The sequence below is a fragment of the Trachinotus anak genome, unplaced genomic scaffold (genome assembly GCF_046630095.1).
Source record: "Trachinotus anak isolate AG129_WGS33_773 ecotype Australia unplaced genomic scaffold, CSIRO_AGI_Tana_v1 ptg000021l, whole genome shotgun sequence".
Classification (NCBI taxonomy): Eukaryota; Metazoa; Chordata; class Actinopteri; order Carangiformes; family Carangidae; genus Trachinotus; species Trachinotus anak.
Window position 1 is genome coordinate 17,600,849 of NW_027273872.1, and position 141,892 is coordinate 17,742,740.

The 141,892-nt window shown below is 39.6% G+C and overlaps 12 protein-coding genes across 16 annotated transcripts; 5 read left to right on the top strand and 7 right to left on the bottom strand.

The window, feature by feature from the left end:
- The first annotated feature begins 399 nt into the window (after nucleotides 1-399).
- On the top strand, nucleotides 400-2,732 carry glod5 (glyoxalase domain containing 5). The gene is made up of 4 exons (XM_071506936.1): nucleotides 400-558; nucleotides 934-1,089; nucleotides 1,569-1,724; nucleotides 1,896-2,732. Exons 1-4 carry the CDS (start codon nucleotides 502-504, stop codon nucleotides 2,022-2,024), a joined length of 498 nt encoding a protein of 165 aa, XP_071363037.1. The 5' UTR covers nucleotides 400-501; the 3' UTR covers nucleotides 2,025-2,732.
- A 1,779-nt stretch (nucleotides 2,733-4,511) lies between these two features.
- On the bottom strand, nucleotides 4,512-8,362 carry LOC139606103 (cis-aconitate decarboxylase-like). 2 transcript variants are annotated; one of them, XM_071458128.1, is made up of 6 exons: nucleotides 8,208-8,362; nucleotides 7,756-7,810; nucleotides 7,389-7,576; nucleotides 6,886-6,978; nucleotides 6,387-6,592; nucleotides 4,512-5,835 (listed from the first exon to the last, which is right to left on the bottom strand). In XM_071458128.1, exons 1-6 carry the CDS (start codon nucleotides 8,223-8,225, stop codon nucleotides 4,908-4,910), a joined length of 1,488 nt encoding a protein of 495 aa, XP_071314229.1. In that variant the 5' UTR covers nucleotides 8,226-8,362; the 3' UTR covers nucleotides 4,512-4,907. The 2 variants fall into 2 exon arrangements, with proteins under 2 accessions (XP_071314229.1, XP_071314230.1); XM_071458129.1 differs by lacking the exon at nucleotides 7,756-7,810 and having other exon boundaries at nucleotides 4,757-5,835; nucleotides 8,208-8,337.
- Nucleotides 8,363-8,533: 171 nt separating this feature from the next.
- Nucleotides 8,534-13,658, top strand: LOC139606102 (uncharacterized). Of its 3 annotated transcripts, none has more exons than XM_071458125.1 (11): nucleotides 8,534-8,683; nucleotides 9,584-9,641; nucleotides 9,722-11,218; nucleotides 11,314-11,406; nucleotides 11,500-11,604; nucleotides 11,704-11,813; nucleotides 11,915-12,106; nucleotides 12,218-12,380; nucleotides 12,463-12,628; nucleotides 13,036-13,130; nucleotides 13,199-13,658. In XM_071458125.1, exons 1-11 carry the CDS (start codon nucleotides 8,549-8,551, stop codon nucleotides 13,282-13,284), a joined length of 2,700 nt encoding a protein of 899 aa, XP_071314226.1. In that variant the 5' UTR covers nucleotides 8,534-8,548; the 3' UTR covers nucleotides 13,285-13,658. The 3 variants fall into 3 exon arrangements, with proteins under 3 accessions (XP_071314226.1, XP_071314228.1, XP_071314227.1); XM_071458127.1 differs by having other exon boundaries at nucleotides 10,754-11,218; XM_071458126.1 differs by having other exon boundaries at nucleotides 8,643-8,683; nucleotides 9,450-9,641.
- Nucleotides 13,659-33,479: 19,821 nt separating this feature from the next.
- On the bottom strand, nucleotides 33,480-38,085 carry LOC139605796 (uncharacterized). The gene is made up of 9 exons (XM_071457583.1): nucleotides 37,733-38,085; nucleotides 37,273-37,389; nucleotides 35,463-37,139; nucleotides 34,735-34,834; nucleotides 34,496-34,644; nucleotides 34,244-34,356; nucleotides 34,069-34,158; nucleotides 33,857-33,979; nucleotides 33,480-33,764 (listed from the first exon to the last, which is right to left on the bottom strand). Exons 1-9 carry the CDS (start codon nucleotides 37,785-37,787, stop codon nucleotides 33,558-33,560), a joined length of 2,631 nt encoding a protein of 876 aa, XP_071313684.1. The 5' UTR covers nucleotides 37,788-38,085; the 3' UTR covers nucleotides 33,480-33,557.
- A 42-nt stretch (nucleotides 38,086-38,127) lies between these two features.
- On the top strand, nucleotides 38,128-40,071 carry LOC139605799 (glutamine amidotransferase-like class 1 domain-containing protein 3, mitochondrial). Its single transcript, XM_071457585.1, has 5 exons — nucleotides 38,128-38,335; nucleotides 38,753-38,865; nucleotides 39,119-39,290; nucleotides 39,402-39,603; nucleotides 39,696-40,071. Exons 1-5 carry the CDS (start codon nucleotides 38,143-38,145, stop codon nucleotides 39,886-39,888), a joined length of 873 nt encoding a protein of 290 aa, XP_071313686.1. The 5' UTR covers nucleotides 38,128-38,142; the 3' UTR covers nucleotides 39,889-40,071.
- A 1,888-nt stretch (nucleotides 40,072-41,959) lies between these two features.
- On the bottom strand, nucleotides 41,960-44,083 carry LOC139605780 (L-threonyl-[L-threonyl-carrier protein] 4-chlorinase-like). The gene is made up of 7 exons (XM_071457556.1): nucleotides 44,015-44,083; nucleotides 43,580-43,781; nucleotides 43,114-43,375; nucleotides 42,937-43,028; nucleotides 42,649-42,788; nucleotides 42,436-42,540; nucleotides 41,960-42,328 (listed from the first exon to the last, which is right to left on the bottom strand). The coding sequence occupies exons 2-7, from the start codon at nucleotides 43,713-43,715 to the stop codon at nucleotides 42,248-42,250; spliced, it is 816 nt and encodes a 271-aa protein (XP_071313657.1). The 5' UTR covers nucleotides 43,716-43,781; nucleotides 44,015-44,083; the 3' UTR covers nucleotides 41,960-42,247.
- An 11,260-nt stretch (nucleotides 44,084-55,343) lies between these two features.
- LOC139606169 (cis-aconitate decarboxylase-like) lies at nucleotides 55,344-59,088 on the bottom strand. Its single transcript, XM_071458203.1, has 6 exons — nucleotides 58,958-59,088; nucleotides 58,447-58,501; nucleotides 58,128-58,315; nucleotides 57,625-57,717; nucleotides 57,126-57,331; nucleotides 55,344-56,569 (listed from the first exon to the last, which is right to left on the bottom strand). The coding sequence occupies exons 1-6, from the start codon at nucleotides 58,973-58,975 to the stop codon at nucleotides 55,642-55,644; spliced, it is 1,488 nt and encodes a 495-aa protein (XP_071314304.1). The 5' UTR covers nucleotides 58,976-59,088; the 3' UTR covers nucleotides 55,344-55,641.
- A 322-nt stretch (nucleotides 59,089-59,410) lies between these two features.
- On the top strand, nucleotides 59,411-64,498 carry LOC139606168 (uncharacterized). The gene is made up of 11 exons (XM_071458202.1): nucleotides 59,411-59,451; nucleotides 60,371-60,547; nucleotides 60,634-62,136; nucleotides 62,232-62,324; nucleotides 62,418-62,522; nucleotides 62,625-62,734; nucleotides 62,838-63,029; nucleotides 63,140-63,302; nucleotides 63,401-63,566; nucleotides 63,718-63,812; nucleotides 63,903-64,498. Exons 2-11 carry the CDS (start codon nucleotides 60,391-60,393, stop codon nucleotides 63,986-63,988), a joined length of 2,670 nt encoding a protein of 889 aa, XP_071314303.1. The 5' UTR covers nucleotides 59,411-59,451; nucleotides 60,371-60,390; the 3' UTR covers nucleotides 63,989-64,498.
- Nucleotides 64,499-68,169: 3,671 nt separating this feature from the next.
- Nucleotides 68,170-72,466, bottom strand: LOC139605797 (uncharacterized). Its single transcript, XM_071457584.1, has 9 exons — nucleotides 72,326-72,466; nucleotides 71,687-71,803; nucleotides 69,877-71,553; nucleotides 69,683-69,782; nucleotides 69,444-69,592; nucleotides 69,192-69,304; nucleotides 69,017-69,106; nucleotides 68,807-68,929; nucleotides 68,170-68,714 (listed from the first exon to the last, which is right to left on the bottom strand). Exons 1-9 carry the CDS (start codon nucleotides 72,378-72,380, stop codon nucleotides 68,508-68,510), a joined length of 2,631 nt encoding a protein of 876 aa, XP_071313685.1. The 5' UTR covers nucleotides 72,381-72,466; the 3' UTR covers nucleotides 68,170-68,507.
- A 663-nt stretch (nucleotides 72,467-73,129) lies between these two features.
- LOC139605800 (glutamine amidotransferase-like class 1 domain-containing protein 3, mitochondrial) lies at nucleotides 73,130-75,055 on the top strand. The gene is made up of 5 exons (XM_071457586.1): nucleotides 73,130-73,279; nucleotides 73,768-73,880; nucleotides 74,117-74,288; nucleotides 74,400-74,601; nucleotides 74,693-75,055. The coding sequence occupies exons 2-5, from the start codon at nucleotides 73,773-73,775 to the stop codon at nucleotides 74,883-74,885; spliced, it is 675 nt and encodes a 224-aa protein (XP_071313687.1). The 5' UTR covers nucleotides 73,130-73,279; nucleotides 73,768-73,772; the 3' UTR covers nucleotides 74,886-75,055.
- A 2,082-nt stretch (nucleotides 75,056-77,137) lies between these two features.
- LOC139605949 (L-threonyl-[L-threonyl-carrier protein] 4-chlorinase-like) lies at nucleotides 77,138-79,423 on the bottom strand. The gene is made up of 7 exons (XM_071457854.1): nucleotides 79,344-79,423; nucleotides 78,717-78,907; nucleotides 78,254-78,512; nucleotides 78,077-78,168; nucleotides 77,747-77,886; nucleotides 77,552-77,656; nucleotides 77,138-77,457 (listed from the first exon to the last, which is right to left on the bottom strand). The coding sequence occupies exons 2-7, from the start codon at nucleotides 78,844-78,846 to the stop codon at nucleotides 77,383-77,385; spliced, it is 801 nt and encodes a 266-aa protein (XP_071313955.1). The 5' UTR covers nucleotides 78,847-78,907; nucleotides 79,344-79,423; the 3' UTR covers nucleotides 77,138-77,382.
- Nucleotides 79,424-80,827: 1,404 nt separating this feature from the next.
- LOC139606149 (TNFAIP3-interacting protein 1) lies at nucleotides 80,828-86,701 on the bottom strand. 2 transcript variants are annotated; one of them, XM_071458178.1, is made up of 7 exons: nucleotides 86,430-86,698; nucleotides 83,691-83,841; nucleotides 83,144-83,287; nucleotides 82,833-82,961; nucleotides 82,497-82,736; nucleotides 82,113-82,238; nucleotides 80,828-81,623 (listed from the first exon to the last, which is right to left on the bottom strand). In XM_071458178.1, the coding sequence occupies exons 1-7, from the start codon at nucleotides 86,570-86,572 to the stop codon at nucleotides 81,396-81,398; spliced, it is 1,161 nt and encodes a 386-aa protein (XP_071314279.1). In that variant the 5' UTR covers nucleotides 86,573-86,698; the 3' UTR covers nucleotides 80,828-81,395. The 2 variants fall into 2 exon arrangements, with proteins under 2 accessions (XP_071314279.1, XP_071314278.1); XM_071458177.1 differs by having other exon boundaries at nucleotides 81,252-81,623; nucleotides 82,113-82,241; nucleotides 86,430-86,701.
- Between the last annotated feature and the right edge of the window lie 55,191 nt (nucleotides 86,702-141,892).

Here is a 141,892-nt window from a genome sequence, read left to right on the forward strand (position 1 = left end):
AGTACAACACCATCACTAACTATGAATCAAATGCTAAAACATAAATTAATCAACATGACTGTCAAAAAAAATGAACACAAGTGGCATCATAAAAAAGGCAGAGCAGTTTGAACAGTAGTGGATTTCATTGGACCGCACAAATGAACCTAATGAAGTGGTCACTGAGTGAATGTTTAGTCGCATATGCATTTGACCGCTTGCACTTGGAGGATGAAGTGTTATGGTTATTAAACACCCCTACAGACAGGAAGTGTCGAAGTCCTCATTCATCACAAAGTGACCGACAAAAAGAAAAATGTCTGTAATGTGCATGAACTTTGCTAAAACAGCGGGGTTTTGACGACAAAGGCGGCCATCAAACTAAAGAAGCTAATGCTGCAGGTGCAGAGCAGTGATTTCACAGTGAGCGTTGTGTGACGTAGCGCCAGGTAGAAACACTGACTGTACACGTCACCGTCCGCAGCGCAGAAACACGGAAGTGTCTGCGAAACCACGGCGAGGATGGCGCTGCGGGCTGCTGGGAGCTGTTTGTCGCGATTTCAGAGGAATTGTTTCAAGGTAATTCATGTCGTTATCTACTAACTTGGCGAACCGCTGACGTTAAATCTATTCACAGTGTCCTTTCTAAGTTTGTTAGGACGGAAACAGGGTCAGACAAAAACCGCAACTAGTTAAACTACCGACTTGAGTGACAGGTTCATTTGATTTGACTTTCTCAACTTTCATTTGTGGACTAAATGAATCGGTTTGCTGCCTCATTGCAAGGCTACGTCAGTGTTTTGCAAATACTACTACACTGTCCTTTCAGGTGCTTTCAGTATGTAGTACACATGCACCACCAAGGGGCGCTGTTGGTGCAGGAATACATTTCTATCGCTCCTGTTAAATTTGCCAACACCAATAAACCTTTAATCTGCTCTTCTCGCCTTTTAGATTGTCTCCATTCAAACGCTGGGAAATGTCAGATTCAAAAGAACCTGCCCAGTTGAAGTGAGCCATCTGGACCACATGGTTATCACTGTGAAAAGTGTACAAGACACCATCAACTTTTACACCTCAGTCCTTGGCATGGAGGTCATCACTTTCAAGGTATTCATTCATTAGATTCATTCAGATCTATTTACTGATCATCTCAAATGTGTAAATAGTGTAAATATAGTTGCCTTTGTTTTTCCCCCTCATGTGAAAGGACATTTGCAGTACTTTTCAATGATAATTCTTTCCTGGCTCCGATAGTAGCTACTGCTCTGTTACAAGATTGCTTTTAGTGACTGACTGATGTTATTGGCATAGAGTGAAAATGTCCAGAAACTAAATGTGAATTTACCTTCACAACTTGAGCCAGAGCAGATCTCATTGCCTGTAGGTTCATCTTAATGTACACATGACAGCTTAAGTTTTTAATGTAAAGGTGAGACTGCTGGAAAATATTCTTGTGCTCTTGGTGTGAGAGAAAATCCACTAGGTGGCAGGCTTTGATTAAAAGTCAGCTACTCAGTCCCAAATGAGAGACCTTGAATGTTCAAACGTTTCGTCATATCCACACATGTCATCTCTGCATCTTGTAGGGAAACCGTAAGGCTCTGGGCTTTGGTCAGCAGAAGTTTAACCTTCACCAGCTGGGTCAGGAGTTTGAGCCAAAAGCCAAGCATCCAACCTCTGGCTCTGCAGATCTGTGCCTCATCACCAAAACCCCTCTGGCTACAGTAGCTGCACATCTGAAGGTAGTTCAGCCAACACTACAGACTGTCTTGAATTCCTAATGTCAGTCTTAATCCTGTAAGGTGGCCACCATTTTAAAACCACTTGACCTATAGTCAACTTTGATTGTCACATTTCTTTAGCTGCAATTGCAACATTCGGTCTCAGTTTCTACCGTCTCTCCTCCTTTGCAGGATTGTGGAGTCAAGATAGAAGAGGGTCCAGTGGAGAGGAGTGGGGCTGTGGGGACAATCACTTCTCTGTACTTCAGAGATCCAGACCACAATCTCATTGAAGTGTCAAACTACAACCAGTCAACATAGGAGGGATCTTCCTGAGACCTCCTCAGCCTTATTTGTGAACACCTGAAAACAGATTCAAATTCTGCACCAACTTTGTTTATTGAGCCTACTTTGTACAATTACTGTTTCAGCAAAGAGGCTTTGAGACCAAAATAACTTCAGTTCAAACAACACTAGATTGAGACCGGGCTAGATAACATCAGTTGGCTGTGTGGAGACACAGTTCCTGCGTAGTTCTGTTGACCATTAGTTGCTATCTTAATTATGTGTGGAGAAAGGCTGTTTTGTTTTTTGTAATAGCAGGAAAAGTGAAAAATTCAACACCTGACAAAGTTTAGCTATATAAGCAGACTTATGAAGATTTTTTTTCTCTATGAAACCAAAAAGTAATTAAAGGTTCTTTCTTGTTCTTGTTATAAAATAACTTGCCCATTTGAATATAAAAAAATACTTATTTCCATTGCTTGTGATTCATAAGGTTTTATAGAAATCATGTAAATTTTACTTAATAATCTATATACATAATACACAATATTACAACAGCTGTTCTAAAAGCTCACAGGTTCAGTACAAGACTTGCAATACACAATGTTTCACTCACTGTATTTACTTCAAATACTGCACCCACTGAATATACAGCATGTACTGTGCGGAAGAGTTTGCATGTTAATTTAGTAAAATTGAGATTTTTCATCTCTGAGTCCTAATAAATGAGCTGGGGTGATTGAATTGATGTTTGTGTGGATATGTATGACTTGGCCAATGTGTTCTTTATTTCTACACATTTTAATGTTTCTTAAAAACTTAATACAAAGACAAAATGAGTTCCACACACTTAAAGGATAGGTTGACTTAAAGAGCAGTCAGGTATCAGTATGAACACTGAAACAGGTTTTGCTTGCTTCATTCCTCTTGTTCATACTAGCCATTAAAAGACACCTTCCTGTGCGATACAAGTAGAATGTATATGTAGATGTGACCGAGTGTATATTTAATGTATTGTGTATATCAGTATGTTTCTGTATGAAATATGTACTGGCGGTTACAATGAAGACTATCTAGCCAGGTAATGTTATTTCTCCAGAAACCACTGGGCGTCCTTTTTTATCTCCTGCCTGGTCTCAGTGTTTAACTTTCACTGTGCATGTTCAAATCTCTGAATTAATGGTGAAATACCTGGCCAGTTTAAGTAAGATGAAACTCCATTGTTTATCACAGCTTCTCACCTTGGATTTGCTGGTTCTACATACATTATGTGTGATGAGACTAATTTTGAAAAGAGTTAAGTAAGATTTTTATCTGACTAAGCTTCAGGTTGGCTATAAACGGATTCTAATTGTTCAAATAGAGGGTTAAAATGCTCTTATTGTCTAGAAAAATTACCAACTGAAATTTTTCTTCATGTGTGAAATACATGTATGTTGTAAATTATTTTTTTAATTTTCATATCAGGCACCTTGCACCAAATCATTACTATTTGGCATCATTGTGACATGTCACGAAGTGCTGTCCTCTTTATACCATTTTGAGCCTTGTAGCCTCTTGCACTAAATCACTTACCACGTGTTATTAATTAAGTCTGTGAGGGTTCACCTAATACATATCATCTAGAATTCCTGCTTCAGACTGTCCTGGAATTGAAGGAGTTTTTATTGTATTATTGTGTTTTATTGTTATTTGTTCACCTGCAGTAGTACAATTTACTCGAGTCATGTTAGTATAATAAGTGATACACCTAGAAAATCCAAGTATTTGAATCTTGTTTGAAGGCTTTACATGACTGAGCTATCACCTTTCTTGTAATGCATGCACGTAAATACAAAAATGTGGAGCAAGTCAGATTTCTCCCAGTATCAGATGATATCAGTGTCAGTTGATATGTCCTGAAGGCATTTCTGATATCTGTTTTGACAACTTGAATGAAACTGTGGTTTTGAATTTATTTCTGAGGTTACATGTAAGCTGAATGGTGAGAACAACAACATAGCACAGCAGCCAGAAAATGTTAACAGTGCAACAGAGACAGAACAGCTATTTCCTGGTGAACCTCACTTTTTGTGAGTTACTGGTGAGCTTTTGCATTCTTTAGAAGGCAATGTGAGTCTGAACTGCATGGAGCGAGAGATGCCAAACCCCTGCCCATTGCCTGCTCACCCAGTCTATGCTACCATCTGCTTCTACGGTCAGTGCACCTTCCAATACTGTGGAAGCAGCTCTGCTAGTGCTCTTTCTGGCTGGGATACCCTGCTGCTTACACCCACAGCAATGGAAGCAACACAGTCCCTTTCTGCCTACCAAACTTCCAGGGCATGGACATAACTGTGCCACCCCTTCTCTCCCACTGAAGGACATTGGAGTATGTGTTTTACAGTTCTGCTGTTCTCCTTGTAAACTAATTCAGAGTAGAAGTGAATTACAGTACCAGATAATGTATATGTAAATATATTTTATTATAAACCTTGGCTATTGACCTGCTCTGTTTAAATGCATCCACAAACAGGCAAAGCATTTGTTCAAATCAGAAAAACTTTTATTATGGTTTCTCAGAAAATACAGAATAAACTATCTCATTATAATAAAGTAATTGTAGCACAGGTTCCAAGTATTTACAACAGACAGAAACAAGAAAAATAATAAAGAAATAATCAAAAATGTGTAATGGTGAACAGGGTTCTGGATTACAGCTGACGCCCATGCACATCGAGTGCATTAGGGCAAAGTGTTATAAGTTGGACATGTGATATTTTCTGGACTAATATGTTATATTTGATCTCTGAGTACATTTTCCTGTAATAACTTCAGCGCAGTGTCTTTAAGTAAATATATTTTATTATTTGTATTTTGAAGTTGACTCTTGACTTTATGTTTTTTTGTTTTGTGGTTGTTATGTGTGTCTGTAAATGTTCATTGCAGCTGTGAGAGAAGAGTGGTGCAGTTCTTAAGTTTGTCCAGCTCATCCACCACATCAATCAGCCCCTCAACCTTTTCTGAAGGAAGCACCGCCCCTGCGTTGTTTCTGAACTTCTTCCTCAGGCTCTCATTGGTCAGCGGGTTGCGCCAGTGGCCATAGAATGTGTCACAGCGTCCCTTGAGAGTGTCTCCTCCAACAAGTGTCACCTGGACTTCACCATACATGCGGTTGAAATTAGCCGGGTTGTCATCGGGATGCTCCACCTGAACACGGCTCAGCAGGGCGAGCAGCTCAGGGCGGCTCATGGCAGCGGGTGTGAAGGACTGCACAGTCACCTCACCATCCAGGAGAGCGCTGCAAGCATTGAACTGGAAGGAGTGGCGTGCTTCATGCTCAGACTCAGGGAAAGGCCTGTTGATGTACTTTGATTTGGGGACTCTGAGCCAGATGTCCTGGATTTGAGCTGGAGAGACAGTGCCAGGGTCAACTCCCACAAGAAGCTTGTGGACCGAGGCTGCAGCATCTGCCACCCAGTGCATCCCGAGATGGGCGGGGAAACGCTTGAAGCCCATGTCCTGCTCCTCTAGCAGGAACATATGGCTGTCATCATTGGGTGATTCTAAAGGCTGTGGCACGTAGTCTTCATAAAAAGCATTGAAGCCGGCCACCCCTGCGACAGCGTCCAGGACCAGAGGACTCGCCTCTAGGCCTCGGGAGGCCAGCAGAGCAGCCTCCAGCCCCAAACGTGAAGCATTGCCGATGTGAAGGGGTTTAGACTGAGTGGCAGCATTAGCCATTGGAGCTCCAGATAAAGAAGCTGCTATGGCCAAGGCATGACTGCACTGGGAGTGATCCAAGGACAAGAGGCGAGCACAGGCAGCTGCACTTCCCATTGTCCCTACCACACTGGGAGGGTGAAACCTGGTGATGAGAAGAAGAGAGAGAAGAGAGACTTTGGTTGTTTTAGAACAATTTAGTCTTTTGACCTTGGACAAACAGCTTCTCTTTACATGACTCTCCTCTCCACATACAGACACAGTATATTTCAGGGATGCTAAAGAAAGTAGGGTTTTAGTCATTTCAGTACTTGATGAACAAGCATATAATGAGGTGGGTCATTTGACTTGTTGTAAACACTTGATAAATGGAGTCCTGTGTGATTCTCCTCCACATGGCTAATTGTGCCAACACTACCCACAGAGCCTCTGCTGTCCCACTAACTCGCCTTTCACAGCTCATTGACACCACTAAGAGACTGCACATTACACTGCACTGGCCTTCTTGTAAACCACACTGCAGAGATCAGCAGAGTCATATATGGATCTCTTCAGACTTGTGGATACTTGTTCTCCATGTAGAATATAAAATTGTCAACAAGTAACTGGCCTCATATCCATTAAATGGGCACTAGAGCTGTTTTTAGCACATAAATTACAATATCAATAATAGCACTCATGCTCTGAGGAGCTCACCTCTTGGGGATGTTGTGGGCCTCATTAGAGAACCTCATCAGTCGACCCTGGATCTCGATGCCGACATTGAAAGCCAGCAGGAAGTCCAGGCCGCTAGGCTTTCGGTTAGCAGGCATCAGGTCACTGAGTGCTAACACAGCAGGAAGAACCGCTCCTGAGGGATGAGTGGCAGGGTGCCACGTATCATCAAAGTCCATGGAGTGAGTCTGAAGCAAGAAGATTTTAATAATCAAATGTTTGTACATAATAATTTCTTTAATATTGAAAACAATTAGATGGCCATTTTTCCGTAGTTTCCCATATTGCATTTCTTGGTCAGCACTCTTTAATTGCCATTACAGGCTTCAACCAAACAGGCAAAGCTAATTTCTGCAGGCTGCAGAAATAGCTGAGTATAAAATAGCCATAGTTTGGTTGAGGTAATGGAATTAGTGCCTCTGAAGTTGACTGGTGTACTGGGGACAATAGTGACACATCTGTTCCATCTATTTATACTCACCGCCACTCCATTGACAAAAGCTGCCAGTGTTGGGGAGAGCCTGGTGCCCCTGCGTCCGTATACAGAGCTGATGTCATCAGGAGCGTACATGTGCTGAGGGGAAAAGACAGAGACGGATAAACAGAGTGAGTTGGGGCATTTTTAAAAGAAAATTTTACAGTCATCACACAGACAAGCACACATTACATGAACTTTACTTTAAATAGCTTAGGCACATCACCCTTAAATTAATAGAGGCTGAATAAGTTTCTTTGTAAGTCATAAATCAATCTGGAAAATTTGTGGAAAAAGGTCATCAGCCATAAAAACCTGTCTGTTCCCAAGATATATGACTGCATTATTATAATAGTAACCAGTGTTTTCTTCCATCATCTCATCTGTCAACACACAGCATTTGTTCTGACTTAGGATGATTGTTTCTGTAAGGTCAGGCATTTGCTTTCATCTGTCTCATTGCCTCATATCAGATAAAAACATTATTTTCTCTTCCCCCTCTGCCTCACCTGACAGTGCTGCAGGGCCAATTCAAACACATCTGTTGTGCTGCCAATCAGACCAACCCCAATGCTGTCCAGCACCATCCTTTTGCTGCGGTGGAGGACTGTGGAGGACAAGTGCTGGGGCTTTATTTCACTGAGGAACTTCCCAAAGCTGGCTGTGACTGTGTCCTCTGGGGCCGGGCACTTCAAAACTGCAGAGGATGGAATGATGTGTAGAGACAAGCAGTGTGGAGAAAAAAGAGAAAAATTATATTTATTATTAAATATTATATTAATATTATAAATAATAATTAATCAAGTACAATTTAATCAACTTTTGTTCCCAAGATCATTAATGGCCCCAACCATCCTCAACCAGAGGCTGGTTTACCTTTCACTGCAGGATTATGCATTTCTCTGACAGCCCACACTGGCCTAATGATTTTCTGTGGAACAAGTATAAATGGTTGAACACACCTGAACACTACTTAGGAGAACATTTACTGAATCACCTCAGATTGGTTCGTGGCTGTAGACATATTCAATGATTCTTTGTCTTCAGATACAGATACAGGCTTCAGATACAGATAAAGTTAAATCAGCCTTTAGTGGACATTGTCTGCCTCCTACCTTTTGAAAGGCTTATTGCCGGTGAGTACATAGTGCATGCTATTAAATTATTTTGAATTTTGTATTTAATCTTTCAGCAGACTAAATTAAGTCAAACAGTTTTAATGTAACCAACTATCCTCTATTAATTCTGTCAAAAATAAAATTTACACCTGTCATTACTGTCTAATTCATTTAACTAAAAACATCTGCAAAAATAATGTGAATATTTACCTGCAGTTTGGACATCATGGTTTCAGTATGGTGTTTTTGCCACGTTATTGTTTTTCTTCTTTCTTTAAACTTCTTTTCTCTTCCAGGTTTCTCCTTCTTTTTCTTAGTGATGCAGTCAAGAGGTTGTGAATGATGCTGTTTCTTGGTTGGGAGGTACCTACCTTATAAAGCCCAAAGACTTGTCATAAGCTTCCGTTTACCTTACTGGAACAAGGAAGGGAGGGCATACAGTTTCAAGGGAGGAATTTCCATTGTGCTCATAATTAACATAATCAGCATCACCATCACCTGAAGAGGAAGGTGACAAAGGAATGTCTTTTCTTAAAGGTGATAGTGAAGTCATGGTGAACACTGTGGGCTGGTGTCAGGACTATGTCATGAAACTCCTCCTACAACCAGATAAGTCTATTTATGACAAACCTGCATCTCTACTTCAGGACAGCTCAACACTTCATCTGTGCAAGCATCTTGATCAAGTAAGGCTCCATTCCATATATAATAATAAGATTTATGGATAACTTTTCAAGCAAAAAACATAAGTGCTTTCAATAGTATAATTTAAAGTTATTCATTAGCATTATTTTGAGATCACCATGAATAACATGAGTAAAAATATAAAACTTTGAAAAACTTAAAATTCTCAACTGTATTTCAGTGTATGCTGTCCTTGCCTTTGGGTCTAATATCAGTGTCTGATCTATGACAGAAAGGGTTACTTATGTAGTCAGCTGCTGTATTTGAGACATTTAACAGGAAATTTAAATACAGCTGCTTCTGGAATTTGACATTTATCGAATAATATCTAGCTCAGGTATCATATTTTCTTGAATATACCTTGTATCTTCTTTTAGCTTACAGCTCGCACACCAGTAAGATTAGTGTTTAAGAGTTAATTTGTTAGAAGCCCCATTAGCTGTACCATAAAGCACAGCTAGTCCTGTCTAGTCTAATGTGGTAGCATCAATTAGGGGTCCCATTTCTGTCATTAGCCTGTTGCTGTGTTTTTTTTTTCCACTGAGATACTTATGCTGTAAGTTGTTATTTCCAACTACAAACCTTAACTTCCCTTTCTGCATGTTACTTAAAGTAATCACAATACTATGTCTCTTTGGGAAATAAATTGCAGCAAAATATTGCATCTGCACTGCATTATATCAACTACCTTTCAAAGAGGTACAGGCTGTATTCATATATTGTCTTTATCATTACATTTAAAAAAAACATTTTTACATTCTTTGCCAGCTCAGAAAAAACATCCACTTGAAAACAAAGACACAATGGCAACATTAGATGGGTTTCCAGCCAGTTTCTATGGTGAACCAGGAGTGTTGGGCATGTTATCCAATGGGATCAGTGCGTTCCTCGTACTTCTACAGAACTTCAGTAGAGCACATACTGGCATCGCACCAGTAGGAGTGGAGAACATCCTTGCAGGTAAAATCTGAATGTGCTAGAAAATGAAATTAAAAAGTAAAATAAAATTGGCTTATGCTAATTTACAACAACTTTTACAGGTGTCCATCTCATCCTAATCGGTGGTATATGCCAACTGGTGTCTGGTCTGCTTTCCTTCAGAAAATATGATCATCTGAGTGGCACTGCCTTCATTGGCTATGCTGCTCTTTGGAGCAGTTTTGGTGCCACTCGAATCTATTTTGGTGCCTTAGATGAAACTCCAACCACAGAATTCATGCCACATCTAATGATAAACAACATGTCTTCGTCCACCAATGTGACGAACAGCACATGTCTAAATGCCACCTCAGGAGCTTGCCATATATTTCTGTCCATAGAAGAATCAGCGATTGCTGGTCTGGTCCCTTATATCCTTCTGTCCTTCCTCCTGGCCTTTTGCTCTGCCACAGTAAACTACATTATGCCTTTCGTTTTTGGGGCCATCACAGCCACCTTAATTTTTGAAGCAGTAGCTGTAGTAGCAAGCTCCTGGGCTCTCGTGGTCTCTGGGGTTCTCGAGTTGCTCATTCTCCTTTTTGCCATCTATGGTTCGGCTGCATTGCTTGTCAAAGGTCTGACTCAGCGTCTAGTCCTCAAAGGCTTTGGTACCCCTCTCTTTAATGTTCTCCTGCTAGGAACCGCCAACTCGGCAAGTGCCCAGAGCATTGGCCAAGAGAAGAAGAAAAACACAAAATACGCAGAGCCCATGGCCTTGGGTTTCTTCTGTGACACTGTTGCCCCCTTCATCTTTGCTTTCTACAGCTTTGGGTACATGAAGTCCTTTGGCTTAGGAGTTACATGGGTCTCAGTCAATTCAGTTGCGCAGCTGTTCTCAAGCTACTACGCCCATCTGCGCCAAGATTGCTACCACACCACTAAGTTTGGTCTTCATGCTACATATTGGCTCATCAAGGCTTGGGAAGAGTTTGTGCTATCTGTTCTGATTGTAGAGGAGAATACAGTGGTCTCAGGGAGGGAAGCAATGGTGGGGGATTGGTTCTTTGTGGTGGCAGCCTTGGTGCTCTGTGTGGGAAGCCTGAACATGGATGTCCTGGAACTGATCCACAACATGCTCTTTGTCCTGCTCACAGTCTCAACAATCTCCCAGATCCCCCTCCAGGGTTACTACATCTTCTTTGGTGTAGCTTGCTCCCTGTTCACCGCAGCCTCCTTGTATGGTACCTTCTCACGTCTCATCAACACAATAGCAGAGAAGTCTCTCATCCCTGTTGGTCCACAGCCCATCTCCACTGAACAGCTACAGAAAGCTTTCAAGTGCAGCAGGTCTACACTGGGAGATCAGGGGGTGGTTCCAGCTTCAGACGCCCTGTTCTACCTTTCAAATGGGGTTGCAGCTCTCTCAGCCCTCCATGCGCGTGCCTTAAGCACAAATCCATCCTTCCTCAATCTGACTGTCCCTTGGGTCCTCATCTCTGGAGCCATCATCCAGGCCTATGTCAGCCGGCTGCAAGTTACAGGAGGTGGACGCTTTGGATCTGTCATCTCGTCCATCTATGTAGCAGTGTGGGCAACCTGGACCTGGTTTAGGTTTGCTGGTATGTTGGTAAAACCATGTGATTAGATGGGGATTTGTTCTGACTTAATTATCCATAATTCTAATAACAAATTTTTCTTTCTTTTTTTTCCCCAGGTGACCTGCTACAATTTTCCACAGTAGCATCCTATGGTTTTACAGCAGGAGCCATAGCTTTCCTGGTCATTAATGCTTTCGTCATGCTGATAGGTAAGGTTAACCACATTAGAGAAGAATTATTATTGTCATTTTTATTATTATTATTATTTGGGCCAGTTGTAATCCCTTCCATTGTTTCATCAGCTGCCTACAGGAACCTGGTTTTGCTTTTTCTAACAACAATCATGGAGGTTGTTCTGGTCTGTTTCCTGCTGTCCACCCTGCCACGACTGCCATACCAACTAGAAAGTAATTATAATATTTTGTAACTGTAGTCTTTTATTTACATTCTCTCTGAAAAAATGTCCTTGTAGTTAATTAAACATTGTGACAAACTGTTCTTCACAGTGGCCATGCTTGCACTGCTTTCAATAATTTGTATATATGGAGCTCTGGCATCACTGGTCAACTGCATCTTCTCACAGACACTGCTACCTATGGGCCCTCCTTTAATAAAGGTAAGCAATGAATATAAATTTACTGTTGAGTGTATTCTTCCTAACGTTATTTTGGTCTGTTAGCTTGATGAATATCTTGTTTGTTCTGTGGCCTCCCATAGAAACAAATGAAACAGGAAACCTCTTCAGAGCCACCCTGTCCAGTGGCAAATTCACGGCTCACCAGTGGTCTCCTGAAGATCGCTGGCCTTCTGGAGGAAGGTGGAGTCTGTGGTATTCCCACAGACACAGTCTATGCCCTGGCTGCCTCCTGCAACAATCCTCAGGCTATAGAGAAGATCTACAACATTAAAGTAAGAAAAAAAAAATAAGGTGCTAGTTGGAGTATAATATGGGACAGATCATTAAATTCAATTTCCACGTTGTGTGAATCTCATCGACTTGTTATCTTTGACCTGCTCCAGGACAGACCAGCAGAGAAGCCCATCTGTATCTGCATCTCTAGTGTGGAGCAGCTGGTAGCAGCCAAGCCTCCCTTCAGTCCTCTGCTCTGGGAGTTTATGAGGAACGTGTATCCTGGAGGCATCAGCTGCATCGTCAGCAAAGGCGACTGGCTGTTGAGGCTGGGTAAACTTGGCAGCTGCAATTAAAGATCTATCTTCAGTTTAACTTCAGTAAATGACAGTTACTTTTAAATGATCTTGTTTAGGAGTGGGACCAGCTTATGACCGTGTTGGTACCAGAGATAGCATCATGATCCGCGTCCCTGACCACACTGTGACCTGCCACCTATGTGACATCACTGGACCCCTTGCCATTACCTCAGCCAATCCCAGTGGAGAGGCAGACAGCACCCACCATAGCATGGTCATAAAGTAAGCATCGTTTCACAGAACTTTGTTGTACTCAAGTCCTCATTTATGTCAGCTGTCATCTAGTGGACACACTACACATCGTATCTTAGGTTTTGCTTTAAAACGTTTCTATCATCTCTTATGTATTTCATTTTCAGAATCAATTTTGTTGTTTGTATTATTTCACTTTTTCTTTTTTATTGTGTGCATTGGTCTCCAATTGTTGTATTGTCTCATCATTGGCTTATTCAGTCACCTGTAAAGCACTTTGAATTCCATTAATCCCTCTCTCTCTCTCTCTCTCTCTCTCTCTATATATATATATATATATATATATATATATATATATATATATATATATATATATATTAAAGTACTATTCATTAAAATGTAAAAATTCTGAAATACCATTTCTGGTTTTGCCACAGTCGTCTGGGAAACAAGATCCAAGGGGTTCTGTGTGATGGGAACTCAAATGAAGTTGTTGCTTCTACTGTGGTCAACTGCCTGAAGATTGATGAAGGTAAAAAACAAAATCTCAAAATTTTTTTAGACACTTTTTCACTCAAACCTGTCTCACTTTTTCCACAGGGACCATTACCATTGTGAGGGAAGGCTGTGTCCCTGCAGTAAAGGTCCAACAGATCTTTGACAGAGTGAAAAGCACTATGGTGTGATCATCATATACCTCATTTTTAAGCCTCTTCATCAATGATTTCTTGCCAGTTCTGCTTCTTCAGCTTCTGCATTTCCAATGACTGCTTTATGAAAACTATGAAGATGATAGGGATGAAATCTATGTAGTGCTGGTTATACCACTCCTTTCTGTCTGTAGAAGTGTTTCAATAAAATCAATGCCCTTCTGTTACAATATTCACTGTTGCTAATACACTGTTGACTTTTCAACTTTTCTCTTGATTGGAAATTGTTTACACAAACAATTGAGATGTAAATAAATTGATAAAATAATGCAAAGTTCTCTCCTGTTGCTATTTGTGTATTCATGTGCTGCATTTCTCTTCAAATAAACAATATTTTTAAATAATGTGCATTAAGTGTTGTGTCATGAAATCATAATGTGCCCAGTAAAAATGACTGTTGATTAAGAAAGATAATTTACCATAAATTATGCATTAAACAGCAAACCATCTTCAATATTGATTAAAAAATATATTTTTCAATCATACACCATATCAGAATGAAACTATTAAGACCTGCATAGTTAGAACCTCCATAGTCAGGTCTTAATAGTCACAGCAAGGTATCTTTTCACAAGCAAGTTCATAATGGGTTCAAACCAACAAAATCTGCTTGTGTTAAATGCATATAGATAACTAAGCTCATGAAGTGGCAGACACACAGCATAGTGAAAACAGCGAAATGAAAGGGACATGGAAAACAGAAAACAAGTGATGGGACAAAACCTCCATTACACATGACTAGTGAACTGAATCTGAATTACACATACAAGGTGTTGCTCATGCTGTGAAAAGACATAAGATGATCTAACTTCTACTCTAATTTTAACTGAAATAAAGACAAAGTTGCAGTTGCACAAGTTCACAAACCTATTTCCACCAACATGAAAAGTATCCTACCAAATAATATGTCTAATGGCCTTGATGGCTTCATAGGGACACTTGTAAGACCTCAGTCTAACGAGCATGTACAGTAATGTGCAAGCTGGTGGTAGGCAAAGCTGATCAGCCATGAGAAGATAACAATGAGATTTCTACATCTACTCTGAAGAGGTGTGGAAGCTGGCTTGCAGCCAATAAACGAATATTTATGTCCCTATAAGACAATTACTGTGCGGGTGCCTCTGGGTACAACCCGTGGTGCAGAGATGTTGAGGTAATCTCCCAGTCCTGTTTGTCACCTTACAATTAAGTGTTCCTCCTTTTATCTAGCAAGGAAATTCCCCTCCATCCTGCAAAATGCTGTGTATTTTCCACCAGCAGCCAACACTACAGTATGGCAGATATGAGAATCAGTGCTACTGAAAGATGCAAACGGCCTCAAAACCCAACCTGGGCGGTTTTACCAACATTGCTTTACTCCCGGATGACTTGAGCAGGTTAAATGCTTTGAGAGTGATTCTGAACCACAGAACAATGATGAGATCCTTGTTGAGCACTCACTCAACAGTTAAGTATCAAGTGACAGAGGCTGACATGAAGACTTTAAAACTGTCAAAACATGCAAACCTGCTGACTAGAGCAGGTACTTAAAACCTGACTAGAGCAGGTACTTAAAACCTCACATATTTTAACTTTATTAAGACAACCAGACCACATCAGGAATGAGAGTGGACAGGAAGAGGAAAACAGAGGGAATATGGGGAAAAGGAAAATGGGAGTGGGGAGACAGGGAAAAACAACAACAACAACAACAACAGAAAAACAACCACAGTAACGATAACAATAGTTAACAATATCCACATTTATGGTCACTCTATAGTCCTTAACCATTAGATGCTCCGTATGTGTATTTGTGTATGTGTGTATATGTGTGTGTGTGTGTGTGTGTGTGAATCTGTCTGTGTGTGTGTGTGTATGAGGGAAGGGGTAGGTGTGTGTATATGTATGTGTATGTGTTCATGTGTGTATGCAAGTGTGTAGCGATTTGTCGTTGGATGTGGTGGGTAATTGATGTTGGAGCTGCAGTAACACCGCCCCCCTAGACCAAAGGCACAGGTGGCCAGAAACCAGGCCACTGAGACTGGTGCCCAGGATGGGACATCCAGACCCGCCAACGAACAGGGAGCCGGTCCGGCCAAGCAGGTCACCCCCCCCCCCCCCCCCTTCACCCCCCCCCCCCCCCCCCCCCCCCCCCCCCCCCCTTCACCCCCCACCACACACACACACACACACACCCAGACCCCCCCACAACCCCCACAGTGCCCGGGGGCGCAACTGCCCCAGAGCACCACAGCAGGCACAGGCCCACCCCACTGGGAGGCCAGGCCCGGGCAGGCACGCCATGCATAACTCAACAAGCACACAGCTACATCCGCAACCTTTATCTTGTTGCTGTTGTTGTTGTAGAATTGATTGTTGTTATATCTTGCACAGAAGTGACAACGTATGTTATGCAGCAGGGACGCTGCTATACCAACCGCAGGTCAGCTTATATCACATTGTTCCTATTAAAATGGAAATACAAATGCAAACAGAGAACAGCCATTGAATGTATGTGTTTCAAGGTCCCAACAGGCAGTTCCTCTCAGGTAGTCCTTTTGAAAGTAGATTTGCCGGTTTATCAATTATTTACTCTGTAAATGTTTCTGCTACTCTGTAACTGTGTTCCTCTAAAAGTGCCACATGCATGCTGTTCAGAAATCCTCAGCATGTTCCTGAAAGGAGAGGCCCCACCTAGTGTCTTGTCTTACTGATTTACTGCTTGTGGTCCCCCGAGGTTACCATTAAGACCTTTGTTGATGTTTGCCATTGGGTGTCTATCTTATAAGCAAAAGAGGGTTTGAATTTTCTTTTTGCTAATCCTTCCAGGAAGCATATTTTACTGTCGTCGACTTGTATATGATCCCATGTATTGCACAATATTGCACAATTTTGCATAATATTTGTATGTATGTGTACAGATTGTTACGATAAAATATAGATATGACTTCTTTCTTCCTGCCCAAGCTGACTTACAGGATACTGAAGGTCTTTGTGAAGGGAATGTGGACCCCTTCACTGTGATGTTGTTTTCAAAGGATAAAATGACCATTTTTGCTAACCATTCTACGCTCAATAACCTGCAGTGACAAAGTGCATTTCTTCAAATGTATTAAAAATCTCATTCTGAAATCTGTTATTTATGAAAGAATTCAGACCGCTTATCCTTGAGATGTGTCTGAACTTGATTGGAGTCCACCTTAAGAAATTTGAATTGAGTATATAAGGTCCCACACTCTGCTTTATCTCTTTGCCCTGCTCACCTGCCTGCTCCGTTCAGCTGTTCCCTGCCACTCTGCCATATCCAACCCCAAGAACATGCCAACAACGCTGATGAAGCCTGCTACACCTTCTTGTTACAAGACCTTCATGTCTTGGTCTGTGTCTGCACTTTTGGGACAAATATTGAACTAATCAAATCCAACTCAAGTGTAGTCCTACCTTGAGTTCTACATTTTCAGTTACAATAGCAGTGTGAATGTGGTGGCAAACATTATGTTGTAGAGATATTTTGGGGAAAATTTTTTGTTAATAAACTGAATTTATCTGTGAATCATTACTAGGATCACATTTTTGACACAGTATGTATACACAGTGTATGTCTGCATGTGAAAATGTCAGGTCTTCCCTGAGTTTGATGTGAACTCAACTTAAGAAGAATCAGTTTATATTTGCAAGATCTCAGTTCCCATTAAGATCTAAATTTGTTTTACACAATGCTTTTCTTATGTTTGCTTGTGTGTTGACTCTTTGATCTTTCATATCCCATTATTGAAAACGTGAACATCGATGACATTTTCATTGATATCCCACTGATTTCTGTTTCCAGCCAAGGACAAAAATCTCTTTTGAGACTCGCAACAGGAAGTTATATTAATTATTAACACTACTGTGAAATCAAAAACCCACACAACAGAACAACACGATTTGTGTTTTTGTTTAACTGAATTATATCTTGAGTTACAGTCTTTGTACTGTAAATGTATTAATGAAATAACTAAAATAAAAAATAGGATTATTAACCTCAAACGTCACCTCAAAAGTGACGAAAAGACAAAAGGAGTATGTAACATGGGAAAAACCTGTGTGGTTCGTCAGTGTTGTAGATTCTGTACTGATGTGTCAGATTAAATGTATATCAAAGACACATGGAAACAACTCTCTTTGTGATTGCCTTTGCTTGATTAATATAAGTGAACACAGCACTTAACATTCAAAATTTCCAGAACACAATGTCACGTACATCTAGAAGGAGGAAAGCTGTAAGCCAAGAAAAGCACACAAAGGAACAAACATATCGTCCAGTATGAATGACTGAGAAGAAGAGAGCAATACACGTGTACATGTGACATAAGATGTTTCACACATCTGTAGACATTATGCAATTACTTCTCTTATTATAGGCCTAATTGGAGTGACAACTTAGTACAGAAGTGCACTGAACTCATCTGAGAGACAACTGACTCATAATGATGACATAATGTTAAGATGTTTATGACTAATTGAGAGAACAGTAGAATGATGATGGTACCTGATTTAATTCCCTATAAGATCCTCCTTGGTTCAAGACCTTGGCAGATTTTGATGTCCTTAAGTAATGTGGATGGTACTCTTATTAATATGTTAACTTTGAGAGTCCTTGGGATTTTTCAGGGGAAGGCCCATTCTGATCTGCTGAAAGTATTTTGATAAGTAGGCTGTTGTAAAAATAGAGCTACCAGAGTGACAGATTTTGATAATTGTTTACCAATAAATGCAACCATATAAAATATGAGATAAGAAGATTCATGAAGTTATAATGACACATATTTTATGGTCTAGCTCTGTCACTCAACCTGACAACATGTGGTCAACACACTGATGTTTTTTGAATACTTGATCCTTTTCAAATCATAGAATCTGACAGTCAGAATCTGAAATCCTTTGCAGTAGCTGAAATACCTGATCAGATCACAGATTGCAATGAGCCGAAGAAGACGCTATACCTCATGTTGTCTTGTAATCATGAGAAATTTTCTTGTAACTATGAGATCTAGATCATGTAGTTATGAAAACTTTCCTGTTAATCAAGAATTTGTCTTGATGTTTCATTCTTTTTTCTTTTTTTAAATAATTGTTTGATCATTTTTTTCCTCTAATGTGATAGGGTCAGTAAAAGAATGACAGGAGACTTGGAACCGAACCTGGACCAGTGTCGTAAGAACTGAGCCTAAATGTTATGCGCACTTCCATGTGAACGACTGGGGCATCCAAAGAGTTCAATTTTAATGAGAAAATGAAACGTGAATGAATGAAATATCTACGGTTATTAAATCTTACTGATAGTCGAAGGATGAACATCGTCAAACAGCACCTCATAACTGGTGGAAAGTCACAAGAGTCTTGTGACAAACAAATACAATAAAATGAGGAATACAATGAAGTGTTCAAAAGAAACAGAAACTTGTCTTAGTGCCAGACTCATTAACAGGAAGAAATGATTCATAGAAAAGACTCAAACACTTTTTAGAAAATAGTTTTATGTTTCAATAAATCAAAAAAAAGTCAAATACTAGCTAAATATTTAACAAAAAACCATCATAAATGTTTTAAGTATTCAGTGATGTTGTTTTAAAAGGATAAAATGACCATTTTTGCAAACCATTCTACGCTCAATAACCTGCAGTGACAAAGTGAAAACATGTTTTTGTACATTCAGACCGCTTATTCTTGAGATGTGTCTGAACTTGATTGGAGTACACCTTAAGAAATTTGAACTGAGTATATAAATCACTTTGTCTGCACTTTTGGGACAAATATTGAACTAATCAAATCCAACTCAAGTGTAGTCCTACCTTGAGTTCTACATTTTCAGTTACAATAGCAGTGTGAATGTGGTGGCAAACATTATGTTGTAGAGATATTTTGGGGATGAATTGTTTTGTTAATAAACTGAATTTATCTGTGAATCATTACTAGGATCACATTTTTGACACAGTATGTATACACAGTGTATGTCTGCATGTGAAAATGTCAGGTCTTCCCTGAGTTTGATGTGAACTCAACTTAAGAAGAATCAGTTTATATTTGCAAGATCTCAGTTCCCATTCCAACACTGATGTTTTTTGACATGTACACGTGTATAAAAAAATACACGTGTACATGTTAAAGAAGCTTCACAGATACCAAACAATTACTTATCTTATTATAATTGGAGTGACAACTTACTTTTACGAGAAAAGACCCCCCCCCCCCCCACACACACACACACACACCCATCCCCACCCCTGAACGCCCTTTCTTGGAATCATGATGTGCTACTTTTACGAGAAAAGAGCTTGTCCTTGTCAGATCAGATTATCATACCTAACTTAGACTGTAATTTCAATCAAACTCCTCAGTTGGACTTAACCCTTTGTCTACAACTGATGATATATAATATAAATATTGTAAATAATACAACGTAGTAAGAAAGCTGAGGAACTGACATGAATCTGGTGCTAGCTGAAAAAACTTTGACAAAGATGGAGAAATTAGTTTTTGTTGATATTACTGCTGTGTAAAAAAAAGCCAAAGAATTAAAAACACATGTGATTGACTTGTAAAAGCTTAATGATTGTTTGTGTTCATGTTTCGTCTCTCGTTCTTCTGTTATGTTACATGGATTTTAATGTTTACAAAACTTATTGTATTTTCTTCAGTGTTTGTGCTTTCTCGTTCTGTTTTTGGGGTATTTGCAACATTTCTGCACTTGGAGCTCATTTGTCATTATGTTTGACCTTTTAACCTGTTTTCATTTCAATGAATAAAAAAGTCATTTCTCCACTCACAGCATTTCTAAGTTGAATGATGAAATTACTTGAATAAGAAAAAGGATTATTGTCCTCAAACATCACCTCAAAAGTAGCTTTGTGTGGTAGATTTGTGCTTGAGTGTCATTTAGAAATGTAGTTTAAAGACACACTGAAACAACTGCCTTTGGAATTTTTGCTGCTGAAAGTATACACGTGAACACCACAGCAAACGCTCCAAATTTCCAGTACAACATGTCATCTGTCTTGAAGGAGGAATGTTGCAAGCCAAGAAAATCATGCACGGATGCAAACATATAGTCCTGAGTGATTGATTGAGAGAAAGGGAACAATGAACTTATTTGTTTCCCACATCTTGAGAGAGCATGTGAGCTGAATGATTAGTTGAATTATTGAAATTGGACAAATAACCTTTGCAGTAAACTCAACATAGAAAAAAAACCTTTGAATGCCCTTTCTTGGAATCATGATGCACTATATTCTGTTTATAAGAAATGATCTTGTGATAACTATTATTGCGTCAGTGTGAGGACTTTTATGGTAATAATAAATTCTGTGTTATTGAGAAAAGGTCTTTTTTTTCAATTTTGAAAGTGACATGTTTCTGTATTTCCACTCAAATCCATGCTAATTAGCACCTGATTAGCACCATTGAAAAACTTTAAGTTCAGTCAACTTAACTCAGTTTGTTTTACATTTTCAGAACTCATAAAATAACATCGAACCAACAATTTAACTAACATTCATAAGTTCAACCTCAGTGCAGTTAACTCACATTGGCAGCAGGGAACTTAAGTTTCTAAGATAAACAAAATGAAAATGATTTACAGTGTGCAGTTGGAGTCCATTTTTCTGTCTTGTCATTTTAATGAATAAAAAATTGTCATGGTCACAGTATTTGCAAGTTGAATGATGAAATTATTTAAATAAAAAAGAGAACAATATATCATTGTTTATGTTTTGGTATTTGCAACATTTGTATAGTTGTACCTAATTTCTCTTAATGTTTAACCTTGTTGTGTTTGAGTTTTTTGGGTTTTTTTCAATGAAATGAATAGAATAGAAGTCAACATCACAGCAAATACTGAAAATTTCCAATGGAACATGACATGTATGTCCAGAAGAAGGAATGCTGCAAGCCAAGAAAATCAAAAAACTGTCAGGGCTTGACAACGATTAGTCACACCTCAATTGAAATACTAACTTGGAACAGAAGTGCACTGAACTCATCTGAGAGACAACTGACTCGTAATGATGACATAATGTTAAGATGTTTATGACTAATTGAGAGAACAGTAGAATGATGACGCTACCTGATTTAATTCCCTATAACATCCTCCTTGGTTCAAGACCTTGGCAGGTTTTGATGTCCTTAAGTAATGTGGATGGTACTCTTATTAATATGTTAACTTTGAGAGTCCTTGGGATTTTTCAGGGGAAGGCCCATTCTGATCTGCTGAAAGTATTTTGATAAGTAGGCTGTTGTAAAAATAGAGCTACCAGAGTGACAGATTTTGATAATTGTTTACCAATAAATGCAACCATATAAAATATGAGATAAGAAGATTCATGAAGTTATAATGACACATATTTTATGGTCTAGCTCTGTCACTCAACCTGACAACATGTGGTCAACACACTGATGTTTTTTGAATACTTGATCCTTTTCAAATCATAGAATCTGACAGTCAGAATCTGAAATCCTTTGCAGTAGCTGAAATACCTGATCAGATCACAGATTGCAATGAGCCGAAGAAGACGCTATACCTCATGTTGTCTTGTAATCATGAGAAATTTTCTTGTAACTATGAGATCTAGATCATGTAGTTATGAAAACTTTCCTGTTAATCAAGAATTTGTCTTGATGTTTCATTCTTTTTTCTTTTTTTAAATAATTGTTTGATCATTTTTTTCCTCTAATGTGATAGGGTCAGTAAAAGAATGACAGGAGACTTGGAACCGAACCTGGACCAGTGTCGTAAGAACTGAGCCTAAATGTTATGCGCACTTCCATGTGAACGACTGGGGCATCCAAAGAGTTCAATTTTAATGAGAAAATGAAACGTGAATGAATGAAATATCTACGGTTATTAAATCTTACTGATAGTCGAAGGATGAACATCGTCAAACAGCACCTCATAACTGGTGGAAAGTCACAAGAGTCTTGTGACAAACAAATACAATAAAATGAGGAATACAATGAAGTGTTCAAAAGAAACAGAAACTTGTCTTAGTGCCAGACTCATTAACAGGAAGAAATGATTCATAGAAAAGACTCAAACACTTTTTAGAAAATAGTTTTATGTTTCAATAAATCTAAAAAAAAGTCAAATACTAGCTAAATATTTAACAAAAAACCATCATAAATGTTTTAAGTATTCAGTGATGTTGTTTTAAAAGGATAAAATGACCATTTTTGCAAACCATTCTACGCTCAATAACCTGCAGTGACAAAGTGAAAACATGTTTTTGTACATTCAGACCACTTATCCTTGAGATGTGTCTGAACTTGATTGGAGTACACCTTAAGAAATTTGAACTGAGTATATAAATCACTTTGTCTGCACTTTTGGGACAAATATTGAACTAATCAAATCCAACTCAAGTGTAGTCCTACCTTGAGTTCTACATTTTCAGTTACAATAGCAGTGTGAATGTGGTGGCAAACATTATGTTGTAGAGATATTTTGGGGACAATTTTTTGTTAAGAAACTGAATTTATCTGTGAATCATTACTAGGATCACATTTTTGACACAGTATGTATACACAGTGTATGTCTGCATGTGAAAATGTCAGGTCTTCCCTGAGTTTGATGTGAACTCAACTTAAGAAGAATCAGTTTATATTTGCAAGATCTCAGTTCCCATTAAGATCTAAATTTGTTTTACACAATGCTTTTCTTATGTTTGCTTGTGTGTTGACTCTTTGATCTTTCATATCCCATTATTGAAAACGTGAACATCGATGACATTTTCATTGATATCCCACTGATTTCTGTTTCCAGCCAAGGACAAAAATCTCTTTTGAGACTCGCAACAGGAAGTTATATTAATTATTAACACTACTGTGAAATCAAAAACCCACACAACAGAACAACACGATTTGTGTTTTTGTTTAACTGAATTATATCTTGAGTTACAGTCTTTGTACTGTAAATGTATTAATGAAATAACTAAAATAAAAAATAGGATTATTAACCTCAAACGTCACCTCAAAAGTGACGAAAAGACAAAAGGAGTATGTAACATGGGAAAAACCTGTGTGGTTCGTCAGTGTTGTAGATTCTGTACTGATGTGTCAGATTAAATGTATATCAAAGACACATGGAAACAACTCTCTTTGTGATTGCCTTTGCTTGATTAATATAAGTGAACACAGCACTTAACATTCAAAATTTCCAGAACACAATGTCACGTACATCTAGAAGGAGGAAAGCTGTAAGCCAAGAAAAGCACACAAAGGAACAAACATATCGTCCAGTATGAATGACTGAGAAGAAGAGAGCAATACACGTGTACATGTGACATAAGATGTTTCACACATCTGTAGACATTATGCAATTACTTCTCTTATTATAGGCCTAATTGGAGTGACAACTTAGTACAGAAGTGCACTGAACTCATCTGAGAGACAACTGACTCATAATGATGACATAATGTTAAGATGTTTATGACTAATTGAGAGAACAGTAGAATGATGATGGTACCTGATTTAATTCCCTATAAGATCCTCCTTGGTTCAAGACCTTGGCAGATTTTGATGTCCTTAAGTAATGTGGATGGTACTCTTATTAATATGTTAACTTTGAGAGTCCTTGGGATTTTTCAGGGGAAGGCCCATTCTGATCTGCTGAAAGTATTTTGATAAGTAGGCTGTTGTAAAAATAGAGCTACCAGAGTGACAGATTTTGATAATTGTTTACCAATAAATGCAACCATATAAAATATGAGATAAGAAGATTCATGAAGTTATAATGACACATATTTTATGGTCTAGCTCTGTCACTCAACCTGACAACATGTGGTCAACACACTGATGTTTTTTGAATACTTGATCCTTTTCAAATCATAGAATCTGACAGTCAGAATCTGAAATCCTTTGCAGTAGCTGAAATACCTGATCAGATCACAGATTGCAATGAGCCGAAGAAGACGCTATACCTCATGTTGTCTTGTAATCATGAGAAATTTTCTTGTAACTATGAGATCTAGATCATGTAGTTATGAAAACTTTCCTGTTAATCAAGAATTTGTCTTGATGTTTCATTCTTTTTTCTTTTTTTAAATAATTGTTTGATCATTTTTTTCCTCTAATGTGATAGGGTCAGTAAAAGAATGACAGGAGACTTGGAACCGAACCTGGACCAGTGTCGTAAGAACTGAGCCTAAATGTTATGCGCACTTCCATGTGAACGACTGGGGCATCCAAAGAGTTCAATTTTAATGAGAAAATGAAACGTGAATGAATGAAATATCTACGGTTATTAAATCTTACTGATAGTCGAAGGATGAACATCGTCAAACAGCACCTCATAACTGGTGGAAAGTCACAAGAGTCTTGTGACAAACAAATACAATAAAATGAGGAATACAATGAAGTGTTCAAAAGAAACAGAAACTTGTCTTAGTGCCAGACTCATTAACAGGAAGAAATGATTCATAGAAAAGACTCAAACACTTTTTAGAAAATAGTTTTATGTTTCAATAAATCTAAAAAAAAGTCAAATACTAGCTAAATATTTAACAAAAAACCATCATAAATGTTTTAAGTATTCAGTGATGTTGTTTTAAAAGGATAAAATGACCATTTTTGCAAACCATTCTACGCTCAATAACCTGCAGTGACAAAGTGAAAACATGTTTTTGTACATTCAGACCACTTATCCTTGAGATGTGTCTGAACTTGATTGGAGTACACCTTAAGAAATTTGAACTGAGTATATAAATCACTTTGTCTGCACTTTTGGGACAAATATTGAACTAATCAAATCCAACTCAAGTGTAGTCCTACCTTGAGTTCTACATTTTCAGTTACAATAGCAGTGTGAATGTGGTGGCAAACATTATGTTGTAGAGATATTTTGGGGACAATTTTTTGTTAAGAAACTGAATTTATCTGTGAATCATTACTAGGATCACATTTTTGACACAGTATGTATACACAGTGTATGTCTGCATGTGAAAATGTCAGGTCTTCCCTGAGTTTGATGTGAACTCAACTTAAGAAGAATCAGTTTATATTTGCAAGATCTCAGTTCCCATTAAGATCTAAATTTGTTTTACACAATGCTTTTCTTATGTTTGCTTGTGTGTTGACTCTTTGATCTTTCATATCCCATTATTGAAAACGTGAACATCGATGACATTTTCATTGATATCCCACTGATTTCTGTTTCCAGCCAAGGACAAAAATCTCTTTTGAGACTCGCAACAGGAAGTTATATTAATTATTAACACTACTGTGAAATCAAAAACCCACACAACAGAACAACACGATTTGTGTTTTTGTTTAATTGAATTATATCTTGAGTTACAGTCTTTGTACTGTAAATGTATTAATGAAATAACTAAAATAAAAAATAGGATTATTAACCTCAAACGTCACCTCAAAAGTGGCGAAAAGACAAAAGGAGTATGTAACATGGGAAAAACCTGTGTGGTTCGTCAGTGTTGTAGATTCTGTACTGATGTGTCAGATTAAATGTATATCAAAGACACATGGAAACAACTCTCTTTGTGATTGCCTTTGCTTGATTAATATAAGTGAACACAGGACTTAACATTCAAAATTTCCAGAACACAATGTCACGTACATCTAGAGAATTCTAGAATTCTAGAATTCATGAGAATTCATCATTAGCAGTTGAACTTTAATGCATGACCTCAAGTGGTAACACTGCAAGTCAAGAAAAACATGTAGACAAAAGCCCTGCTTTGTGGCCAGTTTACAAAAGGTTGTTATAAAGTCTTGACAAAAACAATTAATAATATTAAACCAAACATACTTGTTGAATATATTAATAGATTATGAGAATACGACTAAAAGAACACAATTTATCAAGAAAACTGAGGACCTGACATAAATCTGGTGCTAGATAAAAAAACAGTTTGACAAATATATTAAAATGTTTGTTTTTACTGATTTTACTGCTGTGGGAAATAGTCAATGAATCTAAAACACATGAGTGTCTGACCTGTAGAGCTTAATAGCTTGTGTTCATGTTTCTTCTCTTGTTTTTCAGTTTTGTTGTGTTTGATTGTTTACAAAACCTTTTAATTTCATGTATTTTCATAATTTTAATGCTGTTTCATTATTTTTCTTTTAGTATATACTACATTCCCTCACTGAAAAACATCATATAGGAATTTAGTGGAATCAATTCATCTTTTCTCCTTAACTTTTCTCTTCATGTTTTGACCATTTTTATGTGTCTTCTCATTTTAATGAATGAAAAATGTCACATCTCCAGTCACAGTATGTAAGTTTAATGATAAAATTACTGTTGTTATATCCCTGACATTGTCTTTGTAACTATGATCTAGATCTCATATCTACACCATCTAGATTGTGTAGTTATGAGAACTTTCCTGATAGTCAAGAATTTGTCTGATGTTTCATTTTTTTAATTAATTTTTAATTATGATTTTGTTTTACTGAATGATTGTAATATCTACAGGTACAAAATTTGTAAATGAAAACATAATCTTACTGACTGTGAGAGTTGTATACATACATTCAATAGATGAACAAGTCAGAAGAACAAACCTATGACAATTCATCATTAGCAGTTGAACTTTAATGCATTATGCATTTACTCAAGTAGTAACACTGCAAGTCAAGAGTTTGTAATAAAATCTTGACAAAAACAATTAATAATCTTAAAACAAACATACATGTTGAATATATTAATAGATTATAGAGAATATGGCTAAAAAAAAGTCCCCATCATTGTGAGCATCACCTGAAACACACACACACACACACACACACACACACACACACACACACACACACACACACACACACACACACACACACACTTGTATTTATATCTTTGTGAGGACACTCATTGACATAATGCATTCCCTAGCCCCTTACCCTAACCTTAACCATCACAACTGAGTGCCTAACCCTAACCATGACCCTAACCTTAACCTAAACCTCATTCTAACCATAACTCTAAAACCAAGTCTTAACCCTCAACATGTGATTTTAAGGTGTCTCAAAAAGTGAGGACCGGCCAAAATGTCCTCACTTTCCCAAAATGTCCTCACTCTGTTAGTAAAATACTTTTTTTGGTCCTTATTATGTAGCAAGTACAAGTACAAGTACACACACACACACACACACACACACTTTCATATTTCCTGCATCTCTAACCTCCCTAACCTTGATTAAGTTGTTTATCCTCATCATGCCATATTTGCACTGTGGTGAACAACTCCAACCACACTGACAACCACTTTCTGTACAGTAGCAGAACATTGTTCTGAGAATGAAATGTAACTACATGATCTAGATCTCATATCTACACCATCTAGATTGTGTAGTTATGAGAACTTTCCTGATAGTCAAGAATTTGTCTGATGTTTCATTTTTTGAATTAATTTTTAAATATGATTTTGTTTTACTGAATGATTGTAATATCTACAGGTACAAAATTTGTAAATGAAAACATAATCTTACTGATAATTGAAAAAGAGATGATCACCAGCCAACATCATCTTGATAGTGGTGGAGAGACACAGGACGACGTAATAATCAGGAATTAGATTTTTAAGTGCAGCAGATTTGACATAATGAAGGTCGATGACACACTGAACAAACTATCCTTGCCATTTTCCTTTCCTTGTGGTTCCCCAGTGTAGTAGATTTTATCCTCATGTGTTATTGAGAAATGTGCATTGAAGACACACTGAAGCACTTCTCTTTGGCGTTTACTTTTTAAATAAACACAAGTGAACAGCACAGGAAACCTTCAACAGAGGAGCTGAAATTCATGTCACTAAACAAACAGGAAAACACTTGGATGCTCATTCTTGTAATCGTGATGCACTGTCTTCTACTTACGAGAAATGATCTTTTGACTCCGAGATCAGCAATGACACACTGAAAAAAACTGTCCTTGACATTGTCCTTGTATAAACAAATCAAATAGTCTTGTGTTGAGCAAAATACAATGAACAGTTAAAGAGAAACAGAAACTTGTTTTAGTGACTGACTTATGAACATGGAGAAAGGATTTATAGAAAACATCGACTAAAACACTGTTGAATACATTTCAGAAAGACATGAGATTAAAACGATGACAATATGTATGACTGTTTGCCTGTCTCTCCAGCCACAGTGTATGTAAGTTTAACCATGAAATTACTGTTATAAGAAAAAGGATTATCATCCTCAAACATCACCTGAACAGTGACGGAAATACAAAGGAGTATTTAACAATAAGGAAAAATCTACGTGTGTTTTGTCACTGTGGTAGATTTTATCATGCTGTGTCATTTGGAAATGTTTATCAAAGACACTGAAACAACTCTCGTTGGAATTTTCTTCGTTGAATGAATACAGGTGAACTTCAAAGCAAATACTCAAATTTTCCAATGCAAAATGACATGTACATCCAGAAGGAGGAATGCTGCGAGCCAAGAAAATCACACCCATATAAAAACTGAATGACAGGAAGAGAACAATACACTTCTTTGTTTCCTGCATCTCTACAAACTATTCAAGCCAAACTATTAGTCACAGTTGAATTGAAAAAGTGACTTGGAACAGAAGTGAAGTCCACAAATTTCAGAACAGTCAGAACACAGCTATGAAAATTTGTCAAGCTATCTAAATCCCGTGGTTCCACTGTTGTTGGTATAGCTATCAAAATTCAACATGCAATTAAGTCTGATGAAATCCTTTGCAGTGGCAGTATACAGTAACTGAAATACCTGATCAGATCACAGATTCTAATGGGCCAAAGAATACACTGTGCCATGTGTTATCTTGTAGTTATGAGAACTTTTCTTGGAACTACATGATCTAGATCTCATATCTACACCATCTAGATTGTGTAGTTATGAGAACTTTCCTGATAGTCAAGAATTTGTCTGATGTTTCATTTTTTGAATTAATTTTTAAATATGATTTTGTTTTACTGAATGATTGTAATATCTACAGGTACAAAATTTGTAAATGAAAACATAATCTTACTGATAATTGAAAAAGAGATGATCACCAGCCAACATCATCTTGATAGTGGTGGAGAGACACAGGACGACGTAATAATCAGGAATTAGATTTTTAAGTGCAGCAGATTTGACATAATGAAGGTCGATGACACACTGAACAAACTATCCTTGCCATTTTCCTTTCCTTGTGGTTCCCCAGTGTAGTAGATTTTATCCTCATGTGTTATTGAGAAATGTGCATTGAAGACACACTGAAGCACTTCTCTTTGGCGTTTACTTTTTAAATAAACACAAGTGAACAGCACAGGAAACCTTCAACAGAGGAGCTGAAATTCATGTCACTAAACAAACAGGAAAACACTTGGATGCTCATTCTTGTAATCGTGATGCACTGTCTTCTACTTACGAGAAATGATCTTTTGACTCCGAGATCAGCAATGACACACTGAAAAAAACTGTCCTTGACATTGTCCTTGTATAAACAAATCAAATAGTCTTGTGTTGAGCAAAATACAATGAACAGTTAAAGAGAAACAGAAACTTGTTTTAGTGACTGACTTATGAACATGGAGAAAGGATTTATAGAAAACATCGACTAAAACACTGTTGAATACATTTCAGAAAGACATGAGATTAAAACGATGACAATATGTATGACTGTTTGCCTGTCTCTCCAGCCACAGTGTATGTAAGTTTAACCATGAAATTACTGTTATAAGAAAAAGGATTATCATCCTCAAACATCACCTGAACAGTGACGGAAATACAAAGGAGTATTTAACAATAAGGAAAAATCTACGTGTGTTTTGTCACTGTGGTAGATTTTATCATGCTGTGTCATTTGGAAATGTTTATCAAAGACACTGAAACAACTCTCGTTGGAATTTTCTTCGTTGAATGAATACAGGTGAACTTCAAAGCAAATACTCAAATTTTCCAATGCAAAATGACATGTACATCCAGAAGGAGGAATGCTGCGAGCCAAGAAAATCACACCCATATAAAAACTGAATGACAGGAAGAGAACAATACACTTCTTTGTTTCCTGCATCTCTACAAACTATTCAAGCCAAACTATTAGTCACAGTTGAATTGAAAAAGTGACTTGGAACAGAAGTGAAGTCCACAAATTTCAGAACAGTCAGAACACAGCTATGAAAATTTGTCAAGCTATCTAAATCCCGTGGTTCCACTGTTGTTGGTATAGCTATCAAAATTCAACATGCAATTAAGTCTGATGAAATCCTTTGCAGTGGCAGTATACAGTAACTGAAATACCTGATCAGATCACAGATTCTAATGGGCCAAAGAATACACTGTGCCATGTGTTATCTTGTAGTTATGAGAACTTTTCTTGGAACTACATGATCTAGATCTCATATCTACACCATCTAGATTGTGTAGTTATGAGAACTTTCCTGTTAGTCAAGAATTTTTCTTGATGTTTCATTTTTTTAAATTAATTATTAAATATGATTTTGTTTTACTGAATGATTGTAATATCTACAGGTACAAAATTTGTAAATGAAAACATAATCTTACTGATAATTGAAAAAGAGATGATCACCAGCCAACATCATCTTGATAGTGGTGGAGAGACACAGGACGACGTAATAATCAGGAATTAGATTTTTAAGTGCAGCAGATTTGACATAATGAAGGTCGATGACACACTGAACAAACTATCCTTGCCATTTTCCTTTCCTTGTGGTTCCCCAGTGTAGTAGATTTTATCCTCATGTGTTATTGAGAAATGTGCATTGAAGACACACTGAAGCACCTCTCTTTGGCGTTTACTTTTTTAAATAAACACAAGTGAACAGCACAGGAAACCTTCAACAGAGGAGCTGAAATTCATGTCACTAAACAAACAGGAAAACACTTGGATGCTCATTCTTGTAATCGTGATGCACTGTCTTCTACTTACGAGAAATGATCTTTTGACTCCGAGATCAGCAATGACACACTGAAAAAAACTGTCCTTGACATTGTCCTTGTATAAACAAATCAAATGGTCTTGTGTTGAGCAAAATACAATGAACAGTTAAAGAGAAACAGAAACTTGTTTTAGTGACTGACTTATGAACACGGAGAAAGGATTTATAGAAAACATCGACTAAAACACTGTTGAATACATTTCAGAAAGACATGAGATTAAAACGATGACAATATGTATGACTGTTTGCCTGTCTCTCCAGCCACAGTGTATGTAAGTTTAACCATGAAATTACTGTTATAAGAAAAAGGATTATCGTCCTCAAACATCACCTGAACAGTGACGGAAATACAAAGGAGTATTTAACAATAAGGAAAAATCTACGTGTGTTTTGTCACTGTGGTAGATTTTATCATGCTGTGTCATTTGGAAATGTTTATCAAAGACACTGAAACAACTCTTGTTGGAATTTTCTTCGTTGAATGAATACAGGTGAACTTCAAAGCAAATACTCAAATTTCCCAATGCAAAATGACATGTACATCCAGAAGGAGGAATGCTGCGAGCCAAGAAAATCACACACGGGTGCAAAATGACTTACAGGAAGAGAACAATACACTTCTTTGTTTCCTACATCTCTACGAACTATTCAAGCCAAATGATTAGTCACAGTTGAATTAAAAAATAACTTGGAACAGAAGTGCACTGAAGCCAACTGAGAAAACTGTATCATAAGAGAGTTGTATACATACATTCAGTAGATGAACAAGTCAGAAGAACAAACCTATGAGAGTTCATCATTAGCAGCTGAACTTTAATGCATTATGCATTTACTCAAGTAGTAACACTGCAAGTCAAGAGTTTGTAATAAAATCTTGACAAAAACAATTAATAATCTTAAAACAAACATACATGTTGAGTATATTAATAGATTATAGAGAATATGGCTAAAAAAAGTCCCCATCATTGTGAGCATCACCTGAAACACACACACACACACACACACACACACACACACACACACACACACACACATACTTGTACTTCTATCTTTGTGAGGACACTCATTGACATAATGCATTCCCTAACCCCTTACCCTGCGCTTTTTACCTAACCTAACCTTAACCATCACAACTGAGTGCCTAACCTTGACCATGACCCTGACCTTAACCTAAACCGTATTCTAACCATAACTCTAAAACCAAGTCTTAACCCTCAACATGTGATTTTAAGGTGTCTCAAAAAGTGAGGACCGGCCAAAATGTCCTCACTTTCCCAAAATGTCTCACTCTGTTAGTAAAATACTTTTTTTGGTCCTTACTATGTAGCAAGTACAAGTACACACACACACACACACACACACACACACACACACACACATACACTTTCATATTTCCTGCATCTCTAACCTCCCTAACCTTGATTAAGTTGTTTATCCTCATCATGCCATATTTGCACTGTGGTGAACAACTCCAACCACATTGACAACCACTTTCAGGCTGTACAGTAGCAGAACATTGTTCTGAGAATGAAATGAACAACAGGTCAGGTCAGTACCAGGTTTGATGGCGTTTTATCTTTAAATTGATAGAAAGCATCAATATTGTGTTTCATAATAAACACTCTGACAAATCATCCCAACTAGAACAATTTTATGTGGGTTTCTATGAGAAACATAGACAATTAATAATTAATATGTAAACTTGTATAACGTGTATAAAAAGTGTGTCTTAATCGCTTCTTTGAACTGCAATAATTGTGCCTATCTTACTGTTGATCAGTGATTGTATTGAACTTTATTGTCAAAGGTGTTTTCGAAATTTAGTCTTTTATTCCAAAATGCTACTTATCCACTTGGTGTAAATTTTCATGTGTTCAATCATCATCAGGTATAAGAAAAAAATTTGTATAAATATGACATAAAATCATCACAGTGCAACAGACAATGTGCTCCATTTCATGACTGCAGCTGACACCGCGGAGTTTGTGTGCTTGTCTTTGAGTGATTTTCAATTATTAAATAATACAGTTTATTATTTTATGTACAGTTTTTTGTGGATCCAAGTGATATATTTTAATGCAGTATCCCAAAAGTGAGCAAAATAAAGCGCTTATGTTATTTGGTATACTATAATATCGACTCAACACCACAGTCAACAACAACAAAAATAAATTCCTACATACATAACATTCATATAACAAATGATAGTGCATTAGAATTTGTGTGTTAAGAACACTTAATAACAGAGTTTGCTCTACAAACCACACAGATAAACAAACACTTGATAAGGCATCAGTGTTTATCAGATTGCAATATAATCTTTATGACACCACTGGCAGCATTAAGCAGTGCATTGATTCTATGACCTATTTCTGAGGACTGGGCTTTGTTCAGGTGAAACTGTGGCTGGTGTTGAGCTCTCAGACCCTCTTCCTGACTCTGTTGTGTTGTCCTCTCCTGCACTTTGGTCCTGTTGTGTATCTGGCAGATGCAGATCAGGCTCAAAAGCTGGATTGGTCTGCCCCTGTCTGTGTCTCCTCTGAACCTCCTCAAAGATCTGAAGAACCTTCAAAGCAGGCAAACAGATGCAGACAGCATTAGTGTGAGCGAGCTATAAACTCTGTACTCAGAATGAACTGAACAATACATCTATATTACCTTGGATTTAGGAATGAGACCCACTCTGAAGAAACCAATGTGTCCAGTTTCAATCTTAGTACAATCAACTACAGTAGATGCAATGTTCTCTGGGGAGGGGCCATCACAAAGGACACCTTCCACCTAACCAAGCAAAATGCACACAGAGTTTACTGCAAAAATCAAAAGACAAGTGCCTCTTGTATTTAATACAACTAAATTATTGTCATTACCTTGTCTCCCAGTTTGGCGTAAACTTGGTTGTGGTGAGTTGTGTCTGCCTCGCCTGTAGGGTTGGCTGAGGTCACTGCAATGGGACCCACCTGCAGGAATAAGACGAGGTTGTATTCACTAAATGCTCTGCTGACAAGTTCATTCAGGGACCTGCAGTGTTTCTCATACACTTACCAGATTCATGAGGTGGGTGGCCACAGCACAGTCTGGGTTTCTGATGGCTATGCTTTGTGGAGTCCCTATGTGTTTGGCAGCATCTCCCAAACCAAAAGTGTCCATCCATGGACCTGTGTGAGAGAGGAAATCAATATGATGATCAAAATACACCCACCATGCAACATAAGGCACCCACACAGGCACAAACACACACATATGCACACAATCTCACACATTCAAAAAGGCAAACATCCTCAAATGCACACCCACCTCTGGGTATAACCATGCTAATGGAGGAGGGCCACGCAGCCTCCATGAAGTCCAGCAGCAGGGGGCTCAGCAGGTGTCGCACCGGCTCCAGCTGCTTGATGGAGGAGATCCACATGGACATGGGTCGGTCCTGCGCCTGCTTCTTCACCCTGAAGTGAAAAAACACAATTAGACAGTAATGAGAGTGAATCATAAAGTGAATGCAGATAAAGGCACGCTCAAGAAAACAATAAACTCACTTGAAAGCTTTAACAACTGCCTCAGGTCTGTTGCAAGCTGCCACCAGCACATAGACAGTGTCAGTAGGCATCCCACATATGCCACCATTTTTCATGATTTCTGCAGAAAAGAAGAGAAGACCAACTAGATTTACTGCTAATGTTGTAATAGGCCTCCACAACCAGTCCAGTTGCACTTAATCAGCTTGTGAATTCTTGAGCTATGGCCAAAAATGTGTTTTGTGTGGTGCCAGTGCCTTGGCCTTTGACCAGAAAAATGTAATCAGTTCATCTTTGAGTCCAAGTGAATGTTTATGCTAAATTTGAATTAATTCCCTCAAAATCCCCTCCCCCTTTTTCCTTGGATATCACGTTCATGAGGCCAAAAATGTGTTCTGTGTGACCTTGACCTTTTACCTTTGACCATCAAAACAAGTTCATCCCTGAGTCAAATTGAATGTTTGTGCCAGATATAATGAAATTCCCTCTGGGTGTTCCTGATATATCATGTTCACAAGAACATGAGGTCACTGTGACCTTGACCTTTGACCTCTGGCCACAAAAATCTAATCAGTTCATCCTTGAATCATAGTGACTGTTTGTAACAAATTTGAAGAAATTCCCACAAGGCGCTACATTTACGAGAATGGGACAGACAACCTGAAAACATAGTGCTGGACACTCTCGACACTGAGTACATAAACAAATGTTTATCTTAGACATCAGAATTGTTGTGTCTTATATTTCACCTGCAATCTGCTGGACAGATGTGGCCTTTCGGGCTGGTACATGTGGACAGACGTGTGCGCCTCCCCCAACGCCACTCAGCTTGACTAAAGGTTTCCCTAAGGGGATCTGAGGGGTCTGGAAGGTACTGTTGAAAATGTGGCTCAGGAAACAATAAAAACTGATGAGACCAAAGATGATGGTGACTCCTATGTCATAACCATAAGGCAGAGCACCCACTGCATCCAGCAGGAAGCTAATGAGGATGAGCTGAAAGGTGAAGGTGTAGGCAAACCAGGCGACATTTAGAAACAGTGCTGCAGCTGTCACTAAACAGTTAAACAGCATGAAACTAATCATCCCGACAGCCACATTGAAGCCTCTGGTTTCACCATACAGGCCACCATATCGTGTCAAACCCCACACTGTCCACATGATCCCATAGAAAATGAAAACTGTACTCTCAAAGGTTTTACCCCGAGCGAAAGCAACTGAGCCACAGAGCAGCTGGAGTGCTCCACCAGCCACCACCACCCAGGGCAGAACCAGCACATAAAGAGGATTTCTGTCACCAATTGTGGCAGTGACAGCAAAAGCTGCCAACACATTACAGGCGTGGCCTAACACCTCCGCATCTGCATATTTGGAGTAGCCCAGGTGAGGTGTATGCAGCTCTTTATCGTGTGCTCTGAGGGTAAGTCCCTGCGTCCTGGTTGCTAAAGCTTTGAAATAGCCCTGCCCTGTGGGAATCATGGTACTGGAGACCATATTGAATGTGGCAATTAAAAGCATGCCGGCAGAGACTATGAATATAGCTGCCTGTACACCCTGAGTGCCTCCTTGGAAGAAGCCTTGTGGCTGGGCTGCAATGGCAATACAATAGGCCACAAAGAATAATTGGTAGAGCCCCTCCAGCAAGCTCTTCTGACAACTGAACAGAGCCAAGATGAAGAAAAGCACAGAAAAGACGACAGGGAAGGGAACAGGGGAGAAAGGCTGGATTGAGTAGAACGATAAGAGAGCACTGTAACCTTCTGCAAATTTCAACAGAGCAGTGAAGCCATAAAAAGTGGCAGCTAGTGTGTCCATGGCTCGGTAAAAGAGGACACACATGCCGAGCTGGAAGACTCCAGCTGTCCACAGCCAGGGGACATGGCCGGTGGAGAGTTGGGGGACCACACCTAACAGAGGACAGGCTAACACTGAGGCAGACAACAAGTTCATCACCAAACCCACTGACACTGCATCACCACACCCTTGATTCTGCTCTGTTTTCAGCTCAGCCTTTCTCTTCAGGCCTGTTCCTGGAGGTTCCACTTTACCGTGAGTGATGATGGACAGCAGACGCCCAGAACCAAAGTACACACCCACCAGACAGACGAGGAGGTAGTTAGCAGCTGTGGCAGACTGACCAAAACCTGCAGCTGACAGGCCGGCAATTTGATGGGCACATGCTAAGCTAATACCGATAGCTATGAGAGCTAGAACTGCTTTCTTTACAATGAGTGCAACGCTGCCTATGATGAGCAGAGCTAAAGTGAATGCTGCCAGACCAGGGATCAGAGAGGATCTCAGCTCTGTGGGCTGCAGCACTCCCTGCCCCACCAGGATGTACACCAGACCTGAACCACACCACAGGGCAGAGACGCTCAGACACACAGATGAAAACAGCTGGGCGTGGGACAGACTGCGGCGGATACCTAAGAGACAGAGAGTAAACAGAAGAGAGGGACCAGGGAGAGGATTTCAGTTTTTACACACAAAAACAAAACAATCAACAGCACAAATGAATGACTTCAATAAAACATGTGATACTCAGTCACTGAAACCAACCTGCATACGCTAAGAGGGCTGCAATGATGAGGAGCAGAATCCCCAGTGCCGTGTGGGGGATGAAGTCATTATTGTCAGGAGAGCTGGCATAGTTGTTCACCAGAAGCAGAAGAGAACCTACAAGTTCGAACAAAAGGCATTGCTACAAAAGTCACTGAAGAAGCAGATATGATTTTGCTTCCTGCAACAGCAAGTCTGCCTGAAAGTAGGATTAACTGAAACTGATCCCATACTGTATGCAGTTAGTTATAACCTTAATAATGAAAAAATTAAATAAAACAAAATAATATATATATATTAATTAGGTATTGGGTTAATTATTAATTAATTAATAATTAGGTTTGTTTCTCTTATTAGCAGTGGTTAAGGTTAGGAGTTGCAGGGGTTAAAAAAACAAAAAAACCGAAAAAACAGAATTTTGTTTGTTGTTATTAAAAAAAAATATATATAAAAAACTTACCGGCAGAGATGCCCAGTATACCTACAGACGCATGCAGTGAGTCGACTTGTGCCATGGCAGGACTGAGAGTCTGAGCGGAGGGCTGCTCTTTATACGGCTGCGCGTGACGTCATCGCGCAAGAGAAATCTCGGGGGAGAACGGACCTGCCCCGTGTGGGGAAAAAAAAATGAAATGTGTTGTTGTTAGTACTTACAATATTTATAATTCACCTAATTCACCCGTATCAAACCAGAACCAGAACAACCACAAGCTGCACCTTGTAAATGTGACCCAAAAATTAGCTTTAGATAACTGTTACAGTTTTAATCAACTGAGCTTTGACTGTCAGCAAATAAAAACCGTTTTGTCATCCTTAGACCAGTTGCACTGAAAACAAAGTTTACATTTTGAAACAAAAGGACTGGGAGGAATGATTCAGCATTTTATCTCCAAAACTGGTTCTTTTGAGCTTCATGATGTCAGCCTTTTGGACAGCAGGTTGGTGTGGGAGGAGACAGGAGAGGCAGGCAGGACTATAAGGAGCCTGTTTCAAGAGTTCAGACAGCACACCTCTGCTGAGCAGCTCGATCTAACACAGCCTCCAGGCCACCTGCTTACACAAGGTGAGACTAAATTTACACCATCTCTACTACTGGTATCTAAACTCAGTCACTACTTTCTATGTAATCGGCTATTTTATTGACAAGCAGGTTGATTTTAGTCAATGATTTTATGAAAGTAGCATTGCATGATGAACAAGGGAAATGCTGAAATGCTAAATAAGCGCCTGATACATAGTCATCTTCAAGTATTGCATGTATTTATTTCAGAGACTGTTGTCAGCGGTGTTACCTGGCAGCAGCAGCAGCAGCAACTGGTCTTTCCTCTCTCAACTGGCTTTGTAAATGTTCTGTTTAAACATGTTTAACAGGTGGCTCAGGCACAGTGCCGTCACTGAAATGGGTTCCTCCTAGCTGATAGTGAAATTAATCGGGAAACATTTCATGTCGTGAAATTGTGCTTTACTTGTTTGTTCATAGGAATCATGGTGAAGCGTGTTGCAGTCATTCTCTCAGGCTGTGGCGTCTATGATGGCACAGAGATCCACGAGGCCTCTGCTGTCCTCGTCCACCTGAGTCGTGCTGGAGCAGAAGTAAGAGCAACATCGCAAGAGAACATGACAAAGTTTCATATCAAACATATCAAAGTGTATTTATTTGTTATGACAAGCATACAGGATATACCCCACCTCCATTTAAAATTAGTTGTGTTCAGACTGTGCAGCTTTCGCTTCAATTTTTATTTCCCTTTGTTTATCAATACAACAGCACTGTCATAATCCTGACCCACGGAGATAGAGGTGGCTTTGATAAAGACTCGTTTTACATGTTAGTGTTTCATTTCAGGTGCGGATGTTTGCTCCGAATGCAGATCAGATGCACGTTGTAAATCACTGTGAGGGGAAACCTACAGAGGAGAAAAGAAACATCCTGCAGGAAAGTGCCCGTATCGCCAGGGGTGACGTGACTGATCTGGCCAAGTTAGATGTTTCAGCATTTGATGCAGCCATCATCCCAGGTGAGACAGAGTCAGCTATGAATAAACCTCATAGAGTATGTCATTCTGCATTATATATTTTCACTTTTGTGATATGCTAAATGAATCCTCCCTGTGTGTGTGCTTATTTAGGCGGTTTTGGTGTGGCTAAGAACCTAAGTGACTGGGCAGTGAAGAATAAGGACTGCACCATCCAGCCACATCTGGAGAGGATCATCAAGGCCTTCCACAAAGCCGGAAAGCCGCTGGGCATGTGCTGCATCTCCCCTGTCCTCGCTGCCAAAATCCTGCCTGGCTGCGAGATCACTGTGGGACAGGACAAAGAGTGTGAAAAGTGAGTGACACTGTTTGTCACCATCAGATGTCTATGGATATATACATAAAAAAATGAATTCTACAGTTCTGTCTCTCTGTTGTCCTCTTCAGGTGGCCGTATGCCCAGACAGCAGGTGCTATAAAGGAGATGGGCTGCAAACATGTGAACAAGGATGTGGGAGAAGCTCATGTTGATGTCAAAAACAAGCTGGTCACCACCTGTGCCTTCATGTGCAATGCTCCCATTCATCAAGTGTTTGATGGAGTTGGCGTCTTAGTTAAAGAGACACTGAAACTGGCTTAAGAAGTCTAACTGCATGCTGGGTGTTTGTATTTAATTACTTCTAAACCAATTCTCCATGATTTTAGTCTACAAGTCCTGGTATCTTCTAAATTCATTTCACCTTCACTGAGCAGTCCTCTGATGAGATATTGTCAATGTCATAGTTAAGAATGTTTAATAAAAGTTGAGTCAATGAGCAAATTACAGCGCTGCTTTTATCTGTCTGTTTAAGTGGTTTACACATCTTACTTTGGAACACCTCTGATTATAGGTTTGTAGATTATAGATTGTAGGTTCAAGTCTGCACTGTGTTAACACATACACACTGCTTTTTCAGTCACAGTCTCTTCCTTTGTTGTTTTAAGTTATGACCACATTTTATTGATTGGTGATTTTAATATTAATGTTGACCACTGTCAGTTTCCTCACATCTTTTATTCATTTATTTATTTTACTATATGTGAATCTAAAATAGCACATCTCATCTCCTACACATGAACAAGCCTCACTCTTGTTTAAGTTTTTACCCTTGGTCTAGGTCTTAATTCCCATATTTATTTTTCAGATCACAAAATGGTTCTAGAAAATAAATGATAAATTAAAATGTTCCAAAACTTGAGATCACACCATCTGCAACACCCATCAACATGTTGACATTAGGACCCATGAATACTCAGTAGTCATTGCTACATTATTATATGAGTGCTAACCTTTGTGGTTTTTCCTGCTAAATTAGGTGTTTCCAGAACCACGTTTTGCCATTATCACACACACACACTCACACTCACACACTCACACACACAAGGAAAACAACATTGCATGGCTGTTAATTCAGAAGAATGCAGTAGAGCCAAAAATAGATTTAAAAAGTCCAACTACCAGTTCACCAACTGCACATGAGGAGACAATTATCTACTTATAAGGGATAAAGACAAAGAGTCATTTATTTTTCCATTGCTGTTGAAGCATAATTCAAAATGTCTCATGGCATAAATTAGTGCTGATGTTTTATATCAACCTTTCCCTCAGTCAAAAATCTGACATTCCACCATCCTATATGCAAATGACCCTTAGTTTCAAAAGGTAGGAGCTGTTCAATGGTTGGAAATCATGGATGGGAACAAAAAATGTGACAATTCTAAATCTGGCCTTTGAAGAACCATATTATAGAAACATCCCTGTTTACAGTGACAAATACACATCTCATTATTATCATATTGTAGGATCACCAGTGGGTTTGTACAATCAGTCTAGTAAATCCTAGTAATTCACACAAGTGATACTTACTATTTTATTCATTAATCATTTAGGTTTTTACTACCCTCCATGGTCCCACTAGTTTCAATTCATGTAACTACACTATGAACTTGCAATGCCTTGAAACTTCCTCAACACATCTTGTGCATCATAATAAAACACACATCTGCACTGGGTTTTTTAAACTTACTTAATTTAGAGTTTAGTAGTGTCAAAACTGTGGACTTGTCTGTGAATCCTTGTGGTGCACTCCAGTGCTGAAATGAAGGTCTGATGACAGTTTCTCCATTCACCTGTCACAGAGGATTGTATTCATAAATTATGATGTTTGGAAACTTATCAGGGAATACAAATAATCATCCATTATGGTCCATTATATTTCTGATCTTTAAATCTTTAAATCACTCTTCGCTGACACCTGAATTCTGGCAACCAGATGTTGTTAAAGTTTCATGCAGGCTTATGCAGGGATTGTGATTTTAGGGTTTTAGTTTCAACAATGTGGAACAAACCCCCAATCAGTATCAGTATAATTAAATTATTTCCAAATTTTAAAGATATTAGAAATGTACCTGCATAGGCATGCATTTTTATATTTTCTATGAGTTTTATTTCACTGTTTGACCATTCCCCAAAAGTCTTTTGTTAGGACTCCTCATGTTTAAAAACTGTGTCTGTCTTATGCATTAATGTTCATGTGTTGCAATACAGGACATAAATGTAAAAAGCCCTTGGATGAAGTAAAACCTTTTCCCTATTAGGATCCACAAATGATAAAAGACCAAATTTAATACTCATCATGTATACACATACACAATACACATCAAGTCATGAGTAATTTGCAGTAATTAAGCTTTATTTTACTGTTATATATATTGTACATTTGCACTAAACCGCATTTAACTTATATAAATATAATATGCCTCCTAGGTACCTCAGCTGCAGTATGGCAGAAAATGATTACAATTGAATCTCATTACATGAAAAACAATAATTTGATTTGTACCACACCAATATGTAGTTACAGTTATTTCCATATCGTTTCATTTGTAAACACAGTGTAGATATTTTTATGGATGCATTGATGTAAATTGCAAGTAATTGTTGTTGCGAGAGGAACAAATCATTTGTTGGAGAAATGATTGAGTTGATCTGTTCCACAGACCAACATTGTGGCATGAAATTTCCTGGGACGATCAGGATCCTAACAGGAACAGAGACAGTCAGGATCAATAGCCTACACAAGTCAGAGACTATAAAATTTTAACCTGCAGAAATACAGGCATTAATGTATTCTTATGTTTGTCTTACCTCTATGGGGTAAGCACAGGTGGGAATATAACGGATCACAAACCCACAGCGCCTCTTCTGGGATGTGTTGGCATCACTGGCATGGACGAGGAATCCATCATGGATCTTTTAAAAAGACAATCAAAATCAGAAATCATACTTTTTTCATTATAGTCAGTGTGTATGCTTGATTTATTTGTAACCTTGTTACCTTTAAAAAACTATTGAACTCACAGACATCTGCCCAGCCAACAGAGGGCAAAGCACAGCTTCATCAGCCTGCACCAGCTCCTCTGGGATTTCCTGGTTGACTGACAGCATGTTTCCAGGGCGAATAGCTTGACGATGGGGCAACATGCCAGAGCAGTGGCTGCCTACAGAGGCACAAAGAAAAAAAAATCAACCTATGTGATCAGGTTGCAGATTTTAGAAAGTACATTTTTTTTAACTTTTCATCCTATTTAGCTAAGATCCAACCAGGTCAGTGGCATAAACTGCAAAAATGAAGAGCAGCTGAGGTACCTGGGATGACCCGAAGGGCTCCGTTCTCTTTCAGTGAGTCATCTAAAGCAAGCCACACAGAGAGAACAGGGCCACCAGCAATACCCCAATACCTGTGAACACAACAGTTACAGTTAGATTAAACAAAATGAAGAAAAACAAAACCTTTCAGTGTTTTTTTCAGTCTCTAAACTCTACCTCATATCCTGATGCCAGGCCACATATGGAAGTCCGTTCTCTCCAATACTCCCATCAGGTTTGGTTTCTCCTTCTTCATTCTCCTGGATGTTGGCTGGGTTGAGTGCTGGGTATTTGCAGATGAAGCGGGAGTCCAGCAGGATGACGTCAGGGCCCAGGATGGCTTTGATCACTTGCAGGATTCGAGGGTGTTTGGTCAGGCCCATCACCCACGGATACTGAAGGTGAACGTTGTGGAGGCTGTACTGGGTGTACTCTTCACCTGAGGACACACACAAATATATAATGCACCTATTCACTTCCAAATAGTGCAACACTCCATTATATCTTTCTTATACTGTTGAATGTAGTTTCATGTAGAACAAGATGGCAGTGTAGAGATAAATTACACTCAGTATGACTAACTTCTACGCTCCTTCTTTCTGTGACTAACTTCCAGTCCCGTGTATCTTTCAGTGGTACTTACCAAATTCCTTCTCCAGCTCAGAAAAGGCATGTCTGGCTTCCCTCAACTCCGTCTCATTCAATATAGGCAGTGCTGAGAGAAAGCCCTGCTGACTGTAGACCTCTTGGATCTCTGATTTATCCATGGATGTTGTCATCTCTATTAGACTGTTTTACTGCTGATGCCTCAGGCTTTTCTGCCTTCAAAATGTATAGGATACAGGCTGTGGTGGTCAGGGTTGGAGACAAAGAGATAAATATTTAGTGCAAGTAAGACAAATATAAATATAATATAATAATATATATATTATATAATAAGACAAATGATCTTATTTTCCATCATCTTGAGACAATTTGAACTTCATCTGTTTAATGAGACTGATGAAAGACTATCTCACAGCGCAAAGTAATTACATCCCATTATGTTAACTGCAGTAAGTATTCAATGCCTTCATACCTGTCCGTTGTTCTCTTGTTCTCCCTCTGAGTCTGAGCTCTATATACTGCCAAGCTCTTATGTGCTTTATATACTCCACAGAAGACCTACAGGGAAACACCGCTCCCTTTGTCAGAATTTGACTCATGTGGCCTTTCCAGTTTTCTTTTATTTCAGGGAAGGCAAAACAAAGAGCAATGAAAAACCAGTAACTTTATGTTGCAGCCCTTTTCACTGTTCTACATTTGGGAAAGGTTAAGTGATTGACATAATTATTACCTAAAATCTATTTTCAGGCACTACATACAGGGCCTGCATGACCTCAGTTTACAGAACTGTCGTCATATTTTAGAACCAGAAAACACTCTGATACTCTGATACTCTGTGATTCCAACACAGGAGATGATGTCCTTTATAATGAATTTCGTCCACATTGAGATGACTGATACTTTTTAGTTCACAATAACTCATTATTCTGTCAGATGAACTTTCCAAATCACAACCTTCTATTTAGTGTATTTGAAGAGGGTTGAGTAAAGAATAATAATATTATTAATAATGATAATGATAAAAATAATTATAATAATAATCTTTATTTTTCATACACATTTCATACAAGAAGTGCTTTACAACAAAGAAATTACATGCTTCACATGAAGTAGCCATAAAATGAACATAAAAAAATATTAAACATTACTGTAAAATTAGATGAAGAGTTAAAATGCACGCACACACACACACACACACACACACACACACACACACACACACACACACACACACACACACACGTATATATATATATATATATATATATATATATATATATACAAATTTACACACCCACACACATACACACACGGAAAGAACCTTACTTGGTATCTGTGATTTTTTTCAACTAGAGATATGTTTACATTACACCATTGTCTATTGTCATCATGAGTCATTATATCAGCCGGGCACGCAGCCAAAAGTCATTGTCATTCTACACCATGTGTACATGTGTGCATGCATCTCATCACTCAGAAACTCAATCACTAAGTTAACAACCTGTTCTGCTGGACTATCACTCAAATATACAGTATGATGCCTTTGCCCAGTGACATACTTGGTGAAGCAGCAGTCCCACCATAGCATTTGTGAAAAGACCCAGTCATTCCCAACTTTCAGATAAATAAGAATGTCCTTTGACTGCATCTAGTGGATTTCATTTGGATTTGAATAGATCCGGTACATTTAAACATTTTAACTTTAAAGTGAAGTAGATAACCCAAATATAGACCTAAATTAGGCCTGCATTATATGTTTTGTTTTTTTTCCCCCATTTGGTGGGTTTCCTGGTGGCAAAAACAGTCACAGCTATGTGTCTGAGGTGGTCCATCTTGTATATCAGACACTGTGCCTTTGTGCTCTTTTGGATGCTTTTCGTTGGACTACCTCATATTCACATAATTGTAAATGCATAAACCCAGCAATTAGTTCATAGCTCAATGGTCTGCCAAGTGATAGATTGAACCTTAGGGGATTATATTTTGTCCATTTTATGTTAAGACACTTTGGGGATGAAATGATGTAAAAAGAAGCAGAAGCAGCCACTGGGACTTTCAAAGTAAACACAGAGAGTCATCAGTGTGCACTGTCATTTCAGTGAGTACTGTGAGTAGCATGCAAGAACATGTCAGAAACACTGTAGGCCTATAGCGCATATACACACTTACACATCATTAAGATACATCATTATAACAGCTACACACCCACCCACACACTCAATTATGTGTCAATAATGTGCAGTATGTGCAGTATGTACTACTGTATTTGCCAATGCAAATAAGTATGTTAAACAGATATAATAAGTACTTCGGGTCTCTTGTCTCTTGTTGGCGGCCCAGCCACCTCCTGCTGCTGATCTCCAATTGGCAATTGTAGTGACTCCAGCCCCTGGTTCCAAGTCTTCCATCCCTGTTGACCCTCAACCAGACCTCCAGTCGGCCATCCTCACCAAACATCCAGACTCCAGAGGTCAGACTGTCCCGTGGCATGCACCAACCAGGCCTGTCTTTGGGGTCGCCCTCCTGCTTGACCTCTGGAGAGACCTTGTCTTCGCTGTCTGCCTCAGTCAGTACCCATGTAAATACATTTTACATTCTTCCAATCATTTAATAAATGGTTTTGCTCATATACTGTTTTTATCCATGGTGCTTTACAATTCACCTCTAATTCATACAGACACTCCACCAGTGGCAGCAACCTTTTTCAGTGCATTGGTCAGAGTAAAATCCAGTCTTTCCACTTTTGCTCAATCTCAGGGCACATTGAAGTTGTGATTAGCTCATTCAGGCCAAAACAAAAAGGGGGGGGGCTACACAGTAAGCTGCAATTAAATCAACAATTTTATTTAGCTGATGGGCAATAACCTCATCCTAATAGGGTTTGAAGTCAGTTATCAGTGTATGATTGTAGGTATGGGTGCACTGAGAGCCATGTGTGTAAAACTTGTGTTGTATTGTTCAAAAACAAAACAAAAAAAACAACTTAACCAAAACCAAAGGGTGCCAGGTGCCCGGACGTCCAGGGCGAGATAGAGAGCACTGAGGAAGCCTGGTTTTTATGTTCTTCCTCACAGGCACCAATCAAGGGTAGGCAGAGCCCCACAGCAAACAGGAAGACAGGCAAACAGGTGTGACAGGAACATCACACCTAAAAAAATGACATAAATAATGTTCTATAATGTTTCAAAACCTCATAGTGAAAGCTTCAGTAATGACATTATGTTGAGAAAAGAGGGCTGAAATATGCCACTCTCTGAGTGTACGTGAGACTAAGGAGGGAGTCAAAGGGGCAAAAGGGAGTTAAAGAGTTCAGTAGACTATGAGCCTGTGAGGAAAAGCTGGTAGAAAGCTGCATAGTTCTGGCCCAGATTCTGTTGAACCTTTTTACACATGACAGTGGGTTAAAGTCTCTATTGGAAGAGTGAAAGAGGTCTTTGATAGTTTTAATGGCACTGCTGGTGCAGCTTTTGTTGTGTAACTGTCCTGAATGGAAAGCAGGGGGCAGCAATGATCTGTTCTGCTTTTCTCACCACCTGCTGCTGGGTTTTTCAATCAGAGGTCTTGCTGTTGCCACTCTGGCTTTCCTGAAGAGGCGAAGGGAAACACGTGGAGATGCTGTCGAGCTTTTTTGACTGTGAAGGTGGTGTCGAGCAACTTAGGTTATCTACAATATGAACGGTCAGAAATTTGGTGTGATGAACCATGTCTACTGCAGAGCCATTCAGAAGATATGGGGAGTGATCAGTATTGTTCTTTATGAAGATTATGATCATTGACAATTAAATGTAACAATAAGAGATGACTTCACGCCTGAGAGGTGCTAATTGCTGTTAGTCGGCTAGGGACTAACTCATCTGCATTTCAACTACTACTGAGGTTCTTTAACCCTTGCACATCCTTATGAAGTTTCACATGATGTATTAGATACAACCCAGAACAAAGCTGAGGAAGCTGTGGAGTTCACAAGTGCTTATAACCTTATTCATGAAGCCGTAACCGGATAACCCATATTTTCAGTGTTTTCTAACTTGTTTGTTTGCAGTTACGCAGAAGCTCAAATACCACATGTTTCAACTTGTATGATAATACAACTTTGAATTTAAAAGTTCTATGATATGTGACATTTTGAAACACACATTAGGATCAGCAGGATTAAAGAGCATACTCATGATAGGAGCAACATAGCAGCAGATGACATTCAAGTAACTATAAAAATGTGCAAGTATTGTGTATGCACTAAATAATGTAAGACACTTTTGTTATTATGAGAATTTTGAACTAAACTGCACCAACTAATTTCTCTGTTAGAAAAAAGCAGGAACTAATTGCCTGTATCCACAGCGTTTAATTAAACAAAACAGGTCAGCACAGTGTTCTTAGTGTCCGCTGCAGTTTCAAATTAACAAATCAGCAGAGACTGCGTTGTGCTTAGTGTTCTGCCCTGAAGCTTTACTCATTTCAACTAACACAGATGAGTGAGCCAAAAATAACTGTCTAATTAAAGTCATTTAGACTACACTATTTCAGTCACTTTGATCACATTTTTCATCCTTGGTGAGACACTAAATAGAAATAGTTGATTTCCACAATTGTCCACAGGCCAACAAAGCAAAGAGGCAAAGTCTTCAGACAGTCTTTCACAAGTACAAAGAGAATAATGGCATCTCTGACTAATGTCATTATGACTAATAAGGAAATACCTCATAGTGATAAATACACTTTTGAGTTTTGTACTTAAGGTGAAGGAACTATTGACACTGAATAAAAAAGTAACCTAGAGCAATAAGGAAACAGGTTAATATCATCATCTGACCTGAAAACACAACATTTATCATAGAACTGATATTATTGTTTAAAAGGTCTGTTTATTTGGTGATAATTTTGAAGGATTGCTGATATGATTATTCACATCATGAGCCATTACTGGAAAGATTTTCCTGCACTGAAACTTCCTGCATCGCGGTGTTCTATCATGAGGAAAAATTCCAACAGTAAATACAGTTCAAGACCCAGAGCTGCTAAAAATATACCCCCTTAGGTGTTATAGTGTAACATTACCAGTTGGTTTTTGTATTTGGACACACTCAATAACAAGCGACCACCAATGGCAACACACCCACAATACAACAGTGGTATAATCTCAGGTGTCTAGAGACAAGAGCCTCTACCTCTACAGCCTTTGACATACGTAGATGGAGTTTCCATGCTGAACACGTTGCTTCTGATGCGGTTTACTGTCAGGAAATGGAGAAATCACGGCCCTTTCACTCTCTTGGCTATTGATAATCTATTTTACACTTATATATAATTCATAGCACTTCTCACACACAGGTGTCAGAATAGACAGAAATAATAACTAGGTCATCAATGGTGTCATCTTGTGAACAGGACACACACAAAGGTATAACTGTGCTTTGATGGTGAGTGGGCGAGAACTCATAGAGGACAATGACAGCTCTCTCTTTAACACTTTGTTCATCATTTCAACATTCAGGAAAAATGATGAATATAGGGAAACATGCACTGAAGATGGAAACATTCACTACTGAGTAAATACCTAGTTGAGGTAAGAATTACTCATTTACTCCATATATGGGCCACCCTTCACTTTTTCCCATCATCTATACTCAATAACAAATAACAACAAAGAAAAACAGGTTTTTAGATTTTCTTTCCAAATGAATGAGAAATCAAAAACCAAAATCTTTTATTTCCAGAAGTAATCAGACCCAAATTGTGATCAGCTGCACCCTGTTTGTTTTAATTATCATTGAGATGTGTCTGTATCTTGATTGGAGTCCACTTGAGGCAAAATGAATTGATTGGATATAGTTTTGAAGGTCACACATTTGTGTATGTAAGGTCAAACAATTAACACTCCATGTCAGGACAAAAAACAAGTCCTAAAGTCCAAGGAGCTCTCTGTGGACCTCAATGATGAAACTGTGTTGAGGCAGAGATCAGAGCAAGGGCATAAAACCATTTCTAAAGCTGTGGGTTCCCAGGAGCCCAGTGGCCTCAATAATTATGAAATGGTTTTTGGATTGTTGGTGTTGGATGTTTGGAGCCACCAGGACTCCTCCTTGAGTTGGCTGTCAGGCCAAACTGAGTAACTGGGCATGAAGGGCCTTGGTCATGGAAGTGACCAAGAACCCAGTCACTCTAAAAGAGCCTCAGAAGTCCTCTGCAGAGATGGGAGAACTTGCCGGATGGAGAACTGTCTCAGCAGCACTCCATCAATCAGGCCTTTCTGGTAGAGCAATTAGATGAAAGCCGCTTTGAGTGAAAGGCATAAGAGCCTGATGGTATTTAAATGACTCTGAGTGCACGAGGCAAAAGACCCTCTGCTCTGATGAGACACAAATTGAGCCTTTGAGCAGAACTCCAAACACAATGTCTGGCAAACACCAGACACTGCTTATCCCCTGGCTAATACCATCCCTAAGGTGAAGCATGATGGAAGCAGCATCATGCTATGATGGTGCTATATGATACACTCAGTGTGTGTGTGTGTGTGTGTGTGTGTGTTAGAACTTCTCCTTTGCCAAGATAATCCATCCATCTGACAGGTGTGGCATATCAAGATACTGATTACACAGCATGATTATTGCACAGGTGTGCCTTGGGCCGGTCACGGTCTCGCACGCACATCTAAAGGTGATGGGTTGAAAAGATTAAACTAAAGGCAAAAGTAAGACAAAAGACTGCACACTGTGCTACTAGCTCCCAGAAACTGTCAGACTTGACAGTGCCTGATGAAGATCCCTGTAGATCGAAATGTTGCTTTACTAAAATGTCTGGGAGCTTTTAGCACAGAGTTTGGATCAGTTTTGTTTTAAAAAAAATACATATATTAGGCACTGTACTGTTGATTTGGGCAACAGATGTGCATGTTTTGGGGGAAGGGCTGCAGATCAAATTGTTGTTTTTGGCCCGTGAAACACTGACCCACTCCCCTTCAATGGCTCTAAAGTTGCTGGATATGGACAAAAATTGGAGCATGCTTCCCCATCATGCTCAATGGGAGACATGTCTGGTGAGTACCATGCAGGCTGTGCAAGAACTGGGATGTCTTCAGCTTCCAGGAATTGTGTACAGATCCTTAGGACATGTGGCTGCGCATTATTATGCTGCAACATGAGGTGATGGTGGCAGATGACTGCCATAACAATGGGTCTGAGGATCTCATCAAAGTAACCCTATGCATTCAAATTGCCATCATTAAAAAGCACCTATGTACATTGTCTGTAGCTTATGCCTTCTCATACCATAATCCCACCACTAACATATGGGGAACTGTTCATAGCATTGACATTCACAAAATGCTCGCCCACATGACACTATACATGGTGTCTGCCATCTGCCCAGCACAGTGAAAACTAGGATTCATCTGTGAGGTGCCAGACACCATCAAAAATGAACATTTTCCATCTGAAGTCGGTGACAAATTGAAGTCACGTCACGACCCTGGTGAGGACAACGAGCGTGCAGTTGAATTCTTTGATTGTGCAAATCAACTGTTACATCAGCTGTCTGGGTGTCTGCTCTCAAACAATCTTGCAGATAAAGAAACAATCCTGGGCAGGCATGGTTACATGTGGTCTGCGGTTGTGAGTCCAGTTTGATATACTGTCAGATTCTGATTCTTAATGTGACCAGCCCAAGGCACACCTGTGCAATAATCATGCTGTGTATAATCAGCATCTTGATATGCCACACAAGTCAAGTGGATGGATTATCTGGGCGAAGTTCTCACTAACACGAAACACGAAAAAAAATCTTATATCTTTTATATCAAATCATAAAAATTGGTGTAAAGACAAAAGTGGCACATTTAATGAAATATCAGGAATGCATCCCTTTCCTTTAAGACCTCTCTGAAGTGCTCAGTGTTTCAGTCAGTCTCTTCTTGTCTGATGGTTTGTGGAGTTGGGATAGAAGAGGGTCCAGTGGAGAGGAGTGGGGCTGGGGCGACCATCACCTTCTTGTACTTCACAGAGCCAAAAAACAAACAAAAAAAAACCTAAAACAAACAAAAACAACATACATTTTGAGGCATCTGCAGAAGATATCCATAAAAGATGTGTGTTGGTCAGTGTGTATGTGTCATTGACCAGAAAAATTCAACTGGACACAACCACCACAACAACGACAACGACAACAGTACATGAAATGTTGATATGGGCACAAAAATGTAAAAAGGCAACACAAGATGCAGCCTTAAGTGCAAAATGTGTGTAATTCTGCTTCTGAGGTGAGATACAGGTCGAGTCAATCTGAGAAAAAAAACTCAGCAAACACTAGAGGTTCGATTCATTTAGATGAACTAACTCAAAACAAACTCATCAATGAATGTTTTTGATACTTAAAGTGCACATGTACTGGTAGAACACAGAGTCAGACAGCTGGTAAAGATACTACTGCATCTGGCACTAAAAAATTGGAAGGTAAATTTCATAACCACCCAAAAAATACTCAACTTATGTATGAAATAAATTGACAAAGACAAGAACTAAAGACATCTCCTCTACAATTTTAGTTAATTTTAGTTAGTTTCAATACAGTTTCAGTTAGTCATCACTTATTTTCACAAAGCCTTTTTTTTTAAATTTCAGTTAATGAAAAAGTTTTTTTCACATCTAGTTTTCGTTATTTTGAAAACGCCCTATTTTTGATTTTATTTTTCATTTATTCATTTTTTTTTTGTCACAATAACTTGATCCACACCACAATCTCACTGAAGTTTCAAACTATAACTAAGAGACCTCACTGGCCTGATTTCTGAACACATGAAAATCCAAAACCACCTATGCACCAACTCTGTCCATCGGGCCTACTTTGCACTATTACTGTTTCAGATATGAGGTTTTGAGACCAAAACGACTGTAGTTCAAACAACACACAGGGTATTCAATTGAATTTTATTTGTATGAACCAAATCTTAACATACACTATCTCAAGGCACTTTACAGGGTAAGGTCAAGACCTTATTTTATAATAGAGAAAAACCCATGAAGCCATATAGAGCAAGCACTCTATATGGCTATGACAGGGGGGAGGAAAAACTCCCTTTTAACAGGAAGAAACCTCCAACAGAACCAGGCTCAGGGTGGGCGGCCGTGTAAAAGAGAATATTAAAAAATCAACCAAGGATTTAATAGTCTTATGATGATAGTCTTATTATTACTGGTTAAGGGAAACCAAAGAGACAAAATAAACTTACTTTAATTTACTGTACATAACATGATATAGACCAAATATGGGGTAAATGAGTAATTACCTCAACCAGGTATTTACTCAGTAGTGAATGTTTCCATCTTCAGTGCATGTTTCCCTATATTCATCATTTTTCCTGAATGTTGAAATGATGAACAAAGTGTTAAAGAGAGAGCTGTCATTGTCCTCTATGAGTTCTCGCCCACTCACCATCAAAGCACAGTTATACCTTTGTGTGTGTCCTGTTCACAAGATGACACCATTGATGACCCGCATCAGAAGCAACGTGTTCAGCATGGAAACTCCATCTACGTATGTCAAAGGCTGTAGAGGTAGAGGCTCTTGTCTCTAGACACCTGAGATTATACCACTGTTGTATTGTGGGTGTGTTGCCGTGGGTGGAGAGAGTATGAAAACTACACACCTGTAATTCAGGCTTATAGTGGTCGGATCCCCTCCTTTGTTATTCAGTCTGTTTCTCTATAACATCTAATAGGTTATTTTTAGCTGCCAGGGGTCTTTTCTCCTCATTTTAGGATTATTTCCTTAGGATAAAACACAGCAATGCAGAAAGTGTCCCTGCAGGAAAATCTTTCAGTAATGGCTTATGATGTGCATAATCATATCAGCAACCCCTTATAATTATCACAAAATAAACAAACTTTTTCACTGCTTATCTGCTTTGCATTATTCTTTATTTCATTATCAGCCACGATAAAATTAATTATGTAATAACTGTTTTGTTTTCTATCTAGGACAGATCAACAGAAGACGTTTATCTGTTTTGCAGTGTTTCACTTTCCTTATTGCTCAAGGTAACATTTTTGTTGACGACAGTTCCTTACCCTAAAGATCACTGTTAGTTATTTCCTTGTTAGTCACAATGACATTAGTCAGAGACGCCATTATTCTCTTTGTACTTGTGAAAGACTGTCTGAAGACTTTGCCTCTGTTGCTTTGTTTACCACAGGAAGATCCTGAAGTTAAAACAGCATTGATGGTCAACCACAGCAATAATGTATGATTTATGATTATATTTCCATCCAGGAAGGAAATATACTTTGGAACAAATAGGTTGGTCAAACCTTGCTGTTTCTCAGAGTTCCTCTAGCTCCTCTTTGGCTTCATCTGAAAACAAATACATTGCATGAAATGGACACGATCTGTAATTAATTAACAGTTTTGATACTGACCAGTCTTGTACACAGTTTTGTTGTGTACTGCATATCAGGTTGAAATAAGTGTATAATATACACTGGGTTATGTCTAATGTCTATATCTAATGTCTCATGTCTATATCTATCTATCTATCTATCTATATATCTATATAGATAGATAGATATATATATAATAAGTTGGGTGCCATTCGTCAGATAAGTTAATAAAGTACTGCTGTAAATTACTTCAATTACTTCACACTTACTTACTTCTGAAAAGGCTCCTTGTAAACTTTGTGCTTCATTTTTTGGAACAACCTCCAATTCACTTTAATGACAAACTTAATCCTTCTTTAGAAAGTTATTAAGATTTATTAACTCTTTTAAAAACATATCTTATGGTTTCATCTGTGCCAACACACACATCAGGTTGAAATAAGTGTATAATATACACTGGGTTATGTCTAATGTCTATATCTAATGTCTCATGTCTATATCTATCTATCTATCTATCTATCTATCTATCTATCTATCTATCTATCTATATATCTATATAGATATATAGATATATATATAATAAGTTGGGTGCCATCCGTCAGATAAGTTAATAAAGTACTGCTGTAAATTACTTCAATTACTTCACACTTACTTACTTCTGAAAAGGCTCCTTGTAAACTTTGTGCTTCATTTTTTGGAACAACCTCCAATTCACTTTAATGACAAACTTAATCCTTCTTTAGAAAGTTATTAAGATTTATTAACTCTTTTAAAAACATATCTTATGGTTTCATCTGTGCCAACACACACAGACCTGACCAGACAGGGCTATGGCCTGTTGGTTTCCTCTTGCATCATGCAGTGCTGAGCTGGAAACAGAGCCGTGGTGTCTCCAAGACAGGTGTCCATTTTTTCCTTTGCAGACATATTGTCAAATATTAACTTAGGGACCACACATTGGAATGAGTAAAACAGCTCTCTTTTCCCAGCACTGCTCTTAATTTCAAACACAGATGTTCATTTATTTGCACTCCAAATGCACTCATTTGAAAAAGATAAACACCATTGTGGGAGTTTATGTTTTGTGTGCATAGCAGTTACTTGTTAACTTTTCTTACTCTGCAAATTTCCTGCATGTTTCAACTGAAGGACACAAGATGTTTGTGCCTCTCATGAAAACAGGACATCCACAAATGATTTTTTGGCAGTCATTAACCTAATAGCAGACTAATGTGCTGCCCTATGCAACTTCATTAGTCACTAATTTTCTCTACAGAATGGTTCAGTACTCACAGGAAGATATTAGTTTTCTGAGCCAAAGAGAACGGACTAAAATTTTCCAACACCATTCTTCTCTGTTATCAAAAGAAAAAAATTCTCAGACCGTGCTTCTGAGTAGGTTTTAAAACAAAAACACATAAACAAAAATACTGCATTTGTGTGATAAAATGTTTTAATGTCAAACAACAACATTAACATTTTAGGAATTCATTGTTTAGCATGAATACACAGTATAAAGTGCAGTAATATATGTACAATGTTAATATTTGAAATTATTAAGCATATAAACTTTCCTTCATTTTCCCTTTACAAAGTAACTAGATCACATTTTACAACTCATCATTTTAAATTTAATTTTAAACATATTTGACAATAAATTCTTGGGTAAAATGTCATCTTATGTATTTATGTACAATGATCTCTGTTTCACATGCGCGTCTGTAAATGTTCATTGCAGCTGTGAGAGAAGAGCGGTGCAGTTCTTAAGTTTGTCCAGCTCGTCCACCACATCAATCAGCCCCTCAACCTTTTCTGAAGGAAGCACCGCCCCTGCGTTGTTTCTGAACTTCTTCCTCAGGCTCTCATTGGTCAGCGGGTTGCGCCAGTGGCCGTAGAATGTGTCACAGCGTCCCTTGAGAATGTCTCCTCCAACAAGTGTCACCTGGACTTCACCATACATGCGGTTGAAATTAGCGGGGTTGTCATCGGGATGCTCCACCTGAACACGGCCCAGCAGAGCGAGCAGCTCAGGGCGGCTCATGGCAGCGGGTGTGAAGGACTGCACAGTCACCTCACCATCCAGGAGAGCGCTGCAAGCATTGAACTGGAAGGAGTGGCGTGCTTCATGCTCAGACTCAGGGAAAGGCCTGTTGATGTACTTTGATTTGGGGACTCTGAGCCGGATGTCCTGGATTTGAGCTGGAGAGACAGTGCCAGGGTCAACTCCCACAAGAAGCTTGTGGACCGAGGCTGCAGCATCTGCCACCCAGTGCATCCCGAGATGGGCGGGGAAACGCTTGAAGCCCATGTCCTGCTCCTCTAGCAGGAACATATGGCTGTCATCATTGGGTGATTCTAAAGGCTGTGGCACGTAGTCTTCATAAAAAGCATTGAAGCCGGCCACCCCTGCGACAGCGTCCAGGACCAGAGGACTCGCCTCTAGGCCTCGGGAGGCCAGCAGAGCAGCCTCCAGCCCCAAACGTGAGGCATTGCCGATGTGAAGGGGTTTAGACTGAGTGGCAGCATTAGCCATTGGAGCTCCAGATAAAGAAGCTGCTATGGCCAAGGCATGACTGCACTGGGAGTGATCCAAGGACAAGAGGCGAGCACAGGCAGCTGCACTTCCCATTGTCCCTACCACACTGGGAGGGTGAAACCTGGTGATGAGAAGAAGAGAGAGAAAAGAGACTTTGGTTAGTTGCTGTTTTAGAACAATTTAGTCTTTTGACTTTGGACAAACAGCTTCTCTTTACATGACTCTCCTCTCCACATACAGACACAGTATATTTCAGGGATGCTAAAGGAGGTAGGGTTTTAGTCATTTCAGTACTTGATGAACAAGCATATAATGAGGTGGGTCATTTGACTTGGTGTAAACACTTGATAAATGGAGTCCTGTGTGATTCTCCTCCACATGGCTAATTGTGCTAACACTACCCACAGAGCCTCTGCTGTCCCACTAACTCGCCTTTCACAGCTCATTGACACCACTAAGAGACTGCACATTACACTGCACTGGCCTTCTTGTAAACCACACTGCAGAGATCAGCAGAGTCATATATGGATCTCTTCAGACTTGTTCTCCATGTAGAATATAAATGAAAAAAATTGTCAACAAGTAACTGGCTTCATATCCATTAAATGGGCACTAGAGCTGTTTTTAGCACATAAATTACAATATCAATAATAGCACTCATGCTCTGAGGAGCTCACCTCTTGGGGATGTTGTGGGCCTCATTAGAGAACCTCATCAGTCGACCCTGGATCTCAATGCCGACATTGAAAGCCAGCAGGAAGTCCAGGCCGCTAGGCTTTCGGTTAGCAGGCATCAGGTCACTGAGTGCTAACACAGCAGGAAGAACCGCTCCTGAGGGATGAGTGGCAGGGTGCCACGTATCATCAAAGTCCATGGAGTGAGTCTGAAGCAAGAAGATTTTAATAATCAAATGTTTGTACATAATAATTTCTTTAATATTGAAAACAATTAGATGGCCATTTTTCCGTAGTTTCCTATATTGCATTTCTTGGTCAGCACTCTTTAATTGCCATTACAGGCTTCAACCAAACAGGCAAAGCTAATTTCTGCAGGCTGCAGAAATAGCTGAGTATAAAATAGCCATAGTTTGGTTGAGGTAATGGAATTAGTGCCTCTGAAGTTGACTGGTGTACTGGGGACAATAGTGACACATCTGTTCCATCTATTTATACTCACCGCCACTCCATTGACAAAAGCTGCCAGTGTTGGGGAGAGCCTGGTGCCCCTGCGTCCGTATACAGAGCTGATGTCATCAGGAGCGTACATGTGCTGAGGGGAAAAGACAGAGACAGATAAACAGAGTGAGTTGGGGCATTTTTAAAAGAAAATTTTACAGTCATCACACAGACAAGCACACATTACATGAACTTTACTTTAAATAGCTTAGGCACATCACCCTTAAATTAATAGAGGCTGAATAAGTTTCTTTGTAAGTCATAAATCAATCTGGAAAATTTGTGGAAAAAGGTCATCAGCCATAAAAACCTGTCTGTTCCCAAGATATATGACTGCATTATTATAATAGTAACCAGTGTTTTCTTCCATCATCTCATCTGTCAACACACAGCATTTGTTCTGACTTAGGATGATTGTTTCTGTAAGGTCAGGCATTTGCTTTCATCTGTCTCATTGCCTCATATCAGATAAAAACATTATTTTCTCTTCCCCCTCTGCCTCACCTGACAGTGCTGCAGGGCCAATTCAAACACATCTGTTGTGCTGCCAATCAGACCAACCCCAATGCTGTCCAGCACCATCCTTTTGCTGCGGTGGAGGACTGTGGAGGACAAGTGCTGGGGCTTTATTTCACTGATAAACTTTCCAAAGCTGGCTGTGACTGTGTCCTCTGGGGCCGGGCACTTCAAAACTGCAAGGGAAAAGAGCAGGGAATGTAGTAATCAGATAAAAGGACAGAGGTAAATGGAGACATGTTTGTCTACAAGTACAATTTTTTGTTTCCAACCAAGTAGAAAAAGTGTACGAATAAGTTGAGCTTACCTTCCACTGCTGACATATGTAGTCCTCTGACAGCCCACATTGGTCTAATGGTTTTCTGCAGGACAAACATAAAACAAAATTTCTTTACTGACACCTCTAAACCACTAAGTAGAGCATTTATTGTATTACTATATAATATTTTTTTTACACCTCAGGTCTTTTACAGGCTGTGATTTGAAGCTTTTCTGTGTCAGACTCAGATCTAATTAAATCATGTCTGTGCCTCTTTTGAAAGAGCTAGTGTGCTGGTGAGGTAGTGCTGTAGCAGGTGTGGTGCAGCATGTGTAATATGCTCATTACTTGGCAAGAGCTTGGTTAGATTCTCCCTGAAGCCTACACAGTGAAATCTATGTTATGATTTTCGTGTTTTAGGTTAAATCTTTCGTTAGACTGAATGTAGTTTTAAATGTCCTGAGAAAATCTGCTTCACTCACTCAGATGCCCTTAATTACACATTAGATCTCTATTAATCAAATAAAAATAGGCTCAAAGAATATCTTAAAATCTTTACCTGCAGTGTGGAGATCATGGTTTCAGTCAGTTGTTTCTCTCACGTTGCTCTTCTTTCTTCTCTCACTGCTGATGCAGTAGTTTTTCAGGCAACAGGTTGTTGAAGATGCTGATGCTTCTCATACTGAGAGGGCACCTTCCTTATATAGTCCAGGACTCACAATGGCCCCTGACACCAGCCAAGGAGGAACAGGGAAGGGCAGGCATATCCATAACATAATATTATCAGATTTTAAGCAGGAATTTCCACAGCAGTCATCATCGTTGTCGTCATCTTGACCAGCTCCACTGTCCTCAGAAGAGGAGGAGGGAGGAGTGATACTCTATTGTCTAAGATGAGAGGCAGTAATGCCACCTCCCAGGTAACAGGTTATAGGTTAGTGTGGGGGAATTTTCATGAACTCCTCCTACAAATGGGGAAGCCTTATTTATGACAAACTTTCATCCCTGCTTCAGAACAACTCAACAGTTGATCTGTCTAAGCATCTTCACCAGGTAAGACTTTTGTTTTCATTTACTTTATTGCTGCCTAGCACAAAGACTTTATTACATGTAACCTTTGAAATGCCACATAAAAAATTCTTGGTCATGACATGCTTTTTATATCGGCTAAATGTCTATCTACAACAAAATTATAACAATTTCAAGTTGTTATTTATGAAGTTTTTAAAACGTCAGCACTGTAAAAGTAGAACTGACAGAATCAAAAACAGTAGCTGGGTACATGGTGTAGTTGTCTTTGGGGTAAACATCAGTATATTAGTTAAGGATAAAATGTTTGCTTATGTGGACCCCTTCTGCTTTCCACTTATTAGAGCAGGGAAGGTGAACACAGCTACTCCTCTGTGTCTCTTGCTGCTGTCATGTTGCAACAGTGGGTCAGCCCTCTTATGACTGGGTTGGGCAAGGGACTTTCAGGTCTCAGGTCTGGTTAAAGAGATAAGACAGAAAGTCTGAGGTAGTAGAATGCTCGAGTTTTACTTTAAGTTTAATAAAGTCTATTAAAGTCATATTATTGAATTTGGGATTTGTCATCTGTACTATATATTTATGTCTCTGACAGTTATCATAATTGTATTTAAAGTTTTGTTTTTTTCCTATTTCATTTTTGTACAATGCTCTTCTTTTGTATTTGTGAGTATTTTTCACTCAGACGCTCTGAAAAAGAAGTTATTTCCAACTGCACACAAGAGTGACCATTCTCTCTGCATATTTTTGCAACACCTTAATATTATCCCACTTTAGGGAATAAACTGTCCCAATAAATCAAACAAGATTAAGACAGTATTCTCAGTTTGTCTTTTGAGTCATTTGTGCATTCAGTATAGCACTTTATATTTATATGGAAAATGTTCAGGGTACTATATTTACATTCATGGACATGCTTTCTGAGTCATATGTTTCATTGTTTCAGTAAAGCCGCAGTTTGACACAATGGCAACATTAGATGGGTTTCCAGCCAGTTTCTATGGTGAACCAGGAGTGTTGGGCATGTTATCCAATGGGATCAGTGCGTTCCTCGTACTTCTACAGAACTTCAATACAGCACATACTGGCATCGCACCAGTAGGAGTGGAGAACATCCTTGCAGGTAAAGCTTAGAAAATATTCCAAAAATAATATAATAAACAGCCATGCAAAATTGTTCTACTAATTTTAATTTCATGGTTTTTACAGGTGTCCATCTCATCCTAATCGGTGGTATATGCCAACTGGTGGCTGGACTGCTTTCCTTCAGAAAATATGATCATCTGAGTGGCACTGCCTTCATTGGCTATGCTGCTCTTTGGAGCAGTTATGGTGCCACTCGAATCTACTATGGTGCCTTAGATGAAACTCCAACAATAGTATCTCTACCATATCAAATGATGACCAATTCATCCCTGTCCACAAACATGATGAGCAACATGTCTCAGAATGCCACCACAGAGACCCCAGTATACAATATATTTCTGTCCATAGAAGAGTCAGCGATTGCTGGTCTGGTCCCTTATATCCTTCTGTCCTTCCTCCTGGCCTTTTGCTCTGCCACAGTAAACTACATTATGCCTTTTGTTTTTGGGGCCATCACGGCCACCTTAATTTTTGAAGCAGTAGCTGTAGTAGCAAGCTCCTGGGCTCTCGTGGTCTCTGGGGTTTTCGAGTTGCTCATTCTCCTTTTTGCCATCTATGGTTCGGCTGCATTGCTTGTCAAAGGTCTGACTCAGCGTCTAGTCCTCAAAGGCTTTGGTACCCCTCTCTTTAATGTTCTCCTGCTAGGAACCGCCAACTCGGCAAGTGCCCAGAGCATTGGCCAAGAGAAGAAGAAAAACACAAAATACGCAGAGCCCATGGCCTTGGGTTTCTTCTGTGACACTGTTGCCCCCTTCATCTTTGCTTTCTACAGCTTTGGGTACATGAAGTCCTTTGGCTTGGGAGCTACATGGATTTCAATCATCTCAGTCACCCAGTTGTTCTCAAGCTACTACGCCCATCTGCGCCAAGATTGCTACCACACCACTAAGTTTGGTCTTCATGCTACATATTGGCTCATCAAGGCTTGGGAAGAGTTTGTGCTATCTGTTCTGATTGTAGAGGAGAATACAGTGGTCTCAGGGAGGGAAGCAATGGTGGGGGATTGGTTCTTTGTGGTGGCAGCCTTGGTGCTCTGTGTGGGAAGCCTGAACATGGATGTCCTGGAACTGATCCACAACATGCTCTTTGTTCTGCTCACAGTCTCAACAATCTCCCAGATCCCCCTCCAGGGTTACTACATCTTCTTTGGTGTAGCTTGCTCCCTGTTCACCGCAGCCTCCTTGTATGGTACCTTCTCACGTCTCATCAACACAATAGCAGAGAAGTCTCTCATCCCTGTTGGTCCACAGCCCATCTCCACTGAACAGCTACAGAAAGCTTTTAAGTGCAGCAGGTCTACACTGGGAGATCAGGGGGTGGTTCCAGCTTCAGACGCCCTGTTCTACCTTTCAAATGGGGTTGCAGCTCTCTCAGCCCTCCATGCGCGTGCCTTAAGCACAAATCCATCCTTCCTCAATCTGACTGTCCCTTGGGTCCTCATCTCTGGAGCCATCATCCAGGCCTATGTCAGCCGGCTGCAAGTTACAGGAGGTGGACGCTTTGGATCCGTCATCTCGTCCATCTATGTAGCAGTGTGGGCAACCTGGACCTGGTTTAGGTTTGCTGGTATGTTGGTAAAACCATGTGATTAGATGGGGATTTGTTCTGACTTAATTATCCACAATTCTAAACACAAATTTTTCTTTCCTTTTTTTCCCCAGGTGACCTGCTACAATTTTCCACAGTAGCATCCTATGGTTTTACAGCAGGAGCCATAGCTTTCCTGGTCATTAATGCTTTCGTCATGCTGATAGGTAAGGTTAACCACATTAGAGAAGAATTATTATTGTCATTTTTATTATTATTACTATTTGGGCCAGTTGTAATCCCTTCCATTGTTTCATCAGCTGCCTACAGGAACCTGGTTTTGCTTTTTCTAACAACAATCATGGAGGTTGTTCTGGTCTGTTTCCTGCTGTCCACCCTGCAGCGACTGCCATACCAACTAGAAAGTAAGTATACATACATACATTTAAATGTAGAAAATGCTTTAAGTTAAAATTCTATCTGCATCTCCTTATCAAAATATTATGACTTTTTTTTTTTTTTTACAGTGGCCATGCTTGCACTGCTTTCAATAATTTGTATATATGGAGCTCTGGCATCACTGGTCAACTGCATCTTCTCACAGACACTGCTACCTATGGGCCCTCCTTTGATAAAGGTAACTAATTAGAAGACTCATATTGTATTCCTCCTCTGATGCTGTAGTGGCGTTCATCCTGTTAATTTTATGAACCTGCCCCTCCCTATGTGGCCGGTCTCAGGAGAAAGTAAAACAGGAAACCTCTCCAGAGCTGCCCTGTCCAGTGGCAAATTCACGGCTCACCAGTGGTCTCCTGAAGATCGCTGGCCTTCTGGAGGAAGGTGGAGTCTGTGGTATTCCCACAGACACAGTCTATGCCCTGGCTGCCTCCTGCAAGAATCCTCAGGCTATAGAGAAGATCTACAACATTAAAGTAAGAATAAAAAATAAGGTGCTAGTTGGAGTATAATATGGGACAGATCATTAAATTCAATTTCCACATTATGTGAATCTCATCGACTTGTTATCTTTGACCTGCTCCAGGACAGACCAGCAGAGAAGCCCATCTGTATCTGCATCTCTAGTGTGGAGCAGCTGGTAGCAGCCAAGCCTCCCTTCAGTCCTCTGCTCTGGGAGTTTATGAGGAACGTGTATCCTGGAGGCATCAGCTGCATCGTCAGCAAAGGCGACTGGCTGTTGAGGCTGGGTAAACTTGGCAGCTGCAATTAAAGATCTATCTTCAGTTTAACTTCAGTAAATCACAGTAAGCAGTATTCACATCACCTTTTAAATGATCTTGTTTAGGAGTGGGACCAGCTTATGACCGTGTTGGTACCAAGGAAAGCATCATGATCCGCGTCCCTGACCACACTGTGACCTGCCATCTATGTGACATCACTGGACCCCTTGCCATTACCTCAGCCAATCCCAGTGGAGAGGCAGACAGCACCCACCATAGCATGGTCATAAAGTAAGCATCGTTTCACAGAAATTAGCTTGGAGAGATTTATAAACTGCTTGTACTGCAGAGGAATTATTTCACCTTTGTTAGCATTTAATGTGCTTTTTGCAACTACATGCACATTCAGTTATGCCCTCTGCTGCCTTTTATTTTCCTGCAGTCGACTGGGACACAAGATCCAAGGGGTTCTGTGTGATGGGAACTCTAATGAAGTTGTTGCGTCAACTGTGGTCAACTGCCTGAAGATTGATGAAGGTAAATATATCCCCATTACATTCTCTCTTTTTGTGCTTTTGTGCTTTAACAGACACTTTCTCACTCAAACCTGTCTTACTCTTTTGACAGGGACCATCACCATTGTGAGGGAAGGCTGTGTCCCTGCGGTAAAGGTTCGACAGATCTTTGACAGACTGAAAAGCACTATGGTGTGATCATCACTTACCTCGTTTCTCTCCTTTTCGAGAGCCTCTTCACACCTGCTTCCCTAGAAGATCTATTTTTCCAGCTCCCCCTATATCCATTCTACGGTCTCTGGGACACTTTAGGAAAAATATGAGAAAGACTGAAAGAAAAATAGAGTATAGCTACTTATATACTGTAAGTGTAACTGGGTGTCTTTTTGCAAATGTTACAGTCGAACATCAACATGTAGCTCACAATGAAAACGCTCTCAGCAAATAATTTATTTCACGTGAAGAATCTCAGCTGACGTACCATGATGTAATGAAAGTTATGTCTCTTAGTTGTCTCCATCAATGTCAAAATGTTTCTGTGAAATGACTGTTATATGACTGTGATAATTATGTAAATATGTATTTAAACATTTAAATTATACTGTACGTTGACATGAATTCCACATTTAAGTTCATCTTCAGGTTGAACAGAAAACTCACTGTACATTCTTGTATTTAATAATGCTGTGAAAATAAACTGAATTTGACTGATTTTGTGTAACGTTTATGTCCTAAAAGGAAAAAAATAATGGGACCAGTATTGTAGGTTTCAATTGATTCATTTGTTACCTATTTTTTTTAGCATTTCTGCCTGAACTGACAGGTGACAGGAAAGAAAGGGAGAAAGAAAAGGGGGTAATGAGATGCACAAACATAGCAATGATGGTACATAGTATCCTTCTCAGCCACTGATGCAACAGATGCATTAAGGTTTAAACATTTAAACAAACATCTGTACATACAAGACATGACAATAGAAACTTAAACAGTCACAGTGCACACACCACATGGCAAACGGGCAGGTCAAATAACACTATCCAACTGACAGGACAATTCCCTTGACAAGAAAAAACATAGCAAGAAAGAATTACAAGCAATGACACCAGGTAGGTATTGCCCAAAACATACCATAGGTCATTAGACATAGTATCATGACCTAAATCATACTGTTACTTTTAATGAAAAAAGACTAATTTAAGAATCTAAAACCAGATTAATGATTCTGTGGAGCTGAATTTAGGCTGTAATTAGTACTTTGAACTAAATGGTAACTTTAGAATGCTCATATTGACAATGCTAATGTGCTGCTATTGAGCAGGTATAATGTTTAACATGTCCATCATTTTTATTTTAGCATGTTAGCATGCTAACATCCGTAACAGTTATTAGCACAAAAACACACAGGACTAAAGCTGAGGCTTCTGGCAATGCCATTGCAGATATTTGGTCTCAAACCAGGTTCAATTTTCTTTTTTACTTAAGGATGGAAAAGTAAATCGATAACCAAAGCTATTACAAATCGTGCTAAGGGGAACATGGATGTCTTAACTAAATTGCTAGAGGAAAAGTCAAGGGACCACATAAGTCACAAGGATATATCCTTTGAGGATCATGAAAATCTGTTGCCAATCCGACAAATATTTCATTAGGTAGGTGAAAATGTCACCCTGGTGATGGCACTAGTTGAAAAGTGAGATCCTCAAAGTCATTAGGATTAATCATGTATAGCTGTACCAAATTTCATTCCAATCCACTCAGTATTTCAGTCTGGACAAAAAAATGACAGATCCATAAGTTAACAAACATACACTGTTTTCACAAGCTTTGTAAGAAGCCCTGTTATAGGAACAAGATGAAAGCTGACTTAACTTTCAAATCACTGATTTGATTTGATTCATGTGCAATGTAATTATGCTCATTAGGCTCCTAAAGCTTTACTTATTATAATGTAAGTCAGGGTGCTGCAATGCTGAAAGAGAGCACCTGTGCATTTTTTCTCCTTTGAATGCAATAAAAACAACAAGCCTTTCAGGCTTTTTTCAGGAAGATTTGTGTTTGCAAGGTAAGGCTCTTGCAGATTAAATTAAATGTGTGACTTCTCATAGTGGGTGGTTTGCAAACAAAGCTGAGCAACTTCATCCACTGGAATGTCCTTGCATACTTTTTGATGATGGTACCGTTTCAACAAACACAAGACGTCACGTTTAAAAAATTGGGAATTGAATGAAAAAGTCATTCTTATAGGATGAAAGATTATTTTCCTCATCCATCACTTTAAAAGAACAATGGAGAAAAGAAAGATTCAGATATATTACATGGGAAGGAGATTTGAGATGAGTTCAGCCTTTAAATATAATCAGAACTCTTATTGTCTTGTGGTAGATTATTTTCTTTATATGTCACTTCACCCGAAAGGTTATCTGTAATGGTAAGGAAATGTCCTTGCAATTTCCCTCTTGCTCTGATTGGAATGGACCATTTTCCTTGTACGTAAACTTTAAGGAATGTCAAACACAAGCTGAACAACACGTCTCTGGGATTTCCCTGTTTAATTAGCTGCTGCTCTACCAGGAAACACTTTAAAACTGAGTAGTTATTACATCAATCTAGACTGAATATGGTGACATATTAAGTGATCAGGATGTAAATGAGGAATATTGCTTTGAAAGAGCAACATCATAAACATTTATCATTTCAAGTGCATTTTTTCATCCACTTCCTAAAGGAGGGATGCTGCAGGCACAAGCATAATGCTTCAACTGTAGTCATGCAGAAAGCAGGATGCTTAGTGATGTTCTGGTGGCAGTGAAACACATCAACGCACGGTATAAAAATGTAAGAGCTATTTACACACACAGTGTGAATGCTCGCACATATACACATACAGTATATCCAAACACAGTCTGAAAAAATCCCTGTCGTGAGAGTTTACAGTCTGAGGTTCTGGGTGCGGATGTCCTCTCGCTCTACTCTACAGGTTGTTAGTCACTGTGGGTGAAGAACACACACTGCTGTATTCTTTGGTCCGGACAGCCTGTTTATTCACCGAATCCCAATGAAGGAAATAACAAGTTTCTGAAAAACAAAGCCCTGCCCTGTCCTGTAAGGGTTTTAATTCCTCAGCCTGGTTTCTGGTCAAAACTTTATTTATTTGTTAGGGGACAAAGGATTAATCATCAATCAGTTCATTGAAAATAAGGAAGTATTTTCAGAAATGAATACATACAGAGCACTTACCTTACCGACACAGAAAGAGGAAACAGTACTATTTGCTCAAGGAGTTTGCTGCTAGTAACATTTGCTTGCAGATTGTTGTTGATTATCACCTATCCACTTCCCTGTGTTTTGCAGCAGCATCCCTAGAGAACACGCAATGCTAATCATAATCGTTTGTAATTGTGCTAATGAAACATTTCAATTTCCACTTGAATCTACATTAATAAACATCTTTCCCTTAGCTTCAACTCAGTAGTCATTTTCCTGAGTTTGAAAAGTTACAGTTGAGATCTGGAGAACTGAACTCCAAGAAGAAAAGGACTGGGCAGCATGTGTTGAAATGAGTATAAACTCTACTGAGCATCTTATGTGAGTTATTTTTCTCAAGTCCCAGTCATCACTTTACTATCAGAGAATGATATTTAATACATTTAATACAAAATCTCGGTGGTTATCCAAATACCAACATGCAACATTGCCTGTCTTTTTTATATTGGTCAAAGCACTTTGAGCTGCATTCTGTGTAGAGTGGTATATAAATAAAGTTTAGAATAATAATAATTATTATTATTTTTGTTATTGTTATTATATTCTACACATTTTGTCAATAATAAAAGCTAATGATGGACATTTTATCTTATTGTCTTTATGTGATGAGGTGCAACTTGTGTGAGGAAAATGATTTTTGTGCTTGTGACAGTCAATAAATAATAAATACTGGGTCAACTGACATTTCACATTTGTAATGGTCTTTTTTTATTTATAAGCATATTGAAATACTCCTTCTGTAAGACTGGTTGATACCCTTCGTGTGGAACAGTACTAGGAACTCTCATTTCGAGTCATCAAACCAGTTACAATGATGATGATGTAATTGTCCTGCCCCAAAAGGTGCAACAGCAGGAGAGTGAGGGAGAATCAGTGTTTAGAAGAGGATGGGGGAGAAAACACTTGTGTAGTGTAGACTTTGGGTGTGTTAGGGCTTTAAATTAAATAATAATAATAATAATAATAATAATAATAATAATTGTATTATTATACTTCATTTGGTTATGTTTCCTTATTCATCTAAGCTTTGTTCTTACATTTTAAATGATTTTGCCATAATGTGTTGGGCAGACATATATTAATGGTATGAATATTTCAATAAAATAAAACCAATTATATATAATTGAAACTGCTTTTAGAAATAATTTAATGTGATGATCATGTATCATGAAAGTTTATAGAGCGCATTGATGTTATTTAAAATACAACATTTACAAAAATTACAAATGTTCAGGCAATATAGATAAAAAAGAAAAAAAAATATATACATATATATATATATGCATTACATATGATAGTGCATTAGTTTGTGTCCTTTATAGAAATTTCACACAAATATAAAGAGGGTCCTGTATGAAACGTTTAAAAACATGTCTATCAGTGCATCAGACCTTTTCATTTAGCGACTGACTTTACGCTACAGCTGGCAGCATTTCTAAGCTGTGCATTCATGCTATGACCCATTTCTGAGGACTGGACTTTGTTCAGGTGAAACTGTGGCTGGTGTTGAGCTTCCACTTCCTCTCCCTGACTCCGTTGTGTTGTCCTCTCCTGAACTTTGGTCCTGTTGTGTATCTGGCAGATGCAGATCAGGCTCAAAAGCTGGATTGGTCTGCCCCTGTCTGTGTCTCCTCTGAACCTCCTCAAAGATCTGAAGAACCTTCAAAGCAGGCAAACAGATGCAGACAGCATTAGTGTGAGCGAGCTATAAACTCTGTACTCAGAATGAACTGAACAATACATCTATATTACCTTGGATTTAGGAATGAGACCCACTCTGAAGAAACCAATGTGTCCAGTTTCAATCTTAGTACAATCAACTACAGTAGATGCAATGTTCTCTGGGGAGGGGCCATCACAAAGGACACCTTCCACCTAACCAAGCAAAATGCACAGAGTTTACTGCAAAAATCAAAAGACAAGTGCCTCTTGTATTTAATACAACTAAATTATTGTCATTACCTTGTCTCCCAGTTTGGCGTAAACTTGGTTGTGGTGAGTTGTGTCTGCCTCGCCTGTAGGGTTGGCTGAGGTCACTGCAATGGGACCCACCTGCAGGAATAAGACGAGGTTGTATTCACTAAATGCTCTGCTGACAAGGTCATTCAGGGACCTGCAGTGTTTCTCATACACTGACCAGATTAATGAGGTGGGTGGCCACAGCACAGTCTGGGTTTCTGATGGCTATGCTTTGTGGAGTCCCTATGTGTTTGGCAGCATCTCCCAAACCAAAAGTGTCCATCCATGGACCTGTGTGAGAGAGGAAATCAATATGATGATCAAAATACACCCACCATGCAACATAAGGCACCCACACAGGCACAAACACACACATATGCACACAATCTCACACATTCAAAAAGGCAAACATCCTCAAATGCACACCCACCTCTGGGTATAACCATGCTAATGGAGGAGGGCCACGCAGCCTCCATGAAGTCCAGCAGCAGGGGGCTCAGCAGGTGTCGCACCGGCTCCAGCTGCTTGATGGAGGAGATCCACATGGACATGGGTCGGTCCTGCGCCTGCTTCTTCACCCTGAAGTGAAAAACCACAATTAGATGGTAATGAGAGTGAATCATAAAGTGAATGCAGATAAAGGCACGCTCAAGAAAACAATAAACTCACTTGTAGGCTTTAACAACTGCATCAGGTCTGTTGCAAGCTGCCACCAGCACATAGACAGTGTCAGTAGGCATCCCACATATGCCACCATTTTTCATGATTTCTGCAGAGAAAGAAAAGACAAAAAAAATCTCATACCAAGTACATAAAAAAAATGTTTATCTTAGACATCAGAATTGTTGTGTCTTATATTTCACCTGCAATCTGCTGGACAGATGTGGCCTTTCGGGCTGGTACATGTGGACAGACGTGTGCGCCTCCCCCAATGCCACTCAGCTTGACTAAAGGTTTCCCTAAGGGGATCTGAGGGGTCTGGAAGGTACTGTTGAAAATGTGGCTCAGGAAACAATAAAAACTGATGAGACCAAAGATGATGGTGACTCCTATGTCATAACCATAAGGCAGAGCACCCACTGCATCCAGCAGGAAGCTAATGAGGATGAGCTGAAAGGTGAAGGTGTAGGCACACCAGGCGACATTTAGAAACAGTGCTGCAGCTGTCACTAAACAGTTAAACAGCATGAAACTAATGATCCCGACAGCCACATTGAAGCCTCTGGTTTCACCATACAGGCCACCATATCGTGTCAAACCCCACACTGTCCACATGATCCCATAGAAAATGAAAACTGTACTCTCAAAGGTTTTACCCCGAGCGAAAGCAACTGAGCCACAGAGCAGCTGGAGTGCTCCACCAGCCACCACCACCCAGGGCAGAACCAGCACATAAAGAGGATTTCTGTCACCAATTGTGGCAGTGACAGCAAAAGCTGCCAACACATTACAGGCGTGGCCTAACACCTCCGCATCTGCATATTTGGAGTAGCCCAGGTGAGGTGTATGCAGCTCTTTATCGTGTGCTCTGAGGGTAAGTCCCTGCGTCCTGGTTGCTAAAGCTTTGAAATAGCCCTGCCCTGTGGGAATCATGGTACTGGAGACCATATTGAATGTGGCAATTAAAAGCATGCCGGCAGAGACTATGAATATAGCTGCCTGTACACCCTGAGTGCCTCCTTGGAAGAAGCCTTGTGGCTGGGCTGCAATGGCAATACAATAGGCCACAAAGAATAATTGGTAGAGCCCCTCCAGCAAGCTCTTCTGACAACTGAACAGAGCCAAGATGAAGAAAAGCACAGAAAAGACGACAGGGAAGGGAACAGGGGAGAAAGGCTGGATTGAGTAGAACGATAAGAGAGCACTGTAACCTTCTGCAAATTTCAACAGAGCAGTGAAGCCATAAAAAGTGGCAGCTAGTGTGTCCATGGCTCGGTAAAAGAGGACACACATGCCGAGCTGGAAGACTCCAGCTGTCCACAGCCAGGGGACATGGCCGGTGGAGAGTTGGGGGACCACACCTAACAGAGGACAGGCTAACACTGAGGCAGACAACAAGTTCATCACCAAACCCACTGACACTGCATCACCACACCCCTGATTCTGCTCTGTTTTCAGCTCAGCCTTTCTCTTCAGGCCTGTTCCTGGAGGTTCCACTTTACCGTGAGTGATGATGGACAGCAGACGCCCAGAACCAAAGTACACACCCACCAGACAGACGAGGAGGTAGTTAGCAGCTGTGGCAGACTGACCAAAACCTGCAGCTGACAGGCCGGCAATTTGATGGGCACATGCTAAGCTAATACCGATAGCTATGAGAGCTAGAACTGCTTTCTTTACAATGAGTGCAACGCTGCCTATGATGAGCAGAGCTAAAGTGAACGCTGCCAGACCAGGGATCAGAGAGGATCTCAGCTCTGTGGGCTGCAGCACTCCCTGCCCCACCAGGATGTACACCAGACCTGAACCACACCACAGGGCAGAGACGCTCAGACACACAGATGAAAACAGCTGGGCGTGGGACAGACTGCGGCGGATACCTAAGAGACAGAGAGTAAACAGAAGAGAGGGACCAGGGAGAGGATTTCAGTTTTTACACACAAAAACAAAACAATCAACAGCACAAATGAATGACTTCAATAAAACATGTGATACTCAGTCACTGAAACCAACCTGCATACGCTAAGAGGGCTGCAATGATGAGGAGCAGAATCCCCAGTGCAGTTTGGGGGATGAAGTCATTATTGTCGGGAGAGCTGGCATAGTTGTTCACCAGAAGCAGAAGAGAACCTACAAGTTCGAACAAAAGTCATTATATAGAGCCTGCTACTGGTAACAAAAAATAAAGCTAAACTTAGGTGCCATGTTCAATTTTTTTTTTTAAATTTATTTATTTTACATTTTTTTCCCCTCCAATACCAACAGCAGGTGTCTTGCTAAAAGTATGACTAACTAAGAAAGGTACGTTTTAATTCCCACACATGGTTATATTTTATGCAGCATATTAACAATAAATAAAATTGAAAATATCTCCAACAGTTTGTTTGTTGTCGAGAATCTAGCTGGTTTTAGATATTAGTTGTACTTTTTTTTAGATTTCATGTTTTAGCGTCAACAACTTGAAACTCAAACAACACGCTTTTTAAAATTAACCAAATTAACTTGTCACTTTATTTTTAGCATATTGTACCATGACACCTAATTATAAAGAAAAAGCTGGTTTCTGGCTGCTTTTATTTATTTATTTTTTTATTTTTTTTAATGTTCAAACATTATGAAGTCGTAACTGGACAATGAAGATAAAAATCTTACCGCCAGAGATTCCCAGGATACCAACGGACACATGCAGCGAGCCGAGCTGAGCCATAGCAGGAGTGTGTTTCTGGAGACGTGAGGCTGCGCTTTATACGTATGCGTGTGACGTCATGACGCAGCAAAGGAAACCTGAGAGGAGAAGGTGCGCCTCACCGGGAAATAACACGGATCCGCCACTGTACAGGGAGAAAATAGGCTTCTCCCATTATTGATTATCAAGTGTCTTCTAGTCAACTGGCCAACATTATAGGGAAGAATATAAAGTTGGCTCATGGGTGTAAAAGCAAAAACCCACACCTGTGTGATATACATCAAACAGTAATATTACTTAAAGTCTAAATATCAACACGCATTGATGTTAATCATTTAATTTGGAGCTTATAACCAGTAAATAATAAGTAATACAGATCAAGTGATTAATGTAACATATGTGCTTATGTTTTATATTTCTAGATAATTGTTTTGCCTCCGTCTGTCCTCCCTAAGAAAAAAATGAGGAGAATATTAGAGCTAATACAGCTGTTATTTTCTTACATTACTTCAAATGCATTGCTTGAACAAAATATCTAAATGTTTGAGCATCTGACAGCTTTCAACCCTGAAAAATGACTTTTTGTTTTGTACAAGTCTCAACCACAAAGCTTTGAATGTACGCCCTTAATAAATCATTGACCACGTAGTTTAAATGTGTTATCACCTATTTACCTACCTAGCTATTGTTCATTTGAAACATTGAGAGGAATGATTCAGCATTTTCCTCCTCTAGGCAAACCATACATATCCAGCAGTGTTCCTGGTTTCCTGGTGCATGATGTCAGCCTTTTGGACAGCAGGTTGTTGTAGGCGGAGACAGGAGAGGCAGGACTATAAAGAGTCAGTTTCAGAGTTCAGCCAGCACACCTCTACTGAGCAGCCCGATTACACACACACCAGGCCCCCTGCATATACAAGGTGAGATCTGGGACTATCTACACTATCTTTGCTGCTGCTATCTAAACTCAACCATTGCTTTCTATGTAATATTTCATTAACAAACTGGTTGATTTTAGTTAATAATGTTTTGAAAGTAACACTGCCAAGTGCATAAGGGAAATTGGGAAATGTTAAATAAGTGTCTGATACATATTCATTTTCAAGTGCTGCATGTATTTATTTCAGCAGAGAATCAAGCCTCTTCCTGTAACTCCTCTTTACTGGCGTCAACAGTGTTACCTGGCAGCAGTCGCAGCACACCTGAGACTCCTTTCTCACCTGGCTCTTTAAATTTTTAATGTAAACATGTGCAAAAGGTGGCTCAGGCACAGCGCCCAGTTAATCAAATGTCCTTCGTATCTGATAGTGAAACAAATATGGGATAACAGTGTCAAAGTAAGAAAAGTTGTGTTGTCTAGACTATATATCTGTAGTGTCTATATGTGCTTTATGTGTGTGTTTTACAGGAATCATGGTGAAGCGTGTTGCAGTCATTCTCTCAGGCTGTGGCGTCTATGATGGCACAGAGATTCACGAGGCCTCTGCTGTCCTCGTCCACCTGAGTCGTGCTGGAGCAAAAGTAAGGCCAAGAAAAGAAGAAGAATAAATGTATTACGGAGTATTTATCTGTTGTCTTACAGCATCCAGCCCCATTTCGAGGGATTTGCATTATTCATTTCAACTTCCGGTGCATTTATCTACCAATACAACAGCACTATCAATCATAATCCTGACCCATGGAGATAGAGGTGGCTATAATAAAGACTCTAAAAAGATCTGATATAGAACGGTTTACATGTTAGTGTTTCATTTCAGGTGCAGATGTTTGCTCCGAATGCAGATCAGATGCACGTTGTAAATCACTGTGAGGGGAAACCTACAGAGGAGAAAAGAAACATCCTGCAGGAAAGTGCCCGTATCGCCAGGGGTGACGTGACTGATCTGGCCAAGTTAGATGTTTCAGCATTTGATGCAGCCATCATCCCAGGTGAGACAGAGTCAGCTATGAATAAACCTCATAGAGTATGTCATTCTGCATTATATATTTTCACTTTTGTGATATGCTAAATGAATCCTCCCTGTGTGTGTGCTTATTTAGGCGGTTTTGGTGTGGCTAAGAACCTAAGTGACTGGGCAGTGAAGAATAAGGACTGCACCATCCAGCCACATCTGGAGAGGATCATCAAGGCCTTCCACAAAGCCGGAAAGCCGCTGGGCATGTGCTGCATCTCCCCTGTCCTCGCTGCCAAAATCCTGCCTGGCTGCGAGATCACTGTGGGACAGGACAAAGAGTGTGAAAAGTGAGTGACACTGTTTGTCACCATCAGATGTCTATGGATATATACATAAAAAATGAATTCTACAGTTCTGTCTCTCTGTTGTCCTCTTCAGGTGGCCGTATGCCCAGACAGCAGGTGCTATAAAGGAGATGGGCTGCAAACATGTGAACAAGGATGTGGGAGAAGCTCATGTTGATGTCAAAAACAAGCTGGTCACCACCTGTGCCTTCATGTGCAATGCTCCCATTCATCAAGTGTTTGATGGAGTTGGTGTCTTAGTTAAAGAGACACTGAAACTGGCTTAAGAAGCCTCTTCTGGATGTTTGTTTTCATTTGCTTAAAAAGCAGTTATTTGTGATTTTCTTTACAGGAACTGTATTTAATATTAACTTGTTGCACTTATCTCTGAGCATTTGTCTGTTATATAATCAATGTGTTGTTTTGAGATTTTCAATAAAATCTACTCTACAAGTTACATTTTTCAATTATTTTTCCTTAAAAAAAAGAAAACACTTGAAGCCACAGAACATTTACAACATAAATAATGTGGGATAAGTTTCTCATATACACATATTTGGCATATAAAGTTTGGGAAGGGGTAGGAAACATCTGTATCCACCAAATCCTTGGATGGTTTAATGTTTAAGTGGTTTATATTTGTAACTTTGTAACTTTCACTTTGCCTCAACTGCCAGTGAGTTTTAAATAATATCAAAACACAGTAGTTGGTGGGATCACTATGAAAGCAATCGACCAGAAAATCAGGAGGAAAACAGAGAGTGGGGTATTTTTTACAACTGCTGCAGCTCCCACATTTTAGACACAACAAACAGAAACTTTATATTACTGCATTCAGCAGAGTCTCCTCTCTCAGAAAATATGAAGCCTTAGGTGATAGTAGTTAACAATCTTTCACCACAATCTCTATTTTAACCAGGTGTAACTAAAGAGGTGCCATTACTATGGAGACCATCAACTGCAGCTGGGCACACACAATGGATTCATATCTGCTGATTAGACTTGCATGCCCACATGAGCAAACAGACACATAAATAAACAGACAGATACAGAGACACACACTGGTACAAATGTACAAGCAATCTAGTCTAAAATAACAGCCCCGAGCACCAGTCATCATCATTTAAACGCCAGCCCTTCCTGAAACAATGTAGTTTAGCTGCCATGGAAATGACTAAGAGAGAAACATTGAAAGTCTTATTCAGCGTCTTCCTACACATTCTTACCTTTTCCTAAAAACTTTATTTAAACTTCAAACAGGTCACAACTTTATGAACTTTTGTCTGGACTGCAAGAGCAGGGGCAGCCCTATAATGCCCTTGACTGACTGAGTGACCATATTTCCACCATTGGTCAGCCAGAGTCTTTTTTCAAACAAGACAGTTTCTTCAGTATGTGAAAAACATAGAGTTTTTCCAGTTGTTGATTATAGTTTGAGATGTGGATTGTTACATTGTTTAATACAAAAAGTCCAAAGAAGCCAGGAGTTGTGTGTTAATTCCTTCAGCAACTTGGCACTGCCATGATGTTAATTTGACTTTAAAATTCCAATATATCATGTTGTTTGTTCATAAAATATCTAAGTTATGACAAATCATTGTTTCTGTTTAACAAACAATAACAAAAAATAAACATTCAGCAACCTGGTAATTTTTTGCCATATAACATATATTCGCTGTTCATATGATAATATTAGTATGATATGATACTAAAAGTTTTGTGTGTCAGCTGTTTCCGATAAAACTTTAATTTGAGTGAGTGAATTGGGATGTACAGTATGCTTCAACTCAGTTACACAATATGATTCACATTTAAACTTTTTTCACTGCTTACACTATAGTTTGCATTCTTCAGCTCTTTAACTTTTTTCCATCTCTTAATTCCACTTCAACTGCTTCTTCATACAAATTCAAGCCAGCAACGCAGTTTAGCTTCAGCTTGTGCAGAAGTCAGCAATCCCAGTGCAGTTTTTTCAGAAACTGCATTTTCTAGTTAGACACATAGTGTTGTTGCTTCTGGAAGTTTTACCCCTTATTTTGCATAGGAAATGGAGAATGTGCATTTTTAGGGAGAAAAATAAATCTGAAATCCTCTTTTATGGCGTAAAATTTTCTCCACATGGATCAATAAATTGTTGCAGTCCAGAACAGAAGTTGTTAAAGGTCACTTTTGAATACAAACAGTACACTGTTTTCCATTTTGACAGGTTTTTGTGCATTAAATATGCAAAACAATAAACTTGAAGCAGAACAGGGTTTTATAGAGCTCAGTTTGAATTCACCGTGATGAACCATGAAGTAATTATATTTGACTTTGTCTGTGGATAATTTTTGTGTAAATTTCTTTGTTTGTGCCTCAATGCCCTGAAGTGTTCACTTGTGGATTTTTTTTATTCGTTTTACCAAATCCTAAATATGAAAACATACCCCCACACTGTCTTCTGGATCATATATCATCACTTGATTTGACATATATTGATATACAGTTTGTAAAAAAAGTACAACTGAAATTCATTCACTGACCACTGTTAGGTTATTTTCACATTTATTTTAAAGCTTTATGAAACAGTCAAGTTTAATCACATGTGGTACAATACAATGTCTACTTTTTCTAAACAATAAAACAACATCTTATCAATTCACAATCTTTTCACAGTGGAGACATTTTATATATATTTATATATATTATTCATAAATATCGAACAGACATGTGTTGTAAGTATGAAATATTCCTCTAAAGTGTGGAAATAACTGTTCTTGCAAGTAGGAAGAATCCAGAAAGTATTCAAGAGAAATGATTGAATTGATCTGTTCCACAGGCCAGCATTGTGGCAAGAAATTTTCTGGGACGATCAGGATCCTATCAGAAACAGAAAGAGTCAGGATGAATACACAGTGCAAGTGCAAGACCTGCATGGAATACAGGAATAAAGTTATCATCATGTTTGTCTCACCTCTATGGGGTAAGCACAGGTGGGAACATAACGGATCACAAACCCACAGCGCCTCCTCTGGGATGTGTTGGCATCACTGGCATGGACGAGGAGTCCATCATGGATCTTTTAAAAAGACAATCAAAATTCAGGTAAATTCACTTTGAATTGTCCTCAAACCTATTAATAACGAAAGAAAAAAACAATTGAACTCACAGACATCTGCCCAGCCAACAGAGGGCAAAGCACAGCTTCATCAGCCTGCACCAGCTCCTCTGGGATTTCCTGGTTGACATACAGCATGTTTCCAGGGCGAATAGCTTGACGATGGGGCAACATGCCAGAGCAGTGGCTGCCTACAGAGGCACAAAGAAAAAAAAGGTTCAACTCTGTGAAGCAGGTTGTTGATTTTAGAAAGTAAATCTAGTATTGTTATCCCACAATGGAAAATAAGGTAACACTTTTTTTTTTTTTTTTTACATCACATCAGGACAGTTGCTAAAAGGATAAATGTGCAAGAGAAGCATAACTGAGCAGCTGAGGTACCTGGGATGACCCGAAGGGCTCCATTCTCTTTCAGTGAGTCATCTAAAGCAAGCCACACAGAGAGAACAGGGCCACCAGCAATACCCCAATACCTGTGAACACAACAGTTACAGTTAGATTAAACAAAATGAAGAAAAACAAAACCTTTCAGTGTTTTTTTCAGTCTCTAAACTCTACCTCATATCCTGATGCCAGGCCACATATGGAAGTCCGTTCTCTCCAATACTCCCATCAGGTTTGGTTTCTCCTTCATTCTCCTGGATGTTGGCTGGGTTGAGTGCTGGGTATTTGCAGATGAAGCGGGAGTCCAGCAGGATGACGTCAGGGCCCAGGATGGCTTTGATCACTTGCAGGATTCGAGGGTGTTTGGTCAGGCCCATCACCCACGGATACTGAAGGTGAACGTTGTGGAGGCTGTACTGGGTGTACTCTTCACCTGAGGACACACACAAATATATAATGCACCTATTCACTTACAAATAGTGCAACACTCCATTATATCTTTCTTATGCTGTTGAATTTAGTTTCATGTAGAACAAGATGGCAGTGTAGAGATAAATTACAATCACTATGATTGATTTCTACACTCCTTCTTTCTGTGACTAACTTCCAGTCCCGTGTATCTTTCAGTGGTACTTACCAAATTCCTTCTCCAGCTCAGAAAAGGCATGTCTGGCTTCCCTCAACTCCGTCTCATTCAATACAGGCAGTGCTGAGAGAAAGCCCTGCTGGTCATAGATCTCCTGCTGTTTAGCCGTGGATGTAGTCATCTCTATTAGACCGTTTCACTGCTGATGCCTGAGGCTTCCTCCAAAATTTATACGGTAGAAACTGTTTATGGAGTTGGTGGAGGTTGAAGGAGGTGTGGGGACAGAGAGGGGAAAGTGAGGTTTAAAGCAAGAAAATGATATTTATCCCATTTTCCATCTGGTTTTCAAGACAATTTAAACTTCAGCTGTTTATGGAGACATAAAAAGAAAACATGTCCTGCCCACCTGGCCTGATGAGAAAAACATCTAACCACATATAGGTGGGTCACAGGGAACACCACCTTATTTCTCCTGTCCTTGAAGACCAAAATAACCAAGTGACAACACCTAAACCCATCTGAACCCTGTGACCTATCTGAACCAAGTCAATTTTTTCAGGTAAAATTATCTGTTGGCCTAAAACAGGCCCAGAAAAAAAAACATTGCACTTGTTACACTACACAAGGCAAACCTTTTTAAAGTAATTACAGCTGTAAAGTAAGTATTGTATTGTCTACCTGTCTGCTGTTCAGTCTTCTCTTGCTCTCTCTGTGAGTCTGGACTGGATTATATACTGTGCAGAGCATTATCAGGACACTCCACTTCCTTCTTCCTCACCTTAAAATCAGTTCCAAGTAATCTGTCATGTGATTCACATACATTTCAAGAAAAACTAAATAAAACGGGAAAGCCCATTCCATGACGTACCCTTTGCATTGTTGCGCAGACAAGGTGCGTTGAGACACTCAAAGGTGCTCATTAACTAAAGTAACATAAAACCGGGGGCTACATGCCAGGCTGCTGCTATCTGCATGGCTAGTGTCATGTTTTACCACCTGGAAAGAGACAGATTTATGGACACAGAGGCTATTTCTGGCGGCGTCCTTTATTTTGAAATTAGTCCAGACTGACGTGACTGATCACACAGAGACTCATTATTCTGTCAGATGAACTTTTCCAATCATTACATCCTCATATTCAACTTTAGTGAGGGAATGATGACTGATCACAGGACAAAGACAGACAGTATTTCATATTCTGTGTAATGAGTGTGTGAACAGGGCTGGGTCTCTAAGAGGAGACATGATTCTGTTGGTCTCCTTTCACATTAATACACATTTTCAACTCACTATTATTGTTCCAATACCTTAATATTATTATTACAGATAACTTTTTTTCTTGCATGTATAACAGTATAATATGTTAGTGCCCTTTTACATGAATGGTGTGAAAAAAAGGGCTGCCTCTTACTTGTTCACTTGGTGTGTATATTCTACACATCATAAACAAACTGTTAAAGAAAAAAGAATAAGTGATAGATATTTGAGAATAGATACAAGAAACAAGCATCCAAATCTAAACTTCCTTCACAACTAAAAACATATGATGCTTCTTGGAGCCTTTGTGGTTATTGGGATGCCCAGCTGCTGTCATTTTCTTTCTATACTGCGTCAATATGTGTGTAAAAAAAGGTTAACAATGGACCGATCACTAAGTTAACAAAAATTAAAACAAAATAATAGATTACTACTACTTGAATGGTTTACAAAATGCACTGTGTGTCACGTGCTTTAATACAAAGGACCAGTTAAGGATTTTTTTTTTTTCACAGTCTCTGACAGGAACTTTCCAAGGATGCTGAGAAAATGTACCGAAGGAAACCCCTGATCACCAAGTTGTTGTGTGATGATATGTGTCATTAGTTTCAGTGGACCAGTGACTGGGAAAGGAAAGCAGTAAACCTATCAGCTTCCTTCAGTGACAGAGCAAACATTAACTCTGCAGCACACCCCAGGAACAATCCACTGCTCCTCAACAGCTGTTCCCATGGCTTTCTGGTGTCACCGTTAACACATTTATTATGTGTTCTAATGAGACAAGGAAACTGAGAGGATAACATTTTACACAAGTCAAAGTAGTGAAACAAATCTCACAAATAAAGTGATAAATGTGGGCAGCTTCTTCCTGTTGAAGCTGGTAACAGACCACAAACATAATTCGATCAGTTTGTACCATTTATTTTTATTCTGATTATCTATAGCTTTGGAAATGTAAGAGCTTACCATAAACATCAGAATAAATACAGAAATCTAATTTTAGAGAAAATTATATATTAGAAAGAATTATATTAGATACATTAAATATATATGGGTACTAAGGTTAACAACTATATGAGTTACATGATGAACAGAACACAGAACAATTATATTCTACAATTTACCCATTAATCTTGCATTATTTTCACGGAGCTTACCAAGGAGAAACCCTGAAGAACAAGTGTAGCATTTGAGTCCAGGTTTGTTCATATTGGGCTACTTCCATAAACTTTCACTACATGTTAGAGATACAAATCTGGAACTGAACTGCTAAAATTGCATTAAATATTACTTGTGTTGTGGACGTACTGTAGCGTCTCTGTTACATCACTGTGCTGGTTTTCCAAATGAGAGTGAGCGTAAATCATTGACACATTCATGATTTTCATTTTCACAGGTTTAAACTCATGATCTTAAACGTTATGTACTGTGTGTGCTGATCATGATGATCATGGTTTTCCCTCCCTCTGGACCTCAGTCTGACTCTTTGTCCCGGTTCAGGTGCTTGGGGCAGAGCGGGTGGTGCTGTTTTCTTTTCTCTCCACTTTGTGTCCTCTTGTCTCCCCCTACTGGCTGCTGCTCATTATTGCAGCGGTGGACAAGCACAGGGTCCTTGTTTTGAGGCGTTTTCTTTAACAACAGCCTTTGCAGCATCTGTTTGTCGGACCGCTCCCGTCTGAAGTCGTCCTCGTAAACCTTGAGCTGTAGCAATGTCAGAAGTACAAAAAAAAATGAACAGATAAAACACCTCGAGGATATTTATACATATATATTTTGAAAACAGGTTATTTTGAGCTCCTGGTGGAGATGTGGAGCTGTGAAAATATCTCATCAAGGGCTTAGGAGGAGGTTTATTTATTTATGTGTTTATTTAATTAGACTTCATTTTAGAACATATGATTACTATACTATGCTTAAACTGCTGCTGTCCTCCATATACACTACACATTTAACCATATTTAACTTACGCGTCCCACATTTAACCAGTTCAACATGGCACTGAAGTCTCTAGTTTGATTGACACAACTAATACAATTATTTTTCAGTTGCCAAAGCACAATTTTTTTTTGGATGAAGACTATTCTGCAGATACATATAATAATTTATGTTTATGCGTGAATGTGTAGGTGTGTGTCATATGCATTTTTTGTGTGTGTTTGTGTGCATGAGTGCAGACAATTAAAACACTACCTGCTCTTGCAGTAGTGCCACCTGTTGACGCATCTCCTCCCTCTTCCTCCTCAGCCTGCGGTTCTCCTGCAGTGTGTGTTTGTGGTCGTTATGCTCCGTCTGATATTCTGCTTCATAAATCTGGGTCTGCTGATACAACACATCAATATGGCAGTGAGCCACTATCAAAGCAATATCTCGTGATCTACAGAGATTTCTTGTTATTCAGTGGGCAAATTTCATAGCGGTACAGAGCCACCACTTGGTGGTGCAGTTCACCATCTGATTGCTCCTTCTAAGCATTAAGCAAATCTTTCCCTGGCAACAGTGAGTTGACATCAGTTCTGCTCTCATCACAACAGAAATGGGAACATTTTTGATGCTGTTCTGAAGAGAGCAACCCACCTGACATCTTAGTGCCTCCAGCTGCTCTTTTAGATCATGCACCTCTTGCTGGGAGTCTCCCAGTGCTCCCAGTGGGATACTGCTGCTCTGGCTTTTTCCCTGCCATCCTGCGTCTGGGCTTGCAGTTCGGGAAAAGGAGGAGGGAGGGTTGTATCCAGATAAGTGGCTGGGTGACAGGCTGGGATCTCTGGTTGGTGGATTGCTGGACACAGGACTGCTTACCACAACACTGAAGCTGCCCTTTAGTTAAAACAGAAGACAAAGTGATGATAAGAGAATACTGACAGAAATTAAAATGCACAAACTGATCAAGTGCACAGACCCACTGACAGCTACCTGTCTGGCAGTTGTGCAGGCTCCCTCTGGGTTTTGCATCCTGCTCTCCAGCAGCCTGATGTATTCTTGCAGCTCTTGGTTCTTCTTCAGCTCCTGCATCAGAGCCTGCTCATAGTACTCTTTTGCACTCTGTAGTGAAACAGTAAACATTACACATGAGACCACAAATGTTATCTACCACTATGTAAACCTGCTGGATGATAACCCACAGTTTAGGAATTCCCCCATGTAATGTACATACACCCACTTTTGAGGGTATACACCAGTTTAGGGGCTTTTGTTGCATGCTTGAAGTACTTGTGTGTGTTTACCTGCTGGTGCTCTACTCTGAGCAGCAGTCTGCTGTTGAGCTGTTTGATGGCAGTGTTCTCCAGCTCCAATGACTCAAGTCTCTGCTGTAGACCCAGTGTGGCACTGCGGTACACCTGGTCCCAGTCCTCATTCAGCTTCATCAGCTGCAACACCACCACCAACATCATCATCACATAATCATCACTGCCATTGCCTCCACTGCGGCCACTGATAGCATCATTCATTTCATCATTACCGCTGCCATTTGTCAGTGTGTCCTAACAGCAACATGTGCATCAGGAAGTGAATTCAGGTCACCGAGGTGAGACGCTCCACACTCACTAAATACCTGCCAGTTGAGACAATCATTTTCAGTCGCCTCCATTTTTTCAAAGCAGCAACTAATTAAAATCGGGAAGCCAAGGTTGTATAATTGTGAAAGATTTTACTTAAATGATGATTCTTCACAGCTGAGCAGCAGTTTTCACACAACACCCACAGTCCTCCTCTGGTATTCAGAGAGAACTAAATGTAATTGCCAAGATCAGCAATAAGGTGATGTTGTACCTCTTTGTTGACTCTGCGGAGCTCAGTGTTCTTGTTCAGCAACAGCAGTTTCTCCTGGTCCGTGGAGGTGACTGTCATACTCTCTGTGATCAGAGTGACTTGCTCCTCTGTGGACAGCAACCTGTCACCCACCGGACTCACATCCTCCGTCCTGCACACACACATACACACATACACACAAGCACACACACACATATGCAGTTTATACATGGACACATACGTAGAGGATATGTGCCATAAATAAAGTCATGATGATGAACATTAGCTGAAGGTTTCCAATAATAAGCAAACACATGTACACACACAAGAACGTCAGGGTACTTTTGAACACCCACTCGCATAGAGTGCACTTACAGAGAATCGAATCGGAGTTATTATGCACGCCCACGCACACACATGCATGCACAGTCACATTATGCACTCAAGACACTCAGATACACACACACACAGAGTGGTCCATTTCTCTGCATCTGCTCTCCTGGCCAATCAAAACCTGTGTTTGCTATCAGATGCATTTGTACATTGATAGCCTCTGGAAACAATGTGTGATGATCCCAGGAAAATTGTTGATTTCTGTTAAAACACTTGGAGAAAAGGAAAATATTTGCAAAGATTAATTAGTCAAACCAGCTTCCTTTCCACCAGCCCTGTTGTGAGGTCTTGTCCAAAAGGAATAGCTGACAGAGAGGCAGCGGAGAGCCCAGGGGAAGAACACACAACTCAGCATGTAGCCCCCGGGGCTTTTTCACACAAACATACTGTAGGATTGCCGTAACCTCACAGAGCTAAGTGCTACAAAGAATCGATCACCTCTGATCCCCCTTAAGGCTGAACTCCCCCGCAAACACATGCTTTCATCCACTTACGTAGTGTCCTGCTATGTGAAAACTGGTGTTACACAATTTCAGAGAGTTACATCTACAGGTCGAGATAGTACAAATATCAGGATATAGGTCTATTTCAGGCTAAAATGACATTTAAGGATTCTGCAGTTTTCACAACACATAGCCCCCTGAGACATCATGGAAATATGAGATTAGAAATTCTTCACTGTCCTCTTAAGCTGAAAGGTATACTCTCATGTCATGTCTCATGGCTACAGCCAGCAGTGGGTTAGCTTAGTTGGTATTAAGACAGGAAACAGGGGGAAACAGCTACACTTGCTCTGTCCAAAGGTAAAAAACCCAACTAGTTGCAGTTTTACAAGGGGGTTATGTGTGGGACTATTTCTCAGCTGGGACTGGTGATTTTCTGGAGTTTCCACTGGCTGCCTGGCAATGTCACAGTGATGAGCCCCCTGTAAGATCATAACTTGTTGTTACACTTTCATTCTTGGTAAGGGGGTTAGCAGGCTTGTTGTTTCCCCATATTTCCAGTCTTTATGCTAAGATAATCTAACCAGCTGCTGGCTATAGCTTCATATTTTTCATGTAGCCTACAGAGAGTGGTGCCAATCTTCTCCAACTCTTGGAAGGAAAGGTAATTACTATGTCTCTCAAAATGTTAAATTATTTCTAAAAGAAAGCTTCTCAAAGCCCCTGGATAATGTTAAAAAAGTGTTTTCAGAATCAAAACAAGGGCATTTTCTCTTATTAAGAACCATATGTCATCCCTCTGGATTCAACAAGGGAGGAAAGGGCTTTAATGAAGGTTGTTTATGGCCACTATTGAGTGAGTCATCCACACTGAACCAACATGGTCTGTGGTGTAGGATGAAAGCAGAAGCTGTCATGAAATGGAATCTAATTCTAGTGGCCAGTATGAGCAAAAAATCTCACATACTCTGCCTTGGCATGTCAGCATTGTGTATTCAGCCATCCCACTGGGACCACACCATGCTCAGTGTCTCATGATGCAGAGCCCCTTCTCTCTGACAGCTGATATACACTGAGTGACCCAGTTTCACAAGTTTTCAGTCGAATCCCATGGTAGGACACCAAAATGCCACCACTTCCTACAGCAATATGCTAATTCACTGTCATGGCATATGATAAAGAGAAAGATAATATCGTTCCTTTTTGCTGATGGCAACTCTGACAAATATCACTCTCGATAGATCTTTGATGGCTGCAGTCAGATGCCCTCACAGAGGAGAGAAGTGTGGAGTTTCACAATTCAACATGGTTATTTTAAGGCAGACCAATCATTTGTGTAGGTAGTATAGTTAGGGCACTTACCAAGTGTGCCCACATTAAAAACCATTACTATTAGTCACTTAAATATAACCGACATTATATAATAGATAAAATTTTTATATGATGGTGTATCAGTATTGTGAAATCATGAACTGAAGCCTACATCTTTATGACCTCACTGGAAACTCCGCGGTCACTCTTTATTCCTCCTCTCACTAAACTTCTACATAAAGCGTCTCTGAAAAAATGATCAGAAATCCATCTTATCTATACTGTAAATTTTAAATGGTTTCTACAATTTCACAGATTACAGATAATGATCTGATATTGATCTTTAACTGTAAACCTAAGTAGGCTTGCTAGACTAAAAACATGGGTTGGATTTGATTATAGGAATCCTTGTACTACTTAATACGATGCCAATAAATACAACCTTACTGCTTATTGTATAATATTTAATATTTGTTGTCACTCAACAGAGGTGTTGATTTAATAACATTTGAGGCTGTAGTTGGTGGAGTTCTTACATTGGATTATGTATCATACTATCAGGTGTTCCTGTTTTTTGTCCACTCCGTATGTGTAACAATGCAAACATACATACCATAATGCTTCAGCTGATTTATGCTTCTCTTCTCTCTGAGGGAGGCTGCTGTCAATCTCAGGCAAAGTATCTTTCTGTGTTTCTGCTGCTGCTGACGAGGAGGATAATGATGAAGATGACAAAGACAGCACGTCTCCATCCATGACTGATGAAATCTTCAAATCCTCATAAAGTCTGAAACAAAATTAAAGCTCCGCTGTACGCACAGGGTGAAGCTTCTTTTCAGAAATCCTCCGCCAAGCATGTGGTGGAAAGTAAATACTGTCGTCAGTACTGATACGTAGCAAAAGAGGAAGTTGCCGAGACCAAGCGCCACATGATGCGAAGTTTAGAGAATAGGAAGTGACACAACCAAACTGTTTCAGCTTTATGTTAAAGAGGGCCTGTCCCTCTGTGGTGAATTGTCTAAACTAATGTGCCTCACACAATGTGATCATAATTTTTACTGAGTTGACATGGTGTTTAGTTCTGACATTATTTGGAGAATCAGGGAAACTCCACTCAGGGGTAGGAAGTTTGTGTATGAGTGTGTGTGTGTGTGTGTGTGTGTGTTTATGTTTGTGTCTGTGTGCTGGGAGACTGTTGCCTGTTAGCTGAGCTATTGCGTCTGTAAACGAGCAATTCAGGAAAGAGCTGAGAAGGGGTGGGGTGGGGGGGCTGAATAGATATACATAATTTCTGCATGATTATATATTACAGGACGTGTAATTGATAATAATGGCAACACATACATTTATTCATGACAAATAATGATAGGGTCAAGCTGATTGCATTCACCAGTCTGCTCATTACTGGGATTGAGGGAAGTGGGCTGCAACAGGTTAATTAGTAAATCACATGTTCATCCAAGGGACAATCAAGTAAATTAAAGGATTTTTGTTAATTATGTTCCCCTTAGTCAGGCTAAGCTGTCTTTTATTAACACTAAGAGAATTAATTTGCCAACCTCGTTTGTTACACGTTCTCCTCCACCGACTGAGTCCAATAGATTCAAGGCCACTTTGGGTAATGCCTGAGAAATAGGTCCCAAATGAAAAAGACAAGAGCTGCAGTGTATAAAAATATCCTGCTCTAAAGCTGGTGACGATCCCTGATAATTTATGTTCAGTCAAGAGTTATAAGTAAGTAGAAACAAATCTCCTGGATCTTTATCAGTAAAACTTCACTAGCATCACTATTTCATAAAAGCAGAGAGATTATTAGCCATGGTAAGGGCATGGCTATGAAGATGGCAATGCATGTCTGTCAGCTGGCTGATCTACCACTTTGTTTCAGACTGAAATATCTCAACAATTATGTAAACCTGCAACAATTGATTTTCTTTTGTTTGTTTTATTGTTTGTCATCACCTTTTAGGCTGACACGGCAAACTTGTTATCAAACAGTTGCTTATTTATCCATCCAGCAGTTACAGAGCAATATTATAATTCATTTGCAGTCATGTTTCTTGCTGCCCAGAAAATGTAAGCCCAATATTCGCTCTCCTTTTGGCTCCTTTCTTAGTCTCTACCAACTCCTGAGGGCAATATCAGGCTCCTTAGCTGCTAAACGCTCTACTATGTTAACCAGCTACTTGCTAACTGTGTCTGTCTGCTGTTTGCTGCTGAGCACAGTGGGATTTTAGAGCACTTTCTGCTGAAAACAGCTGCTTAATGCAGTTGTAAACTACACAAGGAGAGAGAAAGTGAATCAAAACAGTAGTTACAGGCCAAACAGCAAAACAAAGAGCTAAACTCACTATAAAGCTCTGTAAATCTGAGTCAAGCTGCAGATTCAGGTAATAATTCTCTGTAGCATCATCACTCCAACCACTCCTTTCACACTGTCACTTGATACTTTATTGTAAAATTATCAATTAGCCTGTAGATGCTTTAATTAATTTTGTACAGTTTTGTATAGAGTTTTTCTAAAAACTAGTTTTACTTGCTTTAAAACTTGGTTTACTTTTACTAAATACCTAATAACTAATGACATAATGACCTCAGCTTAGTGCTAATTAGCAAATATTAGCATACTAACATGCTACAATAAGATGGTTAACATCTGGTTGTTGTTTTTTTTTTCATTGGATCATTGGAAAAAGTAAAACAAGAGTTTAAATGGAGTGGTGTTATCTACTGTGGTATCCAGAGGGCTGAGTCAAAGCTGCTGTCGTTTTCCCATCTGATGCACCACCATGAGATAAAAGCGTGAGAGCCAACAAAATGTGTCAGCGTTGCCCAGTGGCTGTGACTTGGTCCAGTGATTCCATTCACATGCCTGTGCCATCTATCATGGACGCCAGTCAGAGTATTGCTGTGCCAAGCAGAGGCTTTGCTGGGAGGTCCAATGAGGAAGTAGCGATACAGGGACTTTATTGACCCCTGCCTCTGTTGAAGCCAAGGACAAATGGGCTGCTGCTCCACCAGGGGATTGATTTTTAGTCTAACAGGAGATCCTGGAGAGGAATAGAGAGTGTCCCACAGAGTGAGGATACTGCCGCTCCTGTATGTGCCTGAACATACAGGAATTCTTCACCAGTTTAGAGGAAAAAGGGTTTGGGGGACTGGACCGAGCCTCTTTAGCACTTGGTCTCTCTGTAGACCCTCTCTTACTGTAACAGTTGCATCACCTGCCTAGTCTCCAGCTGCAACACTTTGGCCAACTCAACCAGGAGCATTGATTAATTTTGACCAACTGTTGCAGTGACTGAGTGTATCTCTGTATGTTACAACTAATAACTATCAAAATAAATGAGCACTGGTGTGTCTTTGTCTGGGCTGCATGAATGGGGGAAATGTAGGCTCTGGAGAATTTTAGTCAAAACTTAGCAGTGTATTGACCTGTTCCTTCCCAGTTTACCACAAAGGGAAGTGACACTTGTGTAGAACAGCACACATCCAAACTTGAATTCACTCACACTAGGGTTGAGCGATCTGAAGAGCTCATATCATGGACAATCTTTCTTTGGTATATGATCTACTTTTCGGAAGAATCATACAGATTGTGTCATTAAAAGGTGTGATATGTAGTATATATATCACACCTTTGCGACAGCAGTCCTTGTTCTGCTCTGCAGCCTTGGCAAGCTTGGCATATCGGCATACATATTGTCACCAGCTGCTGTCCAAGAAAGACAGAGGAGTTGCAATCCGTCCTTGAGAAGGGAGACATGCCTGGGGGGATGAGACGGGGCTAGCTGTTTCGCAAGGACTGAACTTTCAAAGTAAAGCACTTACATATACACATACACATACTGATAAACAAATAACAGTGCTGTCTAAACGAAGACTTCATATGAACTATGCAAAAAATGTGATTGGTTGTGACACAATTCGCAAAAAGAAGATAGCAAAGAGAAGTGGCGAGTGGACAAACATCTGAAAGATGCATCAAAAATCTGAGCAGAAAGGGATGCAGAGATTTGTGAGTTGGGCTTGTATTCTTGGGTTGAGGTGACAGACTTTGTGTCCAGGCAACCGTGTGCGCAATCATGTTATCATGTGTTCAGTTAAATCTGTTGAGATACTTGTGATTCTACCGATAAAGATTGTTAAATGATCTTTTGGCCAGATCGCCCACCCCTAACTCACACACACACACATGTGGACACACCAACACACAAAGAGTTTTACACGATATAACAGCCTTCTGCTGTTTTAATATTAGCATGAAAAGAGAAGCTTGCTTGGAAAAGAAGCTGTTATTTACAAGCCCAGAGAAAAATGTTCCAGCTTTGAAATTCTCTTGAGTAAGGTCAGGGCATCTCAGGTGTTTGCAGGGTTTCATTAAAAATGTTCTGCCATGGGAGGCAGCAACAGCAAGAAAACAGTGGGCAGTGGCATTGAAAAATAGAAGCCAGTTGTACAGATAAAGAATACAGCACTTCTAAATTGATTGCGTGTAATGAGATGCAGCTCACTTCTTCTTTGTAACCGCTTCACCCCACCACAGCAAAACAGACCTTGGTAGATTTATAGACTACTGCAACGTCACAGACAAAAGAGACTGTTACAGATGAAGTTTGAGGTCATGACATGCAGGCAGGCTCAAGGGCTAACAGAGAGCTTTTGTGTCTGAGCAATGAAAGTTAAATTTATGAATGTGATAACTTCTCCATTGAGCTCTATCACTGATCCATTTTTATAATAAAAAGAGACATGAGTAAGTTTGAGGGGAAGTAAGTTGACTGACATTATGTAGCACTAGCGGATGTGAAAAAAGTTGTACAAAGGCTTTGGTGCCTCCAGTGGGAGCTGTGCAAAATCTGATAAATCAAACTAAACTGTTGGTGGTCATGCTGCATTGTGGGTAATGTAGGCATCAGGTTTTTAAGAGGGAGAGGAAAAATGCATGGAGTAAAAAAATAAAGATATCTCTGGTTCTTCTGCATCAATTCCAAGCTTTTGAAAAAAAAAAAAAAAAAAAAACCTATCCATCAGGACTCTGACAGTGTTATAGGAGTGCAATGCTAAATCAGCAGAGTACTCTTTTAGCATAAGGTTGATGATATTCTACAAATGTCCTTTTGTCGACAAAATCAAAAATGAATTGATCCAACTAGCAAGTGTTCTCTTTGAACTCAAAGCCTGATCTATCTTAGTCCTCTGTGCCATAGACCACCACTGTAAAACACAAAGATCATCCACACCACACATTGCACTGGTTGAACACTGACTCACTTGCACTCACACCATCCTGCTGCTGTTTACTTAAGAGCAAAATGTGTATAGTCCCTTAGCTAAAAATAGTCTTCAAATATGTACACTTTATTTCTGTTTGAGGAACATTTGCTAAAACTACAGTGCCCAGTTGTTTTGAAAATGACTTAGCCTTTTTTAAGAAATGAAATTATGTATTTGTGACCTGTTTGACTCTCTCTAGTAGGAACCACAGACAGACAGACAAAACTAGGGAAGTTAGAAAGCATTGACAAGTGGGCTCATGATTTGTTGCTTTTGATTTTTCATGCGATTTGAAGTTTATGTTTTCCATGGAAGGATTTTTGTTTTTATTAGATTCTTCTGATTCCATATGAGAGGCCCTGTGTTGTAGAGAGGCAGACAGACTGTGTTCAGCAAAGTTTTAATATGACACTCGCTATTAATTTGGCTAGTTAATCACAAACGCTCACTATTCTCCATTAACTAAGCTTTTAATGCTCCCATTAAGAATTAATGTCACCCTACTTTGCACTTCAACATGGGTGAGCTCATTAGAGACAATCTCTGAACATGGCTCTTCTCTGCCAGGCCATGACACAATATAGTACATCAAAGCCCTGGTTCACTGTCTAGATTATATTGTTGGCGAGTATATCTAATCTGGTCAATTTAAATCTGTAGCCAAGCCAGGTCCATCATTATCTCCTGTGTAATCTAAATCTCTGTCTTGAGTTCGATCTGCATGCCCTTCATTTCTTTTCATCAATCATGCTATTATTCTTCTCCGTCCTTCTCTCTGTCCTTCCTTTTTTTTTCCTCATCTATTTCTCCATCAGGACAGAGAGCCAAACACTCTGCATATCTGGCCTAGACCTCCAGTGGGTAGGTATGAACCCCATTCATCAGCTGTAGAATTGTAATAGATGACAAAAAGATGGAGCAGCACTGTTCTTCTGCTGCTTACACTGTGAATCACAGCCAAAGAGTAATGGGAGAATTACAGTGAAATGCTGCCTGGATCTTTTTTCATTTAATTAGAATATGGTGCTGAGCTGGAGAAGCTCTGCCTATCACACTGATTAGCAGATGCAGAGGGACTATGGCCCCAAGCCACACAAGCATCCGTCAACACACGAATCTGTCGAGTGTGTGTATAATAAATGTTGTACAGGTAAAAGGGTGTGTGTAGGTGTGAAGGCAGCAGGAGTTTGCAATATCACAGCAGGCTGCATCTGAAAGATTTCATTTTCCGCATTTGCTTGAACCCTAATCTGTGCGCTGGCTTAGAGCAGGAGTTGAATTGAGGGAGAGAGGGAAGGGTTGTATGGAAAATGCAAAGCATCAGAAAATATCAGAGCAAAGAACCAAACAAAAATAAACTCTTAGCTACGCAGCATTTAACTCCACAGAGGACATTTTACCCTGTTCACTCTTCACTTTCTGCAATGGCTGCAAAATATTGATCAATTACCATATTTGTAACATATTCACATTCTGACATTCCCACACATGACACCATGCTCTGTAATTTGAGCCTTTAGCGTGTATTTCCTCGGTGAAGTTCAGAGAACAGGGTGGCCATCTGACACTGACCCTTTGAACCTACTTAACATCAGGTGATTATCAGCCAAGAGACAGTCAGTCAGTGTCATCCATGTGCTGATCGCTGGACCATGATGCGACCTTATGAACAACCAAGCTGATCGATCCTCGGCTGCAGACTTCTTGCTGGCCATGCCAATAAACACTCTCATAACTCTATTTTGCTGCTTCTGGAGAGCTAATCTCTCTGGCAGTGGTGTGGGGTTGCGAAATGTGACATGTCATATTTCCTAGCAAGCCTCTTATTGCATTACGATTGCTCAGCCATATGAATGAACGCATAGACCAGTGCATATTTGCTGAGATGACAGAAATTCCCATTTTAGGTAATTTCAGAATAATGTGTGGTCATTACAGGGCAGGAGTTACAGTAAATAGGAGTTCCATGACCTGTGCAATATGTAATTGGAAGCTGCACCTTGCATTATTGAAACGCTGTGTGCATATGTGTGTGGAAGGAATATAAACTGAGGTGTGTGGGGATGTGAGCTGCAGGGGGTGGGGTGGCTGTGAACCTGCAGGCTCTGGATCAGCCTGACAGAATCAATAAGATCAATTAACATAGGGCCCAAATGAAAGCAAACACTAGATCAAATCCATCTGTAATCCACTATGTGTTTCTTCAGTGTATGTGTGTTTGGATAGGAGCATGTGAATATTTTTGGAGGATCAGCATATGGTGTACAGAGAGAAAGAAAGTGAAAAAAAGAAGATAATTTCCCATCACTGGCAAAAGACCAGTCTGAGCTGGTGAAACATGATCGAGAACTAATGGCAACTTCTTAAAATCAAACAGCTGACATTGTTAAAAAATGTGACAGATGTGCAGTTCGCAACTAACATCCCCGTTACATAAGGAAAGACATGAATCCTTTTTTCTTTTCAGTTGAAATCCAGTGAGCAGAAGAAAAACAAACAAGCCAACAATTAGCCTCTAAAACAACTACAATGAATGTTCCAGTGGGCGATGAGAGAATCTACTTGCTTCACTGGGCTGGCATTAGAAGGGTACTTCACTGATTGTACTTCTGTAAGGCTGGGGCACTTGCAACCAACAGATTCAAATCTAACCTGCTTGGACAGGAATATCCTGACTTTTAAGGTGGATTTATACTTGAGACTAGAAGTTTACGGCACCCTTGTCTTAGGAAACCATGGCATTGGTTTGGATTTATAGGTCGTTATTGGATATCATCCAGTGATAAAGCATCTGCAGCAGACGGATGTACTGTACATGATCATGCTGTATTGAGCTTTAATTATATTCCCCACAGTAAGTGTGTTTTATTTAGATTTACTTAGCAATATAGGGCAATGATTGAAAAGTTTACCTTAGATTAAAAATGGCATGCCGCTGCTGTTTTTACAATCTTTCATTTATGGTGGCATAATGTTTGGAGTGGAAATGTCTTTGCTAGATTTGATAAATACTGAAAAGAGAAGAGAATTGTTGACACTACCTCAACTTGCTTCATGTTGTCTTCATTAAAACTTTCATAAGAAACTTGTAGGAGAAAACACAAGCAGCCAAAGGGTGCTATATCTCATGGTACTTTTGATAAAGTGCACATCAGCTATGGTGGCTCCTACACCCTAACCCCTTATTGCGTAAGTATAAATGCCCCTTTAGTCCCTAGTGTGTGTTAATCTGTGAAAACACTGAATCCTAAACTTCCTTTAACACAACTAAATAGCATATTTCTTTAGGACATCTTCCAAAGCTCAGTTCTTATCCTCTTCATATAAAAACTGTAGTCTCCAAAACTAATCTGCCATAACCTGGATTAAACCATTATCGAATCCTATTTTTCTCACACACGACAAAGCTCCTGAAGAAGACATTTTGCAACTGTTTCCACAGGCTGAGCAGTGCTCCCTGTGATGATTAAACTGACTTTGATTTCGGTGGAGTGCCCCTTTAAATGAAACCCTGTGGTCTCTCAGAACTTGACGTTTTCAGTGGGAGCAGATGTGTTACTGTGACAACATCTTTTACAGTATGAGTGCAAGGAAATATGAAAACAGCCATTTAATGTGTATGTAAGCCATGGGGCTTGGAATGAGACTTGAAACTTCAAAGTTTGGCGGAGAATCAGATAATGTACCTGCTCTAGGCCTGTTATAGTAAATGGTGGCATTATCCCTCCCAGGTTCCAGACAGCTAGTTTCTGCATTTGACTGCTTCTCATCTACTCAAAGCCAATATGACTATTTATGTGGGGAGCTGGGAAATGATAAATGGTGGTGTGCTGCCTAATAAATATGAAATCCCTGGATCATTAGCTGGATTAGATTGGAGGGAAAAGTGCATAATCAGCCCATGGATGGAGTCAGAGAGTCATCGATATCATCACATCAGCTCACTCTTAAGAGAGGCAGAGATAGTTAAAGAGATAGAGCGAGAGACAGACACTTAGACACAGTGGGAATAAGAGAGAGAAAGACAGACATCTGAAATGATTAATTCAGTAATGGACAGAGAGCAGGCAGAAGCCATTACAGAATATGACTATCTATTTAGCATTCAAATAGGACTGCTTTTGCCATGGATAGTGAGGTTGTTTAGCCTTGGAGCTTGAAGGGAAGGAGAAAAAAAAAAGAGATGAAAGTTTCCCGTCAGTAGAGTTATACAAGGAAGAAGAGAAGGAAAACAGTGGAGATGAAGACATGCTTTCCTGTGTTGTCAAATTTATTGTGCTGACATCACCAAACATCCAGTGTTGCTCTTCCCTTTCAGCCTCCAGCTAAGGTTTAAAGATTGGGGAGCAGTGGTGCCATGGAGTGCAGTGGGCCATCCCTCCAGCCTGCTGACAGGCCAGTCGATGTGTTTAATCAACCAAAGACACGCTATAGGGAAACAGGCCCTGCATCAGAGAAGTGCTGATACATTGATTCACCTCACCTCCAGCCATAACAGCCTATCTGCTTTGCCTGATCCAGGGCAGCCACGTGCACACATACAGTCGTCATGACAGAAAGACACAAAGAAATCTCGAAGAGAAGATATTGAGCAGGAAACGGAGGATGTCCGCTGCTAGAAGATCAATACCGTGTTCGAACATTGCTGTGTTCTAACATCAGAACAGGACAGAATTGATCCAAACCTCCTCTTCAATCCAATGGCTGAAACTGTATAGTCATCATAAAATATGTAGTAATTCTTTTGCTAAAAAAGTTTCACAGCCTGGCTGCAATGCTGACTATAAAGCTCCTCTCATCTGCTAATGCCCATCTAGATTTGGAAGCTCTTCGCCAAATCATAAAGATGAGATATTATCTCCTCGATGCTTGGGCTCTGTCTCACTTCCACTTTATCCTTTGGGACTGTAAAAATGAGCAATAGGAGATGTCATTGTCTTTCATGGGACAGTAACTTTTCCAAAGCAGCTTTCTTTGTGCAGTAAAAGTATGAAATCTCTGCAGAGTTCTGGTCTGTTTTTCTCCACCTGGTATTACTCAGTAGTGTTATGTGTTTTCATTCAGTTACACTTCCTCTGTGCAGCAACTCCAAGGTCACATTGTTTACACAAGGGACTAGCCTATCGCACTGAAGCTGGCTGGCATGGCGACCAGAACAATGGACCCCTCCACAAAAATCAAGAGAAGGGCATACAGAGGATGCAAAGGAGGGATTAGGAGACAGGGGAAGAAAGCTGGGTCTAGACAACAGAGACTGATGATAACAGGAGATATAATCCATATCTCCCTTCTGTCATCATGGACAATGTGAGATTGCTAAACAATAAGATGGACAAGCTAGTGGCCCTTGTGAAGAACTGGAGGGACTTCTGTGAGTGTGGTGTCATGTGATTCACAGAGACATGGCTACAGGAAGGCGCTCCAGATCTCATCGCTACCGTTTCAGACAGTTTGGGCAGACAGGAATAAATCCAGGAACAGAAAGAGTTGGCGGGCTTTCCACACACAGTACCACCCAGGTCACATTACCATAAAAAAAAAAAAAACAGTCTCTGCAGCTCAGGCATTGAACTGTCAGCCATGGGGCACATGCCATCTTGGTTGTTGTTTACATCCCCCCATCTGCTAACAGAAGCAGCCAGGTGTACGTCACCTGCTCTCTTGCTGTTTATTCAATCTCATGACACTGGACACATTTGCATTTGTGTTATTTTCTAGTGACTTAATGTGAATCTATAATTATTACTATTTTAAAGGTGGTTTTACTTTTATACTTATTTGCCTCCTCTCACCTAACTGCATGCTGAGCAGTTGTAACAAAGTAATTTCCCTGCACAGATCAATCAACGTTTTCTGCTTCTGCTTCAGTATGTGGGGTTTACAGGATGAGATAAAAAAAAAATCTAACTACAGTAAGCTATTGTCCCACACGCACATTCACATGTCCATCATATCAACATCATGCTTTTTACAATATGTCGCTGTGCTATTGTCTCTGAAAAGGTTTCTTCCTGGCGCTAAAGAGCAGTGCCAGTGTGAGAAATTGGTTTTCTCTAATTTCATCTTTCTCCTTATCCTCTGATGCAGGCTATTCTTTCATAGGAACATTCCACAGCAGATAAACCCTACTTATTTCTTCTCTCATACACTCAAAGAGAATAACAGCAAATACAGATTTCTTTGAGGATATGGCTTGTAAGATTACATTTCCTCTTACATCATCCTTTTTCATCTGCTCTACGTCCTCCCACTCTCAGAAAAGGGGCTGATGGAGGCTCTGCTGCAACCCTCTAGGTTTCCTTATTCATCCCACTGCCCCTCGCCCCTGCCTGGCATCATTAGCTCACTGCAGGCCTAATTGGGCTGTGTCTAATAACTGCGGTCCCCAGGGTGTGCTCTAATGAATAGAGAATATAATTAATGCCACAGTGACGGATATTGGCTCACAAGCCTCAGGCAGGACCTGTTCAGCATTCGACTACTTCACCAACTTATCTCCCTCTGTCTCGCTGTCTCTCCATCCACTCCGCCGAGAGACCATTACCAGTGTTATTACCATTGTGTATTCACCCAGGTTTCACCCACTGGGCTCTGCTCCAGAGTGTCTGCTGCTCTGGAAAAGCTACAGATGCATAAACTTCCATTTGAGATAGCTGATCGAGTGAAACCCTAAAATTGCCTGGCATTACACTGATATTAATCCTATTGTAAACAATGCTGTGGTTGTCTGTGCCGCTGCTGTGTGCTCTCGCTTTATTTTCTATTTGCAGGACTTACTGTGAATATTAAGTATATTTGTGTGTGTGTGTGTGTGTGTGTGAGTGTGTGCGACTAGCTGTGGATGGATGCGTGAGTGTGTGCATGTGTGGTACTGCTGCAGTGTCAGCGTTGCGTGTCAATGGGGCAACCAGGTGAATCCAACAAAAGACAGAGAAGTGAACAGCCAGCTGCTCTGCCCCTCAGTGAGCACACATACAGGCATCCATCTAGCTGTCCGGTGCTCTGTCATGCCTCACAGGAAGACGCTGATGGATTCACCCTCGATCCTGCCCTTTCTCCTCTCTCTCTCAGTCTCTCTTCTCTGCCCTCCCGCCTCCATCTGTCTACCATCTGCTCCATCCTTCTAACTTTCTCGCTCCCTATGTTACCTCATGTACAGTTCGATTTCACTCTTCTCTTCACTTACTTCCTCAGTCATGTTTGGGCTGCATGGTACAGGAGGTTGATTGTCAGGGTGCAGCAACTACTCTTCTGCAAGGAAGCACAAGAAAATATGCTTTTCAGATAAGACTCTACTCCTTAAATATGAGACAGTTGATATTATTTTAGGATCATTTTGAGCTTTGGAGCAATGCTTTGAATATATAAATCACAAGTTTGGAATGCAAATACTTTGTGGCACACTACCACCCCCCAGTGGTAGTCCACTGCCACTACACCTCATGGCCATGATTACTTCCACTTTGACTGGCAGCGTCCCTGGCCAGGCGTGGGTCCAGGGTAAGCTCTAAATGAGCCTCCAGCAGGGAACAAAATGAGAGAGGAGAGGAGCAGAGGATAAGAAGAGCTGGAGGGGGAGAGAAAGAGAAAAACGATCCTGGCAGGATAAAGCTGCAGTAAGTGGGGTTACAAAAAAAAAAAAAAAAAAAAAAAAAGCTGCAGTTATAATGAGGTTGTGCTCTGTTGCTTCATTTGGAAAGGTGTTAAACTAGGCTGCTATGCAACACTTTGGCAGGATTAGAGAGTGAAACAGCATCTGCACACCAAGAGGCACCATGCTAATGACCACGCTAGAGATAGATGGACAAACGACTGCAGGCGCCCTTGTTTGCTTTCATATCTGCATGTGCGTGCATCTGTGTAAGGGACTGCACGTCTTTGGGTGTATTTGTGTAGGTCATGTTTGTTCGCCTTGAGTGTATACGTCAATGGCTGCAGTGGTGCCGTTCCTCCTTGACTGACAGGTCATTAATGAACATGGAGTCCCACATATTTATCAGGCTGACAGAGTAAAGCCAAAGCATTATGTTAAAACCATTAGCAGGAGGCTGAATTCATGACATGCATGGCTTCCATGCCAGTTGACTGAAATAGCTATAAAAGGATTAAATTAAATATGCAAACATCCTGACTGACATAGAGGAAATGCTGCATTACATTTAGGATTTCACAGAACATTTTGGCCTCTGCAATATATTTCTGTGAGATATTAACAATGTCTTTGTTTGAACAAAATGAAGACTGCCTTTCCCTTGTATCCATGTGTGCACACTAGTATGTGTGTGTATACACGACAGAATAGTGATGCCATAAAAGTTTCCATTCAACATCTTAACATCACAGTACAGTACACTCTGCTGCTCTGACCTTGGCTGTAATTGCAGCAGGACCTTTTCTTTTATGCATTGGTCACCAGCATAGAGAAATTAAATGCCAACTGAGCCTGAGGGGGAAGAAACAAGGTATAGCACTGTATCAGATTGGACGTCATCCAAAATGTCTGTTATTCAGTCCCACTGCTCCTCTCATGAGACACACACACATACACACAGACACACACACCAACTACTGGAAAAATGTGAGAAACAGTAACACACTATATTAATGGAATTCTGTGGGAATGTTATTTAATAGCAGGGGAAAGAGGGACAACAGTGGGTACACACAGATCGGTTCATTCATGCAGACAGGCTCAGAGGACGTAGACAAGCATACAAATATACAAACTGTACACATACAGACACACAAACACTTGTCACTAAGCGGGTACAGAAGACAGAGGGATTGAGAGTGTTCACATTTGGAAGGGAAATAGAGCATGTGGTGACAGCGGAGAGGTGGGAGCGTCCGGAGGGAGTCTATGATGTGCAGCAGAGAGGAACAGCTTTGAGTCAAGGTTTCTCAGTCACGGGGGGAGGAACACAACACCAGCTTTCCAAAAGGTTTTCTGATTCAAAGTGTCCGAGACCTTTTTTTGGTTGTGCGCTACAGCACCACCACTACATTGGAGGATTTAATGTTCATGCACTCGAAACAGATTCTAGATTAAAATTTGGTGGTTTCTATGGAGCAAGTACATCTTATACTGCCAGGACTACCAAATGATACAACATTGTATTTATATTAACTTTACTTTTCATACTGGCTGATTGGGAAAGACTGTCAACGACTGACTTAATATCTTTACATTACATTACAGCACAACACAGACTAATTTATTTGATATTACCGTCTTGTTTGACACATGATAAGAGTGTTGTTCTTTCATGTTGTTAATATGATATGGCAGATTTTTCTCCTTTTTCTGCTTCCTTCATTTTTTTCCTTCAGTAGTTAAAAGTAACACTTAAAAGGCCTCAGCAGCCTTCTTAAGAAAAATGCTCCTCTTCAGATTTTGTGATCTTGGAAATTTGCAAAAGTTGGTGTTGAAGACTAAAATCAGTGAAGAGGGCAAAGCAAGCTTTGCTATACTTACTATAATTCATGATCTTTTTTTGTGTCAGTGACTACAATACACTGTAGTTTTCCAACCCTAAGACACGAAAAACCAAAGAGGATGTATCACCTCTGTTGTCTCGAAAAAGCAGTTTGCCTTGTCATCTCAGAAATTTATATTCTGTACGTCTCACCACTAACTTAACCTGTCTCAGTGGGTTTTAGTGGATTTATTGCTGGTACTTTCTTTCTCAGCTGAGACTTAAACTTGCAAGGTGGTTTTCAATAAGACTCCTATTTTTTCCAGGCTCTGGTGATCAAAAACTATTTTGCACTCCCAGAGAAAAAAAACACTAGAGCAGCTGTGCTGAAGAAACAATATCATTGGTTTCTTAAAGTCGTCCCCATGAGATCAGAGATGAATCTGCCTCTAATGATGAGCGAAGGTTAAGTCCACTGTTGTCATACAGCTCACCCAGGGGAAGAAGAAAATACATTTGAAATCAAAGTCTTCGACCTTGTGGAGAGTCCCCCTGGTGAGAGGACAATTTTCTGTGCTAAAGGTCAACCAGTTAATCAGGTGGTTGATTAATTGGCGCCAACAGGATGGCAGAATCAGTGGAACCTTGGCCAATGGCTGCACTGCCTCCGCCGGTCACGTGTGGACACACATCACTGTGTTGCATTACTATGTACCTGAGATAATTTATATTCAACTTCATATAAGACAGCTTAATTCATAAATCATGAGCATGACAAGGTTGTTGGTTATAGTATGGCATTATTAATGGGATGGTGGAGGTGTGATCCAAACTATCATTATTATATGGACCTTTAAAAACCCACTATCTGTCGACCTCTATTCTGTACCACCTCTTTTTTCAAATGAGATGACAGTCTGGTTACGGAGGTTCCTTCAAATCCCAGCAGCACCTGTGAATCTCATCAACTCTGTATTATATGATTTGGCCTTATTGTTCCACAAGACTTAAGTAGAAACTGAAATAGCTTTTGACTTGTTGTGAGGGAGTTTTCATACTCATGTGTGTTTCTTACTACTGCTCTTCACTATTTTTCTAGGCCTCACTGACATTTCAAAAGCTCAGGTCAAAAACGTGTTTTCCAATGGTTTACTGTTTAGCCTTTACTATGACTGATCTGGAGATACTTATTATGACTGTTCTGCATACACTTTTATCCTCCGTTGCTGAGGTAACCAAGGTCTTATAGATAAGGATGGAGAAAAAACATAAATCAGAGAATACTGCCCAAATCCAGTTCTAGTCAAGGATGAGCTAAGTAGGAAAAAGGATAAGAGACATGTTATATTATTTAGGTAAGAGCGTGTGACAGTGACCAACAGAGTCTTCACTCATATGGGTTAGGTAAGGTACAGAAAAGTGTTGCAACCATGTGATACCTAGGAATATATACGCTCTGTCAATAAGACTTCCTCAGAATATTGGTGTGGCATTATCTGGTTCACTTGCTGTCACTGTACTACTCATCATTTTCTCCGCGGCGCATCAAGCTTGCAAAGAATAATTCTGCCTGTGACATCAGAACTCCTCATGATCATCCTTTCTCAGCTCACAAGATTTTTATTACACTTGCAACTCAAATGAATTCAGCTGAAAACAGATAGTCTGCATGTCCACCATGCAAAAGGTTTAACAAGGGACAATCATCAGCTCCTTGAAATCAAATAAAGAGAAACAGCATTCTGTGATACATCTTTGACAGAGACTGGCAGTTTCATTTCTGTCTGAACAAACTATACCTATCACACTTTGAGTGACACTTTTTCCTGTTTGTGAGCCAGTTCAGTCCAGTCACACAGCTCAGTTTGTCACACCTTGATGATCCCTGCTGCTAATCATATTCTGCAAATGTCTGAAGGTACATGAAGGTACAGGAAACAAAATTCACACAAAAAAACAAACAAACAAACAAGTTCCTTATAGTTATTTACAGTTTGGGAAAAGACATTATATTCTTTTTTAAATTTTGGAGTGTAAATTAAATGTTAATGCAGTGTTACCACATATATGGCTAATCTTCAGTTGTCAGTGGTTTGCAGTGTGATGCTTGAAAATTAAAAGTCTCTAATGGGTTGAGCAAATGCTTTAAAAAAAAAAACATTTCTGAAATAATTAAACTTTGTTTTGATTATTTTTTTCTTTGAAAACAGGTTAAAAGTTGGGATTGACAAACTGTCGATCCATCCAGAATGAGGAAAGCTGTGTTTAATCTTCTGAATAAAGAATTATTATTATTATGATCATTATTATTATTATAAAATATCTGGACTGCCATTCCACTTTATGAAGCAGGCTTGTTCAAAGCACTTGTACATGGAAGCAACTCTGTGTATATCTGTGTATTTGTTCTTAATATGTTTAGCATTAGATAAAAGGTTTTACTATTAAAAATCAGTGAAATTTCATAAAGAAAGTAAAAATAAAGTGCAGATGGTTGGAGTTTATCTCCAAACTATGGTGTTTGCATGTTTCAGCACTTTCAATAATGTCACTTCAACATAAAAAGTCTCCTTTCACCTCAGCACAAACTAAACCGTCCTTTAACTTTCATCTATAATAATAAAAGTTAAAGATTATAATATATGTCTTGTATGGGTGTTGATGTTGCACGTATATCTGCTGTATTAATCTATATTTTTGCTATTAACACTGAATCAAATGAAACTCTATAATGTGAAATGTGAAATTAGTGCTGCGGGATTCACTAACAATCAACACATCTTGCCTGCAGCAACAAGTCCCTATAGCTCACTTACCAAGTGTTAGATGAAAATAGTCAAGGATGCATAAAACCACAGGGTAGAAAACACAGTGGCTGCATGTCATAAAGACTATTAATGGTCTTTCTCTACTTTTAGCAATGACACAACCTGCTGGAAAACAATAATTATAATCAATAATTTTAAAAGCAAACAAAATATTTTGTGACATATTTTTATGTCAAGCTACAACTAATGGCCTTAGCTATTGTGACACACTGAATCACATCATCTCAGATGAAGACTGGGCTGAACAGATTACAAACATGTTTACGAGTATCACGTCAAATTTCTGCCATGTGTTGACAGAACACCAGCTTTGATAGCAGCGTCAAATTTAATATATGTGATACAATGAGTCATAATGCAAAAAGCCATAATATTACAACTCTGGCAGGCAAAGCTTGACTCTTATGAAACAGGATTTAATATGCAAAATTATTAATCAGCTGCAGGGGAACACAAAAATAGAGTCTGTGCACACCTGTGAATCACTAACTGCCTGATTATTTTCCACGAATCTGAAAAATCAGAACACAATGATGCATTTTCCCAAACAGCCTAATACCTTAATATAACCCAATTTAACTAAATAGCAGCCATCGCTGAACTGCACACTACAACTTCAAATTTCCCAGTAAACACTTAATTTTGTATGGATCAGCAAAGCAGTGATCATAAAACCCAACAAACTGTCGCACTTGCCATCAGCATGCAGTGTTTATGGCTGATGTTATTGAGCCAGTTTTTGGGCTGAATAATGCAGCAGATTAATTCAGCTATATGCATCTAGGTCTGTGCTCTCAGCTTCTTGGGATATTGAACATTCTGAAAAAAATACTCATCATGTTGTTCCCAGTCATTCTAGGTTAAACACAGCCCATACTTAAATATTCTTATATATTATTTCAAAATAATGTCTATGTAAAGTATGCATTCAATGTAAAACCTAAATCATTTTTGTGTATTTTGTTTGGTGAAAAACTAATTAAACAATTTAAACAAATGTCACAAATGTGAACAAATAATGATATTCAGCACGTAATTCATTTGTATTCATTCAATAACATTTGTGAAAAAAAGGGGAAAATGAGTTGCTTTAATGTGAATAAGATTAATATTCCACACATATTACTGCCTCAGTGCAGACTTTGGTTGTGACTGTAATCACACTGATATCAACAGGCCACATTGTTTACTCTGTTTGACTTCAATTTTTTGCTTTAATTGCATCATAACCACATTTCAGGAAAACATATAGATTCTGAGGGTGAATCTAGTTGGCATTTGAAGTGATGCTCTGCAGTTCAAGAGGAAGTGAAAGACAAGGAGGGGGAGGGGGGGTTAAGGTTTTTGAAAGAAGTCAGACAAGGTGGGAGTGTTGAGCAGATAAGACTGAGACAGATATAACTGCATGAATCAGCTCTGAGTTGATGCTCTGACACTGGAGGTATACAGTCTTTAGAATAAGAATTAACATATAATTAGCTCATATTATCATAATCCTTTCCTTCCTTCATTTCTGCATGATTTCTGTCTGTCTGGCTCTCTCTCTTTTTTCCATATAGAGTCTCCTTATTAGTCCAGTCCAGTGTCATTGTGAGTCTGCTTCCACAGTGACCTATAGCTAAAAAGCAATAGCTCCAAATCTGCTGAATTGGTTTTGCTGCACAGGTCGATAACAGCTATATGGCATTAGTGATCTGAGAGATAAAAAATATATGTAATAAATATACACAAGATTTATTAAAGAGAGAGGAAGCCGAAGAGGACCTGGAGAATTATCGAAGAGTCGCTGAGGCTGTTGCTCTGAGTCACAGGCATTTATTAACTGACAGTCCCAGTACAGTTATCAACTGCACCAATAAAGACTGAAGACCCCAAAACAAGACTGGATTACTGATGAGGAGATTGGGATGGTGTGTGGATTGTGTTTGTCTATATATTTAAGTAACGCTGGGCATCACTTAATAAAATCTCAATACTAATGTCAAAGTGATACTGATGCCAAACCAATACTTTTTTGTTTACTTTAGTGTGCTCGAGGGATGTTTGTGTTGGTTGGTCCAATACTAGCAATAGTTGTGATATTTCAGTCCGGAAGTATCACAGCTATTGCTGTGACATTTTGTACAGATATTAGTCATCCCTGCAGGATGAATCCATGAGTTTGACATTTGTGGTTTTCAGTGAATTGTGTTTACAACTTCTGTATAAATTACCATGAAATTCATCCTCAGGATGAACTGTAATAACTCTTTTATGTTCTCTTAACTGTACCTCTACTCTTGCACCATCAGGTCAAAATTTCAATCTACCCAAATACTTTGGTTTATGTCTAAATCTGCAAAACTAATAATATTGCATCCAGTGCTACAAAGCACAAGGCAAATATTAGATACTAACACGTTAAAGTAAGATGATGAACTTGATAAACATTACTAGCATGATAGCATGCTCATTGTTAATGTGTTAGCATGCAGATGTTAGCATTTAGTCCAAAGCACAATGTGCCTAAGTACAGCCACAGAGATGCTAACATGGCTGTAGACTCTTGACTTCCCATAGCTTTCCTTAAGAGATAGGAACATTTTTGTCCCTGAAAAACACAAGAAAGGAGAAATTAAAAGCCAGTAGGTTAAGTAGGTTAGAAAGATATCTTACCCAAAACACAAACTATGAATTGGCAAAATATTGCTTAACTTTCAGAGATAGAAAGCAGAGGCATATCCTAATCAAGAATAGGCTCAGTGTCCGGACAAGGACAACACAGACATACACACAAAAAAGGCAACCCAAAGAAAACAGAATATGTGGTTACTGTTCAACAAGTGAAGTTGAGACAGAGATGCACTTCCTGTAATCATTCAGTGAAACACAGAGCATTTACTTTAACCAATTCCGTTCTGTAATTCCTATAATTCAATGAGCTAAATAACATTTCAAAATTAAAAGTACACCTAGCAGAAGGAGACAGGGCATATCTAGCTTCCCAGTACATACCAAGGGACAGTGAATGACCCAGACACACACACAAACACACACACACACACAAACAAATATCTGTGTAATAAATAGCTGTAAATATATAGTTAATATATACACGTATATCAATCTTGGTGTTGTTTGTTGCATTATATATTTTTTCTTGTGCAAATTTTATTTGTTTGGTTTGTATTGTATTGTTTTGGCAACATTGTTGTCTAAAACAATGAAGCCCCTTTGAACTGAATTGTTCTCAGTGTCCTCAGTAGCCACTACACCCCTGGCTCTGGCCATGTATATATATTTTGTATTCAATACCAAGAAATTACTAAGGCTCCGTATCCAGAACTGTTTTAAAGAATAATGTGCAGCTTATATTCAACATGTCCTTAAATATGAGTGGCATATTACTTGCAACTACTCTCTCCCTTTCTCTCCATCCTGAAATCGATATCCATTTCTAGAAATGGAATCCAGGGTGGGACTGAAGTGCTCATCAGAAGCAATGATGCCAGACCCCAGGGCAGATTTGCAGAAAGATCCCCTGTCTTAGCCTCAACATTCAGAAATGAAGTAACACACTCACACACACACACACACAGACTGAGAACCCTTCCCTGAATGCCACCACCAAAGACCTACTGTGCATTTCCTCTCACAGACCCACCAACACACACCCTCTCCCTCCATCTGACCAGCCCCTTGCAGCTACTACTGCTGGGTAACGACGTCATGCTCCTGCTGCCTGGCAACGCCTCTTCACTGGAGGACGAAGAGTGCTTCATTGTTTTTCTGCCAATTACAGTGGCTGTCTCAAGGTCCCTGCCTCTGAGTGAGCAGAGGACTTCTTTCTCTTATCTTTTTTGTGTGCATCCGTGTTTGTGTGAATCTGTGTGTGCGAGTGTGACAACATAGCATTGCTGAATGAAACAAATATAGTGGACCCTTGGGCTCAGGAGGGATGCAGGGTATCCAAGGTTTCCATGAAAGTGCACAGTGCTGCTCAGTTTTGTCTCCTGCATCTCTTGGACTTTTGAGATTTTGAGGCATTTATTTCAATTACTGTGAAAGAAAAGGGCAAGGAGGGCAAAGCAGAAAATAGAAAGGAAAAAGACAGTTATATAAGAGGAGATGAAGATCCAGTGGGAAAAAGTCCATCACTGTCACAATTGAAACATCCAATCACGTAATGCTACCTCACTCATGTCCTGCTTAGCTCCAACTTGGCTGCAGATCAATAAAATGTCACCTATCACCAGAAGCATGCTCTCTCATACTAACCCTGAAGACAGCATGTCTTAGCTCAACCACCAGGCGTATTTATCACACCCGCTCTCCCTCACTCTCTTTAACTTTCTTTCCCTCTAAGGTATTAGCGGTTTCAAGGCAATGTTCTCATCCTCCTTTTACTATTCACACTTCAGTGCCCTCACTGTTGACCCTATATTTTAACGGTAATGACTGTCCTATCAAATCTGTGGAGGGGCTATTACGTCTGATAAACAACACACAAACAGCTTAATTACACATATGCTTTAATTATGCACACACACACACACACACACACACACACACACACACACACACACACACACACACACACACACACACACACACACACACACACACACACACACACATTCAAAAGAGTAGAGATGCACAGAGGCATGCACACAGATGTAATCTGACAAAAGCATGACAGTGGAGCGAGGGCAGGGACACTTTTGTACTTGAAACCAATTGCACCATCGGGATCAGAGCAGATAAAACGAGGTCCGGGTGAATAGAAAAAAACAAAAAACAAAAAACGACACTCCATTTTTAAACCTTTAATATAAGAGCCACAGCCTCCCTTTGATTTCCAAGGGCTGTGAATTGGAGTGATGGTGAGAATGCACCTTATCTTCTCTCAGCACCCTGTCAGTCTTTTGTGCTCATTTTAGTTGGCCGCAGAAAGAAGCTGGTGTCTCTGATAATGGTGCTCAGTGTCAGACTCTTTCACCTCCATTAAAAGAGCATTATTATTCATTCATAGGGTCTGGGAGAACAGGGAAGAGTACTGCATGTGTGGCGCAAAGTTATCACTATGTGAGTGTACAGATGTCAGCAAGCAATTAAGGTTAATTTATGAAGAAAAAACGGCAAGATATTAAACTGAGATTAATGTGTTTATGATGAATTCAGGGTCAATAAAGCAACTGTGCGAAGTCTGCAAAATATTTTTCGAAAAAAACTGCTTGTGAAATATTTTTGTAAAGCTTATTTTTTGAAACATCATCTAGCTGATTTATGGGAAGGCGTGTTATCAGAGCACAACAGGAAAACCAGAGAATTGCAGCCATGTGAAAAATCATCGGAATGACTGTTTTCATGCCTTAGGTTAAGCTCAAGCTGCACTAGTGCACACACAGAAGATCTACCTGCTCCGACATCTCTAATTAACTCTCTATTGCAAAGATTTAATTACATCAAACCTATGCTGATAAAATAGCAATGTTTCTTTCCAAACAAAAGCAGCAACCTTATAGTAGAAAACAGATTTATCTCTATTACAAACATGAATGCAGGACCTGTAAATAGTTACGGGACAATGTGCAATGATTAAAGGTCATTGTTGACCGAGTTAATTGACTGAAGCTTTCCACCAGAATAGTTTAATTTGTGCTCAGAAAGCAAATTACAAAATGAAAAAAAGTCAAAAAGTGGTTAATAAGATTTATTAAATCATTTCTCACCAAAATCTGATACCATTTTGTGTAAAATTAAAGCCCTGAAGTGACTGTTTGCTTCTTCTGACTAAACTGTATGGCAGAAGTAAGACATGCTGTAAGGGCTTGTCAGATTTACAATATCAGTGAAGTTGAGGAGTAATTTATCCTTAATGGACTGTGGGCTTGGATGATTAAGGGTTTAAACAAATGATTGATGGTGTGTTCCGCTGCCTTTGATATATCTTAGAAAGAGGCCCTTTTACAGGAAACTCCCTGTGGAAGACAAGGATTTTTGAACACGCTGTTTAGTACCAGGAGAGATAAAGATCAAAGCAAAATGAAAACCCTGGAAGAGAGTCAGAGGGTACCATTAAAACCTCCAGCAAAGTTCAAGCTCCTATAATGAACTAAACATTTATTTTGGACTGTTTTACAGACCTGTTTTATATTTGGGCCAATGAAAGCAATTAATGAGTGGAGCTAAACCCCAAAGACCTGATTTAGATGAGATCTGACCACAGAGGGTTGCCTTTAACACAGTGATGTAATGCCATATACAGAGTGGGAATTATTTCTCCACTGTCTTACTTGGCGACTGCAGAAGCTTGTTTACCAGTAGGCAGGCAGTGTGAACTTAAATGAACCACATAAGCAAATGCAATAAATGACAGAGAATGTATTGACCAAACCTGAAGGAACGGTTCAATATTTTCATTATTTCCTTACTTAACACTTTAAGAGAGAGGAAGCACTTTAAAACATTACTAGTTCTGAAAAAAGACCATCTAATATTCCTTTATTACCAGACAACAAACCTGAAGTCAAAGAAAAGATGGATCATGCCTCCATCCCATAATGAAACTTAAAAGCTTTTCACTGATTTATGGGTGCAGTTAGAGGCAAAAGCAACTTTTTAGGCTGCCATCAGAAGGTAATGTTCTGAATAATTATATATGCTGCTGGCTTTAAGCATACGTTCTGCTACATCTGAATCAGATAAATTGAGAATGAAATTACACAACTCAAGACCATCACAGAGTTTAGTGCACACTCGCGCCTCCGGCCTAGAAGTTTATTAGCACAACAGCTAATCAGACATCATGTTGTTATGTGTGTCACTGGTGCAGCCTGAAGTCATAGGTTGGTTGCATTCACAGAGAAAATCTAGTGAGCCTCCCCTGCTTATTCATACAGTTGTAAAATGAACCAATCATGTGGCAGCAGTACAAGGTTTAAATTCCTGCTGATAATGGTCAGGAGATTCAGCTAATGTTCACTTCAAACACCAGAATGAGGAAAATGTGATCTAAGTGACACTGACTATGGCATGATTGTTTGTGCCAGATGGGCAGGTTAGGGATTTCTGACACTGCCGATCTCCTGGGATTTTCACTCACAACAGTCTGAGTTTTTACTCAGTGTGGTGCCAAAAACAGACCAAAAAAAAAACAAAAAACATCCAGACAGACAGGTCAGAGGTAAGAGAGACTATGGTAACTCAGATAACCACTCTTTAAAATTGTGGTGAGCACAAATGCACAACATGTTAAACCTTGAGATGGATGAGCTCCATCTCGGCTCAAGTGATATCCAAACTTTATTATCTTGATACAGCCCAGTCCAAATATCATGATATACATGATATGACTGCAGCGTTATTGGTTAAAAAACATTTGGAACAACATTTGAAAACATTGCTTTGGGCACTGGGAAGTTTTGATTCATAGTTGTGATTGATTTTCTAAATTAAATGAATTAAATTACATTCTTTCAATAAAATATCAATTAGTAGTAGCAAGAACAAACTGATTAATCAATAATGAAACTAATGCTTTGCAGCCATTAGCTTCTGAATGGTATCTTAGGCAAGACTAGGCCATTACTTGCAAAGTCTGACTGAAACTTCAGCAGGGTTGATATAATCAGACAATTTTTAGCTCATGAAAGATACATTGATACAGACGGATATGTCGGCCAGTAATTACAAGACATTGCAATACAGAACACCAAAGATATATTTAATGTAACTTAGAAACAGTGTCTCCATTAAACCGTGTATCCACCTGAGAGCAGTGGCAAGACTATTTTTACCTTAACTACAAACTTATCTTTCTAATAACAAAGTTCTTTCATAACAAAATTTAGGAGATCCTTTGTAGGATGTAAGGACTCTCAGGGAAAATTTTGTCAATGTTTTTTTAACTCTCAAATTTTGATATTAGTATTGACCTCACAACAACAGTCATAACCTTGCACCAGCAGCCAGAGCAATATAAAAACTGTAAGCAACCCCCCCTCCCCCCAATACACACCCCCCTCTCTCACACAGACACACACACACACACACACACACACACACACACACAGCTGGAAGACACAACAGCAGTAGCATTGACTCATGTAAAATACACAAGAACTGAAGGACAAGCATTAAAAACTAATCAACAAGCCTACCAGTAATAACTGCACAGTTGTGTACGAACGCACAAACACACACACACACACACACACACACACACACCTGGCAGTGTAGAAACATCTATCCTTCCATTTTTATGTATACCTGCTTATCCTCTCAAGGTTTTAGAAACAGCCTCATAAAATCCAATTGCACCCATTACATCTCCATTAAAAAAAAAAATATGCCCAATAAACAATAATTGGCAAAGGTGGAGATAAAGAACGAAAATAACTTTCCTTTGATGATTACATAATACTGACATCATTTTATTAGCGGCCAATTAATTCATCAAGTTTTCCAAACAAGTCTGGACAGTGTTCTGTCCCTGGATGACCACTGATGCCAGTTTATATCCGACTGACAGCTGAGAAGCGTCTTTACCCTGCACCACTTGTCACAGGTGGGGTGATGAGGGCCTCAGGTGACCATTCATCGTGGAAACTATCTCACTGGGGCAGGAGTGTTAAGTGCATCAACAAGTGATGGAAAGTCCCTCCTCTTTGTGACCTTGCTCTTACACTGATGTACAAACACTGTATGTTATGTCCTCCACAGTGATGGAAAAGCGGTGCTCTGTCGTCTCTATTAGGGCTGAATTAGCACCTGAGGGAAAATTTGTGCAGGGTCAAGTATTTGACAGAAGGCTGGCTGAACTTGATCTCTTTTCATTCTGCTCCACAAGTTGTTTATGTGTGACAAACTTATGCAAAGTGCTTTCTTACACAGTGCAGCTGCACGTAGAGTGAAAGAGGAGGGTCATGGGCAAATAAACTGTTGATAATTTCGTACTGCCTCTTAGAAAAGAAGTGGTAAACAAGAAGCAAGATAGATCAAATGTTTTTTTATGAGTCACAGAGCAGATGAAATTAGTCATTGAGGCGTATTAATTGCACATTCCAGTCTATGCAGCCTATTTGAAGCCTTGTAATTGGATGGGTCAGCATTACAAGTGACTGGGACCGACCAAACTTGTACTCATTCACTTTGCAAGATGATACATATGAATTCACACTAAATGTTATCTGTATTGACATTTATCTGTGATCAATTTAATAAATTTAGACTCTTAGCTTGCATCATGATGTCCTTAAGTGATTTTATGCCTACAGATTGGGATGTTATTGGCTGAATAGGATCTATCCAGTAAAGAAGAACATTTGATGCTGTGATTGCACTAAAACACTTGGATGATTTGCTTACTTGAATCAGTAGCTTATCCAATCAATGCTTGTTTGGGGAACAATGGTTGGACATAAAAGGAACATTTATACTATATAATATATCCAGTCCACTGCAATCTAGTAGGCTTGCAAAACAAAATGCACTTCATAAAGCTTATGGTATTTAATTTTAGTCGGCACTGTGTCATAGAGCTGCCAAGCTATAAGAATGTAATCATTTTGGAGGCTGTTTGTGTTGCTGTATTGAATTATACTGTCAGGTTCTCCTGCTATTGTGTCAACAACTGTGCAATGACTGGGCATAAAGAAAATGAATGTGAGGACTTTTCATCATAGTGACAAATTTCCCTTTGCCAAAGTGTTTACTGGTTTAAACCTCAATTCTGAGTCTTGGTTTAAAAATACAAAATCCTGATGGCTGTGTCTACACGAGGCCATCCACAAATTCTCATCATTTTGATAAGGAATGCACTCGAAGCTGCTCGGATACCAAACACCCACATGACTGAAGGGTTGAATATTTACAGTGACATGAATGAATAAAAAAATGATTTTTAGTTGTGCATGAACTACATTATCTTATTTAGAGGTGATCTGTGGCTAGATTTAGTTGTTACTATTTAAGTTGAAAAGTACAGTAGGGGTGAATGTGAGTGTAAGTGTGTGTGCTTTTGTCTGTGTGTGTGTGAGAGAGAGAGTGTGCATGCATTGTACCCTCTGTTCCAGGAAATGCTCAGGGCACAGAGCAAATGAGATGACAGATGCTGAGAGTACGGGTGTGAAAACAGACTGCCTGTGGGTGTATCAAATGTTGAAGTAAGACAAAAGTTTGAATGTCTTGATTTTTTTGTTTTGTTTTTACTGTCACTGAGTCACTCTCCATGTGGGAGACTTGGCCCCTGTGTTGGAGCGGTCTGAAAATACTTTACACTACCACCAGACAGAAGTATGACAGAAGTGCAAGCAATAGTGTAGTTCTTTTGTGTGGATTTTCAGATGGTATATCCCTTTGATGGTAATGCAGTTTCTTTTTCATACATCTGCTGGCTGGTTCACCACATACCACACACACGTAGCTCAAAGCTGTGCTCAGACTGATGACAACATTGTGTCAAAAAACACAATGTCCTCATTCATATCAATGAGGCCAATGCGTTGGCAAAGCAAGGTTTGAACAGCAAGAGTTGAGCCAAGTTCAACTTTTGCTTCCAGCTCAACTTGATTCAACTTTTGCCACATTACAATGCAACACACTCTGGTAAGGCAAACATGCAAAAATCTAATAAAAGTAGAAATTTCTGGTAGATTTCTTTCAATATCTAGCCTTGCTCCAGACCTTTGAATCACCGCCCACATCTCCGATTTGTTCAGTGATTCAAACAGTTCTGGTGCTGTGCCCACTGATGGCTGTTTTCCCCGGTTAGAGAAACAATTAACCAATCAGAGCTTTGCAGGCAGGATTAGGAATGGTGATGTTATCTTCCAACAGCTCGCTATATACTTAGATGCATTCATGTAAAATAGTGACAGAAAAATGAAGACGAGTGTGGGAGGTGGGAGAGCTTGACACAGCTGCAAAGATTTGTTCTGAGATAACTTAAGACTCTGAGATTCTTATGTTTATTGCAGGCCACACTGTGCAACATGGATCTAATAAACCTGGGTACAACATCAAGGGTGATGTATGTAGACTGCACAGTGGTTAACACCTGAATCGTATACTAAGATGTAAGTCAAAATACAAGACTAGAATGTTATCAGTGGGTGTCATCCATCTGCCAGTATTTTGTTTTCTCACAACACACAAACACAGACCCTTGTATTTCTTTTAACACATATTATTTTTGGTTTTGAACACAGGCCAAAGGAAGACGAACTGAAGTCAACGCCAGCGAAGACTTGAGATATCAGTACTGGCATCTTGATGTGCTGTCCTGCCAGCCCTTAGCATCAACGTTAAATGACTGATTTGATCATACGAAATCATGACCCAATCCTTGAAACCCATGATGAGTGGCATGTCATGCTAGTATGTGGTACAGCTCTGAACTGCAAATCTCCTGGTTTCTCCTCTTTTCTCTATCAATCAAGTCTATCGGCCATGTTTCCATTTTTCATGACCAATAATGAGGCTAATTCCTCTGGGTCCCCAAGCATCTGTGGGCATCATATGTTTGGCTTGTATTTAAATAAATACTGTGGCCCTGATGTCACGGCTGCACAGATGTCAATCATGATACTCCATTGCATTAGGCATGGCCAGACTATTAAGGTCCTGGTTATGTCATAGGCCCACGTGCCTCAGTGTGTTCCAGACTCAATCAGCTCAAGCAGGTACATCTCTGAGGCCCTGCTGGCGCCATACATACCTACTTGCGATTGCTTTTACACAATCTGAATCTGAGTCTGTCTGAACCCTCTCTGCCATTTCTATCAATACGACGTCTGCATATAAACACAGATGGCTTGAATCCATGTCTGCATTCAGAATAAGGCAGAAAACATAGACCATGGTTGTTTAGGTTTTTGGTCACAGTTTGTCTCATTGATTAATCGTCTCTTTCCCTGTGCATTTCAGTCATCTGTCTGACTCTTTCTCCTCCATCAGTCTGAACCCGTGCCTCAGTCTCTGCCAACTGACTGGTGCTATTATAAAGTATTGTATTTCATGTGATGTTCTGTTACATCAGTCTCAGCACTGCTACTCTGCAGTCTGTCAGTCTGCTATATTTCCTGCACATTTTGTATCACTGGAGGAAACTGCTTAAATACGCTCCATTTGATAGACCTACCACTCTGTGCAGACTTTACAGCAATGTGACTGGAGAACAAAGCAGATATTCATGATGGATACGGACACTGTCTTTTTTTCCTCGCTGAGATCTAAATATAACGCATGGTAATCCACCCACAGAGCTTTTTTTTTGTAATAACCTGACGTGCAGCAGGTGGTATGTGGCATTTTCTTCCCGACTCTAAAAGACAGAGGGCAGGATGAAGTACGCAATTCAAGCAGCACTTTTGGAGTGAGAGAGAGAGAGAGAGAGAGAGAGAGAGAGAGAGAGAGAGAGAGAGAGAGAGAGAGAGAGAGAGAGACTGTTCAGGTTGTTTAGCATTACCCACTCACTGACTGAGAGAAGACCATCAATTCTCTCCGTCCAGTTGAGCAGGACTTTAAATCCATCAGCACACAATCTGTCAGGACGCCTCTGAACACTGAACATGCCTCACACACATTTTATACGTAACAGTTCCAGTTAGACACCCAAGAAAATCCAATCCACTCTAGGTACAGTGTATGCACAAAAACATTCAAACTGCCATGTATTCAGCTGGTCTGCGAGCCAGTGCACTGTGATTTAAACTCCTCAATGATGCAAGGGGGGGAAAAAAACTGTAACAGTGCCCACATTCTTCAAAGCTTCCTCTCTGACATTTACAAGAGATCCACTCTTGGGGAGTTTATCTAGGCAAACGGAACACCAAGAGTCAGCATGTTAGCATAATGAATTACTTTGCATTTTAAAATCCAATTGAAAAAGTAAACATTTCATTTAGACAAGACACCCTGCGGCTATTGATCATAAAATATTACGGATGCAATTTGTGTATATTACAGTATTTCTGTGTCCGGATTTCAAGGACTTTTAACACTGTGCAGCACAACATTGTAAAACAATTAAAAAAAAAACAAAGGAGTGCAGCTCTGTTTGAACTATCATCATCTGTGAATTCATACAGTATTAATCCACAGTCCTTCAGCAATAAGAAAGCTTCACAGAGTTTTATACAATATTTCCCAATACATCTGGGAGTTTGGGCTGATCCAAGTAGAGAGTTCACTTTGTGCTTGTGCTTTGTTGATGGTTTAAAAAGGCACGTCTGGGCACATGTACTCTTTCCAACATGAATACTATCAAAGGAATAAGGTGTAAATTACACCTTTGCATAGTAATGTAATGCAATTAGTCTACTGGAGTGCCTGACCCCTTGGGAGAGATAAACCAGGACAAGCTTTTTGTCTGCCAGCCTGCTGGGTTAAATATTGATACCCTCAGAGCTGTGTCAGACCATTGTTTTGGCTGACTGTAATGTTGCTATAGTCAGGTTACACTGTTGTGGCTGGAGCTTAGTAAACAGGCTGTCCCCGGTGTGTTGGCTAACCTGTGTTACGGTGTCAGTCACTCTAATCAGATACTGCAGCCTTTTTTCTCTACATCATGCTGAGCCAACAGCTGAAGGAGCCTGTTGTTTGATTGCTGAGGGTTTAATGCACTTGTCAGTCACTGAAGCTGTAGGTGTGCACGAGTGAAAGTGAAGCTAGTTTACTCTGTTGAATTTCATAAGACTTTGACCTGTGTCTAACAAAGATATTTTTCATATTTCTGCACAGCTCCCTCTTTACCAAACCAAGGTCAGAATCCATTATTTCCTGTGATTGATCGAATCATTGGTTCAAGGAAATCACTTGCCCCACTACTGCTACCCATCTGAGAAACCTATTGTCTATATTCAGTGCGGACGTCATTCATTGGAGGCTTGCACAACGGTTGCCCTTTATAAATCCTAATTTCCCAGTTTGATGTTTCCTGTCAAGACATTTTTGCCTGTGGGGACTTTTTCCCAAAGTGGTAATTTCCTTAAGTCTCCACTGATGAAGCATATTTTCTATTCCATCATACCAACTGTGGCAAACTGAAAAGAAACAAAATGTCTGTACCGTAAACTTTTTCAACTTCCCACTCAATAACACTCGAGAAGTAGCAGTGAGTGGTCAATATTTTCTGTGTGCTTGTTGTTAAAAAAAAAAAAAAACACTCAGCTTTCCCCCTTGTCTGGCCCTTTGTTCTGTGGATCTGGAGGGAAGTGAATAAGGCTTGTTCACTTTGAATGATGAGGTCATTAGCAGAGATAATAGGACTTTGCTGTAACGATCTTAAAACTGGGATAACACATCACTTTTTAAAAAGCTGATCTGCACAATCATAAGTCACAAGCCTCATTTTCCTGGTCAGATCTCCCCCATCACCAGTGTAATTTTCACACGGGGACTATATTTAACAATCCCACTGCAACACCTGTCTGAACTGCACAGTCTATGACTATGAGTGAATATTCTCTGCTTCCTGATGAAACATCTGACACTCAAATTATTTCTGCATTGAGATAATGGCAAGGTTGGTCATGCATACTGCAAGCTGTAATGTCTCAATGGAAATAGGGTTTTACTCTGTCTCTTAGGGTGTGTGTGAGAGAGAGTGTAAGTGTGTGTGTGTGTGTGTGTGTGTGTGTGTGTGTGTGTGTGTGTGTGTGTTGTGGTTGGAAAAAGGGTGCAGAGTGAATAGTTCAGTGTTTTTTCTGTGTGCAAATGGAAAGGTGTGATGGCAGAGATCATTATGAATTGAGACAGATGTGAATGCAACAAGGCCGCTCTCTGAGAGAGAGACACAACTTAACTGAATAAATAAACAGCAAAGAGAGCTGTGGTGCTCAGTCATATGTAAAGGTGTGTGTAGTGTGTAGACAAGCTGCATATCTTATTATGAAAGCCTACTGCACAGAGCTCACATCAAAAACCTATGGCTTATGAGCCATAAATAGTTCCACCCACATATTAAGTATGGTTTTTAACAAAAAGATTTTTTCCTACATAGTAATTATGAGTGCCAAGTCTTAGAGGATTCAAGCACATTATGAAAAAATACTTTTTCACATTTCTTTCAAATGAAAGAATGGAGTTCTGTTTGTGGCACAGAGAAACTGTGCAGCGTCTGTGCTCCAGGGAGGTACACCTTTCTCAAGACAGAGTACATCAGGTTCAGACTCACCTCCTTTGGTTGGAAGTTGAAACATTCAAATATGGAGTATAAATAGGACACACCTCACCATAAGTACACAAGTGGTTTCTGACAAAATAACAATAATAAGATCCACTGACAGGCTTTTTATTTATAGGGGTGATGCTTTTTGTAGATTTTAACTGCACCGACTGTGACAGTCAACTATTATTTTCTCTATGTTCATGTACAGTCAAACACAATTTAAAAACACAACTCACTGCTGTTCTTTTTTTATTAGAATATATATAGAAGATATATGACATGTTCTGACTGTTTGTATATTGATCTTCACTTTGTTTAGAGCAGCAAAGCCCCTACACACAACAAACAGAGAGTCAGTGACAGTGAGTTGGTCAGAGTATGTGTGTGATCAGCCATTGGCAAAATCTTAATTTGTACATTTAAGGGTCAAAAAGTCCACAGTGGCAGCGCTGTTGTTCAATCCCAACAGTCCAATATACATGTGAACCTTAACATTTAAACAAACTAATGTAGAAGCAACAAGTAAACCTGTAAATCCCCAAGGTGACAAAGGACATTGATCGACTTTGATTTGGAATAATATTTATATTGTGACTGAAGAGGTTTCACAAATCCACAAGACCAGCAGTACAGACAAGAATACAGATTGAGATCGAGTTAGTGTGCTCAGCTGTTCTTCACCAAGGAACAGTTACAGCATGTTACTCCCCTTAAAACCACAAACTGCCATTGTCATATTTATGCTATTGTACCTGGTCAACAAAGGAGATGTGAATTAAAGCTTAAAGAATCCACTGGTAGGGAGATTTTGTAACTTCAGAGCCGCACTAGAGTGATGTCTAAAACTCCAGAGTCCAGAGTGAAATGTTTCTACAGCTGTAGTATTGGTTGACTTTGAATTTAGTCCAGACATTCATAATACTTCATCATCTGACTTTACACCCATATCACCAACATGACAAATGTATCACTTGCCATTACACTTGCCAGGACACCTGGAAGATTAATGGCTAAAATTCATACTAACATAATGTGCTAATAATTTAAAGTCTGTTATTAATGAAATCAGATATGATCATGCCATAATTTGTTTAGAAAAAAATCTTTTAATTTTTTAAGATAAAATCTGCAGGGATAAAGATACAGCTGTACCAAATGATTGTGAATTTATGATATGAAAACTGAACCTCCAGAAAGGACCATCTCACTTTGATTATCTTTTCATTTTTCTTTCATTGCTCCTCCTCAATCAAGAAAAACAGGGTTCTGAAGTGTAAAGGAAGAGCTGTTATTTTTATGCTGAGCACAGACACATGTTGCAGATGAGAGGTGAGATATCTCACTGCCAATTACTTCAGACTGCTGGGAGGTCGAGCATGGCGGCTAGGATCCGCCAGCTCAGCCAGCCCTGTGTAGATAACCCATGGGAACATCAGCGGACTTAGCTGAACCTAAAACCCGAGGAGAGGTGCTCTGAGGCGCTGGAATCTGGCCTTGTTCACACAGGACCAGAATTACCTGGGGACCTCATGTGAATCGTGAATTGGGACTGAAAGCTCCTTTCAAAGCTCTCATTAATAATTTTCAATGCAGCCATCACAGTTTTGATGACCTCTGTGTTCAGTGAAATATATTGGGTGCTTGCAATGGAATATTTATTTTATAACAATTTTATAACATAGAAAGTTACACAGGGTTAAGCGCACCAATTATTACAACTCACAGGAGGACTCAGGTAATACAAGTGTGAATAGGAAACTTGAAGGCATTTCTCAAAGCGTTGGGATGGCGCTCAATGCTCTGGACACTGAATTTTTCTACACACTATATAACATACAGGCTTCTTCTGGAAATATTTCCATTGTGTGATTTATTAGAAATAAATGTAAGGACATGAATTTCTTTTCTATGGGTTTACCTGAGAGTGACCTTCTTGACAATATTCTCATTCAGAGATCCTAGCAGTGTCGACAGTAAACAGTAGACTATAGTTCAGTATGCAAATCAACATTATGAGCAAACATATAAAGGAGTGTAAGGGTATAATATTATTCAAATAATCCTATAATATACAAGTGAGAGGAGTTATAGGAATCAAAATGAGTTAGTTGGACTCCTGTCTATAAATGGTAAACAGTACCATAATTTTACCTGGATACAGTATAAAGAACACATTAGGAACTATTTCTAATTATGAAACAGGGCATCAGTTAGCTAGCAGAGGTGAAGAATTGGGTGTAATCACAAAAAGGGTGTGACTCTGCTCTTTTGACTAGTGAGAAGGTCAGCTCCCCACTGGAGACCAGGAGGAAGAGGGGTCCAAGTGATGACCAGGCTGGACTTGTGAAGGTGAGCGCCAAGAGCCCCATTGTGGCAAAAAGCAAAGCACAGCCTTTCAGAAAGGGCAGGACATGCCCTTGAGGTCTGTGGATTCAGCTTTAGATGTAATGTGTTGGCTTTCTGATTACACTGTGCTTCCTTGTAGTGCCCTGAGGGCATGTTCACACCAGTCATATCTGCAGCAGTTCAATCACACCATGGAGCATTTATTTGTCTAGTTTTGTTCAGTTTGGCAGGTGAGATCAACGCCATTTGAACTTGGGCGCAGAACGAATAAACACCTGCCTAGAAATAAAGCACTTGGTTTTCACCCAAGCAAAGAAGTGAAAACTAAACCTCTGCTCATCTATTTCTTTGTGTGTCATTGGATGAGAAGAAATAATACATTATGAATGAAATGTATTTTTTCAGCTCAAGAGACAAAAAATAAAGTGAGGGTTGACAAAACAGAGCCCATTCTTTGGGGGTTGGGAGTCACATGTTGATTTCTAGCTGGAGTTATGCAGTAATCAGTGACCAACTACAGAGGTACAGCCAAAAAGGTGAACAGTTCCAGCCAGCTAAGCAACAGGCCAGCAGACCTGGCTTTTCAGGCCCATTCATCTTGTCATTGCTATTGGTCATCGTGGGCTGTATGATAGATGATGTGACAGAGACACAACAGGACTTACATCCTACCATTAATCACCAAGCTGGTATTTACTCACCAGGAGAGCTGTTAACAAAGAGAGAGGAGGGGGAGGGTACGTTAGGCGTGGAGAGCATTTCAGAGAACTATGCTGCTTTTAAATGTGGCTTTCATGTGCATGTTTATGAATGTTAATTTGTAATTATTGAATATTGCACAGGGCATGAAGTAGGCACACCTGTTCTACTCTGCTTAAAACATACAATCATGTATCACACACAAGCAAACACACACCCACGCACCATCTGGCTCTGACACTTGTGAAATCCCACTGACCGACCACAGGGCCATAGGGAAATATATATATCTGAAAGGACTGAGAAGTCTTGATATTTGTTGTGAACCGAGCACCACCATCAACCTCGTAGCACTCATAAAGTTGTCACTTCACTGTCAAGCACATCTCAGCATAAACAAGATTTCCTTCAGACGCAGATGGCTTGTCAATTACTGGACATCTGTTATGGCTTATTATATTTTGTAGTCTGTGGCAAAAATATAAGTTACACATACTGTCAGAACTGTTTCACAATTTTACTTTTGTAAGTAAATGACAGCTGCCATTTGGGGTTTTCTTTATCAATGTAAATATTCCTTGTGACCCTGAGGCCAAACTTATTTAAATGTTAATGAATAAATGTCAGCAAGTGTTTGTCTGTCTGAGTGTATGTCACTGTGGCCTTTCCAGATTCAAGTTTGGGGATAACATAGACATATGTTTATTTTTGCTAAACATAAACCAGCATTTACTGTACATACTACAGTATTAAACTAGCACGGAAGGGGATGCTCTTCAGCACTGTCAGTGAAAACATCTTAACAACGATGTGAACACATCACTTACATTCAAGCTGTCAACTGCCAAGTATAATACAAACTGAACTGGGTTACTGCTGCCCTGTGGAATCCACGGTACGTATTCTTGAGGTCTGAGTCAGTTTCCTTCATCTTAAGTCATCTCCAAAGCCGTTGGCACATTGCTACATTTCTTAGCCTGCGACACCAAAGTTGGAGTGGAAAAGACTGAGTATCACTTCACGCATGTGTTCTTGCATGTGCGTTCTAATGCAGAATCCAAACTAAAGTGGATCCATAAAAACAAGTATATCTGTGGCTACTTGAGAGAACAGATGTAGAACAGATGAAGGGATGATTAAGGACAATCTATATTTGGAGGCTTACTAGGCCCTTGGTGTTCAGAATGACAGCCCTTCTGCCTCACTGGACATTAAACCTGGTAATCGGAGTGACTGGCTGATCTTTAGTTAACCACAGTGTGACTGGATGATCCCAAATTATACTGTTAGCATAATTAATGAATTACTTCTCATCACTCCAATGTTCACTGTGTAACTGTAAACTCCATCTGTAGCCTCAGAAAGTTAATCATACTGTGAGAAACATCTGGTCTCCGTCCTGGACAGCAGGTTAGGAGGCACAGAATAGATGATTCCCAACCTGGGGGCTAATTAAAGGAGGTGACATTCAACCAACAATAGAGGGGATGGATTATGGCAGCTGTGTTGATAACTATCCTCTAATCAAAGTTCAGAGGTGTTAGTGCCATGAGTTAGGAATTCAGTAGCCACATTGAGGGCACAATGAATCTGATAAAGGAAAAATCCAATATAGACCATTATTTCTTTATTAATTGCTCTCATGGTAAACAACTGAGAGGTAGTATGACTCACCATCTTTGTTTAGGAAAGGTTTTCTGTATTACTCTGTTGCTTCATTTCATTGTTTTTGTTTCATTAATATTCAGAAGAAGTCTGAATAAACTTCAGATTATGAGGCTGTCTTTGACTGAATGAGGAGGTGCATTCAACTGCAATATATAAAGACAACCTGATTAGTATTAATGAGGTTGATGTTATGATACACAGGTTGTCATCAAAATACCTGCTCACGCAATTTGAAGTAGTTTGAGAAGTAGTCTAATGCAGTGAGCTGGTCTTTAAAGGTAATTAACAGACATGCGTTTAACACTGAGAGGATGTCAGTGTTACCTACAGTTCCCTCTTAGGCCAGCAGTACAATTTAAACAAAATCACAATTAACATGTTCTCACAGATTAATATGAATGAATGATCAATAGAAAGCAGTGCAGCTTGCGATCAAGGCTCCGGTAAGAAGTTGGAAAAAATTTGCAATTTCATTCATCAACCTCCAACCGCACCATCAATGTGATAACAATTTGTTAACAATGTCCTGCGATTAGTTTCTCTTTTTCCTGTGGGCTTGTTTCCAGTTTACCTTGTTTTTGTTTGCACCCTGCACCTTCATACCTTGGCTAGATGGACATAATGTTGCAGAGAGGAATCAGTTCTGCGGATGCACAAGGACCTGCTGTGTTTTGTTGTCCACATTGTACAGCTTCAGCTTGTTTCCAGCAGTACATACAGTAACTAAATTTGACTGCACATGCTGAACTGCAGGTAGTCTTCACAGACACCAATACTTACGCACCAGTCATGGAACTAGACATTTACATGCAAGTTATCAAAGAGCAATGGCAGAAAGCCCCTGGTCACTATATCCACATTTCTAAATATGATGGATTGTTTTTTGAACGGGAGATATGAATAATTAAATATGGTTGCAAGGAAACAGATGGTAACAAATGGATGTGTGGTTTAGGCAGCAAAACTTTAAAACTGTACTACACACAGTACATTCTAAATCATCTTCCTCCTGCATTACTACCTGCCAAAGACATACAAGAACTAGTGAGAGCCAGTGATTTATTACTGTGTGAACCCAAACAGCAATTACAATGGAAGCAGGCAGTGATCTGTATTTTGCACCCTGGAAAGACAATGGGGTGTATTGGTAGACCCCGCTGTGTCTTTGCCCTTGCTAGTGCAACAACTGGAGCTTGTGTTGACTTTGTTTGGGATCTCACCATCTGGATTTCTGGCTTCATGTCACAACATCACAACTCACCAACCTCACTCTCTACCATGGTGAGCTGGACGTCCACAGGGCCTTTACAGTTGCTTTTCTTGTTGTTTACTCTCACTTATTACAGAAGCACTACTGTATCTACAGATATCTGGTACCTGGTGAGGTAGAACAGCCAGTGGCCAAAACAGCAGATGGGGCACATCAGAGCAATGCTGTCATCGAATAACTGTATCAGGCTCAGACAGCATCAGCTCAACATGAAATGCCATACTTGTCTGAAGGAATTCAAATCAAACGTTGACCCCCAAACCAAACAGACTATCACACAAACTCACACTTCTAACCACTACTCCTACAGTATATATATATATCTCTTTAAGGTTAAGCTCCCCTCTGCTATAAGAATGGATTTCGGACATGGTCTGACTTTCTATGATTCAGGAGATCTGTCAGTCTTTGAGCACTCTGAATTCTGACCCATCCTCCTGTTGTTGGGTTCACCGCTTCGCCTTGAAAGCGACTCACCACTCCACTCTTGTTTCTCCACATCAGTCACTGTCACAGCAGACAGGACGCGGTTGGCAACCAAAGATAAAGGGTCGCATCGGAGATATTGTGCTCCTGATGCCAGACTACACTGAACTCCTCAAACTCCTGCCCAACTTGTCAATGCATTTAAAAATAGTTATGAAAAAAGTTAAGACGCATTTCTTCACATCAGTTTTTCCAATTATCGATGAGAGACAATAACTTTATTGTTCATGTCTGTTTCTCTCACCCCTCCTCTCTCCTTGTTCATCTTCATCCGTCTCTCTGTCTCCATCTCTGTCTTTCCTGCAAAATCAATAACTTCTAATAGATTCAGGACATGATGGAGTATAGACGTCAGTTTTCCACAGGCTGGAAGAGAAGTGTATTAATCACTGAAAATGTCTTTTTATTATTTTTCACCATAAAGCCGTGTGAGTGAGCCTCCAGCATAGGCTAAGTGAAGGGTGTTTTCGTGTGTGTTTGTGCATGTGTGTTTATGAGTCTTAGTACAAAATCATGTCCTTAGCACGACCAATGAAATATTGAAGGCTTTGTCAAGGTAAATGTGCATTTTTATTTGTGTAACTGAAACTTCACGTCAGCCTGAACTGAGTTTTGACTGAAAGATCAATGATGTTCGATGCATGAGACTGATTTCATAACAGCTTTAAAACACTGGCTTAAGATTAGTTTGGACTCTAACTTTGTCTTTTTTAATTAAGTGGATGAGAACTTGGGTTGGTTTGGAGGTTCTTTGGCTCTATTTGTCACCTGTGCCACCTTGGTTTCAAAGTAGACACACTCAGGCCAACACTTCCGGGTAAACACGGCACTGAAACATTTAATCTCAATAGTGCAATGTCTTTTTCAAGGCATTCGCTGGGGAAACAGCATCTTTGTGCCCTTTGTAATATTTTCTAATAAGCCATGTTTATCAGAGGTTAATCTGGTTCATAGAGGATTATCAATATACAGACAAGTGACAAATAAAAGAAAACACCATAAACTTGCAGGTATACATATGCAGTAGTTAGACAGTGCTCTCCACCACAATCACCATGACACCAAATGACAGATGGTGTTATTTAGAAATAACATGATGTGCAAAGGTTAAAAAAAAAAAAAAAAAAAAAGGAATCACACATGAAACAATTAGCTTTAAATCACATTTTTAATGAAGTTATTAATTCGGACAGCTGAATAACAATATATCCCCCCAGTATTGAGTATTTGGGCAGCGCTGTTATATTGTTATGTTTTATAAATCTCCCCTATGGTACTATTTTGTGTCTGTGAATCCATTCTTATTGAAAAAGACATTTCGCTAGTAAGACAGACATTCCTGCCCTTTAACTAACCCACAGCACACAGCAAGAACAGACATTGTCATTTGGAAGGGATATTTTGTCACCAGTGATACCAAGGATCTCATTTTCAAACCAGTCAGCCAAGAGAGACCAAGAAGTCAGCCAGATACATTCCCCTCAGGGATTGGGGATTCTGTGTCTTACTCAAGGACCCGACAGCAGCTTGAGCCTGGGCTCTTTGATTAAACAACAATCTCTCGCTGCTCCTGGTGCCACCCTGCTGCTGCTCTGAAAGGTACTGTGTGATCCTGTAAAAACTGCAACAAGGGTAAAGCAACCACAGTCGAGACAACATCAACCAACACGCGTACGTGGACTCACAACGTGTTAAAACAGAGACGCAGAAGTGTGAATTAAATCCCTCTGAAGGCGTATCAGCCCGCCTCTCCAGAAATTGGCATCATGCTTGGCCAGACCACATGGCAGATGCGAAGTCAGAGGATATTAACTGGCTCCTGCCAACAGTACCCATTATCTGCTGGGCATGCATGCAGGGCACAAGGTTAAACTAACAGGCCTGCTTGTCTCAGATCAAGCCTTGCTGACTAAACACACCAGCACACACACACATACACACACACACACACACACACAAACACAGGCACAAACGGCTGGCACTACAGTACAGCATGTTGTTCACGATCATGCAGAAAGCTTGATTTTGAAGGAATGTGTTGTCCAGTGTGTTGACGACACATTCACACTCCCAAGTTGTCACATACAGGCACCACGTCAGGACCCCTTGTTGCCAGAGAACAGAGTTCACATCCAGAATCCTGTCTGTGGTTAGCTAATCACAGCATGTGGTTCCGGTTAGGGAAAGACTGAAGAAGTTCACTGTGACTTCAAAACCATAATTGCATGAATGTGTGTGTGAATGAGTGAGTCTGGCTTCCATTGTAAAACGATTTGCGTGGTCAATAAGACTAGAATAGCCTTATTAAAGTGCAGTCCATTTACCATTTACCATAAAGTGGTCTCATCTCACATACGTCAGCACACAATAGGCTTTCATCTGCTTGACTCATGCGTCAACTTTCTACATAGCAGAGAACATTGGAAGTCCATCAGGTGACATGTCATGATGCTAAAGGGAGTTAAAAAGTGATGCCAAAGGATCCTGGCAAAGAATCCGTGTGTGACTTGGAATGACACTGCCCTGGTGTGGAGGTGCTTTATTGGTGGCAATCTTTATCAAAAGCATGCAAATAACATGCACTTTTTCTCCAGAGCTGTGTGTGAGGAAAAAAAAACTTTTCCCCTCTTTATCCCATGCATCCAGTCCCAGCACCAGGCACTGCACTGTGCAGACAAGACTTCTAGCTCTGATAAAGTGCCGCTAGCCTTCTATTCAGATGTCCATTTGACATTTTGCATTTTCCCTCTGTTATTTTAATATTCAATCCCCACCTCATAATCCCATTACTGTCAAAAGCCTGCTTTGTGTCCCTCAGTGTCTCATGTTCTCATTTTTCTCCCTGACAAATGAGCCTGCAGTGAAATGAGCTCAGGAGGGAAGGGTGAAGATGCAGAGTAGCTGGTGAGACAAGAAGAGAAACAGAGACATGGGGGGGACAAAAGAAGAATGAGAAGAGGGGCAGAGCGCAAGGAAAAGCAAAAAGAAAGGAGTATTGAAAGATGAGGGTTTTGGTTTGAAAGGAAGGATGGGGGATATAGAAAGGAGCAGAAGGTTGTGAAATTGGAAATACAGCTTAAAAAGAATAGATGAATGAGAGGAGAGAGAGATGCGGGGAAGAGATGTTCAGGTGTTTTAAGTCATGCTGGGGGATAAACATGTTTCTCCACTCATTCATTACACTTTCCCTTTCAGTGAAGACATTCATTTCTCTTCAGCCAATTGCAAAGGTTTATAGAGCCTCTTTTGTGCCACTGCTCCACAGTGCTCAAAGCATATTGTCAGCTCCAAGCTCCACCTCCAGGTACTCTGCAGTCTATTAGTTCACATAAGACCTCCTCTAATCTCTCACTCCCCTGCAGCTTGCACATGTTCAGCACTACTTCATCATCATCCAGAGGACTGTACAGAAAAAAGGCTAATAGTGTAGGAAATCTTCAGTTCTCATCAGCCTAACTGTGCTGGGGCAAACCGCACAGGAATGCAAACGCTTAACCTTGGAGATGTCTTTGGTTAACATATTGCACCATTACCTCCTCACACTGCAGTACAGTAACAGACAGATGATTCCACTTTGTGTGTGTGTGTGTGTGTGTGTGTGTGTGTGTGTGTGTGTGTGTGTGTGTGTGTGGTTACCTTTCATACATGACAGTAATGCCTCACGCTGCTATCTGCTTGTTTGCAGCGGGAAACATATTCAACACAGGAAATCTCTTACACACACACACACACCAGCTTCAACTGTGTTATCTTTAGCATTGCCTCTGAGACACAGCCTATTAGCGTACATCCAACCAACATAAACAGAGCACGTCCCCCACACACACACACACACACACACACAGCTGTTCAGATGCACAGCCTAGGGCAGAGGCAGGGAAACAGACAGAAGTACACTCTCATGAGAAACGAGCTATGTTATCTCAGTTATCTTCCTCCCCAGCTGTGCCCGGCAGGACACAATGACGTTGTCACAACGATCGATGCAGTTCCACAATTCACAGCACTGATGGAGTGGGTGTCAAAGTCTGTAACTTACTTTTCACATCCCTCTCCCCAGTGCACGCACACACACACACACACACACACACACACAGACAGACACATATACAAATACCTGCCTACACATTCCCAGAGCTATTCAATCAAAAGCCATTATCTGAGTTATGAGGAAGGTCAAAAACATCAAAGGTCAAAGCAGCAAGTGAGGGTGCTGGGAGGAAACTTTATTATGTCATTACACTGCCTGGCAGCTTTTATTTGCTGTGATGAAGCTTGTGTTGTGTCACAAAAACATATCTCATCCAGGGAGGAAGAATGATGGCTTAAGTGCCTCAGGTGTGTTTTGCATACTGAGCATCTCATAATAATACAATAAGTGTCTGTGTAGAGCTGAAGTGAACAGCTCATTAATCGATTAGTCAATTGACAGAAAAAAACTCTTAATAATCAATTTACCATTTAAGTCAGTTGTCAGGCAAGACTACCAAAAATTCAAAGTTCAATTCAATTCAATATCTTTGAGTTTTAGACTGCTGGATCCAACAAAGGCTACTTGATGATGTTACCTTGAGCTTTAGGAAATATTTTCTCACAATTTATAGATGGAGCAATGAATCGAAGAAAATAACCAGGAAATTAAATGATACTGTAAATAATTAATTTACAGCCCTATTTCTGCATTCTGTATGTAATTCTAAAATCCAAGTAGTTGTGAGCAATAATTCAACATATTGTCATACTGCATTTAACTGTACTTAGAAACTAACTTAAAAACTGATGAGTTGTGAAAAATTAATTACAGTTAAGCACAGCTTATGTTTATTTTAATAGTCTTGGCCATGGCTCTTCTGAGTAACAATGATGTTGCATTGACCAAGTTAATTGCTGAGATTTGATCGCTCCACATCACTAAAAATGTCTAATGTGGATTAAAAAAAAAGAAAATTAAACACTTTTTTTTTTAATGCTTTTCTCTCGTACATCTGATGGGACAGATATGTTTCTGTTTGTATCAGTACAGCTGTCCATGCAGGCAGTATAACTGTTCACATTGCACTTGTGCTATACATGTGTAAAAGCATATTTTAATGCTTCAAGTCCAGCTGTTCCTGCTGTTTTTCTGTCTGCGATTTTACCTCTTACCCTAACCTCTACAAAGACAAATAATGTCTTATAATGAAAAAGAGAAAAACCTCAGGCATTGTCTATCACAGGTGATGTCAGGTTTGGTTTGCAGGTTTCACTGTGCATGTGTGCACACACCTGTGGTGTTTTACGCTATCAACATGTGTCTGTGTTTGTATGTGTGTGTGTGTGTGTATATATGTGTGTCTGTGTGTGTGTGTGGGCGGGTGTATGCTTTGGATCCGAACAGAATGGTGCAGAACCATGGGAGTTTGCTGTTTCCTGCTCTTTATGAGTTTCATGATTAAAGGCCTGTGGCAGTGAAGACTCTTTTAATCTCTGTGTCTGTCTGTTTAGCTCTCAGTGGTTTTCTCTAGAGCTTCCTTTCACCCTCGTCCAACATGAGCCTGCAAAAGCCTCTTTCAACCAGCCGAACGCGGATCCTGCTCTATCCCAAAAGACAGCATCTTTGTAACTCCCATTTACAAGACAGACACTATGAGAAATATAATATTATGAAATGGTAAAAGGTTATTTATATAGTATAATATCAGGATTTAACTGGTGGAAGACAGAGTGGAAAGAGGGGAAATAGAGAGATATCTCAGTGCAGAGAAAGGAAGAAATAAATTGAATTGGGGCAAGTCACATGTGTAGTTAAAGAACGGTATCTTCCACTTAGATAATTGAATTTCCCAGAAACTTGCTCTATCCCCAGTGGAGAATAAAAGAAAAGCCAGTGATTAAGTTGAAGGTGAGTGTGGAAGGATGGAAAATAAATTCTGTAATTAGCTAGTGTAATAGATTTAATTTGAATGGTGTTGTGCAGTATTCCCTTGTTTCCTAAAGCAGAGCTGTGGGTTAATTGAAACAAACACCTGTAATCACTGCCATGGAAGCATCTGCCCTCTCTTAGAATGAAGGACTCAACCTTTAATGAGGAAAATCCTGTATCCTTCCATATAAGACCTAAAATAAACACTTTAAATGGTAAATACAAGAATGAAATACTGAAAAGATTGCAAAATAAAGAGTCCTGGCACTGCTGGCAAGAGGCACAATGATCCATTAGCCAATGCATTATTAGTTTTATACTGCCCTAAGGTAGAACTACTGCCATCAGAGGAAAGTGAGGGGATGGAAATAGTAAAATCCTGACAGTAAGTGGTGAACAGACTGCATAGGGTAGTGGTGAACTTCACCTATAAGAAGGGTGATCATTCATAAAAGTGGAATACAGGATGATAGGGGCACCACCACATTAAAAAAAAGAAAATCACTAATGCTGTTACCAATGACCCTTACAAATCAAACGGTGTTTGACAATTTACTCATCTGAACGATTTAAGAGAATTTGTTCAGCAACCAGTGTGTCCTTCATTTTATCCAGGAGACGACACATCTCACCTGAAATTAAAAGCACCTTTGCTTAGGTCACAACACTTTGTCTTGTATGATGTCAAAGGTGGATGATGATTATTTGATGTTAATAGTTTAAGCCATCAAGATTTAGGTTGGATTATACAAACATGTAGCATTTAGGAAATGTGAAGTTGTCAAATATGACAACTGCTGACTGTAATCCAGCTAATCAATGACATGTGTAAGGCTTTGAAGAAGTATGAGCTTACTGCTGCCTCATAACCAATAAACAAAAGAGCCAAGGATTGATCAAGTACATTGACAAGATTTACGCAGAGTAATTTTGACTCAGGCTTTACTCAAATTAACCCATGATTAACCTTTCCATCTTCATGCCAATATATAACAAAAGGAATTGTTTATTGGGCTCTTTACAGCCTCTTCCCCCATTGAGCAGAGAGGGACACAACTAAACTGTTATGCTCATGTTGACTGGGTCATCATCACAGCACACAAAGAAGGGTTACGAGCTTATTTTGCTTATAGATACCGGGGCTCTTGATATCTTCATTGACAATGACCTTGACCCATCAGTTCAAGTACAAGCTTCATTTAAACAGTGGGCAGGATGCTGGCGTTCCACTGGGACTGACAGAGTTAAACAGTCACCTCGTGACTGCACGACACGTGTCAGAGCAATGACTCAGAATGGCACGTTGCACTCTCACAAAAAAAGAAAGCCTCCAGAGTTTTCTTAAGTGGTGAAAAGTGGAAACAAAAAGCCCAGTTAGTCATAATCAGGTTCTGACGTGAGAAAACTCTCACCTCTGTGCTGCAGGCTGATCTTATAATCACCAGTTGAACACATGCTTGAGCCAACAGACACTTGGTGGGAGAAATAATCTTTCATGTCAAAGTGTCATGCTTTGTCCAATCACTCACCCACCCCGACCTCCTTCCCACAAGAGGCTTTCAGCTCTGTACCGTTCACCTTTTACACACTTTATCCACAAGGCTTTCAGATGTTGCTTGTCATATAAATGTTAACATTGAAGATTTTTATGTGTTTGAAAAAAATGACTAATGCTGTTTTTCTTGTGAGGACAGTCTTGGTGGTTGAGTAAATACTGAAATGGATCTTTTTTTTTCAGTCACAAAACTTGGGTTATTTTTGTGTTTTCCAGTCAGACACAACAGTTATAGGTAAGGAGAAGTGTGCTGTGCTGTCTGTTCCCGCCTGCACATTTCTAAACCCACTATGGACTTTGTGTCTTTGATTAAGCTGCCAAGACACTGAAAGCAAAGCTACTGGGTACTGCCTGCAGGGAGACCAGAGCAGAGATAATGTGATAGGTCTCGGTCTCTGAGGTGTTCAGGCTTCTCAGTGTTTTTTGTTGTTGTTTATTTGTTTGTTTATATGTTTTTCAAATCTATGTCTTGGAAATGAATATGTCTATCTTCATTCAATACAATATGACAGCTCTTTGGATCCTAGCCTCTGCTCATGATGGTAAACAAAATATAGACTTTTTTTATATGTCGAGCTGAATGTTGTTGGAAACATGTCACCACTTGCGATCCACTGCTAATAAGCATATTTTGATCCAATTATCGGCACAGCAATGTAAACAGCTATGTTGGCAGGAAGAAAACAGCAGTCACAAAGCCTCTCTCTGTCTATAACACATACACAGACACACTCACACCTAGGCAGGCACAAGTACAAATACACAGGCAAACATTACATTGCAATATCGCAATATTAGAACAAACTGTATCCTATTTACTCCTGAATTAAATTGTATTGAGTGTTGACACCTGCTGTTTGTTTGCTTTGTTCCAAATTAGCAGCTTTCCTGTATTAGTCAAAAAAATTGAACCTGCCCCTTGATTCACTGTCTGTGCACACTGCACTAGCTCGAAACAAAAGAAACTTTGTTTGCTTACGCCATACACAATTAAGACCTCCATTGTCAGAATTTGCAGCAGTCTATGATTTTCTACCATAATAAAAGAATCATCTGGGAAAAACAAGAAAATGACATACAACAAAGCAAACTAAATGAAGCATGCAAGCATCAACTTTGAGTCTGCATCATTGCTTTTGTTTTGGTTCTCAGATTTATAAACCAGAGCTTATTTGCAGAACATTTAAATTAAATCGAATCAAGGCTGCATCAGAACAGTATGCTACTATGTTTTAGTAGAAGAGATGTTCTCTAATGACCGCCTGCAGCAACACAGCGACCTACCAATTTTTTTCTTTTTGTTTTGTTTTTTTGTTTTGTTTTTTGTTTTATTGTTGTTGTTTTTGTTTTTTTAAACAATAAGTTGTGTGCCAGAAAGAGCTGTGCAGTTTGGAAGGTCGGTGAGAGCAGGAGTGACAGTTATGAATTAACAAATCAAAACAAAAGAAAAAAAAAAAAAGAGCTGAACATGCAGATCAGCAAAGCGGGATTAGACACTGATGTAGCAACCCTGACACATTACTGGTGATATTTCATTTAATAGGTTTAAGTCATATTTGGTCCGATTACATTGACAAGTAACAGAGTTTTCTTGGAGGAGTTCTGACACTATCACTATTACATGAAATGAACACACATTTTGACCATGAAATGTTGATCATTTGCACAAACAATTGCCTTCTATACAATAGTATTTCAGGTTTTTAAGCAGAGAATACAGTTTTTCAACAATGTAATTAATGTCAATAATGATTAGGCAAACCCAAGGTACTAATAAGAATCGAAAAGTGTGTTCAATAGATAGAATCTTACAGTTGTGCAGTTGTGGGCAGGTAATTTTGTTTTCTTGAAAAAACTTGAAAATGGACATCTCTAGCGGTGTTGGTTCTTGGCAGCCAAAAAATGTTTCTTTAACTTGACAGTAGCTGTATAAACAAGGATAGGCAGATGGCTACTTTCAAAGATGAGCCACTGACTTAACTGTCACCCTGTTTTTTTCTCCGCTTTCCCTTTCACATAAGTTGTCAGCTGGCACCGCTGCAAGCTGCCAGGGACAAGTGCATGACATAGGTATTTGCTGGATCATAATTCTTTGTCTGATTTAAGTACATTGCTTTGCAACAGTGCTGACCTTGCAAACTAAAGTACTGTAAATTGCCACCATGTACGCTCTGCATAAACTACAACCCTTTATCCCTATTCAACACACCAGTTAGCTCCTACTACAGGCATTTTACTTACTTCCTGAGAGCCAAACTGCTCAGACAGCAGTGAGAATTGTTTGGGATTAGTGATTTTAGGACTGGAACGCTATATGAAGAAATCAAAAAGTGTGATTGGTTCTAACACATTTCATAAGTAGAAGACAGTGTTGTGAGCAAAGAGTAGCAGTGAGCAGAAAAAACATCCGAAAGAAGAGTCAAAGTGGCGGAAAGATATGACTTCCAGTCAGGACTTTCAATGTAAAAGCATGTGGATTGCAACTCTATCCAAAAAGACTGTCGTATGGTCTTTTGGCCAGATTGCCCACCCCATATGGAGAATGGGGAAACAACAGGGGTATGAACAGAAAAACACAGACGAACTGACAAAGACAAAGGCCAAGAGAGAGACTTAAATACACAAGGGAGGCAGGGATGATTAGACACAGGTGAAACACATCAGGAAATCACAGAAGCAGGAAACTAGAAAATGACAGGAAGTAAAACAAATAGTGGGCACACAAGGTAAGATATTTCAAAATGAAACAGAAAATAAACAAAAGTCTAACAAAGTCAATACAAAATATGAACTAAGAATATGAATCACTCCAAAAGAAGAATTGGATTAAATACCGCTAGTGCATTTGTTTCAGTCATTTCATGCTATAGCAAAGAGTAATTACATAAAGGTAATGGTTTTTCTAACAAATGTTAGTCGAACTTAAGGCAGACTTGGGAAAAAAACTTAGAGGAATGCCAAGAAAGACAGAAAATGTTTTATAATATAGAATCAAAACACATAAAACAATGTACACTTGCTTTACAATTTGCATGCACTTTGACAAAAGCATGTCGCAGTGCCACTGAGGGATGCTGCTGAGGAGCTCCAGTGAGGAGAGATTCATAAATGAATAAATAAATATTTTGACACTGTTGACTTATTCATGCTGAGCTTTCAGTCGCTGAAATATACTCTGGGTTTTCACATGCCACTGAGAATCCTTGAAAGCCAAATGTGCAAATCAAATAGCTCCATGAAAAATGAATCCCTGTCTCTTTCTCCCTCCCCAAGAATAACATTGAGCGAGCAGAGTCTGTTCTCTGATTAAAGAACACACACATTACATCCAGCTTTCAAAGGGGCCATCGTCTATATTTTTTACTTTCAGAGTGAGATGTTAAAGTTATCAGAATTTGTTTTGGACTACCCTTAAAGACATGCAATTAAAACAATTATTAATTATGTATTCTAATGAGGAAATGTGTATTGTGCAGAAATCATCATATAGTCACTTCATTTTTCCTCAAGCATGCTGTACCTCATGCAATGTTCACAACCAAGTAAGACTTCTTTAAGACCTGATATGCTCCCGCTACATGCAACATGAACAGGCATTGTTTATAATGTCATGCCTTCCCCTTCAGTGATTTATACAAAATAAAAACAAGCACATTAGAGTTAGCCTGAGGGAAAGCATTCTCATTTTAAGTCATGTTTTTTGGGGGAGCTTAATGACTGCTGCACGCACAAAAACCCATTAATAACGACAAGGAAAAACACACAAAAAAAGAAAAAAAAGGACAAAAATTGGTCTGACTAAAGCTCTATTGAATCAGATGGTAAAAAAAAAAAAACAAGTTGGTTTGTATCTCTTTATCCTAGCAAAGTAACAAATTTTATGTTAAAGCAATGAGCTCTTTTTACCACATAGTCTCAGGTGAACCTGTAGCATGCTTTCAGGCAGTTTTCTATATGAGGGACTGGCACTAGAATGAATGAATGCAATTTAACCTTGTGCGTAAGTTCTATATTTTTTACCCTGATTCTAATTGTATCCATTACTACACTTTGTTGACCCACAGGAAAATGTGAGAAGTCTCAAAGGTCAGATGTGCAATTTAAGGATAGGGTAAAAAAAAATACATGTTTACAGCAAAATGAAACATGAACAAAAGCACACAGAATAAACATGAAAAGAACTGATGGAGGGTATAAGCATGAACCCCATCGCCAGTGTCATTTTCATTATCAAGGTGATCATGGGAACAACATGACACCATCAACACCATCTGCATCACCAGAGGGAAGAAGGGAGAAAGAGTTAGAGCCACAAAGGATGATGATGCTGCTCAGATACACATGCAATCTGAAATATGAAGGAGCTGGAGATGCACTCTTACACACTGCAGTTGCTCACCCTCAAAACAAACAGACACGCACAATTATGAAATAAACATAAACTGGGAGAACATAGCACAGACTAAATTCCCAACTAGAAAAAACCCTACAAACTGTTTCCCCTTTTCATCACATCAGGGAGTCTGCTCCAAAGGAAATGAACACTAAAAGAAAAACTTGTGCTTCTAGCAGTTTTTATTTTTAATTGCTTGGTCATGTAAGAAGTAAGACGATTGCAATCAAAAGGAATTAAGAGGGTACAGGTTCATAATGTTTAATTAGACAGAGTTTTTATGTTACATGTGGCTGGAACTAGGAGCCAATGTGGGAGATAACTGATCAGTAGAAGATTCTGTCAGCATCATTAAGGGGTTTTTATAATAAACTATACTAAAATCTAAAGTTGCCACTATTAATACATAGCAATTTAAACTTTAACAACCTTTCTTAGATGGTAGCACATGGTTATGGTTAGTGTTAATTTTGCTATAAAACTAAATTATCAAATACAGTGTTCTAAGATAATTTATTGTTTTTTTATTTATTTAGAAATAAGGGGCAGCTTTTTGGTTTAGAGTATAGATAGTTGAGTGTTGGTGATATAAATCTTAATGATGATTTTACTAAAAGGGGATAGAGAGGAATGTGACAGGGGCCAGAACAGAGTCTTTTTATGCACCATTAACATTCATATTTAAGCACTTAGAGGTATCTGACTTTTCTGTAGCAATCCATAGAGGAGATCTTTACTTATCAGTCATCGGTATCTGAGATTGATTTAAAGGATACGGATAAAAAGAGAGCTTATTAAATTTCGTTTATCGTTCCAAAGAATGGCACTCAGCAGAGCACAACACCTCTGCCAAGGCCGAACGTGTCAGATCCATATTATTATCTGGATCTGGATCTGCACCAAATTGTACAAACTCATAGATCTCAACATCATAAATATATCTGATTTTTTACTTTAAGATCCATACATTATTTCCTGAGACAGTTACTGAAGTGTTGAAAACTGCCCTATTTTGCAATGTTAAGGAAAATGATTTAAAAAATCTTGGATCTGTCCCTTTAACTGGACCAGCACCAAAATGTAATGGGTCTTCCCTGGCCCGTGCCCCATCCCTCCACAAGTTTGGTGCAAATCAGTTCAGTACATTTTGCATAATCCAGCTGACAAACAAACAAAACAGACACGGCTGAAAACATAACCTCCTTGGTGGAGGTAAAGAAAACTGACTGGAAAATTTACAAAGGATCATGTGGTGCTGAATTGTGAGTTTGTTCCAAACGGGTATAGCAAGTACAGCCTTTGGGATTAATTCACCTGATGAACAGACTTTGAATGCAAAATCAAAGACACAAACAGTTTGAATATAGAAAATGTTTCCCACAATCAAGGTCACTCACGGAACTCAATTTACCTTCAGCAAGAAATCAAACTACAGCATGTGTCCCAAACCTGCCACATACTATACAACTGTCATCAGCCTGTTTGTACACCTCATGGACCCTCACAAGGGGGACTGAGGAAGAGAGTGCAACAGTGCCTGTCACACAGAGCACATCTATAAAAAGACTCTGTCAAAACCTAGTATGTGGCCTGACCGCCTATGGTCAAATCCTGATTTTATAACCACTACATCGTCTGACAAATTCAGCAAACACAAATTACAGACAAAGACTGTGCTGCGATTTTGGTTGTATTTACTTATGAAATGATCACTCAGAGAGAAAGTTAGAAGAGACAGACTACCTTTCTTATTTTTCCTTTAAGTTATTTTTCAGGCTTTTGCCTTTATTACTGCCAGAGTGAGAGAGAGGACAGAAAATTGGGAAGAGAGAGAGAGGCTGACGCATGGCAAAGGGCAACAGGCCGGACTCTAACCTGGGTCGCAGCGGAGAGGGCTAACATCAAAAGGCATGCACTCCCCCAGGTGAGCCACCTGGGGCGGGTTATTTCTTATTTTGTCTCTCACACAGAGCACAACCTCTGTCTGGATCCACTATAGTTTAGCCTTTATTTACTTCCAACTCCAGAACATAATAGAGTTTTATTAGAGGCAGGTCTTTATGTCTAACTCCCTCTGTTTGATATGTAGAATTGGTCATAGCGGTTAGTACCAATGACTCTCTCTCTCCTTCCTTCTCTCCTTCTCTCTCTGCACAGTGCGTCTTATTTGTTGTTATTCCTCTGCCTCCTTTAGTAATAATGATAGATGTAATAAAAGTAGTTTATTTGCTGTAATGGAAGCGAGGCTATTAGAAGTACTTCTGCTTCACTGCAGTTCCTAAGCAGCAGGGAAACCAGATCGGCTCGGCAGCCTGCTCGTAACAAGAGCTGTAGCCCTAAGTCCCTGGTCAGCATCCATACACGGTCCAGTCATGTAGCAGGTTTGAAAAAAAGTCTGAATGTTGCATCAGTGCGCAAAGCTGGCAACACTGCAGGTTGTAAAGACCTGCCTAATAGAACCTATTGGAGCCAGAAACTCCAACTCAGTGACAAGGCACTCAGCTGACCAATGTTGGAAATATCATCACTCACTCACTCAATCAGTCAGGGACATTCCAGATTATAGGGCTGGCCCCGCTGTTGCGGTCCAGCCAAAAATAGATCAGCAGTCAGCATTTACTGATAATTAGAGGAGTGTGTTGCCACTGATGTAAATGTTAGAGAAAGCCTTACAAAGCTACCATATGCATATGGGACTGTAGGAGTTTAAGTTGGATGGGGAACGATAATTAGCAGGAGAGCAAACAGGAGCAGCTCAGAGCTGGCCCCATCGTTCTGCTCCATTAGAGGGAGAGAGCATCATTGGCCTAATGTGCCCAGGACCAGCTGTAGAAGAAGAAAGAACTGTCCAAGTTGACACACTAATGAGCTGCTTTTAAAGACACAGCCCTGCTACTGGCCAACAAGCTCAGGCTTGAGGGGAAAACACACACATGTAAACAGACACACACAAACACACATATGAGCACATGCACACAAAATGTTCAACTTGTTATCCTAAAATACTGCTGTCTCCGCAGCTAATGAGAGGAGAAGAGGGAACAGGATGTGAGGAGACAGGGGGATAATTGTGTGAGTGGAGTGAAAATATGATGAGAAAAAAAAGGCGCGGAAAGTAAAAGGAGGGTAATGGTTGCTGGATTGGAACAGATGACAATACACTTTCTCCCATCCCGTCCATCACAATGTGATGGCGCAGCAGGCCCCATGTCTCTGTGACACACTGCACATTTGTCTCGCCCTCCCCTGAGACTGACTTACATTATTCTGCTGAGAGCTGATGATGATGATGATGATGATGATGATGGGAGAATGAGACTGCAAATCAAGGACACTCACTGAGAAGCACACACAAACAAACACACCCTCAAATATGCACTGACATATACGTACACCCACACACACATTCAAGGGCAAAGTGATCCATTGTAAATGACATTGCTTTATAAGCCAGCAACACCTCCACGGTCTCAACAATCCCTTTAACCTGCTCTCTCGGTGGAAAACCAACATTTTTTACAGAGTTACATCAGGGGTCATTGGCAGGGGTCATTTGTGCTTCTCTCCAACAAACTTTTCTGCATTCCTTCAAAACTAATACACATTGCAGGCATAATGTGATGACATATAAGGTGTGACACAGTAAGTTTGTTTACCATCAGAGATTTTGTCCTACTGTTTACAACAGCTATTGCTCTAATATCTCTGTATGTATTAGACAGTTGTGGGCAGTGTTGCAAATTTACGACAATATCAGATCATTATTTCATTTTTGCATCAATGTGATGTTTTACTATAATTTGTTAGGTATTTATCTGAATTATCAAAAAGACTCCATCATGATATCTATCAATATTGTGATATGAAGTATATTTTGTACAACCCATCCATAATATATATATAAAGACAAAGCTTAAGTTGTCTGTGTGTGTGTGTGTGTGTGTGTGTGTGTGTGTGTGTGTGTGTGTGTGCCTAGAACAGGACATAATCAGTTAAATTAAATCAGCTGCAGGAGGAAATAAAAGGAGACACTATAATCACACAGGTCAATCACTCATGCATCTTCTTTTGACTTATTCATTAATGATGACCAAAGCATTGATCATGTAGCCGAATCTGTTGCACTCTTCACTTAACCAGGTACCTTACCTTCAACCACGTGTTCTCTCTTTGCCTGCACAGAAGCACACACCACTGATTCGGTCATTACTGCCACGTGATGAAACAAAACAAAAAACAACCTTCCTTATCCTGTATTTAATTTGTTAATTCCCTGTTCCACACAGACTGGAAAAAAGCCTGCCAAGGTGCGCTTGTTAAGATAGCTGGCATCACAGGTGAGTTGATTCCGTTATAAGGAGCTGCTGTCACAAACTGGGCTAACATTAGTTAGCATCACAGCCTCACCATTTTATCTGTTCAGCTGTTCTCCTGTGCTTTCAACACTGTCCTCTGCTTTAATGTTGATCTGTAGCTGTCTGTTAATGTGTCAGTTCTGTATCCCGTTTCCACCAGCTTGAGGCTGGTTCATATGTTTGGTTGGCCTGCGATCATTGATGTATTATAAGACCTTATAATGCATCCATGATCACAACTTATAAAAACATAAAAGTTTACACGGCACATCTTGTTATCAAGAAAAGAATACTGTGTCTTAGCAACCATGTTTTTCCCAAACCAAAAAATCTCCTCATTAAAAAGTTAACTCAACATTTTATTCTCAGGCAACCAAAATAAATAAATAGATAAAAACCATCCTACCAAGGCAGTTGTACAACGGACAATGAGAATTAAAATAAAATTTATCTGCAACAACAAGCTCACAAAAAACAAATACATCCTGCTTTTAAAGAAATATTTTTTTATATCTGAATAGATCAGTTGCCAGTATTAAGGTGCTATTTCTAACACAAGATATTTTGTCTTCTCTCTCTTCTAAGTTACATTTAATATAAATAACTTCAACTTCTTAGCATCCAAGTTTTCAGACATGTTTGTAATTACAGCTGGTGCTGTTCGTTGGGGTGAACTAATTTGTTTCCTACTGATTTTGACATTTTCTATTGGGTGGTAAAAAAGTATAGG

Excerpts from the sequence above, each read along its gene's own strand:
- LOC139606102 (XM_071458125.1), top strand. The coding sequence starts at position 8,549 with ATGGTGAACACTGTGGGCTGGTGTCAGGACTATGTCATGAAACTCCTC. Across the intron at positions 11,219-11,313 it reads GACCTGGTTTAGGTTTGCTG|GTGACCTGCTACAATTTTCC; the intron begins GTATGTTGGTAA and ends TTTTTTCCCCAG. Across the intron at positions 12,381-12,462 it reads CGACTGGCTGTTGAGGCTGG|GAGTGGGACCAGCTTATGAC; the intron begins GTAAACTTGGCA and ends GATCTTGTTTAG.
- LOC139605780 (XM_071457556.1), bottom strand. The coding sequence starts at position 43,715 with ATGACAACATCCATGGATAAATCAGAGATCCAAGAGGTCTACAGTCAG. Across the intron at positions 43,029-43,113 it reads GCCTGGCATCAGGATATGAG|GTATTGGGGTATTGCTGGTG; the intron begins GTAGAGTTTAGA and ends TTGTGTTCACAG. Across the intron at positions 42,789-42,936 it reads AGCCCTTCGGGTCATCCCAG|GCAGCCACTGCTCTGGCATG; the intron begins GTACCTCAGCTG and ends GTGCCTCTGTAG.
- LOC139605796 (XM_071457583.1), bottom strand. The coding sequence starts at position 37,787 with ATGGCACAAGTCGACTCACTGCATGCGTCTGTAGGTATACTGGGCATC. Across the intron at positions 34,835-35,462 it reads ATCTGTCCAGCAGATTGCAG|AAATCATGAAAAATGGTGGC; the intron begins GTGAAATATAAG and ends TCTTTTCTGCAG. Across the intron at positions 34,357-34,495 it reads TAGCATGGTTATACCCAGAG|GTCCATGGATGGACACTTTT; the intron begins GTGGGTGTGCAT and ends TCTCTCACACAG.
- LOC139605799 (XM_071457585.1), top strand. The coding sequence starts at position 38,143 with ATGATTCAGCATTTTATCTCCAAAACTGGTTCTTTTGAGCTTCATGAT. Across the intron at positions 38,336-38,752 it reads AGGCCACCTGCTTACACAAG|GAATCATGGTGAAGCGTGTT; the intron begins GTGAGACTAAAT and ends GTTTGTTCATAG. Across the intron at positions 39,291-39,401 it reads TGATGCAGCCATCATCCCAG|GCGGTTTTGGTGTGGCTAAG; the intron begins GTGAGACAGAGT and ends GTGCTTATTTAG.
- LOC139605800 (XM_071457586.1), top strand. The coding sequence starts at position 73,773 with ATGGTGAAGCGTGTTGCAGTCATTCTCTCAGGCTGTGGCGTCTATGAT. Across the intron at positions 73,881-74,116 it reads TGAGTCGTGCTGGAGCAAAA|GTGCAGATGTTTGCTCCGAA; the intron begins GTAAGGCCAAGA and ends GTTTCATTTCAG. Across the intron at positions 74,289-74,399 it reads TGATGCAGCCATCATCCCAG|GCGGTTTTGGTGTGGCTAAG; the intron begins GTGAGACAGAGT and ends GTGCTTATTTAG.
- glod5 (XM_071506936.1), top strand. The coding sequence starts at position 502 with ATGGCGCTGCGGGCTGCTGGGAGCTGTTTGTCGCGATTTCAGAGGAAT. Across the intron at positions 559-933 it reads TTCAGAGGAATTGTTTCAAG|ATTGTCTCCATTCAAACGCT; the intron begins GTAATTCATGTC and ends CTCGCCTTTTAG. Across the intron at positions 1,725-1,895 it reads CAGTAGCTGCACATCTGAAG|GATTGTGGAGTCAAGATAGA; the intron begins GTAGTTCAGCCA and ends CCTCCTTTGCAG.
- LOC139606169 (XM_071458203.1), bottom strand. Across the intron at positions 58,316-58,446 it reads ACATATGTCAGCAGTGGAAG|TTTTGAAGTGCCCGGCCCCA; the intron begins GTAAGCTCAACT and ends TTTCCCTTGCAG. Across the intron at positions 56,570-57,125 it reads GCCCACAACATCCCCAAGAG|GTTTCACCCTCCCAGTGTGG; the intron begins GTGAGCTCCTCA and ends TCTCATCACCAG.
- LOC139605797 (XM_071457584.1), bottom strand. The coding sequence starts at position 72,380 with ATGGCTCAGCTCGGCTCGCTGCATGTGTCCGTTGGTATCCTGGGAATC. Across the intron at positions 69,783-69,876 it reads ATCTGTCCAGCAGATTGCAG|AAATCATGAAAAATGGTGGC; the intron begins GTGAAATATAAG and ends CTTTCTCTGCAG. Across the intron at positions 69,107-69,191 it reads CCACCCACCTCATTAATCTG|GTGGGTCCCATTGCAGTGAC; the intron begins GTCAGTGTATGA and ends TTATTCCTGCAG.
- LOC139606168 (XM_071458202.1), top strand. The coding sequence starts at position 60,391 with ATGGCAACATTAGATGGGTTTCCAGCCAGTTTCTATGGTGAACCAGGA. Across the intron at positions 60,548-60,633 it reads AGTGGAGAACATCCTTGCAG|GTGTCCATCTCATCCTAATC; the intron begins GTAAAGCTTAGA and ends TGGTTTTTACAG. Across the intron at positions 62,137-62,231 it reads GACCTGGTTTAGGTTTGCTG|GTGACCTGCTACAATTTTCC; the intron begins GTATGTTGGTAA and ends TTTTTTCCCCAG.
- LOC139605949 (XM_071457854.1), bottom strand. The coding sequence starts at position 78,846 with ATGACTACATCCACGGCTAAACAGCAGGAGATCTATGACCAGCAGGGC. Across the intron at positions 78,513-78,716 it reads TGAGCTGGAGAAGGAATTTG|GTGAAGAGTACACCCAGTAC; the intron begins GTAAGTACCACT and ends GTGTGTCCTCAG. Across the intron at positions 77,458-77,551 it reads CCTGTGCTTACCCCATAGAG|GATCCTGATCGTCCCAGAAA; the intron begins GTGAGACAAACA and ends TGTTTCTGATAG.
- LOC139606149 (XM_071458177.1), bottom strand. The coding sequence starts at position 86,572 with ATGGATGGAGACGTGCTGTCTTTGTCATCTTCATCATTATCCTCCTCG. Across the intron at positions 82,962-83,143 it reads TCAGAGTAGAGCACCAGCAG|AGTGCAAAAGAGTACTATGA; the intron begins GTAAACACACAC and ends GTTTCACTACAG. Across the intron at positions 82,737-82,832 it reads CCTGCACAACTGCCAGACAG|GGCAGCTTCAGTGTTGTGGT; the intron begins GTAGCTGTCAGT and ends TTTTAACTAAAG.
- LOC139606103 (XM_071458128.1), bottom strand. Across the intron at positions 7,577-7,755 it reads GCATAATCCTGCAGTGAAAG|TTTTGAAGTGCCCGGCCCCA; the intron begins GTAAACCAGCCT and ends CATCCTCTGCAG. Across the intron at positions 6,593-6,885 it reads CTTTTGTCAATGGAGTGGCG|ACTCACTCCATGGACTTTGA; the intron begins GTGAGTATAAAT and ends TTCTTGCTTCAG.